The following is a 144,179-nucleotide window of genomic DNA, read 5'->3' as shown; positions in this document are numbered from 1 at the left end:
GGCCATAGGAGTCTCTCTTAAAAATCGGTGATTTTTTTTAATCGATAGGAAATGAGTCAAAAGAGGCGTTAATGATAAAAAAAAGTGAGGAAAAGTGTAGTACTTACCGAAAAATCACTTTAAAGTTGCGATTTGACGTTTCTTTTTGGAAGTTCAAAGCAATGTTAAAATTGCATTTTCGTATTAAATCCTAACCTGAAATTGTTTAATTTATACCCACACACAAAATAAAAAGTTATTTTCACTAAACTTGTTGAGATTACAATATATTTTCGGATGAAAACCTTGTTTCTTAGGCTATCGATGCAGAACGACAATTAAATGTCGTTAGATAGAATTGTTTCTACCAAATGTGTATTAATAGATTTTGTGTTAATAGATTGCGTATCAATTGATCTGTCAAATGACTGAAATATCTTTATATTGTAAATATAAATGATAAATAAGTATAATAGCTTATTTAATAGTACCTTACTTAAGTTAAAATAGTTAATTAATTAAAAATTAATATTAAAAAAGACGTGTACATGGTTACAAAATAACAATAAAAAAATAACCCGTGTGACGATGGCAACAAACTGTGTATTTAACCAAATGACAATTATAACTAACCACAAGCAATGTTAACCATGACATGTATTTTCGTATTAAATCCTAACCTCAAATTGTTTAATTTATACCCACGCACAAAATAAAAAGTTATTTTCACTTAACTTGAGATTACAACTTAACTATTCATAATGACACCTATGTGAAGTTAGCCCCCAATTAGATAGGATTTTACATGTATAGTATTTTGATTATAACATGAGAACCTGTGAACCAATTTCGATAAACAATGTCTCATTCGAAAGCTTAATCTTTGGTCAATACGACAGTGGAAATGCCCGATTCGAAATCTCTTTCGAATTTCGTTAAAACGCCAAAATAATGCGAACATACACGAAAATTACACAAAATTGACCTTCTTTAAATGGTGATAACTCGTAAACGATGTACCCGTTAATCAAGATTTATACGTCACTTGATTCGTCATAGTGTCTTCTATCGAAATTACAAGATGCCCGATTTCAATTCTCTCCCGTTAATTTTATACAGCCCTCGGAATGACACCGTCTTCGGCTCGTTGTTTCTGCACGTGTGAACGCTCAAAAGTATAGTCCCCAATATAAAAAAATTAATTTAAACTAAATCGACTATAATTAAAGAACAGTTTGACGGATTTTAATGTTTTATATCTCAATCGAAAGTTTATGTCTGGCTGAATGCTGTTGTCGAAATGCCCGATTCGAAATATTTAAGGATTTTGATTAAAACACAACAAACGAATTAATTAAACACATCAATTATCTCCGTAACTAATTGACCAATTTTAGTCATCAAAATCTCGGTCGAAAGTATGATCTGCAATGAATGCGCAGGTGGAAATGCCCGATGTCAAAATTTACTAATTATGTACATAGAAACATTGAAATGACCCCGCGAGAGATTTCGAGTCGGGCATTTCCACTTTCGTATTGTCCAAAGATTAAGCTTTCGAATGAGATTTTGATTATCGAAATCGATTGACTGGTTTTCTTGTTATAATCAAAATGTAAAATCCTATCTAATTGGGGGCTAGAAAAATTTGGAGCTAACCTCGCATAGGTCATAATGACTAAGAGCCTGTCGTTACCTAGACTGTGTGTCTATTAACTATGTACAAGAGCGTCGCCAGATAGGAGCAAAGATAGATTCGAAAAAAGAAATTGAATAGAATATAAGATACAAATAGATTCTAAAAATCTATTTGAAATGTTTATAATCGGTTATCGCATTTAAATAGAGAGCATGAGAGTTAAATAAAAATTTGTTATTAAAAGACTTCAAACCACTTAAATATTATAATTAGGATAATTATTAGTTAGTTTAACGTTATTTTGGAACTTAATAACACATATTATTGATGAAAATCCCTTTCGTAGTTACAACGTTTTAGCATCAAAAGGTCATAACGTAGGGTGAAATATTCGTCAAATCTTTTGGTCAAATCTGAAAGAGAAGAATAATAAACCTTATTTTGGAGAAATTCAAAAGATTAAGGTAGAAATGCAATTGATGGGTACTTGTGGGTGTGTAATGGGCACGTTTCCACTCGGAAACAAAAAAGAAGGAAGGTGCGGTAAGGTTGTATCGTTTCGAAAAGGCAACTTTTTTGCATATTTTAAGTTACAAATCCATCGAATCCACCTGGCGTCATGCGAAGAGTAGTATGTCAACATCTGGCCGTACTAAAAGTCATCTCCCAGGGAATCTTGCCAGATGTATTTTCCACAAATCGTGCACAGCGAAGAAGCTTGATAAGGCGGCGGAATTTTATCGAATAGCTGCGATTATGTAAGTACGACCCTATGAAGCCAGCTGAGCAACGGGACCTGGAGGAAATCGCAAATGAGTATCTATCCGATAACGAACCGTCTATATATATTCGTCTACTCGGATACACTTGCGTAGCGTCTGGGAGCTCACATTGTTATAGGTATTTTTTATGTTACACGTGAATTAACAATGTAAGGCCAATGTTTACACAAATATTTGCCTACTTGCGTACTTGCCAATTACACCAGTCGTGTGGGACCACCTTAAGAACAGAATAAACAATAGTCATCAATTGTAAAAACAGATTGAGTTCCTATAAATAGTTATTCTTATTTTTATAGCTGGTGTTTATATTTGACCCACACCCGTCTCCATATCTAATCGGACATTTGGGAAATTTTCGCTAGTTTAAACGTAAATTAACCTAACTCAAAATCTAATTTCGACACAAAATTCTTATTTGGGCGATATTACATCGATAAAAGCAAGATTGACGATTTTTAAGCAACATAATTTATATTATGTTCAGTCTTTATGTGGTGTTTAGAAATATTGGAATTTTCTTTAGTTTTATGTTTAGAATTCTAGTTTTCAGCCTCCTCCACATTTGTCCGATAGCAACAAACTTTCCAGCAATAAACTTGTATCTGTAATTTTTTATCTACTTTCTTAGCTGATATCTTTCTTATTATTAGAAATAATTCGAGATAATAATTAGAGATTCTTTCTCTATCTAAAACCGGTCTTTGTCTGTCGATAAGTTAATACTAAGGTCAATCTGTACTTAAACTACAAAGCGGTGGCTCTGTACTTAGATTAAATAGCTTAAAATTACCAAACTTCAAGCCTTTGTGCAATTGTTATCAAACCGAATTTTAAAAAACTATTATCACACTCGGAAAGAGCACTCTTTAAATTATCTTAACCCGGGTTTTCGTTGAAATGTCTATCGGCGTCATGCTTAAATCGCCCTTAATATACATCCCTACACGCAAAAACGCTTAATTACTATTCCTTTAAACAAATTTCTTTTTTGATAGGGGGAAAACTACAGAAGTATAGATCTATCTTATCTACAATTTTCTGGTCTTTCTAATGGTGTATAACACGCGGCTATCGCTGCTTGCTTATAGAGTTTTTTCCTGGTGATATAAGAAAGTTATTGATCCCAACAATGTTTAAAAGTAGCTAAAACGTGTGAATTTGGTAATTTTTTGACCAAAAACGTCCTTGTGTAAGTCTATAACTTCATGATATACTTCTATAGTTTTCCTCATATCAAATAAGAAAGTTGTTTAGAGGTAGAGCAATTAAACGTTTCTGTATATAGTGATGTATATTAAAGGTGATTTAACCATGATGCTAATAGATATTGACCGATAAAAACACGGATTAAGATATTTGAAGGAGCGTTCTTTCTGATTGTGAACACAGTTTTTTAAAATTCGGTTTGATAACAATTGCACAAGGGCTTGAAGTTTGGTAACATTAAGCTATTTTACGTACAGAGCGGTGTTCTTCATCTTTTATTGATTTTAATATTAACATATAAGGCAAACGAAGGATTAAGCTTTCGAATGAGATATTGGTTATCGAAATCGGTTCACTGGTTCTCATGTTATAATTAAAATACTATACATGTAAAATTCTGTTTAATTGGGGGCTAACTTCACATAGGTATTATTATGAATAATTATGTTGTAATCTCAACAAGTTTAGTGAAAATAACTTTTTATTTAGTGCGTGGGTATAAATTATACATTGGTTAACATTGCTTGTGTTGTCAGTTGTAATTGTCATTTGGTTCAATACACAGTTTGTTGCTATCGTCACACGGATTATTTATTTATTTTTATTTTGTAAGCATGTCTTTTTTAATAACTATTTTAATTTAACTAAACTACTATTAAATAAGCTACTATACTTATTTATCATTTATATTTACAACATAAAGATATTTCAGCTTTCAGTCATTTGACAGATCAATTGATACGCAATCTATTAACACAAAGTCTATTAATACACATTTGGTAGAAACAATTCTATCTAACGACATTTAATTGTCGTTCTGCATCGATAGCCTAAGAAACAAGGTTTTCATCCGAAAATATGTTGTAATCTCAACAAGTTTAGTGAAAATAACTTTTTATTTTGTGTGTGGGTATAAATTAAACAATTTCAGGTTAGGATTTAATACGAAAATGCAATTTTAACATTGCTTTGAACTTCCAAAAAGAAACGTCAAATCGCAACTTTAAAGTGATTTTTCGGTAAGTACTACACTTTTCCGCACTTTTTTTTATCATTAACAACGCCTCTTTTGACTCATTTCCTATCGATTAAAAAAAAATCATCGATTTTTAAGAGAGACTCCTAATCTTGCGTCTACTTGTTTTTATAAACAAGTAGACGCCAGCTAGTCAATATTTTATAAACATCGTTATCTTTCAAACACTCGAAGAGTTGTTATTGGTCAGCAATATCGATTTACGCATTTCTACAATCTCCACCCTATTTTAACCCAACCTCCCAATTTTAAATTCCCACGCTCGGAAACAGTCGCCTTAGAAAGGTTGCGTATGACTACGCAGAAATGAAAACAATTATAAGTGAAACTAGCGCTGTTAAAAAATTTAGACAAGAGACAGCTAAAAGCCACAAAGCTTTTACTAAAAAGAAGAGTAAATTGTCTAGTCTCCAGGAGAAATATGTTTGCCCGTGTTGCTAATGACAATATCAAGAGTCACCCGAAGAGGATTGGATCGAATGCTGCCATTGCAAGAAGTGGTGGTATGAGATATACACTTCTTATAAAAAGATAGGCCCATTTGTATGCGACAAATGTTCAAATACATTTGTTAATATTTAATATAAGTTAATATTTTAAAAGTTAAATCTATTTTTCATTACAAACATATAACTAATTTGGGTTAAGATTGACAATAAATATCTAAACATTTTGACTTTATGCACATTTTAGGGTGGATTGTTGAAAATAATGAAGAATTGGGTGGAGTCAAAACCATGAAATTAGATGAGTCCGCATTAGGAACGGCACAATGCTGTTTATTCTTTGACTCCCTCTTCGACAGCTTGAATGGTCACTCATAATACAACAATTCTAAACCATTAAGGAAGGGGGTTTCAAATAAATCAGAACACCATTCATTTTGGAATACAGCATTAATAGTTATTTGTATTATAAGTAAAGAAAGTATACTTTTTATAATCTCGGCTTCGCCTTGATTAGAATATTCGCGATTCGTAAAGAAGAAGTTACTTTTCTTTAAGAATAAAACATGAAGTTTTTTCGGACACTCAATTTAAATGAATTACCTACATTTTATAAGAAATTATTTAAAAAGTACACGACGAGCTCGAGAATTTGAGCAATTCTCAATTTCAGGTTAGGATTTAATACGAAAATGCAATTTTAACATTGCTTTGAACTTCCAAAAAGAAACGTCAAATCGCAACTTTAAAGTGATTTTTCGGTAAGTACTACACTTTTCCGCACTTTTTTGTTATCATTAACGCCTCTTTTGACTCATTTCCTATCGATTAAAAAAAAATCATCGATTTTTAAGAGAGACTCCTAATCTTGATATATGCCTATTTGATATACAAATTTAAAAAAAATTAAATTAACAAGATCATCTAAAAACTAATAATAAACAACATATTTTGTATAGGAGCTAACATGTCTAAAATTGTGGCTATTCGATATAAAGTATTTGTAAAAATTTAGAAGACATCCACACTTTAATCCTAATAATTATTTTTTACTTTCACTTAAAAATTTAGTCAAAAGTGAACTGTCTGGTTCAAAAATGTTTTTATTTTTGGCGTTTTCGTTTTTTTTTCCAGTATTAGCTTCTGTGACGATTGTACATTCACGTATCGGTAAACGCCGTGTATGCTGAGGCTCTACTAATTCCGGAAGCATACACTCATAATAATTTGCACACGCGCTGTGGTCACCTAAAATTTGTTTAAATGAATTATCTATGTCGTTCTTCAATAATTCTATGGCATTTGTTTAATTTTCTTGTTTTCGGAAATTAATGGCGGCCCCTATTACAGCCTTTCGGAATCTCAATATATTTTTCGAAATCAATTTCCGAAATTTTAATGGAAATCTGGTATGCAGAAATTTTGTTTGAAAAGTTTCTCAAAAGGTGATTGGAACACTCTATCTTTTGTACAGTTAAATTTTTGTACGGTCGGGCATCTAAAATACATTTGTACGTGCTGCTATCACCGTCAGCAATCATGGTTGAATATCGTAGATTATATAACGATTCGCTTTGACGAAATCCATCAACTAATGCCGCTGCTTCCATACCAGTAGAGCTACCTTATAATTTTTGTAGCACACATGACTTTTTGTGGAGTTTTTAATACATATAGAACAAAATTTGTTCTGTACCCCGAGATACAGAACTTTGCCGTATTTGTGGCCCACTATAGCTGCTGCACCAGACAATGCGTTATAATTATGCCTATATGATCGTTTACTCCAACAACCTTCAGCAATCACTGTGATCAACGGAAGACCGTCAACATCAACACTACCGGTTTGGATGGCGTACTCCGCTTCCTCTCGTGTAGCATACTCCATTACTTTCACAGCAGTACTTTCCCATGTTTTACATACTATATCTTGATTTTTCATATATAGTTTTGATGACATAAAAGGGACGTTCAAAACGGTAAAAATTTCCTCTTAAATGACACACCATAGAACCGGTTATTTAAAATTTTGCAGTGCTTAGCTAATTCGTTTTCCATCTCTTCAGTGAAAACATTCTGGAATCGTCCAAGGGAAGTTGCATGCCGCCCTGACTTGAGTCGCTTTCATTGTTAGATGGCGATACCGGCCATCTAACAATGAAATGAAAAACGTAAACCACACATAAATGACGGACAAATGTACGTAGAAATTAGTGGAAAAATACTTGTTGGCGCGATTGGTAACTGTAAGAAACTACACCTTCCTATAAGCTACCCAAATATTACATGCAAAGCAACGAAAAATACCTAACACCGGAACGAACGCTGACAGATGTAGTCTGAAGCATAGAAAATATTTATATTATACTTATACAGGGTGTTCCGGTGACTCGAGGTATAAAATTAACCTCATATACTAGAGCAAAAATGATGACGATTAGTGAAAAATATTTATTATAAAAGTCTTCAAATGGCCAAGATATGGGCCATCAAAGTTCAAAAATGTTAACACATTTTTCTAAATATTTTCAATACCGTTTATGGTAGAGCATTGAAATTTGGTACAGGGTAAACAAATATCAAGCAAAATCATTGAACCAATTTTGACTTTGATCGGGCGGCGACAACCATGCTATACAGGGAGTCCCTAAAATTTGTTTGCTCGGAACTTTTTTGTTCGATCGTAACCCTACATTTATTTTTGCAGTTTCTAATAGAAAATTTATTTTAGAAGCTTTTATCACTCTTAGATAATATTGATAAAAATCACCGTTTTCGTGTTAAATGCAAAAATGGTAGGCTCCCATTTCAATAACACTAAAAAAAAAGTCTAAGTCTGCCATGACAATTAACAAACGAATTCATTGACAGTTGTAAACACGCTTAGTCGTTTAAACAAATACTAAAAACCTTGTAGTGTTTGAAATGGAAAATTACACGTTTGGAGGACAAACCGATATGCTTTTAACATTGGGTGAATGTCTTGGAAATTCCGTAGCAGCCGCTAACCGTTATCGGCAAAAATTCCCGAATCGTAGAACCCCCAACAGAAAAACGTTTTCTCGAATTGAAGCCCGATCTTTCTGAACAACAGCAACCCTAGATCTGTTCGAACTCCTCAATTGGAAGAGTTAATTTTAGAACATGCAGAAGAAAATAGTACCGCTAGTACTTCGGACATGGCTAGGCGATTTGGGACGTCAAAAACGACTTTGTGGCGTATTCTTCGAGAGCAGCAGCTTTACCCATTTCACTGCTGGAAGGTTCAGGAAGTACAGCTTACCGATTATCCAATTAGATTGGAATATTGCCAGAAAATGCAACAGAAAATACAAATTGATAATCAGTTTTTAGAAAAAATACTTTTCACCGATGAATCTACTTTTTCCAAAGATGGAATAATTAATTTAAAGAATTTACATAGTTGGGCTGAAGAAAATCCAAAATTTTTCAAAACTTGGAAATCTCAATTGAGATTTTCTCTCAATGTTTGGGCAGGGATTGTTGGTCCCGTTTTCTTGCCGTCAAGACTTGATGGCCCTACATACCATCAACATTTGGAAGGATTGGACGAGTTCTTAGGTGACGTTCCGTTAAATACCAGAAGGGACATGTGGTATTTACATAATGGTGCCCCTGCGCACAGCACAAATGCAGTGAACGAATTTCTAGGGAACCGTTTCCCGGGACGGTGGATCGGACGAGGAGCTGAAGCATCGATAACTTGGCCGGCCCGGTCACCAGACCTTACACCTATGGACTTTTATTTATGGGGGCGAGTTAAATCATTGGTCTACAGCGTTGAAATTAGATCAGTCGATCAGCTCAGGCTACGAATCGTCGATTCATTCGACCAAATTCGAACGGAGATAAATGTACTGCCTAGAGTACGATTTAATTTAAGGCGACGATATCAGGCATGTATTGATGCTAACGGAGGTCTTTTTGAACATTTCCTATAGTATTTTTTATTACTTGTCTTGTTATTTTTTGTATTTGTTTTATTTTTCCTGTTAGCGTTGTCGTTAAAATTAAAGTTATTGTTTTGTATTATCTTTTATTAAATTAACTAAAACAAATTAAAAAGGGATTTATCTAGTCTACACTTGGAAATGTTACATACATAATATTTATGACGGCTCAGTTCGATTTTCACTTGTCATGGCCGACTTAGATTTTTTTTTTTTTTAGTGTTATTGAAATCGGAACCTAACATTTTTGCATTTAACACGAAAACGGTGATTTTTATCAATATTATCTAAGAGTAATAAAAATTTCTAAAATAAATTTTCTATTAGAAACTGTAAAAATAAATGTAGGGTTACGATCGAATAAAAAAGTTCTGAGCAAACAAATTTTAGGAACATCCTGTATAGCATTGTTCCCGCGGACCGATCCAATTTATAAATTGCCCAATGGTTTTACGTGATATTAGTTTATACTGTACCAAATTTCAGCACATTACCATAAATAGTGTTTAAGATATTTAGAAGAATGTGTTAAAATTCCATAACTTTGATGGCCTGTATCTTCGAAATTTGAGGACTTTTACTAATTTTTTTTACATGAATCGTCATCATGTTCACTCTAATATATGTGGTTAAATTTATTCCCCGAGTCACCGAAACACCCTGTATAGAAGCATTACTCCTCACTATTTTACCAATCAAATTGAATGCAGCGCTTCTATGTGGATTGTGTTACAAGTAATTTTAAAAAACCGCGAAATTTAAATGTATATATGATCGTATTCGTATATACTATGAGACTATTTTGAAACTGGCAAAGGGCATTTTCGAAATAAATTTAAAAATGATGATCAATTATTTTCAAATTTAAAAGTAAAAATTCATCATCATTTCTATTTATTTAGAAAATAAACTTAACACATTTTCAAAATAATCACCGCAGTTATTAATTGTAATCCACATGTTGACTTTTTAACATGATTGATAAATAAAACACAATGGTACATTACACAAATTTATTTTCTTCTTTTTAAAAAATAGCGATTTGCTTCCACAACTACAATATTCTTAGAGCTTACTTTGGTAATTTTACCTTTTAAAATATGGTTTACTCGTTTACAAAAATTAATTTAATAAAGATATTTAAGATAAAATTAATAATTATCTTCTCGGTGACAAATAAATGTAAAGTTTACATTATGTATAATTAAATGTTTAATATATTTTAAAACATGATTTCTTTGAAAGTCATTATCCAACACATGATTAATTATGCTATAAGCATTTCTCATCGCTTTCAAAAAAGTTGGAACACAAAATGTTAATTTACAATTTTCATACTGCTTGTGAGTAATAAAAACATTATCCTTACTTGCCCTATCTGGATTTTTATCGATAATATGGGATATGCGGAATTTGCACCTAAATTTACTACATGTTTTCCGCGCTACATAACCAGCTACGTTATTAAAAACATTTGTTTGGATGTTATTTAAATTAGCATCTATAGGAGGAAGCTGCCAATCTCCCTCCTCAAATAAATCACCTCCCTTACAACTATTTAAAAAAACTGGGGGTTTTAATAAAATGGAACTATAATCACTTTCATAATTTCCTCCTAATACATCGGGGGTAAACATTTTCCTCACAAGAAGTGACTTAAAGGATTCTCCAAACCCCTGACACGTTGGATTAATGTTCCTCCCCCTCATCTGCCGTATCTGCCCAAACAGATTTTCCAGTGGGTCTTGGTTTAATTGCCTGGGTATCATATAATTTATTGTTTTTTTCTCAAGTGCATCCCAAACAGCTAACATGCCTTTTAAGGTAATGACCCAATTCTTGAGGGATGGTGGTGTTGAATGTGATTTTGTGTTATAGTCCTCAAAATACATATTTGTAAGTTGTTTTATAGCGTCTAAAAGAATATAAAATAGAATACAATATTTTATATTTTGAGTATGATACCTCTCCAAAAGTTACAATGGCTACTGTTTTTTGCAACAATCATCTTCAACGGTTTTCCCTGTGTGTTAATTCTTAAAGAACCATTAACAGAGTCGAATAAATCGTCGAAGAATTTTAACACACGGGCTGTTTGCGACGCTTCTTTTGGCATCACAACTTTTCCATCAGCGCTCACTTCATCTGTATAAGTATAGAAAAAGAGGTAAATAGAATTTTATTTATGCTTACTGTTATTAATCATTACTTACTGTTTCTTGCCATTATGGTCATAGTAGCTGCCATTGTATGACTGAAAATTTGACTACAATATGATACTTTTATTTTCTTCAGTTTATCCTTCATTACATGTTGTTCAGTGATTTTTCGTAAAGCACGAAGTTCACCGCTCATAACGTCTACATAATAAGCAATTTTGACGTGGCTCCAAACTGCGGTTATTGTCTCATTGTTTTTGTGCCATATCAATTTCTTTTTTAATAATTGATTCCGAATTCCCTTCAGAAGATGAGGTGGATCATATAAAAGCACTACTCTTTTGTTGTTGACCCAAAAAACATGGGTCAACATGGGACATCATTATGTAACTGGTTTTTAGTGCCGTTTACTAGTAAATTTAGTGCTCCCTGATCAAGATGCTCCTTGATCACAGACAGTAGCAAGTATATCAAGGCTATATTCCTGCAACCGCTCTACTATATCCACTATCAGTTTAGCAAGAGCGTCGCTATTAACACCACCACTAGAGAACATGTAGGCTATTGGCTGTTTCCATTTTTTTACAATACCTTGTATCATAAATACAAGTGCCCTATCAGCAATTTTGTTAGACTTCTTATAGCCAAGATTTTCCACACCAACAAAAGCATCTGCTCTTGTATTATAGCTGATATTGGCATCTAAAAAAACCTCATCAAACATTAATATTGATACTCGTTCTTGTACTTTCATTTTTTTAACAGTAGATTCCAAATTTTTAAATACTGCATCGTTTAATCCTGTTTCAATTGGTATCGACTGGAGTAGTTTGGTTATGGTGTCTCGTGATGGCAAGGAAAAAAAGGCACTCAAGAATTTATAGCTTCTACCTGACTGTTTGTACAATGACAGGCAAAACAACTTCTCCTCAATAGTGTATCGTCGTCCTCTCGGTTTATATTTTGATAACCGTAATTGTGTTTTACAAAAATTTAATTGTATGGGGTTTAAACCCTCAAACGCCTTTAATGGATTGTTGTAAAACATTTCTTCTGCTTTGCGTAAGCGTTGTTTTAAATTTAAATTTCGGTTACGAATAGCAAAATTTTGTCGTTTTAAGTTTTTCAAAGTCACCAATAACTTTGCATCACCATAATGTTGTTGGAACGGAACACTTAACTAAACGATACACAGAGTATCTCTGTGGTTACCAATCACTTTGACTCTGTGTTGGTAACATAGTTTGCAAGTTGCGTATGTAGCGCCATCTAGTCGATTGTGTTACCGACTAAAATTCCGTCTTTATTTTATACCTATAAGATATCACACCGTTGTCTGAAGGTAGGTATTAAACACCATTGCAGTGTGACCATCACACATACCGCCTACAGAATAGAACTCAATAGGAATCTTGCCCCATGCGGACTCTTACCCGTCGTTACTCTATATTATTTAAAAAACTGTGTTGAAAGTTTCAACATGATAACTAACTAATGCAATGTTTACCTTTTATAGCTGTAGTTACACGGGGCTCTTGAGGTACAGTACAACTTCTTCTTCATTATTTTGTGCCTCGAAATATCCTTGTGCTTCTACAAGTTCCGTGTGCATTGACGACAAAGAAAATTGTTCAGTAGAAACATTCGTAGTAGTGGTAAGAGATGTTCCTGTAAATGATTTAATAATTGGAATTTGGAAAAAATATAGAATATTTTTGTCTCTTATACAGCTAGATAAAGACATGGAAGTGGAAGTATCTTACTTGTGCGCAATTGCTCACTTTCATTTTTTTAAATTATTACGGATTTACATGAACTGTAATTTTCGTTAGCATTCGGAATTCTCCCATATGTAGGTGCATTTTATAAATTTGTATGATGTCTTTCCAAAACAGAAATACCAATGAATAATTGTGTGAACAGTAATGACAAGAAGAAATAAATGTTATAAATGTATTATTCTTTGATTGACTTGAAACACAATCGTATAGTTCCTCACCCTGTTTAGCATATTTTTTTTTCGTTTCATTCACTAAATATTTAATAGCACTACTATTATTTTGGACTTGGTCACAAACTGTGGCAACAATGTGTAATCAAACTTCTTCTACCGCCAATACAGTAAAGTAGTTCCGGTATAACTGGAAGTGTTAGATATTTGAAAATATTTTAGTCGAAGAGAACGCAATTGATAATACTTAAATCTGAATTTTCAAATTTGTATTTTGGCCAGAACCTGTAAAGTTCTAATGGACGGTCGTCGTGGATGACCTTGTATAGTGATATATTCACTCACCTGAACATGGTTGGTAATTTTATTTGATCGCTCTAGACTAGGGTTGCGCATCGATAGAAAAACATCGATGTTAGCACGGATGTTAAGTTTGAATGTCTGATATCGATGTCATCGATATATCGGATAGAAAACATCGATGTTTCGAAAAAATCGGTTTCAAAGTAAAACTTCATTGCAAAGATGAGAATAAAACACAAGGTTCAACAAGGTTCTTACAAGAGTATATTTATGTTAAAATAAATAAATAAAATAAATATTAATTATTATTATAAACGCAGTATAATATATAATATTGGTCGAATAGGATCGGGTTGGGTCGGGACAAAAATGTATCAGATTTCTAGATGGCGACGTAGAGAAATTAATTATTTATTGGGTTTACACCAATGGCAACCTGTCAAATATTTAATCCATATATATAACAATTAAATCTGATACTATTTTTGGTATGTTTTGAGCCAACTATATTACTCTAATCTAATAGTTAGTAAACTTATAATCTAATCTAATACTTATAGTAAAATAATTATAAGTCCCATATCTTTTTGTCTAAAGTCTGTAAAAACAACAATTTAGACAATCTTGCACCTTTTAATCTATTTCGTTGCTGAGTAAGTGCTTGACCAGCTTTTGAAAACAGTCGCTCAGAGGGAACAAATGTTGCCACCGTAGAAAGATATTTATTTGCTATCTTGCTAATTGTTGGATATGCAGATTCTAGGTTTCTCCATATTTCGAGTGGATTGTTGTTTATTTCACACACGGGGTCTTCAGGTACAGTACAACTTCTTCTTCATTATTTTGTGCCTCGAAATATCCTTGTGCTTCTACAAGTTCCTTGTGCATTGACGACAAAGAAAATTGTTCGGTAGAAACATTCGTAGTAGTGGTAATAGATGTTCCTGTAAATGATTTAATAATTGGAATATAGTAAAAATATAGAATATTTTTGTATCTTATACAGCTAGATAAAGACATGGAAGTGGAAGTATCTTTGCGTTGTGCATCAAGAACCATATCCTTAAGTAACCTTACAGACCTTGAGCAGGCAAGAGGATCTTTGAAGAATATTTTTTTAAATCTAGCATCCAACAACGTAGACAATGCGAGAAAATTAACATTTTCCATTTGTCCAAACCTATTCGTACATTCCTTTAATACTGCATCTTTCAAAGCAATTGAAATAGGATCTTCTTCATAATTTAATGAGGAAATCTTTTTACCATGCAATGTACCATGGGAATAACCATACTGGAGGTTAAGTATTTTTCACCACAACACTCTGTGGATGTTGATTCTAATGGCTTTAAAATTTCTTGCACTTCTTGCGTTAAATTCACTAATTTACTTATCTCACACAGCCGCTTTACTTTTATTTGTGATTGTGTCTATGTGCTTGTTCTCTAAAACCTTTTGATACTTGCTTACTAGACCAACAAATATTGCCTCATCAGCGGCTGTAAAATTTGGTATTCGAGATTTGCATACCGTTTCAATTGTAATCACTTCAATATGGTACCTATGACTTAATATGATATTTTTAAATCGTCAACACAAATATAATGGTGTGTCCTTTCTATTTTTCCTTACGGTTTCACACGCATACAATTCTGCTTGCAAATCTTTTTACAGCTGCTCCGAATTAAAATAATTGTCGAAATAAATGTGATGAGTTTTTCCAATTAGATTCCGGGTCAGGTCTTTCACAACTCTTGCTCCCAAACTTGTTTCAGTACTATTATTGATTTTTCCAGTGTAAATTTGAAACTGACATGCATAGTCTGATTGGTCAGTTCGAATCCATACTTTATAAGCCCTTTTGATTGGTTTTAAACCCCTTTTAACCCGACGTTTTATAACTCCTTGAAACTAATCATGGATTCATCAATTGACTGGTACTTATTGGACAAAAAACAAGATGAAAACGTTTCAGTTAATGATTCAATAAGAGATCAACACACAAGATAATTATTTATCATAATTTGGAGTATCTTTTTTACAAATGCTATTAGAAGTAATAATAACAGGAGTAGGATTAATTATGCCAGACGTTCCCAATCTTTCTCGGTTTGCGGCTCCCTAAATAATCGGATTTTTTCCGCGGCGCCCTTAATTAATACATCTGATTTTTTTTTCAAAATGTTTGACTTTTTTGAAAAATTGGAAAGCTTTCTTTTTTAAAAGCGATTACCCATTTAACAGCGAAAAATTAAAAACAGATACTTACTATTTTCCTTGGGAAGAAAGAAGAAAGCCCAAGAGGTTGAGCAGCCTTCTCCCCGATCATCTGGAATTACAAGGAATCATGGGTGTTAAATTGTTCTATGTGAGGCTTCCACCTGTTCCCATTGTATCAAATGTTTCAACAGGATTGTTTTTGTCATGTAAAAAGTGAAATGATTCATAAGCATACCATTTAGATTTATATGACTGGTTTCATGTTGGATTTTGTTGTACTTAAACGACTTCTTTTGTCTGTAATAACCAAGCCTGCTTTTGAAAATACCCGTTCACATGGTACTGAGCTTTTCTTGGGCAACACGTTTTAGGTAAGGATATTGATATCCATGGATCCTCCACCATTTTAACGGATCCTCGTTTCTAGGAATTAATCCGCATTCGAGAAATCTCTCGATTTCAATAATAGCGCGTGTTGATGTTGAGGAAGTTTCTTGAGGAACAGCTTTATCGGATGTATTTTTGTCAAATGCGGACCACACCGAAAGTTCATCATCATTCACCTCTTCTGAGGAATTTATGCGAATATTTTGATCTTGTGTACCTTCATTCGAATTCGATACCTTAACAATCATGTCAGTCACAGCAGATATCATTTGTTCCTTAACCAGCCCTTGTGCTGTTTGATTTGTAAAAGCATGTAACTTAAATCTAGGGTCGCAGAAACTGGCCCCACAAAGAATTCTGTTTTCATGGACTTTTTCTAAACGATTCTTAATACCACTTTGAAATATTTGTAATAGTTTTTTTATACAATCAGATAAATCTTTTTGTAGCAGTTTTGCACAGATATCAGTTAAACCATTGACGACAGGTATAACAATTGCTGCAGTTCCGTAAGTGTCACCACTAAATATTTTTGTGGCCGACTCAAACGGTTTTAGAATTTGTACCAATTCTTTCAGAATTTGCCATTCTTTTTGCTCTAAAATCGGCAGATTGGTACTTAGTAGCGCTGTTGTTGCCTTTACAGCTTCTTCAAGTTGTATAAATCTTTCGAGCATATAGAATGTGCTATTCCTTCTCGTAGGGATGTCTTGCAACAACTTAAGTGGATTATTATTGCCATTGTTCCGCTTATTAAAGGTTATTTAAAATAACTCCACTTCTCGTATTATTACTTTATTTAATATTTAACTGAATACACATACAAAACTTATAACAAGAACCTCTTTCTCTAACTGTCACGTCTCCCTCTTTTTCTCTCAATTCATATTTTTTTTTTTAATTTATTTAACATAAAATTGAATTGTCAATTAAAAGTCTTTTTACAAAGTTCTGAAATTTTTCTTTACATAAAGGTTTTGTAAAACCATCAGCAACATTTTCTTCAGTATTAACATATTTAACTATTATTTCTTTCTTCAACACTAAATCTTTAATAAAATTAAACTTTATATCAATGTGTTTTGTTCTCTTTGAATTTTCAGAAATTTTAATTAAACTTAAAGCACTTTGATTATCAATCATTAAATTATTGTCTCTCGTTCTTACTTTAAAGTCTTTTAATAGTCCCTTCACAAAAATAATTTCCTGTGCTGCATTTGATGCTGCCACAAACTCTGCCTCTGCTGTTGATAATGCCACACAACTTTGTTTACGACTGTTCCAAGTAACGATATTAGTTCCATAAAACACTACTACACCACTGGTACTCTTTCGATCCGATTTATCACCAGCCCAATCTGAATCAGAAAATCCATCAACCACATCACCACTCTCCTTCTTGTACAATATACAATAACTTTTAGTTTCCTTCAAATATCTCAAAACTCTTTTTGCAGCTTCCCAGTCACTCTTTTTAGGTGTGTTTACATTTCTATTTAAAAATGATGTTGCAAAAGCTATATCAGGTCTTGTACATGTAGCTATGTACATAAGACTTCCCACTACTTCTCTATATGCAATATCTTTTAACTGCTCCCCCTCACTAAAATAACCAGTTATCATGGGAGTTAACTTTCCTTTACTTTCCTTCATACCATATCTGTCCAGAATTTTATCTATGTATCTTGATTGTTTGATAAACATTTTGTCCTTTTCGTGTATAATTTCCATTCCTAAAAATTCATTTATCTTTCCCAAATCTATTGCCTTAAATTCACTTTTCAAATTTTCTAGAACTTTCTCGTATCTTCCAGTCAATAATATATCGTCCACGTATAATAACATCCATGCATCGTCACTTATATATAAGCAATAATCCACTTCTGATCTTTTGAAACCATTTTCTAATGCAAATCTATTAAATCTTTCGTTCCAACATCTTGGGGATTCTTTTAAACCATACAGTGATTTATTCAACTTTAAAACCCTTCCTGGAATCTCTTCAATACCTTCAGGTATTTTTATATACACATCTAGGGTTCGGAATACCGACCGAAAATTGAATACCGGTATTTCGGTATATTTTCAATGTGATACCGGTATACCGGTATTAATACCGGTATTGGAAAAAAATATAAAGATGCTAAAAATCTAAAGGTAAAATAATGAATGAAACGAAATTTGATAATAAATTTATTATAAAAATGTAAAATAAATAAATAATTATTCATTATATATATCAATAAGTCGTAGTGCAAATGCTTAATACAAAATACTTATTTGTAATACGACTTATTAAAATGTGCTCTTCAAATACATAGGTTTTCTAATGTATTATCATTAAGTTTACAACGGATTGTTGTACAAAAACTTTGGACTGATGAGAAAACCCTCTCTGATTCCACGCTTGTTGGAGGAATGGTGATTTGATTGAATGGTGATTTTTGAAGATGACTGCTTGGCTTCCAAAGTGATACTTTTGGAAATTAGTGGAGCAGATGATAATTTTTCGTTAATAGCGATATTTATTCTTATTCACTTGATGTACTAGTTAAATATTTTTGTTCATGTGATGTACTCGGTAGGTTTTCTTTGTTTTCGTCCGTTAGTCTATTTAATAAACTTATAATTTTTTGTCTTATATTCGTTTTGCTTAATAACGGAAAAAAAAAGATATTTTGTGTATTGTTGTGTAGGTATTGTAATACTTGAGACAAACTTGAGTGACGTTCTAATAGTCTCTGTAATAAAGTATTATGTAAGTTTTGCAATTGGGAAATTTGATTCTTTAAGAGTTTCTATCATAAATGTTACAGCTACATCTGCCATTAAGAGGTTTGCATCTCTTCGACATAGAGCCTCCACTGCTAATTTGACAGGTGTTAGTGATGATATTGCATCATTAATTTTACGGAAAATAAAAATTTATAAAAATACGAAAATACCGAAAAATACCGGTATTGTGGAAAAAATACCGGTATTAAAATTTGACAAAAATCGGTCGGGATCCCGGTATCGGTATTACCGGGATTCCGTTATTCCGAACCCTATACACATCTGACTGTAATTTTCCATTCAAGAAAGCAGATGGAATATCTATTTGTTGTATTGTCCAACCATTATTTAAAGCGTTTATTAAAAATAGTCTTATTGATGACATTCTAGATACAGGTGCATACAATGTTATATCCGAATTTCCCTTGTATTGAAAACCTTTAGCCACTAATCTGGCTTTCTTTGAACCATCTCTTTTCTCTGTAAATACCCATCTTGTATCTATTAGTTTTGCTTGTTCCGGCAATTTCGTTACTTTCCATGTTTGTTGTTCTTTCAACGAATTAATTTTAATTTTCTATTGCTTGCCTCCATCCTTTCTGTATAGCCTCCCTGAAATTTTTGGGTTCTTCTATTGATGTTAAATAGGCACTGTACACTTCATATTCATCTAAATATTTTGGCTTATTAACTTGTCTACCAGATCTAGATTCATTTTTTAATATTTCATTTTCAACGTTCTCTTCATTGTTTTCTTCTGTATTATCATCTATTGTTTTCTCTTTTATTTTCTTAATAAATGGTTCTATATTTTCTTCACCTTCTTCTTCGAATTTATTTTCTATATATTGAATATTCCTTGCATCAAAAATAACATCTCTGGTCACTAGTATTTTATTCTCAATTGCATTCCATACTCGGTATCCTCCATTATGATAACCTACAAATCTTGCTGGTCTTGCTCTAACATCCAATTTATTTCCTTTTGGTAAGACTGTCATCCAACAATTACTTCCAAAAATTCTCAACTTATTCAATTCATTTTGTCCAAACCATAATTTTGCTCTAGGTATTCCACCATTTGAAACAGTTGGTGACCGATTCAGTTCATAAGCTGAGGTTCGAACTGCTTCACCCCACAAATGCTTCGGCAAACCAGAATCTATAAACTTTGTTCTCACTTTATTTAACAAGGTACGATTCATTCGTTCAGATATACCGTTTTGTTGAGGAGTATAAGGCATGGTATACTGTAATTCTATTCCTCTGTTCTGACAAAAATGTTGTAATTTTCTCGATCTGAATTCACCACCATTATCACATCGTACTCGTCTAGTTTTTAGTCCATGTTGCGTTTGTATATATCTAATTGTATTAATTAACTCTTCACCTGCTTCATCTTTAGATTTTAATAACTTAATTATTGTAAAATGTGAAAAATCATCAACGATAACTTGGAAATATCGTTCTCCATCATTTGTTGTTGGTGTAATTGGTCCACATACGTCAGAGTGAATGAATTCTCCAACTTTTTTTAGAATTCTTTATGTGTTTATCAAATCTTGATCGTGTTCCTTTTCCTTCAATACAAATACTACATTTTTCTTCACTAAATGGTAATCCCAAAAGTTTCAACCCTTTTATATTTAAGTGACCCAATCTTTTATGCCATAAATTTCTATCTTCGTGTACAGAACTTGTGTAAACCATATCATCACTCATTCTTATTTGTAAGTTGAGTATATAAGCTCCATTCAATTGATTAGCAAATATTTCAAAATTATCTTTCTCGATTTTAACCTTATTTTCCATGAATGATACCAAAAATCCTTTCTTTGTTAAACTTCTTACTGATAATAAGTTTCGATATAAACCATCCACTACCATAACCTCGATTTTAATACTTTTTCCTTTATAATCTGCTCTAATAATACCTTTGTGTGTTCCTTTTAAAATTTTACCATCGGCAATTGTTACTGATACTTCATTCTTTAATTTGTTCATGTTTTCAATATTGGACATTAATTTATTACTTACTAGATGATTTGTAGCTCCTGAATCAACAATAAACGAAGTATTTCCATAATTTTCAAGACAATTAAAAGCAACACATGAAATTTCTTTCTCCGTTTGTGCACTATTACCATGGTATCCTCGACCTCGACCTCTTTGATAATTTCCTGGTCTTCCTCTTCATCTATAATTTTGATTAGATTCTTTATCAGTTGTTTCTCCTTTTTCAAGTCTAACTCTACAATTTATCGCTTTATGTCCAGGTCTTTTGCATCTAAAACATTTCATAGTCCTTGAATTAAAAGCTACTTCCCTATTAATATGATCCTCTTTATTTCCGTCTTTTAACTCTTCATCCAATAATCTTGACTTCACAAAGTCCATAGTCACTTGCGTTGTTATAGTTTCAATAGCCGTAATCACATGGTTGTATTTCTCATTAATCGTAAGTAAAAGATGACATACCTTGTCACTTTCGTCCATTTTTGTGCCCAAGTTCTCTATTTCCCTTATAATCATATCAAATTTGTGAAAATGTTCCTCCATATTTAAGTTTCCTTGTTTTAATGATAAAAGTTTTCTCATTAAATGTAATTTTGATACAACACTTTTTCTCTCAAAAATATCTTGTAAAACTTTCATCATATCCTTTGCTGTTAAACAATCTTTAATTAAATCTATATGTTTGTCAGTTATACATTGGACTATTATTGATTTAGCTTTCACATCTTTTGTTTTTAGATCTGCCTTTTTTGTTTCGTCAGTTTCCTCATTAATGTCCTTATATAAAACTTCATCTACCATCTTCTCCTCCAAAATACACTTTACTCTGAATCTCCAATTTCCAAAGGATTCGGATGACAACATAGGTAAATTTACTTGAGTCATGATGTCGAGCGTTTTTTTTTTAAGGTTATGTTTTTAGTCTTTTCTTTTACAACCACGTAACTTCTCGTATTTAATCTATTTATTCTTTTGCGGCATCTGGGCCCATAACCTATGAAAGGTTATTTAAAATAACTCTACTTCTCGTATTATTACTTTATTTAATATTTAACTGAATACACATACAAAACTTATAACAAGAACCTCTTTCTCTAACTGTCACGTCTCCCTCTTTTTCTCTCCCTCTTCTTAGTACCAATCTTTACTTTCTCTAACACCGCTGATACGTTAAGAATTTTGCACTACTTGTAGTACTTCGTTTAAAAAACGCCACAATTTTCTTAACTTTTTCTATTATGGATACAATATTATCGTCACATTTTAGTCCAGCATTGACTATTAAGTTTAGGGTATGCGCCAAACAACCAAAGTGATTCCACTTTAATCGGGTTTCCATTGCATTAACAATATTATACGCATTGTCGGAAATTCCTAATAATACCTACTCTTTGATGTTCCAATCTGTCACTACCGTATCAAGACATTCGGCAAGATTTGCAGAGGTGTGGTTTCCTGGCAAATTGTTGCATTCTAAGAGAAGCGATTTTAAGTTAAATTTGTCGTCAACATAGTGTGCAGTCACTGCAATGTAAGCCTCATTATTAATTGAAGTCCAGCAATCTGTGGTTATGCAGATCCGCTTTGCTTCTGTAAGTAATTCTTTTACTCGAAACCTACATTTTTCAAATAATGCCGGAAGCATAGTACGTGATATAAAATGTCTGCTTGGTAACTGATAACTCGGATTAAGTTCGTGTATAAAATCACAAAACGCTTGTTCTTCGACCAATTTGAAGGGTTGGAGAGATTTTGTAAATAACAACGTGAGCTTACTATCAAGAGTGGTTTTCTTGCTTTCATTTAATGGCCTATTCATATACGTTGTTATCGGAACTACTCTTTGATTTTGTGTTGCTGGTTGAGATTCACTCTAATAAAAGTTGAAAGAAAAAGATTGCAATAAAAAAATCGGCAAAACATACTTTACTAATTAATATTTAATATTAATATTATTATTTTAATATTAATATTTTTATTTTAATATTAATTATTACCTGTTGTGAGTTAGAAGATGTACTATCTCTTCTAGCTGTCGAAGTACTGGAACTTGGTATGGATACAGTCGGATGTTTACATTCCAAATGTTTTTTTAAATTGGTTATGCTTGTTTTGTAAGAAAACACCCTTTTGCATAAATTGCATTTGGCAAAAAATTCATCTACCTGGTCGTAAAACAACCATATTTCACTAATTTTTCTTCTTTGTGTTGACGACATTCTTTTTTATTGCACAAATTCGTGAATATTTTACAACAACACGCTTGTTCAAGTTTGTTTACGAGTTTGTGAGCACATGGCACGAAGTGAATACATTTACCGAAAAAATCCGAGCTCTTACGATAAGAGCTCGGTTGAAATAGCAATAGCAATGCCGGCACGCACTAGATCATATGATGATCTGCGATTTTTCGTTCACAGTGATCAAATCACAGGTTGCTATTTATTGCTCATCTCTAGTCTAAACTAACCTGATCCAGTTACATTACTATTCCTTTCCGTATTTCTTTCGCGCCTATATGAACTTAAAAGGCTTTTCATTTTCGCCTTTAATTCCTTCTTAGGAAAATTAAATTTTGCGGCTATTTCCTCCCATAGGTCTTCACGTTTAATTTTGTTATAATAATCCTTGTGTTGTGGATCCCACAACATGTTCAACGATCCGTATTCTTCAATTAATCGAATTGATGTTTCGTTATCCATTTTTGTGTCCACACACGTCACACTCCCCTGCGAACGTATACTGCGAATCACTGCAAATGTTCGTTAGCAACAGCTGAAACACGATACGCCGCGCGCTATTGCCGCGCGCGAATGCCGCGCAATGTCTGGACCCACCTTAAACCTTTTTACAAACCTGCGCCAACGCCAACTCCTTCATGTCTCTGTTGTGATAGTCCGTATTATTAATTTCCCATATGCATGGATATTTTTCGATTGACATTATTAAATTTTCGGGATCACACATTTTGTTAACTATTTTGCGCTGTATTGAAATAGTCTTTGTATGTAGAGAGAGGGGTGCGTAATTTTTACGCGCACTTAGGCCCCAGTGGGCCCCTTGTTCATACTCCCTTGGAGGCTCGAGATGGTAGAGAAGATCTCGTTAGGTGACGATACCGCTTACTCGTTTCCAATGACCAGTTACCGCCGCCCCGACCCCGAGGGGTCAGAGGGCGCTCACGCGCATTCGTCCCTATAAGTCGAGCCTCACACACATGCGTGCTAACGACAACCAGAGATGTTAGACTGGTTGCCGGGACCGACGGCTTAACGTCCCCTCCGAAGGACGGGGGGCGACTCAACGTGAATTCACCGGGGTTCGAACCCGGGACGTCTGCGTGTTAACCCGAGAGCTAACACGCTGAGCCATCACGCCCCCCGTCGAAATAGTCTTTAAACTGATCCCCAATTTCTTGGTTATATATATGATTTCCTTTCTGCAGATATTCAACCCGTAGCATATTGTGTAAACAGCATATTATTGTAGCAGTAGTTCCAGACTTAATCGCTATTGAAGCATAAAATATACTGAATGTTTGCGAAAGTAAAGCAAATGCATTTTCCGATACTCTTCTCGCGCGGCAAAATCGGTAATTAAAAATTGCTTTAGAATTATTTTGAATTGCCTAATTTTTCGGATACGGTTTCATCATATGATTGCCAAGACGAAGCTTTTTGTCTTGGTAAACATATGCCATATGAGCATATGCCAATGTATACTTTCTTTTTCATGAGGTATATTGAATGTTCCAGAACGAATCTGGTTACCTATAGCCGATTTTTCAAAAATACTGCTATCCCCTTCTTTGCCGTAAGAGCCAACATTTATAGCAGTAATCTTGTAATTGGAATCGACGAGAGCTAACAGTACAATTAAGAAATAGTTCTTATAGTGATAAAGTACGGATCCACTGTTCTTTGGGTACAATATTCTTATGTGTTTGCCGTTAGTCACCCCTATGGAATTTGATGCAATATTTAAAAAAAACCTTTTTCAGTCTGCAGTGATACAAACTTCTCGCGATTTTTCTTTCCTTTCTTCTCAAAAGTAATAACAAAATTTCGTCATCGTCATGCTCTTGTAACAAGAGCAACAATTTGTTATTATATAGCGAATCTATTGTACGGTTACCCAAACATGAAGCTGCGTCTATACGCAGCGTTTTGACGCATCCGTCAGACGTGTGCGTAGGACGCTTGCCGCAGACGCGGATAGGAAATCCCACTTTAAGGCGGCTACTTTAAAGTAATTTATTAAGGACCCGTTTAATAATCGATCCTTATTTTATTAACTAATGCCTATACAAACGCGCTAACGTCGGCGTTAAATTAATGCCGACTTATTATCTTATATCTTATTGGCAAACTATGCAAAGTAGACACATGTGCCCATCACTTATATCTTGAATACTTTGTTTATATTCTGCCTGTCCACTAGACTCATCTAACCCCCATTTACAAATTAATTTTAAAGGGTTTAACGCTACAACATCTTGGGTTTCTAAAACATTTTTTTGAGCGACTAATAATTGTTGTCCAAAAGAGATTGTTAATTTATTTCTGCCGCGTTGAGAGATATTATAATGTCTTTTTTTCTGGATAATACTTTGTCTTAGCATGTTGAAAGATTTTATAACTGGGAAATTTTTATTTATGTTTTGCTCTAATAATGTTGTATTTATTCCTTGTTAATTGTGCATCTACAAACATTGCCAAAGCTTCTTCCCCAGAAATATGTCCTGTCGCCACTTCTTCTCGCTTTTGAAACGCTTCTCGATATTTCGAAGCTCGAGAAAGCGATTTTTGCGTCATCTCCTTTAAAACATTAGATGCGTCCACTTTCCCCGCTTTTTGCAAGGACATATGTGTAGCATATGCTAACTCTTCTGTAGAACAAGAGCTTCGAATTTTTCTTCGGTCTTTAAACGTTTCGTGCGTTCACTGCATTCTGCAAGCTTTGCTCGGATCGCCCACCAGACCTAACACAAGTATGTTTTCTTTGTGGTGCCGATATCGGTGCATATAGCCGAAAACCTATAGCAGTTTCCAACCAGTGTTTTTCACTTTCCTGGAATCTGGTATTAGATCTACACGTTTTAGCCCATTTTTGTTTAAAAATACTATAAAACAGATTTAAAACTCTATTGAGATCGAGTAGATTTTCTTTGGGACATAATGTCCGTGATTGAATTTCTTTTTTTAAGTGATTAAACTGATGATCCAATTGCTCATGTCCTGAATTTCGTATAATTTCAAACAAGGTTTTTCTTGTAATAAAAATAAGCTCTCTCGACGATTGAGATCCTAACAAAATAAAAAATACAATATTAGGAATATGCTATGACAATATATCAACAGAATATCATTTGTCACGTACATATCTCGCTGCAGCATTTTTGCAGAGTTTTTACAAAAACATCTCCATTTCAAGAACGAGCACGTTTGAGCAACCGTTTTTTTAAACATAAAGATGAATCTATAATTTAAATATTAGTTTCAAATTCCAGATCTAAACATGTTGAGATCATAAACTTTTTCAAGAAATTTCAAGAATTTTATAGTTAAAATTATTTAGCAAGTTTCTATTACTTTTATCTATTTCTTAATTAAATTCCTCGCAATATGGATATACAATATCATAAACTTTTTCGCTTTCGAAGTTTATTTGAAAGAATGAAATGTAGGGGTGACGTCGATATTTTTCTTTTTTAAAAATGTTCTTGACATCACGTGCGAATACATATCCTGAAGACATTTGATCCATTTTTTTTAAACTTAGTAGCTGTCCAGTTTTTACGAAAAAAATCGTTAAACTTCACCAATTTACGCAATAATTTCAAGTGCTCACTTGAAGGTTAACCTTCATAAACCCATGGTCAAAAACTTACATTAAATACCGAGTGGGGCCCAAACATACCCCAACATTTTTTTGGCTTATTATTTTTTTTAATGTTATAATTATATAAAAAAAATATATAAAAAAATATATTTTTACATAAAAAAGTTGTCAGCATTGATAAATGAGTAAACGCATTTTGAAAAAATAATATGAAATGATTAGAAATAATAACGACAAAAATAATTATGAAAAAGGAACAAGCATTTTAGTAACATTTTAAATAATGATTTAATTATCACACTGATTGCACCGAATACAAAACTTTCGAGATTTCCTGTCTTTACTTCTGTCGCATAAGAAACATCGCTGCTTTCTGTCAATAACGGGAACAGGTTGTTCGCTCCTTACGTTTAATTCTGGCAAAATGGTTAACATGGATTGTTTTATACTGGAATGTAACGACTTGTCATTTTGGTATTTACGAATTATGTTTTTCCTAATTCATTCTTAGCCCAACTCCAACAAAAACATTCTTCTTGTATCCAAGCGATTTTTTTTCCAATCTGGATTTTTCAACATCCAAAGTTTATAGGCGTTGATGCCACCAATGCCCAGCAGATTAAAAAATATTGCCATCGGCCACCGATTACTTTTTCTTTGTGTCGTGAATTCCTTCGCTAATTTATCTGTTGTGTCAACTGTCAACGTTTGCAAACGGAGACCAAACTGTTGGCAACGTTTGGTGTTTGTGTCATCTTAAATTTAAAGTCAACAAAAAAGAATGGCAGAAGCCCGAAATTATTTATTTAATGGGTTAGTGTATACTATCTTTGAAAATGAAGAAATTCATGATAAATTGAGCAGTATGTACCTATAAATTAAAGTTGTAAATAAATGTGATTAAATAATAAATAAATGCAAATAAATCAATACACTGAATAAAAAAGTATATTGTTTTTATAATTGTAGATGAAGATTAATTTCAACTTTATTGTAAAAAAAATTCCGGCGCTGTGGAAATATCAATACATACAGATGAAAGTAAGAAATCAACTTGTACCCTTTTGTCCAGATGTACAACAGTCACCTTTAAATACCGTATTCTCTCAAAATAATCTGATATTGATTAACTCTACCACAGATTTGTCTCCAATAATTCGTGATCATTCCTATCTAACAGCTGCGAACATTACCACTCCAACCACAAGTAATGCACCTCAGACACCGGTGAATAGCAGAAGACGTAAAAGGTGTGAAGTAAATGCACTTCACACCTATCGCCGGAAACTGCTGGAAGTCGAAGAGAGAAGAGCGGCAGCAATAGAAAAGTTGACGGAAGAATTGAAACAACATAATGCTATTCAACAAGAGTGAAACGATCTAATAAAAAAACTTGACAATAATTTTGTTTCTTTTTCTTTTAATCCTACTTTATTAACCTTGGATTTTATTTTTTTCTAATCCATTTTCAATATGAACAATATTTATTAAATTACGAAATTTTAGAAACATGGTATAGTTTTTGTTTTAAACTATTTAAAGTAATTGAAACAAAATCTAAAATATTCTATAAACTTTACATGTATTTTCTATTACAAGGATTTAATAATACACTCAAAGAACACAAATATGGAGAAAATTTAATAAACAACATTTAATATAATCTTGAAACATAACATAAAGTAAGGACATGAATTAATACCAAAATGTAGGATATATTAGACACGTTGTTTTTTATGTGTTGCAAATATTCACGAGATTTCTTCTTTTATCTTCAACTGCTCCTCTTTCATCCTGTATATTTTCTTCATTCACATTCTCAATAATTTCAATATTTTCATTTTCAATATTGTACTCGTTGTGTGCTTTGCCTTCGATCAATATGCAATTGTGTAAAACACAAGTAGCAGCTACTATCTGCATTGCAGATTCGGGATTGCCGACATCTAAATACTTTACACGTCTAAATTTTCCTTTTAACAAACCAAATGATCGCTGAATTGTTGATCGCACACTGGATAACTTGGTATTAAAAATTTGTTGAGCGTTTGTTAAATGGCCATTATCTTGGTATGGTTTCATTAAATTCATTAATAATGGATAAGCAGAATCACCTACCAGGTGCTTATCGCAAGGTAACAGAGGGTTTACTTGATCGGTTAATTTTTGATAGAGTGGACTTAAACGAAATACTCGAGTGTCATGCATTCGTCCAGGCTGACCAACGTTTATGTCAATGAACACTGCTCTTTCATCACATGTTCCTAAAAAGCATTTTATATGTGATGTTAAAAATATGAAAAGGGTTAATGTCTCAAATCGGTACTAACCTTGCAGTACAATAGAGTGAAATTGTTTTCTATTAAAATAATCATTAGCATTTCAGGTTGTTTAATGGCTATGTGGCACCCATCAATTGCTCCAACAATTCCAGGTATACCACTTGATCGATTTCGAAAAACCTATAAAGAGTTTTAATTGAACATAATAAAAAAAAATTACAAAATTATACTAACATTTGCAGTATTCTTATGGTTATCAGGCCATTTTATACATTCACCCAATAACTGGCACAATAGGTCTATGACATCATAAAATACTTTATGCCCCGAACTTAGCACCCATATAGTAAATAAAAACTTTTGTCCACGACTACCTTATAATATATACCTTATGAATGAGTTTTCTAAAACAAAATGGTAGTCATTTTTCACGGAGTGAATAATAGCGGTGAATAATAATATCATTATCCACGGGTAGCCATCTTGATCAGGCTAATAATAATTATTTGAAACGTTAAAAGTTCAAAAAACGTCAATTTAATTCAATTTTTTAGGAGTTTCTAAATGTTTGACATTAAAAAAACCTAAACAAATTTCTTTTTTCGTATGATTTAAGCATAAATTAATTAATTTTCGTAAAGAAAACGACGTTTTATAAAACTGACATTTAATTTTGACAAATTGTTGTGAAGTTGGTTACAGTTAGTAACATTGAATTTGGGTCACATTGACGTTTAACCTTTATTCAAAAATTTATTTAAAAAATTAATTTATGGAATCAATTTCAATAGTCATGGACAAAACCGAGTATTAACCTGAGTGGCATAATTAACCTGAGTGTTTTCTCATTATATGCTCATATAATGATATACTATTTCTCTAGGGATATCATTCTATGGTCACCTTGACTTAAATTCCCAATCTTGTTCAATATGATCTAAAACCACAATAAATTTAAGTAATATAAAATTAATATAAATGATGCATACTATAAGTAATAGGGCCGTTAAGTTTTTTTTTTATTGGCTCATTCAAAAGTTTTTTAAAATTGATTGACCCCATATTTTTCAATTTTTGATTCTGAGGCTTAGTTTTTCCAAAAAAAAATAATAAAGTTAGAAATTACAGGCCGCGAATTCAGTAGCGCGTCACTCAGATTTGAGCGTACGATTGGAGCGTATAAAAATCAATAAAATTCCTGGAGAGAGACAATGCTACGAATCTTATGCGCTAGAAGAAAACGGGAGAGATATCACGTCTGTGATTTCTTTCTTCTTACTTAAAACGTCACAATGAATCAGGGGTGGGGAATTTTAAAGTTTTACATTAATTATTGCAAAAATTAAACAATTTTCGAACGTGAAAACGTTACTAATCCGTCTAATTTAATTTACATTATCGATTTTTTGAAAGACGGTCTTTCTAATCGATTGACCTTAACGGCCCTATTGTTATAAAATAATTACTTGGAAAATTGGCCGTTCACCAAATCGTAACTCGTTTGCGTTTGCCAACGTAAACGGAATTCTCTGGTGAACGCGCCCAATGTCTGGTTTGTAATCAGTTTTTTCTCCACTTATTTTGTCATCGTTATGTTCTGTCGATAAAAGAATAACTGTCGCATTTTGTTTGGTACGTAGGAAACTAATGTTTTATTTTCCATAAAAGCAAACATTCTTGAAGTCTTTCTTATATCTTGCTGGAAGTAGTTCTTTTGGAATATAAGGTTTATTTTTACGCAGTGTACCACACAAGGTAAGGTTTTTATCTGAAAGCTTATTAGCTAACTCAATACTGGTAAAAAAGTTATCAGTAATTATTCCATATCCTGAAGATAAATGGCAGATGATACTAGAGGCCGACATAAAGTTGGATCTTGGCTCCATAGTACACATATTGGCTCTTTAGCAACGTGCCAGGCTCCAAACGTAATAAGCAGAAAAGGCCTTCTCATTTGTCGCATAATATGATAAGGCTTTTCTATTCTTCTCCGATAAAATCACATCCATAATATGTTCGAAAAAAATAGTTCAAAAGCTTCTTTTATGGTGGAAAATTAGGAACTATATCTAGTCATCAAACCTAGTGCAACCTTTTGGATATTACATTTTCGTCTCTTGATCTTCGTAGTAAAAGGAACCTTTGCCCACACACTACCATCATTAGACGAGAATAAGTTGGATGATCGGTATAAAAGTTTACTGACGGGCCTACTTCCTCTGCAGAATCTGTCGACTCATTTTCCCTACCACTAACTTGTAAAACGTCATCTATCTATCTCATCAGTTTTAGTCACTATGTCAGTCTCCTCAATATCACTTGCACCATCCTGTAGTGCAAAATCATTAAAATAAGTGTCGTAATCGTCCGTTTCTAATATCGCCAATAGTTCTTTGTCAGTTAGCTTATTTTCATTTTGAAACTTCCGTAGTTCACTAATTTTTATAAACGCGTACTCGACAATCACTGTCAACGTGACTAAACACATTAAAATTATACTGAGATAAATACGTACACGAACCCGCTATTAAATAAATTGGGAATCCCCGAGAGCGTTGACACCAAAAAACGGGGAATCCCCGTCGTTTGAACAATTTGGGGTTTATTTGTACCCTGGTTGGTTTTTAGGGCGGCCGCACAAATACGGTTTCCGTATTCGATTTCCGTGTACGGAATTCCGACTCGGAATTCCTAACAAGCAACACAGACGTTCGATTTTTTGTATTAGGAATTTATACTAGTACAAATGCCAGTACATACAGTGACGCTTTCGTGAAATCACGTATATAACATGAACGAGCAAAATTACGATCACACCCTGAAGAATTCTTCAAGTTTTACAAGATAAATACAAAATTACAAAATACATGCATGAGATTATGTTTGGATACAGAAGAAAAATTGGCCGTAACGTTAAGGTAAGTCTTTATTTTAAATCAAATACTTGTACACACATTACATATCACGTAACTAATTAAACTTTTAAATAAGTTTTAATGCTATCTTCTTCTGATTTGGGATAATCTTGTATGGGATTTTGTTGGGTAGTCGTTTGGGGAGGTGCTACATTCGTCATTGAGTGTATAACAGCCCTAGACTTATTAGATTTACTTGTACAAGGAATATTTTGCTGCTGATAGGTGGAACGAAAGTTGGTGATGGAGATGAAATATTGTAATATACAGGCGTGTTTTCCGGTACGGGAGTGTATGAACTGCGGATAGAATGAGAGCTTGGAAATGATATTAACACGTTCACTGCCATGTGTACCATATATGGACACAAGTGAATTAACCCCAGCGCCATGTGTACCATCAGTGGGCACACGTTCTACCACCTTCTAAGCCATGTGTACACATGGTGGCCGCATTTAGCATTGATTTAAATGTATGTATGGGTGGGACTGGCGTAGAAAATCATTATTCGAGTGTGGTCCGAGAATATTTTAGTTTTTATAGAAAATATGACACAAAATTTATATTTCAAAATTATTTATTTCTTTCTGCTCAAAAATGTAACGTTTAGCTTAAACTAATAAAAAATATTTATAAAATTATTGGAAAATGTCTGCAAAGCACAAAATATTCTATTAAATTTTTTTGAAAACGTGTTTTTCAAAAAAGCATTCCATGCAAATGAAAATATTGCCGTCGCAACCTAGACATATGTAAGTAATTCTTTTTGTATTTTTTACTGCATCATCGCGCCCATGTTGTTGTGAATTCTTTTCATAGCAAGATTTGCATCTTCCCCTTTTACGCTTTCCCTCGTTATCCATTTTTTCGGTATGTCTATGTCCTTCTACTGGATTCTCTGCGTTTGGGTGTAGCGGTTCTCTACTTTCAAAAAGTTGCATGGCAAGGTTTTCCTTGAAAGTGGTTATAGAAATTTTCTTATTGTTTATTTTGTTGTACAAGTATAACGCATTTACTACTGAGGTGCCTGTAATAAATTCAAAAGCCAATTTTCTGTACCATTTTATTGACTTTCTCAGAGAATTTGAATAGGCTGCCATTTGATCTGACATATCAACAAACGCTTTAGCTTTATTGTAATCGATTATTGCAGACGGTTTGAGCCTGGGACCCTCTTTGTGATGTACTTCTTTCTGTTCATCTGTGTGTTTAGTGGATAATAGGAGGACATCTCTTTTGTCATGCCACTTCATAATAACCACTTTATTTTGATTCTGCCTTGCAATAATTTCTCCTCTCTTAAGTTTTGTGTCGACCACAGTCTTTGGTAGACCTTTTTTATTCTTTCGAATAGTTCCTACTAGATGAGTTGATCTTTTTTGTAAGTTCTCCAGTGGGGCAACAGAGGTGTACCAATTATCTGCATAAAGAGTTCCTCCATCATCAAGCAATGGTTGTAACATTTCCATAACGATAGATTCCGCCACCGATTGTCCTTCAATCTTTTCCTTACCGCAATATATCTTCAGGCTGTAGGTAAATCCGCCATCAAGGCATACTTTATAAATTTTCATTCCAAACTTATGCCTTTTTCCTTTTATGTATTGTCGAAAAGACAATCTGCCTCGAAACGGAATCATGGTTTCATCAACATGTCAACCAGATATTGAATTTTGTGAAGCCTATCGTTGAAGGGGCATTCTTCGTTATTTGCTAAATGGTACATGCGTAAAAGCAGCTCAAACCTATTTCGAGCCATAAATCTTGATATCTCGTTTTAATACAATGGATTTTTACGCCAATAATCTTTGAGTGATGGCTTTTTATCTAATCCCATGCAAATCAAAATAGCAATAAATGTTCGTATTTCACTAAAGTTGGTATCTACCTATGCATGTAAACGTGAATAGTTGACCAATTTCTCGTTGCTTATGGCTAAAACAATTTGCTGTTCGGCATATCCGTTTGTTTCATCAACGATCTTGTTAACAACATCGGACACAAGCAATTCAAAAAAACTAAGCTCGTTTTTACCATGCATTTGAGCCTGCAGGGCTGGTGAAACGCCAACATTTAGAGGGAGAGTGAACGTCAAAAAATTTCCTGAAATTGGTCCCCACTCTGGCTTTTCAATGCGGCTTCCTGGAGGATCTGTTATTGTGTCAGACTGGGCCGATGTTGATGCTTGAGCCGATGTTGATGCTTGAGCCGATGTTGATGGTTTAGCTGAAGTTGATGGTTGCGTTGAATCTAAAAGAAAAATGGACTTTGCAGCATTGCAATACCACATAAAAATACCTCGCAAAATACAGACGTACTGCTAAACGGTAAGAGCAAAAAATATTTGAAATGGTAAATCGAAACAGCTTTTTTTTGTAGACTTTGATTCAATCAAAAAGCTAAAACTATATCATAATCAAAGTTTATGCTATTGGTAATATCTTTTTTACGTACTTGACTCTACGTTTCGTTTTCCGAAGGCAGTCATCTTCAGAATCGTTCGATGATGTTTCATCTACCGAATATGTTGGATCAAGGTCGGAATTTGAGAAGTCTGAAAATTCATCACTCATGTCAAGTTCTCTCCAAACCTCAATCTCTTCTGCTGCAGTCTTTACCGCTTGTTGCATTTCAAACTAGTTACTGAAACCAATTGTCGCTGCTGAACGAACGAAGATCGAGTTTGTGCGTGTCTACGTAAGGTACACATGGCGCACGATGTGTAAAACATTAAGTAATGTTCACTCAGGCGCCACGAGTACCATATTAGGACACACTTTTTTCTAACAAAAAAATTACTGGAGAAAAAAGGTTTTTCAATATTTGTTTATTTTTAAACACTAAAACATCATATTCATTGAAAAACAAACATGGCCTATGGGACACTGTACATACTTTTTTAAATATTGGGGATGGCAGTTAACGTGTTAATGAATTATCATCACTGTAAAATTGTGGAGAAGACCGTGAAGACGATGAATAGTTGTCCATATTAATTTTTTTGACCAATCGAAGCATATACCCAATTGAAAATAAATTTTTTGATTAGTGTTCATTTTTTTCATATAACTTCTGAAACTAAGTAAAAATTTGGTGTCATCATCTTCGTCAGTGTTAGATGACATAGCAGTTTTCTGTTTTTGTTACAACATATTTAATATCTGAGTGGAGACATATTTCTTCTTTTTCTGAATATTAACCACAGGTGGAGTTGGTACTGGTGGCTCTTCGTTGATATTTTCTGGTTCAATAATTTTGTTCTTCACTACAGCCTGAATCTTCATTTCGGTAATTTCCTCCAGAATCAAGGCAGAACTGTAAGAGATAATTTCGCTGAGTACTTCATGACGACGGCTGGGGAACTGTCATATCAATACAGCGAAAGAATTATTAATCCACATTAATTAAAAATTAAATAAACGGAATATTAAAATACATTTGTTTCCTTTGTCTGTGCTTGTTTCCCAATCATTGTAAACCTTTTTACAAATCTGCGCCCACGCCAACTCCTTCATGTCTCTGTTGTGATAGTCCGTACTATTAATTTCCCATATGCATGGATATTTTTCGATTGACATTATTAAATTTTCGGGATCACACATTTTGTTAACTATTTTGTTAATAGAAAAAGTGGAGAACAAGCGGTTCTGAATGGAAATTTCTTTCGTGTGCGGCGCACATACGGGTATTTGAACGATCTAAGCGGCCAAAATTATTTTATGTTCGATATTGATTCTAAATGATATTAGTAAATTATAACTGCACCATGGATAAGGATTTTGTGCATTGTTGGTGTCATAGGATGCCAAGGATATAGATCGACATATAAGCGAGCAGTATCTAGTGCATATTTATCGTATTTTACAGGATCGATTATATGACCACTCGAAATCGTTTCTAGTATGACTTTTAATCTGTATATTAGTTCATGACTAATACTCGTTATATCAGAAGGTATCTGAGGATCTTCAAAAAATCTTCTGCTTGTGTTGCTGAAATTTGCCTTTGGCATATCTACCGTCAAACCAGTTTCTTTTCGAAATCTGGCTTGAATTTCCAGTTTCTTATCATTTTAGATTTTTTTTCGGCTTCTGTTTTCTTCTCTTTGTATTTTTTTACAGGCAATTTATACGCCAAGTGGAGAATGCTTTCGAAAAGACGAATTCTCGCGTGTAGAACCGAAAGCCCAAACTCGATAGCTTCAGAATTTATCTCTTTTTTAACATCTAATTGGCTGAAATCCTTAGAAGTTGCACCGCATATGTAGCACCGGCTTGTGGATTTCGTGCCTATGGCAGCATTGCAGACTTTACCGTCTACCATTGTCATGATGAATGATTGTTTCACTAAAAATTTTTCCCCATTTAAATAAACCGCTGTTGCCGTTAGTGAATCAGTAGAATTTTTGACATAATTAATTTCTTCTTCCGTTATGTCGGTACTCTCTTTTACGAAACGAAACCTGATTGGCCGGCAATATCGTGGAGAAGAGGGTGTTGGGTTTTCCCATACAATCTTTTTTTTATCCTGTCCACAAACCAATCATTTTCAAATTTTTGTTTGCACTTAGATTGCTGAGATCCGTCACAACCCCATTTGCATATTATCTTTAGGCTATCTCGTTCTTTCTCATTTAATGTCATCAGGACTTCTTCTAGGGAGGTTGACAGGCGCCTTACGGTTAGATCAACCAAAGATTGTAAGTCGCTTTCAGCGCAGATACTTGTTACTTTGCATGCCTCTAGCGGTGGGTAACATTCTTGTTTTGTCTTTTGTAAAAGGCTGTAACAAGGGAAGAACTTTTTGTTGGTATTTCTAATTATTTCGTACTATTGACGACTTAAATCAGCTTCTACAAACATTGCCAATGCTTGCAATGGTGTAAGAGGGCCAGTTTGTTCTTTTCTTGTTTCAGAAAATGCCGTCTTATATTTTGTTGCACGTGTCGGAGTAGTATTGGCGATTTCTTTTAATATATCGGAAGCATTTCGTTTTCCACTTTTCCGCAACTGAATCTGAGCAGCTTGAACGATCACATCTTCTTCTACATTACACCGAATCTCCTCAGTTTTCCTCCTTTTTGTTCTTTCACTTGAATCTCCAAATGACATACGTGGGCGGCCTGGCCGATTTTATACAACAGCGGGAATCTCAATGGTTCCTTCAGGCCATGAATCATTCTATTTGCATAACCCGTCTTCCTTCTTATGAGCCTTTGACAACCTTTGTCTTAATTGGCTTTTAAAGTGAGAAAAGGTGGATTTAAAGGTCTTAATTTGTTCTTCTGAGTACGCTCCATATGACAGAAGTTCCTCATTCAAGGAAGTCAGTTTTTCTTCCAAATTAGGCAAATTAAAGCTCTGCATGCGGTCCAACAAGTATTTACGGGTCACAGTTCTTGCTCCCGAGGTTCTTTGGGAACCTAAAACAAAAAAGACTGCTTACAAATTCACTTAACATAAATAAAGACTTTTATATGTTTTCTTCAAAAAAATAATTAGGTACTTATCCGCAACTAGTACTCAAAGCTTTAAACTTTCGATTATATCAAGAATTATGACAAGATCTAACTTGGTAGTATAACATATTCCTTTTTAAACACAAATTATAGCTAAAAAATATTCCATATTACGCGTGAATTTCAATATACTAAAACGAAACTTTCCAATTACAAAAATTATACAAATTATATTTAAAATAATAGATACTTACCTGCTTTATCAGGATCCATAACTTTTTTCTTCCAAAATAAACGCAAAATAACAAATATTCACTAGTAACTCTGTGTTGCAAACGAACGCCTCGAGAACAAACACATACAGCATGTGATACGATCAAATTCCGAAAGCCCGTAGAAGCGCGACATGCACGGTGGGAAGGCGGGAGGGGTTGGCTATTGTGATTTAACCTGTCAAGCATCCCAGACTTTTGACTGGGATGCTTGACTTTGACTTTTGACAATTTGACTTTTGGCCGCTTAGATCGTTCAAATACCCGTATGTGCGGCGGTCCAACTAAAATATATGCGAGCGCTGCGTTCGGGATGACGTCATTCGGTTTATTTCCTTTCAAGCATTATGAACGCACGAACGATTCGAAACGAACGTCAGCTGCGGTTTCCGAACGGAAAATTTATTCATTCGGGTGTGCGAGTACGGAAAACGAATGCGAAAATCGAATACGGAAACCGTGTTTTTGCGGCCGCCCTTAACGTAAGCAAAATTATACCTGTCGTTACATACCGAGCGGGGTGCGGCTGGAACCCAAGCAACAAAACTCTCTATAATTAGTTACAATTTATTCAAAATTTTGTATACCAATTTAGACATATATTTAAGAAATATAGCTCTAGGGAAATTAAGAAAAAAAAATTATTTTAGAAAATATATTCAAAAATACCTGTTGTTACATATCGAGCTGGGTGCGGCTGCACCCCAAGCAACAAAACTCTCTATAATTTGTTACAATTTATTCAAAATTTTGTATACCAATTTAGATATAAGGTAAGGTGGGGTAAGTGCGACCCAAAAAATGATAAGTGTAACTTCCAAGCGTTGTAACACCAATAATATCTGTCAACGGAATTTTTCTCTTGGCAGCATAGTAGCTTGGGGCATACTCTAGATAATGATATAATATTTGGTTCGATAAATTATTGTTGAATAAATTATTTTTATTCTTTTATTTTAATTTGCCGTAGACGCACTTGCCCCATCAAAATGGGGCAAGAGCAAACAGAACCCTTTTTTCCGAACACAATATTATGATTAACAAACGGGGCTAGAGCAATGTAATTTAAAGAGTATTCTTTACCGTACACTGAACCAAAAGTCATTCATTTACAAGATATAAAAACTACTAACTTTTAACTGCCGATGAAAGAGCTGTGAAAAATAACACTAACTAATCATTAAAAAGAAACAAATAAACATCAGCAGTAACAAATAAAATATTATTCTAATTCAGTTCACATGTAATGAGTAACAAAAAAGTAAGTATCAAACCTAGTAAATCATTTATAACTATAATAATAAGATCTAAAAATAAAAAGATGTCTTTTAAATAGATCCATACATATTTATAATTCAAAAACTTTTACGGACTCTGGAAAAACATATTTTTGGAAAGCACCATGTGGTAAGAGCTTTGGTTGCGGTAGCTTTTCTGTGACATCTGACAGCAGGATTGAGCATTTGTCATTTTCATCCAGCCGGTATTCAGAGGCATTTTTTAGCTTGCGTAAACATGTCACTTCAGCTTCATCGTCTGAAACATCTGTTACAAGACATATATATTTGTAAGTTTTCTTTTTCCCATAAAAATGCGATAGAACAAAATCGCCACGTTGAATTGTGAGGATTTGGTTTTCATCATTATTGATTGTTTTGTTATTTTGGCTGTTTTGTAGATCAGATTTTTCCTCCATTTCAGCATCTGATAAATCATCGAACTCGGTTATTCTGTCACTAGTAGAATCACTTATCCAAGAATCTAATTCACTTTCGTCTGAACTAATTTTACGTGATTTCTTCTGTAAAACAATTTTTGCCTTTTTTTTTAAACTTTTTTTCTGCTTGGAAACTTTCTTTTCTTGTGTTTTATTTTGAAAATTTGTAACATCTTTCTGTGTTATAACCTGTGCTCCTAAACAAATTCGCCTTCTTGGTTGCTTTGTAAGAACATGGTCTCGTTTTATGAATGTTAGTAAGAGCTCTTGAAAACCAACTCCGATTTTATGCGAGTTATTGCGATCTTGCTGCTGAGCAATAACTGGCGCGATTATTGTACTTTCTTGAGATTGGTTTTGAATTTCAGAGTTTTCATCTGTAGAGGGTTTTGGCTGACTTTGATATTCATTATGCATTCTGGACGTTGACATTGACATCTGATCGGTATGTTGCGCATTGGATGTTGAAGGTATCGCTTGATGATCAATATCGGACACACTAGATGTTGAGGGTAAACTTACGTCAGCAATTTTTTGAGCTTGACGAGATTTCCATCTTTGAAAAGCATTTGGATCGAATAATTCTACAGGTACGACATTTCGGTTAATTGGAGAAATTCCAGCTTTAACAAAACCATTTATTATTATTTCTGGCTTTGTGTCGGTCCATATCTCGCCAATTAACTTTGAGAATATACACTTTGGAATCTTCATTCGACCAATTTAGCATCCCAAAGAGTTTTAAGAGACTTAAACACGCTTAAGTTCAGAGGTTGGAGCAAATGACTGGTGTGCGGTGGAAGCTTTAAAATTGTTATTTGATTTTCTATAGCAGTTTTAAAGACGTCCACACTTAAATGAGTAGCATGGCCGTCGTAAATTACTAAAACTGGTCGATCGTCGGATAAATGTTTAATGAAACTTTTTTGAAAATAGTTCTTGAACTCTGCACTCTCCATCCACCCGTTAGAGGTTGCCGCATTGATCCCATACATTTTTGCCCTTAAAAATTATAAGAGGCGGTGCCTTGTCACCAATTGCACTACAGCACATTAAAACAGTAGTATTCTGTTTTCCAGGGCCACTTGTTGTACGAGTTGATGGATATCCTTTTTGACCAACAATTTTTGTTTTGGAAGGATCAGAACAGAAACTACTTTCATCTAAATTCCAAATTTGAGATGGCTTATCCTCCAATCCGAGTTCCTTTACTGTCTTTTCAAGCAAATCAAAATAGTCATATATTAAAAACGGATCGACATTTTTCTTTCTGGCGAATTCGACACTTTGGGGAGTTTTTAGGGAAAGATTATGCCTACGCTTAAAGTTTAAAAACCAATCTTCGCCAGGGATTCCATTTTTAAATTGAGTTTTAATATTGTTTACCCTGACGTAATCGGCAACGATTTTTATTATTTCTTTTCTAGTAAGGCCGAAACCCCATTTTTCCAAACAACAAATACAATCAGCCAGTGATGTCTCTTCTTCAAGAGTAAAGTCTGTTCTTCTACCATAGCTTGAACTTAATTTACCTCTTCGTCCTTTGACATGATCCGCAAGAGTATTTTTAGGTATTTTGTATATCTTGCTAGCTCTATAAGTGCTCAACGAACCACTTTTAATAAGGTCAACTGCTATTGTGAGTGTTTCTTGAGAATATCCTGATCCTCTAGTACTTTTACGCACATAATTGCGAACCATTATTTATCTGAAAAGGCAGGAAACACGATTTTAATTTTAAACTCTAATACGGGGCAAGTGCGCTCTAAGGATTGCACTTGCCCCATTGAAATAAATGCACTTGCCCCGGCCGCTTCAATAGCCGGGGCAAGTGCGCCATAACTTCATATATGGATGTTTATGCAAACAAGAAGAAAAGTACCCTAAAAATAATGAATATAACTTAGAAAGGTATATACTTACCACAAATCACCACAAAATCTTCGTTAATTTTGAAGTAGCTGTACAATTACTAAAACACTGTTAACTCGTCTTATAACCGAACTTAACAATAAAATTTTGCACGTGTCTTTTCACAACAATAACGAAACAGAACACCACCAGCTGATAAAGTAGGGAAGAATATGTTAGTTACTTGTTTTATTCATAGATATCAGTGCAATATATTCAAACATGCGAAATTTAATGGCAGAAACTGCTCTTGCCCCGTACACGCACTTGCCCCACCTTACCTTATATTTAAGAAATATAGCTCGAGGGAAATTAAAAAAAAAAAATTATTTTAGAAAATATATTCATAAATTCATGTGTGGGGTACAGCTGTACCCTGCTCGGGTTTATGAAGGTTAACTTCTAAACTGCCCAAATATTTATCGCACAGAGAGGCCTCAGGTATATGAAAAAAGGTTTGAACACCAAAATCTTAAAACTACGACTTGAGTTTTTGCCAACTTTAGACGCAATTGGCCACAATGTGCAGTGGTTGATAATTTATGTACAAAATTACGCCATAAGATGGAACATTTATTTATACAATGAAACGAACAAGAAAGATATAATTACGTATTAGACTGTAGATCCATGTTGCAAGTGAATTATTTAAAAATAAAACAAAAAAAAACTTCTTAACTTGCTATATTTATTAAATTTGAAGTCAAACTAGTTTTGGGGCTAGCCCCATCCTCAGTGACAATGTCAATAGAAGACTAATATCGTAAAGTGAAGATCATCAAAAGGCAATTGAAAACATGTATAAAGCTGAAGGCGATATAATGCGGTGTTAAACGTGTACAGCAAATTGAGCAAAATGACGACAGCAAAAAAGCACGTTATTTTAAACACTTGTTGAAAAATAATTAAAAACCCACGTTGAACCTTTAAGAAGTGTGAAGAAACAAGACTGACAGTCTTGTCTTATAGCAAATTAAGAAGTTTTTTTTCGTTTTATTTTTATATAATTACGTATGGTTGTTCAAAAATGATTATTTAAAAAGACAATTATAGACAAAGACCTTGAAATTTTGATTGTTGTAATTACGGTCAAAAGCTTAAGTAATAAAAGTTTCAGTAAAAGTATAGTTAAATGCAGTGGTCAGTTGTACTGGAGACTTGTTTTATGCTTAAATCAGAATATCTTAGATAGCAATTGGCTGAGAGAGAGACTTTCAAAATTTATTGTGATTCGAGACAAGTATTGCCCGACACACACCACTTGAACCTATTACACATTTAATTTTCTCTTAGGTGTTTGTTTTCTTTATCATGTGCAACTGCTCCAGATATTCCGTTGTTACATAACCAACACTTCTGTTAATCAGGTTATGCTGACGCTGACCTCTCGTCCAATTCATCCTCTTCATCATCACTACTGCCCTGATTTAAATTAATAATTAATGGATCCTGCACTCTTTCCACTTGTTCTTCTAATACCCAGAAAGACTCTATTTCTTTCTCAGCGTGACTAATATAATGACACTATTTTTATGCATTTACGTGTGATAAAGCCTCTAAGCACATTGTCAAAACCTTACCATCACCATATCCATCTCTACCAATATACTGGTTGTAAAAAAGCTTACATTTTGCCCTAACTAATTCAATAGGATTGAATTAGCAATGATAAGTTGGTAATCGAAGCACTTTATGCCTCACTCATTCGCCAATTCATCAATTTCATATCTTCTGTTAATTTGGGCATCTTTAGCTAACGCATATAATTCCATTTTAAACATATTAAAATTATATGCAATGTTTATCTCTCAAAAAAATTTGAAGTTCCTCCTTCCGCCATGTGGTAGCAGGTATTCGTTGGTTTACTTTCGAATGATAAGATACATTACCACGGATAATTAAACTAGGTTTATCTAAGTTTGGCAGCAATTGTTCTGTAAACCATTTTTAAATAAATTAGCGTTCATGTTATTATGATAAACAATTTTTTTTCTGAAATTGATGCAAACAATCAATTTGCTCCTCTAATAAGTCCTTCGCTGTTACCAGCATGTAGAACAATCTACAAATAAATTAAATTGTAATATATATAACAAAATAAAAATGTTTATTTACCTCTTTCCTTCAATAATATTTTTTCTTCTAATTGTTTCTTTATTGTCATCATGCCAACTTCTTCTTGCTGAGCCCTGAAAATTTTTGCGCGAGAAGACATAATATGCGGTTGCTTCATCAAACCTCTTCTATTATCGTCAATGGTATATGTAAATTCTATAGACTTCAAGCACCGTCTTAGGCTAATAATGATTTTCCTGTAAAGAAAACATTTTCGGCTTGTGAAAACATTAACAGATTCACGACAACCCTCACAAGACGTTTCGATTTGAGGTTAGCAGCATTACGGTTTTTCGACGTGGCTATTTAAATTGTACAGCAGACATATTAAACTAATGCTATCTCTTTTTAACACACATTACTCTCTAGCGGTTTGTAAATTTTAATTTACTACGTATGGCATTTGAAAGAGCGGAAAACGATGATTCACTGCCACTTCTCGTGGTTTCTACTATATACCAACTATCGAAGGTAACATTTGGATTGGTCCCTGAAATTGGTGCAATCATTCGAAGAGCTATGTTTTTTGGTGTATTACTCAACTGATACGGGTTGTTTGCCTGTGTATTGGCCATTATTCTAAAAAATTGTGATTAATATATGCGTGTGAGAGGTAGAGTGGACACAACTCAAAATATGAATAAAATATTTTTTTCTGTAATCGATACTAAAACGCCATTTCCGAGACTATAATTTGAAAAAAGTAGGCGAGAAAGTGACGTATTCTTTAAAAAAATCCGAATATCAACAAAAATCGGCAAGACAGTTTTTCTGCCTTGTACAAGAATGTAATTAATGAATTTAAAATTATAAATACTTACTGGACAATTAAATTTAGTTAATAAAATAAGATTTCTTTATGAATTTCTTAATAAAAACACGTTAATATAATAGAAAGTATAATATATTATTAATATGGCACTAAATACAAACTTAAATGTTTAACAAATTTATCATTTTTGATATTTTTTAGTTCTGTTTTTAATAATTTATTGTAAAATTTTAATGTAAAAAGTATCCTAACCCTAATAAATAAATTTAATAAAAATTCTGCTGGAAAGTGTTCACAGGGCGCTTTAAAAGGAACGGTAGATAAAATGTTCTTTAATTTATAACTAATGTCATCCTCAATGGCCAATTGCGGCAAATGTTCAATAAATAAATATTCTAAATTGACAATAAATTGTATAAATTAATTTACTGGCATTTTCAAACCACTAAAAGTAGATTTTGTAAGAGATCTTGATGCAAAAGCCACTGGTTTTTCTTCTCCTGTTGGTAGAATGTGTGATATTACTGCTTCTAATCCTGTAGGAGATGCGTCTGTAGCTAATACTAATTTAAGGTTAGGGTTGTATCGTGTAAGTACTTTCGATCCTGCTATTCTTTCTTTAATTTATTGAAACTTCAATTTATAGGATGTAACTTTGATGCTAAGTTGGGTATAAACTTTTGGTAGTAATTGATAAGCCCTAAAAATACTTTTACTTCTTCCACGTTATTCGCCTTTGGACAATTTACTATTGCTTTTTCGCAAGTAAAATTACAATTTGTCGTAATTTTCTTTAATTCAGTGTGAAAATGTGCAATAGATTCACTTTCATGTTGTATTCGCATTGTGAATTTGTGTTGTTCTGCTCTCTCGCTTGGTTTTGGAGAAATGTGTGCTCGTAAAAGGTTTATAAGATCTTCGTATTTTTTTTTTCCTTTGGTAGGTCTGGTGCTGTTAGATTTGTTAATATTTGGTAGTGTTTAGGTCCCAAACAACTGATTAGAATTTGAACTTTCCTTTTTTCATTTTCTGGTGTATCTTTCGTTAACTTTGGTAATTCCAAGTAATTTTTTAATCTTTGTACGTACGATTCAAATGTTTCATTTCCTTCGTCGAACTTTTGTAGTTGGATTCCTCGTAGATCCATTGAATTTGAATTTCCCTGAATACCTTGATTTGTCTTAATCCTCGTCTTAAGATCTGTCTTTATCCTCGTCGCCACTTGTTGTGTATGAACGATGTAAGTAAAACAAAGTCTTAAGTTAACTTTAACTACTGTTTATTTATCTATGTATTATTTCTTACTTTATTACAACGTAAGTAAAACTCAAGGTAAAACGAATGACCATTTACAATCTATTCTCTTATATGACAGATCCGTTGTAGCTAACTTCTCTACTGTTCTCTTCCTTATTCTCACTTCCTCTTCATCCCAATAGATGACATATAACACTTATTCAAAAATTAATTTGTGGTTCTAAAAAGAACCGGTCGTTAACGTAATAAGAAGCGTTAAAGAAGAAACGTTATTGCTGTAAAATAAATTCCATTGTTATAGAAAATGTTCGAAATGACCACCTTCACTTATGCACGCCTCTAATCTTCGTCGCATATTATCGCGAATTCTGCTTAAAATGTCAGGAGTTTCTCGTATTTCATTACACGCCACCACAATTCTTTCCCTCAACTCTTCCACATTGCGAATTGGCGTTTTGCACACCAAAGTTTTTACATAGGGCGCCTATGTAAAATCTGGGGGCGCCCCAGATACAAAAATCGATAGGATTTAAATCGGCTGATCGAGGTCATCGGATATCCGGTCATAATCGAATTGGTACCTGGATAAGGGTTTTTTGTTCATATTTAGTGTGTTTATAGAATAAATGGCGTATGAATTTATGCTTCCAATATTTATCATATCATAAAAGATAACCATCGGCCATCTTCGCGTTTTGCGGCAGGAGTTCATATTTGAACACATTTGATCAAATGTGTCCACTCCTCCTTTAGTTTGATTATAATTTTGTATTATTGCTGGCTTGCCTGTTGCTGTTATCTCAGCCCCTTCGTGAAGAGTGGAAAGAAGCAAAACTATTTTCTGTCTTTTTGGCATATATGATAATAAGGTTTTCTGTCGATCGTAGCAAAACATAGATGTGTTTGGGTTTCTACCTTTTACATTTAACAATTCCGTAGGGATTTCCTTTTTGTTTTTGCGAAGAGTTCCTAAAATGGTAAGTTTATAGGGATCTTTTAGTAACTCATCAGCTAAAGGGACTGACGTAAACCAGTTATCCATGGTAACGTTTCTATTACTACCATGGACTGATTTAGTCAGTTCCTTGACGTAGTATGAAGCCAGTGGCAAACCATTTCTCTTTGTTAATTTTCCCAGATAAGGATCAGCATCGATCATGTACTTGGACGAAGAATCGCATAGCATGACAATCTTTATACCGTACTTGGACGGCTTATTTGGAATATAAATTTTAAATGGACAACGTCCACGAAATCCAACCAATTGTTCATCGATAGTCAGGTATGACGAAGGTGTATATGAACTCCTGCATGTTGTTATAAAAATATCCCATATTTCACGAATGTGCGCCAACGGATCTTTCAGCACCCTCTCTTGCCTCGTTTCTTTATTATCGAATCTAAGACAATTTAGTAGGAAAAAAAAACGTTCACCACTCATACAAGCTCTGTAAAATTTTCCGGATATGTTGGTATTAAACATGTGTTTCATCGACAAATGATTATCTTTGTTCGCTGCAGACATTATCAAAATTGCAAAGAGGGCTTTTAATTCGTTTTTTGTAATTTCAGATATATTGGCATGACTCTGATACTTTTGCGCTCGTCTAGCAATTTCTGCATTTGTATGCTGAAGTATAATGTCCAATATGTCATTTGAGAAGAAATGCAGGAAATATTCATCAAACATGGAATAATTGTTGGTATTTCCTTTAAGACCAGGTATAAAATGAATAATGTTTCTTGCTGCAGTTCTTTTACACTTCGCAGGTACTTTCGCTGACCATTTATGGCCATTCTTTCCTGTCAAAGAAGTTTTATTTGGTTTTATAAGGTACTGATGTAAGGAAGAGCAAACTTCGAGAATGTTGGTTTCGGATTCTCCGCCTTCTGCAGGTGTTTGTTCTCGAGCTGCAGTTGGAGGATCTTGAAATAAATTACGCTGAGGGATGCAGACTGGAGTTTCTGGTGCAATAACAATATTATCGTCATCGCTTTCATCATCTGAATCTTCTGGTTCCGGTTCAAGGTTGTCCTCCTCCCAATCGCTCCCACTGTCTTCGAAAGGGTCAGGTTCGCTGTCTTCTCCGCACATTATACGCCGTATTTCTTCTTCTATTTCTGTTTGGGTTAAGGGCTGTTTAAACATTTTTCTAAAAACAAAGCACAAACCCTACTGAAACATTTTAACGTGTCAAATAAAGTAATTACGATTACATTGCGATTACAAAATACCCTATTTAGCTACAAACTATACAGCAACTGCAGCCAGCACTGACCAGTTCACAACTAAATGAAAAGGTACCTAGAAGCGCGCGACGGTGTGTGAACCGGAAGTATCCGAATCTTAACGAAGTTTGATGAGCGTCGTAAAATTTACGAATGTCCAGTATTCTAGAGTTAAACTAAAATGGGCTGGCGTCCCAACATGCATGAACCACATCTGTCTTTGTGTTTCATAAGGAACTTCATCGAGAAGACCGTTTAATTCATTTGAGATAAAATTTAAATAACCCTCTTCAGTTAACCGCTGCGGCAAAAAATACGAACCAATTAAGTAGTCAACTATTCCAATCCACACATTTAAAGAAAATTCATATTGATGCCGTGTTTCTGTAATTCTGTGTGGATTTTCATCGGCCCACCAGTGGTTGTTGTGCAAATTTAGTATGGAACTTCTTGAACAGTTAGATTAGTCCGTAAATAAAATATTTTTTAAAAATGAATTGTTGGTTCGTTGTGAAAAATCGCAAGGCAAGAGAACTTGAACACGTTGAATGTGGTACGCATAAAGTTGTTATTCTTTTATTATTTTCCATACCACGCTGTGGCTAATATTTAAATTACAAGCAATTTCCCTTGTACTTGCTTCTGGGTACATATCGATCCAGTTTAACACTTCTTCCTCAACGGCAATAGTCCTAAATAAACCTTTTTCACATAAACGTCGATGAATAACGGCAAAAATTCTGTGATCAGGCGTTGTCCGCATCAGATACATTTCTGCGTAGCATCTCTGAGCTTCACGACCATTATCGTTGGCAAGACCGTACACAAAGTGCATATCAGCCATTTCTGTATCTGGATATTGCTGCATTTTTGGTAATTTCACTTGAATAAGTACTCAAAACACTTAAACTCTTATCAACATTCTCAAAAAACATAGACAGTTAAACGTCAAAAGAAATGTTAGGGCCTCCGCACACGGGGCAATACGAAAGCAATAAAAAGTTGCAACGCGATGTTAGCGATACTTGTGATATCGGTGATCTGAGCAACTAGGGGTACTCCCACGGGGCAATTTTAAACAGTTAACTTGTGCGTTCTATAGCGTAAAAATGTCGAGTGCATCAAGAGGCGAAGAAATGTTTTATTTGTATCAGTACAAAAGAAACAGAAGAACGAAAAGAATCAAAAGAAAGCATTGGGTTCATCCTTATAACGAGCGAAGCATAAGATGTAGGCTATTCGTGGCGACAAAAGAACTGCAAGAATGTGATACAAAATTACTTGCATTTTACAGAATGTCAAAAGAGACATATACCGCTCTTGCGGAAATTATTACCCCTGCTCTTTATCACCAAAATACCAACAAAATACCCATGGAATGCGTCACTGCTGAAGAAAGAATTTTAATTACATTAAGGTGAAGTACTAAAAGTCTCGCTGTTTGTTAACAGATTTATTTAACGAAAAAATACAAGAACTGGAAAAACACATACGAACACTTTAACCTTCCAGTGAACGGGTGTTCCGCAAATCACACGAGCGAACGGGTGAGGCCTGTCAGGCCTATATTTGCAATACATATAAAAATAGAATTAAATAGATTTTTTAACTGTTTTTCAATTTAGAGTAAATTATAGTTAGTTTATTTCACCATGAGTCAATAAAATTAAAAAATATAAATATTAAGGTTAGGAATTTTGTTAAATTTAACAACACATATCATTTTGAACACTTTTATTTTAAACATTATTTACTGAGTTTTAAACAATAACAAGTATAAAAAGAAGTTATAAGTATACAGTTAACAAACTAATTTATAAAAAAAAACTATATCAAAATGTTTAAAATAGCCTCGACACAAAACAATGGATGGGAAAAAAGGTGATAATTCAGATTAATTTTTCTCTGTGCATTCGCGGCAACAAGCTGTAATATGATCCATGCACAACCAACACCTGCAAAATTTGCAAAAGTATCGAGTCTTCCTTCGTTTACAATATTTACAGTAGCCCAGTTTATTGGGAGGGGGATCCTGCTGGTCTTCTGAAGCAGAGAGTCCTGATAAACGACCAGCTGTTTCACGAACTTTTCTTGGCAGGCGTGCATTTACAGCCCTTTGTCGCATGTTTTCTTTTAGTAAAGAAGTTCCTAGATTTTTTAAAAACATTCTTCGACTTTTACTAAACTCACCATCAGGGTTGTTTGCTTTATAAATTATAAAAACGTTAATCGCAGCGACGTTCATCAATCCATAAAATATGACCAGAGGCCAACGTCGTGTGTTTCTGGCTAGATTGTATGCTGTTATCATTCGGTCGACAACATCTACACCACCTTTGGTCATATTATAAAAACTGACCACTTCTGGTTTAGCTTTTTCACCAGTACTTTGATCAATAGCAGTGTCATTATGCATTGACGAAATCAATAAAACATTTTTTGATTTTTTTGGAACGTATGAAACAGCCATCATGTCTTTACTAAAAGCAAATAGCGACGAATTCACTTTCCTGTTCTTTACCTGTGTTATTTCTAAAGGTAATTCCCTTCTGTTGGCCCGAATAGTTGCCACTACAGTGAGGCGATGCTCTCGTAATAGCACACTAGCTATTTTATATCCGGTAAACCAACGATCCATGGTTACATTTCGTCCAGATCCGGATAGGTGCATACACATCCTCTCTGTGACAGCAGCTGTTGAATTATCGATTTTAGATGGGCCTTCGGGTTGAGTCCCTGCATAGATTTCTAAATGGGATGTGTAGAATGTCCTAGAATCGACCATTGAGAACACTTTTAAGCCGTATTTATTTGGCTTATTTGGGATATACATTTTAAATCTGCATCTCCCACGAAATGCAAGTAGCAAAATTTAACCCTTCTTTGAGCCATTGCAGCAGGAAATATTTCGCATCCTAGGCCATCGTCGCTATAAAATTCAGCAATGTGTTTTCGTCCTCCATGCTGCGAACCTGCTAGATACAGCAGACCTAGTAATGCCATTATTTCAGTGGTATTTGTTTCCTTGTAGTCGTACTGATCTTGATATCTATTTGAAATTTTTGTGATATATAGATTAGTGTTTACTACAATGACATTCACGATTTCTTCGAAAAAATACATCCAACATTGCATTGGCGTCTTTCCATTCTTTGCCAGTCCCAACACACCTGGAAGATGTGTTACAATGTTCCTTTGCCGCGTTCGAACATTCAACGGTGCAGCTTCCTTACTCCATTTTGTCCCATCCTTTCCATAAAAGTACTTAGATCTGCTTCTTCGCAAAAGATTGGCTTGTTCTTCTACATCTGAAAACGACTCTTGCTCAGTATCTGATTCATGGTCACTTACAAGGTTATGGTCTTCGTCGGCCAAAGATTAATTATCACTTTCAGTCAACTCTGAAAGTTCATCACTATTTACTTCATCGGCAAGGCGTTCTAACCTTTTTACCTCTCGTTCATATGAACACATATTGAAATAAAATAAACCTATAAGGGAGAGAAAAAAGAAAATACGTAAATATGCTTGATATTTATATATAACTATAGAATTATTTACCTTCGATAATCCAAAAGAATTTAACAAACACTTATAATAACTTGTTTTTACGCCACTCTCTGGAAAACAATTCACTAACAAAAGTAATAAACGACTGAACCACGTTTGTGTACAGAAGCCAAGTGGTGATGTTAGGGGAATCACGGACCGTTATACACTAGCGAAGTCATTGTAAGAAGGGAATACCCCGAATTTAAATTTAGCAATTTAGAACTTATTGAGAAAACAGAAAATTTAAAATTTACTTCTATATTTTTTTTAATTCTACCAAAAGAGTAATGAAAACACGTATTTGTTTTTTTATAAGATGTTACATGAGTGAACGGGTGAGGCCTATTAGGACATTTTTATTTTTTTTTTTTTTAAATTGTCACATACTTTATTAGAAATTTTTATAAAAATTCGAGTTTTACTATTTGTGAAAGGTACACGGAAGCCCACGGTGCCAAAATTTTTCTTACACAAATTACAGCAACATATCAGTATTGTTGATATCGTTTATATCCGTATTCACCAGAGAGTTTAATAAAAATAGGTTATAAATAATTAATACTGAGGTGATCATTCTTTTTTTTTTATTGTCTATACCAGGTTTCGGGACCCTGCCCTTCTTCGGTAGGCCCTACAAAGTACAATAGACCTATTAGATATTATTAAATTTCATCCCGTTTAAATAGATCTTCCTGTATAATACAAGCATTCATATGGAACAATTAACCAAGGGTTAGTATTGAAGTGACATTGGGGCATGGGGTGTAAGTGGTGCAGGTTCGAGCCGCCTCCAAACTCGAACCTCTCTTCCACTCACATTAACAAAATTAGAAAGAGAAGGGACAGTCATCATAAAACCAATGACACGACCAAAAAACGGCATAAATGAATCAACTACGTTACTATATTGAAACAGGAGATCAGCCACATGAGAAACTATCAAAATTTAAAAACTAGATAAACATTACATAAACTAATACTAAATTAAATAGCATCAGTTTGGAAAAATAGAGCTAAATAAATAGGGGGGGGGGGAATGAGTTATGTAAATGGGACATTGGGGCATGGGGTGCAAGTGGTGCAGCATTCAAGTCGCCTCCAAACTCGAACCTCTCTTCCACTTGCACTGTAAGGTACTAAGTCTTGTCTTCCTTTCTTCTGGGGAAAGGGTTCCTCAGACATCCATATAGTGGTTGGTAAATTGGTGTAATGTGTTCATTCAGGCTAGTTAGATTCGTGTTGTTTTTGATGAATCTATTTATCTCATATGTCTCCATGTATTCCATAAGGTTGCTTTTTGTTAAGTGGTGTAGTAGCTTAACATGTTTCGTTTCGTCAAAGTCGTGATTGTTGAAGGTCAAATGTCTACCAAAATTCGACTTGGAGTTGGTTTTGTGTTCTTTTATCCGTGTTTGTAAATTCCTGCCAGTTTCTCCAATGTTCGTTGCGAAGCAGGTCCCGCATTGAAGTTGGTAAACACCACTTTTTGCCAAAATGTCCGTTTTATCTTTATTGTTCACTAAAATATTTTTTAATGTATTTTTATTTTTAAATGAGATGGTAATGTCGTTTTCATGGAATATTTTCCTAATTCTGTGTGAGATTGTTCCCGGATATGTAATTGACCTGTAGGTAATTTCTCCATTCTTCGTTTTGTTATGCAATGTAGTTAAGCGTTCTATCTCTGCCTTGTTTCGATATCTTGAGATTAGTCTCTGTATGATGTGTTGAGGAAAGGAGTTTTCACTGGCAATTTGTTGGATGATTAAGATTTCTCTCTCTAAATCCTGTTGTTCCAAATTGGAGTTAAATGCTCTATGTAGGTAAGTCCTGAGGGCTGCCATCTTATGGGTGCTGTCATGGTAGGAGTCGAAAGGGATAATTGCATAGGTCTGTGTAGGTTTTCTAAATATTGTGTATTTAATTTCGTTGCCCAAACGTTGAATTGTGAAGTCAAGAAAGTTTATTCTATTTTCTATTTCCGTTTCTAGAGTGAAAAGTATCTTTGGATGTAATTCGTTTATGTATTCATGGATATTATTAATTATTTGTTCATCTTTGACGAAAACCAATATGTCGTCCACATATCTGATCCAGGTAATGATTTCATTTTTGTATGGGTTAATGTCGTTCATAATAAGTTTATTTTCTAAGTTGTCCATAAATAAGTCGGCCATTATCCCACTGAGTAGGGAACCCATTGGCAAACCATCCGTATATTGGTAGAATTTATTGTTGAATGTACAGAAGTTCTGTTCTAAGCAATGTTTAAAGATGTTACAAATGGAATTAGTCTTGTTTTCGTCTCTAAGTTCGGTCTTAATATTCTCTTTCAAAATTTTCAGAGTTTCGGCTTTGGGTATATTGGTGTACAAGTTACTGACATCAAATGAAATCATTTTAAACTTATCAGGTAGTTTTATTTTGTTAATCAAAGTTGGTATTTGATTAAGGTTTATGATCATATGTTTTGGTTTAAAATTAATAGTATTTCTAACAAATTTCTGTAGTAATTTGGAAAGTCTGTCCCTTCTCTTTCTAATTTTGTTCATGTGAGTGGAAGAGAGGTTCGAGTTTGGAGGCGGCTCGAACCTGCACCACTTACACCCCATGCCCCAATGTCACTTCAATAGTAACCCTTGGTTAATTGTTCCATATGAATGCTTGTATTATACAGGAAGATCTATTTAATGATGTAAATGATCCTGATTTTATCCGTGACGTACATTTTATTTGTTTTACATTTGACTTTTATTTATAACCGTGGCTAGTTTGAATTTAAATTTATTTGGTCAAATTCGGTATTATCGACATCTTAACCTCCAAAATTATTCAACATGTTCCGACAGTTAACCGGTTAAACCTTTTCTCCGCACGTGCAACTCAATTTTTATTTAGTTCATTTTAAGTTTTAATGTTTGTATTATTCTAATGAATATGACGTAAGTCTAAACAAGATCAATCAGTGTTAATTTAATATTGTTAATAATATCTAATAGGTCTATTGTACCTTGTAGGGTCTACCGAAGAAGGGTAGGGTCCCGAAACCTGGTATAGACAATAAAAAAAAGAATAATCACCTCAGTATTAATTATTTATAACCTATTTTTATATATAAGTATTGGGTGGACTCACAGACCTCACCCGTCTACTGCAGGGTTAACGGTCCAACTACTTCTGTTCTGTTCTTCATGGACTCGTCCGAACATGTGGTCACCGTCATCGATCGATGACGTGATCGTAGCGGCTACAAAGGTAAATAAAATGCTGTTTCCTCAAAACAGTCTTATTTATTTCAGAGATCAAAACAAGCTTTGTTATATAATGTAGATTTTATATAAAAAACTTTCAAAAAATAAATATACCTAATATGTACATCTCTATTAGGATTATAATTGACGGTACTGAAAAGCGTTCGTTTCTAGTTGAGGTTCAGCAGTTAAAGGAGGATTATATTTTTTACTTGGACGAGTGGGATCGAATGTTGAAAGGAAGCTACCAGTTAGCGACGTTGTTTCTGATGGAAATCTTTGAGGAATAGAAGAGTGACTAATGTGCAAACATTATCTAACATGGTATTATTACTTATTATCTCATCAATTAAAAGGAGAGTTTTTCGCTTGAACACTCTTATTTGAGCATCAGTCAGTGGCAAGATGTCGGGCACAATGCTGTTGAAAAAGTTTAAAAGTGCCTCTTTCCTTTCGTCTTTAGATCCAAGTGATTTTTTTTTCGCAGCGTAATATTCTGCCACTGCTTTATCGACATCGTTTTCAGATGTACAGGATTTTCTTTCTTTACTACATTGTTTTCTAGCAGTCGGAAGAATTTCAGGCAGTTCTACTTCAGGATTATCAGGCTGCTTGCTGACTTCCGACAGAGAATGTTGTGGTGCTGAAGATATAGATGCAAGGGATGTTGGAGTTGGTGGTAATATTGGTGATAGAGAGGGAGACAAAAACTCATCATTTTCAGATCCGGGACGTTCAATAGTTTAAGGGGAGAATCTCTTTTTTTCTGTTAAATAAAGTGATATCTTTCGGAATGGTTAGAAATCAAAATCTTCCCCACAGTTAGCACCCACTGAATGGGTGCTAACTATTTTTCTTATTAATAATCGTTTAAACGTTTCCGTGAACTGTTTCGGCGTGGGATTTGTGTTTCGACCTCTATGCTGACGCACCTGACCCTTTTCCAGAGGGTCTTGGTTGAGGCATCGTGGAAAATAATAAGACGCCCCATGAGAAAATAATAGTTGGCTCAAGTCAATGAATCCCTCCAAATTTAAAATAAAGTTTTTTAAACTTGGTGTGGATAACTTGTTCACCAGTTCCTTCCTGTTGAAAAAACATGTTCTTTATTTTCTCTAAAACAAAAAAAAACATAAACTTTGATTAAAACTTGGATTTTTCACCGTTGCATATTTCCAAATTTTTTATAACTTTCATTTAAATTATATTACATAACATTTTATTTTATAATATTCATCTTACAATTAGTTTGTTTCATACATTAATGCGTTATAATTACCTTTTGCATCCTTCCAAAAAGTGGTGTGAAAGAGTTGGCCTATAGCTTCCCCCATTAACGTTATCAAACAACTGGTCAAAAAATTTGAATGCTGTGGCTGTTTCCTGGGCAACGTGTTTTTTATACCCTCGTTAATATCAGTAGCGCCTAAAAAATCAATATTTACTATGAAAGCCCATTGAGTATTTACATACAAAATTTGGTTTTTATTTCTTATACATACTTGTTTTGCCCATGTAAAATACTACAGCCGCGATATCTGAAAATTTGGCCGCACATGTCACTTTCATTTTTTTAATTTTATTCCTTCTTACATGAAAATCGGTGATTTTTGGCATTAATCGCCACTACCACAATCGATTTCATATGCTTTCTCCAGATCTTCCCATTTGGCCAACAATTATTTCACGATCTTTTTGCCGTACTAAATTTTTTTTTAATAGATTGTTTCTAAGCCCTTTTAAAATGTGGGGCATGTCATACAGAGGAATGTTCTCTTTACTTTGAACAATCAACCTTCTTTTTGTTGTTAAATTATTTTTTAAATAATATGCACGGGCTTCTTGAACCAAACCTAGAACAATTAAAAAAATAATACAATATAGCATGTTATGTGATAATTTTCTATTAACTCTTACCTTCTATTACAGTGCGATTTGTAAAAACAAAACCTGGTTGGATATCTTCCGTCATTTGACTTAAATGTAATTTTGTCATAGAGGTATCGTGGGATCCGTGTCGTGATTATTTTGTGAAACAAATTGCAAAGTAAGCACTTCACGTCTAGAACTCATTATTAACCAGTTCATATCCTTCAGCCTAGCGATACTCGGTCATACTTCATGATATCAAAGATGTAACGAAGACGTAAGCATCACATAATTGTTTTTTGATATTATATGACAAATAAGTTCTATGAGGATATAATTGCCTAAGATAGAAATAAGCTTGTTTAGTCAATCAACTTGTTTAGTTGTTCCCTTGCAGAAATAGTAAGCTACTGTTTATTTATATTTCTTCGTTGTTCCGCTGATCAAACATGAGAACGCAATGACGTTGTAAAGAATTCAATTTTGCTGTGACCTTTTTTAAATTCTCAAATAAACTACGAAAGTAACTGCATAATGGTTACGTCTTGATGGTAAATTAAACATTTTCGATAAAAATTTATAGGATGTTCCAGAATGTTTGTAGAGTGCAAGGCACATTAATTTTTCTTCGTAAGAATACCGTCGTCCGCGAGGTTTCTTTGATTTAGCAGTTAATTGTGCTAAACAAAAATCAATTGTTTCCTTTCTCAAGCCAGTGCTTTTAACTTCAAACTCCGTTCTTGCGCTTTCCAACCTTTGTTTTGACATACGACTGCGTTGTTGCTATATGGAAACTTTCTTCTTGAGATATGTGCTTGTTTTGTATAGGTGTTTAGTCTTTGGTGACAATTATTTTGATTTTTGAACACCAATGGCTGCCAATAATCCTGATACAGGTGCTAAAAAAGTGTAATTCCAGGATTAATTCTTTAATTAAAATCTACAAGCATGTACATATAAATCCTTAAAACTCTTCTCTAAATTTTGAAGGAGTTATATGTATAATAAAGAGTAATAAATAATACAAAAATAATAGAAATAAAATGATTTTATAAGAACCATATCAATAACTTAATTGAAGCGGACAATCGCTACACGTTAGGAACTAGGAAAAATAATCTTAGGAAACGCGACCAATTTTTCAAGGATTTCAACAAAACAGCCTCATTTTTTCTATACCAAGCTTTCGAAATCTTTTTGATTCCTTCATCAGGGTTACTGAACAAAAGAAAACAAAACAATGAACAATAAGTAAGTAATCAGTAATTGATCTAAAAATAAACTAATCTACTTACAAATGGAAACCGATTTAATCACCTCAAGCAACAGATGCATTCAATCACCTTTAAAAGCGTCAAAAACGGATTTATTTAACAATGAACCAACATTAACTTAATCTCTAACTCCAAAGTAAAACAGAAAACGTTAAAATCTTTATAAACCAAAATGCTATGACTTTGAAGAAGTTAAACGTTACAACTAAGTAAAACGTTGAGAACCAGAACTCGCAAAAACATGATTTGAACATTTACACCAGTCACCCAACAGAGGTGCCGGCGCCGCACAACAATTTTCAAAAATACAAAACACAAAAATTAAAAAAAAAACAAAATATTAAGAATGTTAAAATATAGTTAACATGTGTGTTAAATAAATTTTTTCAAAACTTACGTTAAATCGATAAAAATATTATCTCCTTTTAAACAGTAATATATCTTTAGAAAAGAAGAGATGTTTCATTAACATTGGATTTATCTTGAGACTGCCAATTATTTGATAGAAGGTAACTATAAATTGAGCTTAAATTATCGATATCAGTTCTAAAGTTAACGGATTTTATTTCTTTGTTAATATAGACCATCTCCAAAAATAACCTTTTTTGATAAACCTGTTCCTTATCTATGATAATACTATTGTTAAAATCGAAATGATTACCCTCATTAACATGATGGCCACTAACGCACTTTTTCTCTAATTTCCAGCTACGTAATCCCTTTTATGTTGGTTAATTCTATTCGAAAGATACTGTATAGTGGTACCGATATATGCACCATTGCAATTATTACAAAGTATTCTGTAAATTACGTGAGACTGGGCTAGAAGGCGAACAGGATCCTTAGTTTTAGAGAAAAACAAGAAAGAGGTTGAATTTTGCAAATTTTATAGTCAGTATTCAGAACAAACATCAACTGAGGTGTTAAGTTAGGAACGAAGGGGATCTTTACATATCTAAAATTAAGAACACTTGGGAGGTTCTCTTGAGAACCGTTAGATTTGTCTGCTTTATTGAGATTAACAGTAGATGAATGAAAATTATTGTTATGGTTGAATATACCAAGCAAGAGACCATGGCGATAACCGGTGTTTGAGAAAATATTATGAAGCCTTTTTAGGTTTTCTTTGAGGAACCGTTCATTAGAGATCAGCTTGACAACATTGATTTTTTGATTAATAGGATGGTTGGAATGGTAGTTAATGTATCTCCCAGAGTAAGTGGGTTTAGTGTACCAATTCAAAATCATGTTTTGGTTGGGTTCACGTATAACCCTGGTATCAAGAAAGGGGACTGATGAACCAACCTCTGTCTCCACAGTGAACTGAAGGTGCTGATCAAAGCTATTGAAAACTCTGAGGACAGTGTCAACGGAATCGAAAGGAACTGAGCAAATGATATCATCAACATACTTAAAAATGAAAGGAAAAGTAAAATCAAGTGAAGGGATCAATTGATCCAACAAATAATCCATCTTTCCATCAAAGGAAAAAATAGAAGATTCAAAGAGGAAGGTTATTATCTCAATGAAAAGGTCTCTGTCGATTTGGGTATTATCGAAGGCATATCAATAACACATACTTGCCCCTCAAATGCAACACCGTTTATAATTTATAGCATATTATTATAACTTTCATCAAACTAAAAATGACCCCTTTATGGGGATAATAAAAAATATATTAGGTTACGATAAGTTGTTAAAGCTCAATATGGTTATAAGTGTATAGTACAAACCTCTTAGGGAAGTATCGTTTAATGTGGATGGTTTAGATATATCCACATATATAGATCCTGGGTTGTATCGGTTGAATGTCATTCCATTTCATCTTCATATGGTTGGCGTATATAATCATGAAACAATAATGATTGCTTTACAGCATTAGAAACAATATCAGCATCAAAAAAAATAAATTTACTGATTTAAATACCTACATAATATTACTTTTAATTAACAAGCAACCGATAGGTGTCTAATGTAATGTATACCTTTTGTTGGCAAATAAAGAGTAGGTACGGAGTTCGGTTTCAAATATGTGTTGCTGCTTCGAGCACATTCTCAGAATATGACCCGATAAAACTGGTTCCAAATTCTAAAACTATTACAAAACAAGGTATGCAACCACATTTACAAAAATGCGCATGAAGTTGCCTAAACTGAAAATTTTAAATTTAATTCAACCAAACTCAAACCAAAGGTTTTTTTTACCAGTTTTAAAATTTATCACGTAGTATAATTCACACGCTTTATTCTTGCCATTTTCTGTTTAAATTATAAGTTTTAACACGTTGTTATTTGGTTCATTGCATTAAATTAGCTACATGATTGACTTTTTTGCGGAAGTTTGGATTCAAAAAAATTATTTTATAAATTAGGAATTTAGTCACGTTCTTATTTGGTAAGATGTTTTAAATAAGAATTAACCTCAAAATTAATTTGTAACGCTTGTTTTTCATTGTTTTTAGTCTTGAGAATGAGCCCATTTTGGCTTGAAAGCTTGACGCAACTTGAATAAAGACTTTTTGAATGAAACACTAGTCAACTTTAGAGTAATTCACCCGTCCCGAATTAGCAGACTTAGAAATTAAAATATTTCGCATCAATTTAGATACACCCTCCTGTATATTAAGAACTACTATTAAAAAAGGAACTATTAACTACAAAAAATTTTTTTTATTCTTACCATAAAAATATAAAAAAGAATACCTGAATTATATTGAAAGTTTTAATGAGAACCTTGAGGTTGATGATTTTTACATAAGTTAGTAATATTAGGTTCTAACTTAGTGAGTAAGAGCCTTAAGTCACCATTTTCGCAGATTTTTAAAAGATTTCTTTGCTTTGTTAGCATTTGCGATACAGCGCTAAATCCTTTCTCTAGTAAATATGACGCTGGAACTGCCATAATTAAAACTTTAACATCTTTCCATATCGGCTGAAAGGTCTTACTGTTTTTTATCCAAAATTCTTTCAAGCTATTTTGTTCAAGAGATTTTTGCCTCAAGATTTGCCTGCAAATCTATTAATGTTTCTTGAATACTCGACAGTACTACAGCAGAGACAGCGGTAAATGGATTAATTACCCAATCGGGAATATGAATGAAACTTCTATACTTTCTTCCTGAACAATTATTTTATTTAAGTAGCGAAATAAAGTAAAATCATGTCTGTTAATATTATTTTTATAAAGTTTTAATTTATTTATAAACGCAATAATTAAACCTTTCACCTTAATTAAACTTATAGGTACGGTTTCCTTACAGTTTTAGAAGTAGTTCACTTATTTTTGTATATACAGGATAGTCCGTTACTAATGGGGCACAGAGCAACAGTGAATTCCTTACATTAAATTATTACGATTTAACCCAATTTATGTTAGTCCAATTGTTAATAGATACAGATGGTTAAAGTTAATACTTTATTTTCGTTTTTCTTTAATAATTTCGTTTTTTCTTACGTTATGCACATGAAAATTGGTACATTAGCATTTTTTAAGACGATACATAATAATTTGGTATTAGTTTTGCCTTAAAAAACTCCCTTAAAGTAGTCATATCTTTTCATCGTTAAAATTTTCACAACTCACACAACTTGAAACAGTTTGACACAATTGACAGTTGACTGGCAAGAAAAACGAAAATAAAGCATTAACTTTAACAGTTTGTTTCTTCGTGATTATTAACAATTGGACTAAGATCCAAGTCAATTTCCTCCATTGACAGTGTTAGTCTAGTGTTTGGCCAAATAAAATCATTTTCAACTCCAACTAATGTTTACTGAGCATAGTTAAATTTTGCAATGTGCCCTTAAACAGTGATTATCTTGGAAACGGAGAACGTTAGAGAAGATTGGTAAGTATACCAAATTTATGTAAAACAGTCTGAGAAACTATTTTAAGTTGTGTGAGTTGTAAAAATTTTAAAGATGAAAAAGATATGACTGCTTTAAGGGAGTTTTTTTAGGGTAGGCAGCGCCATCTGAAAGATATATCAAAACTATTACCAAATTATTATTTATCGTCTCAAAAAATGTTAATGTTCTTATTTTCAAGTTCATAATTTAAGCAAAAGGGAAATTATTAAAGAAAAACGAAAATAAAATATTAACTTTACCCATCTGTATCTTCGTTATTATTGTTATTATTATCGTTACAATTGATTTATATTTGACAATATATTTACACTGGTTGGTATTTCCAACCTAATATGCAACATCTTCCTTTGTTTTGTAAAATAAATTTAATACAAAATATAATCCTTAAACCTAGAAAGCATCTTTGTGAGGGAGTTGCAACCTTAACCATACTATCGTTACTTATTCTAACATTAGGATCAAAAGTATCACTATCTCTAAAGTTTGGTTTATTACAAGATTTGGCCAGGTGTGTTCGATTACGTCTTACTACATTGCACCTTTCATTTTTCACTAAATATGATCTAGGGTCTCTGCGATTCCTGTTATAACACCACGCTCCCATTACTTGTTTATATTTCCGTCTACGTTCATTACCACATGCCATCACATTGCCTGTCTGCAGTGATGGTAATTTCTTCGATTTTTTGTCATGGTATTCTTTGTATAAGTCTTGTTTGAACTTCATTTTATTCCAGATTTTCTTATCCGACACTTTTTCTGTTAACAACTTATCAGTTATCCGTAACCGACCTTTTATTCTTCTATTGATTAACAATTGACAGGGTGCCAAGCCAGTCTTTGATAGAGGTATCGTGCGGTAGTCCAATAAAGACAATTCATTTCCTTTTCTGAGAATGTTCTTGGCTATTTGCACAAATCTTTCAGCTAACCCATTGGACCTACTGTAATGTGGACTAGTTGTTCTAATCGTGAAATCATAATTCTCCGCAAATTTTCTAAACTCGTAAGATCTGAAAGGCATATTATCCGCAATAACCACATTTGGGATACCATGAGTCGAAAAGAGAGGTTTGAACTCTTTAATTACATCTATGGCTGTCTTTGATTGTAATGGTAAAATATCTAACCATTTAGAATAATAATCCACCACTCAATGGTAAGATTTACCTGCGAAATTTAAAATATCCATTGCTATTTTTTGGTAGGGGTATTTAGGTAATTCATGGGGTAATAATGGTTCTCGTGTATTCGAGTTTCTATATTTCTCACATACTGTGCATTTACGTACCATGTCATTTATTTGCTCGTACATCTGAGGCCAATACATTACTTCTTTAGCTCTCAGCTCAAATGTCCTTCATGCAAAATATGTAACATCTCTGACCTTAACTTCTTTGGTACTATTACTCTGTGTTTATAAAACATTAATCCATCTGCCATGTAAATATTATTTCTTAAATTCCAGTATCCTTTAATCTTGTCGTTAGTTAATTTCAATGTTTTCGGGCAACCATTGTAATAATAATCCTTTAACTTCATTAGTTCATCATCTTCCAACAAAATTGTCCTAAACTGTTGTTTCCTTTTTCCACTCATTTGCAAATTAATAACTACTGCATGTACTACCTCGCCTACAAACTCGTCATTTTCTAGGTTATTCCTGTCAAAATTCCTTGATAATAAATTCGCGATATGCATTTCTTTGCCTGGAGTATACACCAAATCGAAATCGTATTTAGTCAATTTCATTTTTATTCGCTGTAATCTATTATTGTCAATTTTTGATGTTTGTCTGGTCTTTCTTCCGTAAACATAATAATGAAACTAACGTAATTTATTGGGATACACGACCAACACGACAAAGGCTAGATAATTGAAAAGAGGCTTCCTTTTATCTTTACCGAGCTTTCGGAAATTTTATTTTTCCTTCTTCAGAGGTAACTACAATATTGAGACAACAAAGGTTACAATAATTAACAAAAATGCATCTCAACAACTTACAAAAATGGATTGCATATGGAACTGAACCAAAGCTAAACATGCGGTCGCAAAAATTGAACACTAGACATCTCTTATTAAAACTATACTTCTCATAATTCACTAAAGGTGACGAATTAAAGATCAAATAATACTAAAAATAATACAATAAGAACACGTTAAAATTTTTACGTTAAAAGTTAAGACGCAATAAGTCACGTAAGTTTTTTATACCACAAAAACTGGAAAGAAACGAGGCTGACCACCGTCGTCACGGCAAAACACCAAATACACTAAAAATAACCACTAGGTGGCGCTAAAAGGGGGAATGAAATTGAAAATATGAAAAAGAAACAAAAACCGAGGAAAAAGAACTAGAAAACGAGAGAATCACTCTCCATCGATGTTTGATCCCTTCTACCCCAGTCCTTCATAACAAGGTAACTATAAATAGAACTAAGGTTCTGGGTGTCAGTTCTGAAGTTCAAGGAATTAACCTCTTTATTAATGTAAAACATCTCTAAGAATAATCTTTTAGAATAAATTGATTCTTTATCAACAATCTGAGAATTCTCAAAATTAAAATGGTGACCACTGAGAACATGGTGATGAACCAACGCACTCTTATTTTCATCTCTAGATTGACAATCACGTTTATGTTGCTTGATCCTAGCATCAAAATACTGACTGGTAGTGCCTATGTAGGTTTTTTCGCAATTATTGCAAGGAATCTTTAAATAACATTAGATAGTAAACCTTTAGGAACCAGATCCTTAGTCCTTGAAAAACAAGTGGATAAAGGCAAAGAGTTACATTTAGCAAACCTAACCGAGTCAAACCTCAGAACTGAAACAAGTTTATCAGTCAGCTTGGGGACTAAGGGAATCTTAACAAAGTGGGTCCGGGGGTCAGGAAGGCTAGATATGTCGTGCTGGTCGTCACCTTCAGAAGGTTGACTGATATTACGATGGTAAGTACCATTATGATAAAGAATTCTATTAACTAGACTTATCGGATACCCGTTGTTGACGAATATATCCCGGAGATTTTTTAGGTTAGACTCAAGAAAGCGGACATCAGAGATGGATCTGACACGATTAACCATAGCAACCACAGTGTTCAGTTTCTGATTGAGAGGGTGGTTTGAATGAAAGTTAATATATCTCCCCGAATATGTTGGCTTAGTATACTAATTTAAACTAATAGTTTGATCTAAATTTCTTATAACATTAGTATCGAGAAAAGGAACACTAGAGTTAGATTCAGTTTCAACCGTGAACTGTAAATGACTATCAAAGTTATTGAACACACCCATAACATCGTCGATGCGGTCGACAGGTACAGCGCAAATTATATCGTCCACGTACTTGTAGATAAAAGGAAGAGAAAAACCCAACAGAGGGATACATTGATCGAGAAGATGATCCATCACCATTGTGGCCAAGATGGGGCTTAAAGGACTTCCCATTGGAGTGCCAAATTTTTGACTGTAAATAACATCATTGAAAGTAAATACCGAAGACTCAAAAAGGAACACTATCAATTGTAAAAACAATTCCATATCAATAGGGGTGACAGAACTTACTAGGTCCCAATTTTGAAACAATATATCTCTCACCAAATTGAGGGGTATGTTGGTGAAGAGAGACACCACATCAAGTGAGATAAGCATAAAGTTAGGTGGGAGTTTTATATCCCTAATTTTCTCTACAAAAGAGAAAGCATCCTTGATATTGTAGGAAGTTCTCTCACTAAAAGAAAGTTTCAGAATACCTGACAAGAACTCTGACAAGTGATATGTGGGGGAACCTACAAACGATATAATAGGTCTCAAGGGACAGTTCACCTTGTGAATCTTCGGCAACCCATAATACTTGGGGATGACACCATTATGACATCTCAGGCTGTTATACAATCTCTTATCAATGTATTCCTTTTCTAATAAAATTTTTGAAAATTTATTGTTTCTATTTTGTATCTTTGAAGTAGGCTCCCTATCCAAAACACAATACGTGGACTGATCATTAAATAAGTCTAAAGACTTCGATATATATTCAGATTTAAACATAGCTACTGTAACCTGTCCTTTCTCTGCTCTGAGTATAAGAATCGGGTCCTCTCTTTCAAGACTCAAAAACCTTTTTGTAGAGATCAAACTCCTCTTCAAAAACAACTGGGTACTGTTAAGGTGTTGGTGTCCATTAAGAAAATTAGTCATAATGTTTGTAACTTGAGCTCTTTTTATGTTATGTAAACTACTAGGCAAAACTTTAATTATAGACTCTACATCTGCCAACAACTTAGGAACAGACAAAGCAGTGGCATCAGGAAATAAGCCAAACTTAGGTCCCAATGACAAAAAAACTTTGACATCTTCAGGTATCTTCAGGTTAACAACGGGTATCCGATAAGTCTAGTTAATAGAATTCTTTATCATAATGGTACTTACCATCGTAATATCAGTCAACCTTCTGAAGGTGACGACCAGCACGACATATCTAGCCTTCCTGACCCCCGGACCCACTTTGTTAAGATTCCCTTCGTCCCCAAGTTGACTGATAAACTTGTGTCAGTTCTGAGGTTTGACTCGGTTAGGTTTGCTAAATGTAACTCTTTGCCTTTATACACTTGCTTTTCAAGGACTAAGGATCTGGTTCCTAAAGGTTTACAATCTAATGTTATTTATAAGATTCCTTGCAATAATTGCGAATAAACCTACATAGGCACTACCAGTCAGTATTTTGATGCTAGGATCAAGCAACATAAACGTGATTGTCAATCTAGAGATGAAAATAAGAGTGCGTTGGTTCATCACCATGTTCTCAGTGGTCACCATTTTAATTTTGAGAATTCTCAGATTGTTGATAAAGAATCAATTTATTCTAAAAGATTATTCTTAGAGATGTTTTACATTAATAAAGAGGTTAATTCCTTGAACTTCAGAACTGACACCCAGAACCTTAGTTCTATTTATAGTTACCTTGTTATGAAGGACTGGGGTAGAAGGGATCAAACATCGATGGAGAGTGATTCTCTCGTTTTCTAGTTCTTTTTCCTCGGTTTTTGTTTCTTTTTCATATTTTCAATTTCATTCCCCCTTTTAGCGCCACCTAGTGGTTATTTTTAGTGTATTTGGTGTTTTGCCGTGACGACGGTTGGTTAGCCTCGTTTCTTTCCAGTTTTTGTGGTACAAAAAACTTACGTGACTTATTGCGTCTTAACTTTTAACGTACAAATTTTAACGTGTTCTTATTGTAAGTAATACTTATTTTAATAGTTTCATAATTAACGTTGTAATAATTTTTAGTATTATTTGATCTTTAATTCGTCACCTTTAGTGAATTATGAGAAGTATAGTTTTAATAAGAGATGTCTAGTGTTCAATTTTTGCGACCTCATGTTTAGCTTTGGTTCAGTTCCATATGCAATCCATTTTTGTAAGTTGTTGAGATGCATTTTTGTTAATTATTGTAACCTTTGTTGTCTCAATATTGTAGTTACCTCCGAAGAAGGAAAAATAAAATTTCCGAAAGCTCGGTAAAGATAAAAGGAAGCCTCTTTTCAATTATCTAGCCTTTGTCGTGTTGGTCGTGTATCCCAATAAATTACTTTAGTTCCTAACAGTAACGACCGTTACTACTCCTAAATTATAATAATGAAACTTTTCAATGAATACGCTACCGCCAAAAACTCTTTTTCGATCTGAGCATATCCCTGCTCTGCCTTCGATAACGCCTTCGATGCGTACGCCACTGGCTTGCGGTTCTGCAACAATACACACCCAATGTCATCTCGGGATGCATCAGTCTGGCATAATTTTTTCATCAAAATTAGTCAACACTGAACCTTCACACAGAATTTGTTTTATTTTGTTAAAAGCTAAGATAATTTTGTCTTTTAATAATTGTCTTATCGATGCTGTCAACTCAGCCATGTTTGGTATAAATACTCTAAGATAATTAATCATGCCTAGTACTCTTTCTAATTCTTTTCTATTACTTGGCGCCTTTAACTCTATTATAGCTTTAATTTTAGCTGGGTCTGGTCTCATACCCTCCCTACTAAATATATGTCCCAAGTACTTTACCATGTTAACCTTGAATTGTATTTTATTCTTATTAAATTTAATATTTAAAGATTTTGCTCTGTTAATAACCTTCTGTAAAATCTTATCATGCTCTTCTTCATCATTAGCAGCTATTATAATGTCATCGATATATATCATAACACCTATATCCCCAAAATTTTTGTGATTTATTTTCTGAAAAAGTTCCGGTGCTAAGGACAAACCAAACGGTAATCTATTAAATTTGTAGGGACCAAAAGGGCTACTGAAAGAGCACAATGTACTAGAAGCCTTATTTAATTTAATTTGATAAAATCTTTCAAATCTAAAACCGTATAAACCGATTTTCCTTTTAACTTTATCGCTATTTCCTCTACAGTTGGTATTAGATAATATTCTTTTTGTATTACTTTATTTAATTCTTGAGGATCTAGACATAATCTCAATGAACCATCTTTTTTCTCTATTATTACTAAATTATGCAACCATTCAGCAGGTCTTTCCAATTTTTAAATAATGTTCCTCTCTTCTAAATCGTTTAATTTCCTTTTGAGTCTTTCTTTAATAGCCAACGGTACTCTCCTAGGCGGCATAGCCACAGGTTTACTATTTTCCTTAATTTTTATATTACATGTCTCATTAAATGTACCTTGTCCGTTAAAGACTATTCTATGTTTATTGACAAAGTCATCTACACTACTAACTTGATCAACTCTTTTAATCAAATCTAATCTAGCACAATCTTTTAACCCTAATAATGATTTTGAACTATTAACTATCAAGAAATCTATTTCTACTACCTTATTTTTAATTTTACAATGTAATGTTACTCTACCCAATGGCTTAAGTTTAGATCCACCATAAGCTTCAAGCATGATGTTGATCTCCTTTAACTTGTCCTTCAGGCATGGCTTTTGCTTCTTAATAGTCTCAAATTCTTCTTCCTATATAAACAAACCAATATATAATATAATCTGTGATTAACTTGAAATGACTACATTTAAGAAATAGATGCCGATGGAATTTCATCATTTGAACCAATATTCTTTTTCTTCTTCTTTATAAATTCAATCTTTTGCACAGTACATGTCTTGTTAAGTTCAAGTTCTCCAAGATATACCAAACACATTTCACGTAGTTCAACAATTTCAGCATCGGAAATCACTTCAGCAATACGTTTAGGTAGAAACACAATAAATCCAGCTTCCAGTTCAACAATTACCGTAGGCCAAGCTCGGCTTGGAATACGTTTAGCTGCTATAATTGGATACGGTGTATGTAAATGTAAATCACTCACTTTTTTCTTAGGTAAAAATTCACACTGTCCTAAACGATTTAGATGTTCCATCTTTTCAATAAGCGGTGTATAAACTTCAAGTGAACAGTTTGGAGTGTAAGTTCGGAATGAATAAATTTCGCACCAGGCGGTAGAGATAATGTAACCGCAAAAAAAATAATGTGGTTAGACGCAATAACATCTCTCTAGATAAACAAATTTCCAATAACAACTGTTGATAAAATTAAAAAAAATAAAATTATCAAAAGGAAAATTCGAGAAACAATAGATATTACTTACAGTATAAAAAATAAATCGATCCTAAGTGTTCCCAACACATCCCAATGGTTGGTAAACCATGTTCTCCACAATCTCAATATGATTTCGATGGGCAACATCCCGTAAAGCTCAAATACATGAATTCTTTTTTTAGTCTTAAATTCACAAAGAATTGATTGAAGATTTTAAAATTGCAAACGTATCGTCCTTTAAAGTCTCATTTTCATAACGTTTAGGTATATAGACTTTAAAATCCTGCAATTGAATTAAAACAATAAAAAAAATCTCGATGGTGTAAATTAACATACTTACCAATGAGATTTGAACCATAGCTAAAGTGTGATGTAAACAGAAAGTAAAGCGAATAAACAATTAAACCATCGAGAACTTTTCAATAAATTACAATAAATACGAATAAATTAACTTAAAATTAAACTATGTACTATCGTCATTAATACTATAATGACCCCAAGCGAATGTATTAATTCCATTATTACAAATATATCGCTTGGAGTCATTTGGTGATAGAACCAATTTATTTTGTAATGCTGTAAATATGTTATGATTGAAACTTCTAAATAACGTTTGTTTTTTAAATAAAACCGATTTTGAATTTAAACAATCTAAATAATTTTGAAAAGATATGTTATGTTTAACAATAGCTTTCTTAACACCTTTAGATTTCTTTGTAACCCGACCATCAGCGACCCTATTCGCATACACTTTAGACCTCAAACCGATAAATTCAACCATTATGTTTCCGCAATTCTCGTCTTTCATTTTACCCAAAACAGCTTTATTATGTAACGGTATGTCAAACTGATTATCAGGACTGTAGTTCGATGTGTCAAATTTATCTAAATTCAATTTCACGTCTCTATAAACATCATCGGAATCAATTAGTACGGTGAAGCTATCGGTATCCATGTAACATAAGCGAATAGATTCACCGTACTTTGGTTTTAAGAAATCATAATAAAAATTATACATTAACAATTTAGACAATTCTAAAACCGTAAAACCAACATATAGAGGTTTATCGTAAACGACATGGAGACGATCCATTTGAATTGCCGAAAACGTTTCTGTGAATATGTTTATGCTTTTAAAATTCAATTTCGCAATTAAACTCCGAGCTCCTAAACGAGGACGACCGGAGATTTCGCTAGTATGAACATCATCCCAACTGGTCACTAATCTTACATCGACTCGCTTATCTACATTTTCCATGGTTTTACCAAAAACCGCATTATTCATTAACTTGAAAAAATCTTTTTCAAAAGAATTATTAGCGTATTGGCGTAATGCTGTCTTCTTATCGATGTAAGATTTCAACCAGATAGACTGTCTGAACGATAAAACTCTATTAATTTTAGAAACTTTAAGACCGTTAGCAACGGCCTGCTTTAAATTTCTGTAATGCACAACATAATTTGTTTTATTAAATAAATTTGGAATCAATCTTTTATCGCTTTCACATCTACCGTTAGGTGGTAAAATGTTTTCACATAAAAAAGGTAAATCATTATGCGTATCATGCAAATACTCGGGGTATTCGATATCTACATCTAAAATGTAACCGTAATCTGAAGTATCTGATATATTATTAAAATTAAAATTTAGAATTTGGGTATCATCTAACCACTTGAAACTGGAAACCGGTAAATATTGCGACATCGCCCATCCATACAAATTATTCGCGTCCCAATACATTAAATGCGATGATGGTAAATTGGGGTTATAATTATCCATATATTTATTATTAGCTTTAGCGTACCGTAGGGAGCATTGAGAAATACCTCCACGGATACCTTTCTTAATAAAATGAACTTGATCTATATCCGTCAATAATTCTAATTTAATTTTGGTGAATTTTAACATGGCATCCCAAGATAGCCCCGGTGCCGTATAATAATGCGCGGGATCTAAATCGTAAGTTTTAAAACAAACTTGCCTAAATTTTTCAAATACATCAGTCAATAAAAGAACATCTGTCTTTAAATACAAGTCGGAATATTGTTTCAAATTTTGACAATTAAATTTTTTCCACACACATTGAGCGTGCGAATATTGCTCATCGCTTATGTCTTCTAAATTTAATTTGTTGTAAAACATGCTTTTAGATGGTAGTGATGTATCATTTAGTTTATCGAAAGAGGCTATATAATTGTATGGAAATACACCCTTTTTCGTTAACAATTTAAAATGTTCCGGGTGTGGAAAGAATTTACGTATATTGATAAAGTCATTTATTTCGAGGTTACCGGCTAAAGAGTCTAATGAAGATGCCATAAATCTAAACGAATCAACAAATCTTAATTTTAAAAAAATATTTTCAACAGTTTTATCTTCATTGATTAATTTATCGACAAACACTCTTTTACTGAAACTGATATATTTTTCTTTATTGTTCGGCAATACATCAAGTCCATATTCATCAGCATCAGCCATTTCTTTAATAAATAAATGGCAATCATAACCGCTAAAATTATGAAAGAATATTGGAATAGAATTTGGAAGTTTGAAATTTAGATTGCAATTTGCATGGGCGGATCCCCGGTATTTACCACCAATATGACAATGATCGCGTACCTTAACCTGGTCAGATGTGAAAGGATTTTGACAAATATAACAATTTTCAGCTGAATCGAAATTGCGTTGCTCATCGGTTGTTAAAGGTATCATTGGTTTTACGGTTTTCAAGTATTTATTATAAATAGATTTAACATCATCGATTAATTTTGTGATAAAAACGTGAGATGCATCAAGTCCTGTATACGTTTCAAATTTATTAAAACTACTATCAATCGTGGAAACGATATAATACGCGAAACTGTAGGGTTGATGCATCTCAACTTTTTCGGTAAAAGATTTAGATGAATTGGGCTCACAAAAATCGATGGGTTGTAGAATCGATTCGAAGTCTGCATATATAACGAACGGGACCATCTGTGTGAATTTATAGTTATTAAATGATAAAATATTTTCGGGAGTGTGTAAGCCAAAATAATTAGGTTTTGATTTTAAATTTATCGTGGGAACAATTGTTTTTATATGATTACAATCGTGATTCTGATGTGTAATTAATTTTTCAGCAGATGGAAATCGGGTTAAACATCCATCACAAAGGTGTATAGAATGCTCATGGCGTGAAAACTGACGTGATATAAGCCTGGATAGGTTCTTAATTAATACAAAATGACTTTTCCCGCCGGTTTCATATAAATAGAGTAAATTTATATGAATTTCGCGTCTTTGTTTGGTAAAATAAATTGGTCCTTCCACCGTATACTTATTCGAATTCCTAACTAACTCATACACATTAATGCTTAAATTATTTAACTTTTCCACTTTAACAATGTCTTTAAAAGTAATGGGGAATCTAATACCTTGTAAATTAAGTGTTTCACTATAGTGAGGGTAGCTTGAAGTCCGGTCTTGATGAAGTTTTGCGGGATAAAGAGCTGCCATCAAACACCACGCTAGACATGCATCGTCTTCATAGTTCTTAATATTGATGCATGCCTTTTTCTTTTCGATATCATGAGGTAAACGAATATATGATGACCCGGGTATGGGCTCAAATTTATTGATGTTCAGGAGCAGGTGAGATATAGAGTGGAAAGCCCACCCCGACCCACGCTCCTGAAACTCTTCGCTTTGAGTTAGAATATCCCGAGTCATCTCATCATAAACCTCATTCAACACAGTGGCGGCAGTGATAATTCTAAATTTTGTATTAAAATTTTTCTCCGACATAATAATTTCCTCATTCCCGTCATCATCATCAAATCCGGACTTAATATAATTTGCTAATAACTCAATCTGAGCTTTTACCGAACCATTCCTATTGAGATGTTGTTCAATCAGTCGATTAACTGTTTCACAACATTTCAATAGATATGACGGTATATCATCATCAGGTTGAGCTCCATCAATTCTATAGCAAACTACCCTATTTTTATAGCAAGACTTAAATTTTTTAACATTATCATCGATTATTTCAACATGTTCAGTTCTAAGATGGCATTCAAGCGAGATAAGTGATGGTAGTAAATCGCCACAAACTTGACATACCCTTCCATCGTTTTCGATCATGGACTGTAGACGTGCTGAATATCGATGACGTTTATTACCTAGTGGTGGTGGTGGTGGTGGTGGTGGGGATGTTAATGGTGTTGGTACTACCATCTCCAAATTTGATTGATGTTTAGTAGATGTACCGGGAACTTCCATCTCTAGATTTGATCGATGTTCGATGGTTGATGGTAATGGTGGTGGTGGTGGTGCTTGACGTTTCATAGATAACCCATGAGATCGTTTCAGATGTACGTTCAAGTTATCTCGTCTTGAAAATGTTACTCCACACACGGTACAATCGAAATTAGTTTTACCATGTTTATCTCGCATATGCCTGTCAAGATTACGTTTCACCGTAAAAGACACTTGACAGAACTCACAAATAAACATATTTAGAGTTTTTTCTTTTCACTTTTCGGAAATAAAAAAAAATAACACGGTGTCTACGAGATCACGAACAAATGCTATTAACTTTTCGGTAACCAGAGCATCCTTTATATATCTATTGTCTTTAAATAATAAAACAAGTTGTAGATAATTGCGGTGAAAAACAGATAGTAGTTTCAAAAAAACAAAAAAACCACAAACGGATGACAGTTGGACGAGATAATAATTAATTCTACTTCGAAAAACAAAAAAACCACAAATGTATAAACAAGTGGAAAAATTTTTAATTACATAGAACCCAAATAAGTTTGTCGTTACATAGATTAAATCACATTTGATACATACATAACATATTTAATTTTCCGCTGGAATTGTGATATTTGATGAAATTATTGTAGACAATATATATTTGAGTTGATCAATTAAAGACTTATAGGGACAAGATATACCCAATAAAGATAGGTTCTTTTCCGAACTACTCACAACCTCTTTTAAATATTCATTGTAACGGATAATTATATCCCCAACAAAGAAATTTAATAAACCATCAGACGTTTTATATACACCACTGAAGTTGTTTGGAATTCCCGGAAAGAATTCATCTGCAGACATTATAATCTTTTTTCTTCTGTAAAAGTACTCATCTACCTGAATGATGTAATGTTTATCGAAAAAGATGTATGTCAAACCGTAGTTACTGGTAACCACACCTCTAATTTTACTTGCATCAGTTAAACCTAATTCCGTTTCAGAAAATCTATATTTATACCTTACAGTTAAACTCTTAATTTCAATTATATATATTTCATTTTTGATAATAAATGTGAATAGACCATTTGAATCTACTGACACTACATAGTCATAGTCGCTATTGTCTAAAACCCCTCTCAAGGGGTGTATCCAATCTAAAATGTTTACAGCTTCGGATTGAATCGGTTTTTTAGTCTTTAGATCAATTAACCAAACCCACTGCTTAAAGAAAACGTAGACTATTTTATCGTAAATTAAAAATGCTGTGAACTTTTCATCCACATCGCATATATGGGAGACGTTGACAGTTGAAACTGATGTTGACCTTATTGTTGTTGTTGTTGTTGTTGTTGATGGTGATGGCCTTACTGTTGTTGTTGTTGTTGTTGTTGTTCTTGTTGTAGTCGAAGTTTGAGTTCTATTTGTAGTGGGAATTGAGGTTGTTGTAGAGATACTAGGTTTATCAAGTGATTTACGTCCATAGATTCTCTGTATATTATCAATGTCATGCCGACTTAAGGTTTCAACTCCACCATAATATGCATACATTACGGAATCATTTCGATTATTATGATCTAACCCTAAAGAGTGTCCAATTTCATGTATAATACTAATAACTGGTAATAAATTGACTTCATTTTCGTTATTATTAGTGAAATTCCAATTCTCGTCTATGTCTATATGAATTTCAACTTTATCTTTATGTATACTCGGATACTCTGCGTGAGCTAGCACACCTCCTTTACAGTCAAATTTAGCGGGGCAATTTATCCTAGGATTTTGGATAAGTGTATGATTCACACTTCGAAACCCGATTAAAATGTTAATATCTCGATAAGTTTTTTGAAATTGTAAATTTATATGCTCAGACCAAACGTTAAACGCCTTTCTAAATAGCTCTACGGACTGTAGATGATATGGTTGGAACAAACCCCATTTAATTTTAGTAAAGTTCCACTTACGCGTTATATGTTTATAGTTTAAATTTGTATAAACATCCAAATTACCACATCGGGGTTTTAACAGTAGCTTTAACGTATCATTATCAGCCTCCCCTGTTATAGGGAGATGATAGTAATTTTGAAAGTGAGATAGACCTTCAGCTAACATTTCCTGACGATCTAAATGTAAATTGGGTTGTTCGTCAAAGTCCACCGCCGAAATATGTCCATACTTAACAAGAAGGTTATAAATATCATCAGTATCGTCGTTTAACATTCCAGATATATATTTCAATATATATATCAACAGGTAAATAGATTTAAAATTAATATGGAGGTACATCTTAACTTGTTGGACGTTAAGGACTGAATGAATGAAAGTTCAATAGTTTACAAAATATATACATTTATTTTTTACAGTACAATACATTTTGATTGGTTTACAGCATAAATTTCGATTGGTTCACATAATTTTTTAATATTAATGCGTTGTTTTGCGAACATACGGCTGGGAACCCGTTATGACACCAACACACATCTAACGAAACATTTAATTTAATCTCTTCGGCTACATTACATTTTTCTAGCGATAGGTCGATAATCTTTAAATTCCTACAACATCGATTAGGATGACATGGACGATTTTTCAAAAAATGTGCCTTCTGGTTCCCCTTCACATAGATGAGATCATAGTTTGAAATGGTATCATCGAGCAGCTTCAAACCCATACCTTGACTGATCCAGCCATCGTTAAAACCCAATCGATGATGATGTCGTTCTAAATATCTACAAGACTTCTGGTCCTTTTCGTTCAGCGCTCGGAATGGTTTGCTTGACTGAAGATGTAGATGTAACGTGTGGGATGTGTCTAAATCTATGAGAGTAACTTCTCTGGCTTCAAATTCTGAATCGACTTGAACACCTTGAATATCTACAACTGCCGTACGTCTGAATGTCATGATGGTAACTAATGTGTGTGCATAGCATGGACGACATATATATATAGTCAATGGTAGTTGTTTTTTCCACGATTAACCACATTTTATCATTGTGGATATCCTGTTTGTCTATAACGTCCTGCACCTGCATCTGCACAGTTGTTTTTCTCTGTGGTTGACCACATTTTTTTATCAATGTGGATATCCTGTTAGTTTATGATTACCGACACCTCACCACTCAATGGTTTATATGTATACATGCAGTCTCGAATTTGTTTTTTCTAAACTCGAGTTTGTTCCAACCATATCCTCCACAGTCCGTAGAGCGTCCCCAGTAACTATAAGAATTCCATCCGCCAACGGTATAATTTGATCAGAAACCAATCTGTTTTACCCATCCAACCGATTTTCAGTTTGAAAAAGTATCGGTGTTACAACCGATAAAAGCGGTTGGTCAGATAAAACAGATCGGTTAAAACCGGCCTGTTAAAATTTATCTGTTAAAACAGTTTATATAACAACCTGCGACAACCCTTAACGTCCCCCAGTAACTATAAGAATTCCATCCGTCAACGGTATAATTTGATCAGAAACCAATCTGTTTTACTCATCCAATCGCTTTTCAGTTTGAAAAAGTATCGGTGTTACAACCGATAAAAGCGGTTGGTCAGATAAAACAGATCGGTTAAAACCGGCCTGTTAAAATTTATCTGCTAAAACAGTTTATATAACAACCTGTGACAATCCTTAACGTCCCCCAGTAATTATAAGAATTCCATTCGTCAACGGTATAATTTGATCAGAAACCAATCTGTTTTACCCATCCAACCGCTTTTCAGTTTGAAAAAGTATCGGTGTTACAACCGATAAAAGCGGTTGGTCAGATAAAACAGATCGGTTAAAACCGGCCTGTTAAAATTTATCTGTACCAATCTGTTTTACCCATCCAACTGCTTTTCAGTTCGAAAAAGTATCGGTGCCGATAAAAGCGGTTGGTCAGATAAAACAGAGGCTCTATAAATACTTTAGTCTTTACGGGAATCATAAATGGTTACATCTTTTGAATGACGTAGCTAAAATTTATAACGCTTTAAAGCATAGGACTACAAAGCTAGCTCCTAGCTCCTAATTTAATAAATTCTAAATCTATTGAAAATCAGCTTCTCAATACAGTCTACAATTTCGTAAAAATTACTGGTAAATGAAAGTCTAAAGTTGGTGATACGGTACGAATCAGTAGACATAAACATGTTTTCGATAAAGGATACCTACCAAATTGGACTACTGAATTGTTTAAAATTGCTAAAGTTCAGATAACAAACCCTGTAACATATTTGTTGGAGGATATGAATGGTCAACCCATTTCAGGAGCATTTTATGAATTTGAGCTCAGTTTATCTAAACAACCTGACGTTTATCTCGTTGAAAAAGTGATAAGAAGGAGGAAAGGGGATAGATTGTACGTGAAATGGTTAGGTTTTGATTCGTCTCAGGACAGTTGGATTTCTAAAGAAAATGTATTGTAAAGATTAAATATACATTTTATTGGTTTAAATAAATTTTTTCATTTAATACATTGTTTTTTATTTAAAATATAGTTGTTTTTTCACGCGCATATCCGCTTGTGGTTAACAAACTTTCCATAGCAACTGTTGGTAAAAGATAAAAAATAAAGATTATTGAAAGGAATGTTCGAGAAACAATAGAAATACTCACATTATAAAAAAATTAAACTTCATTTAAATTTACAAAATTTAAAATATCCATTAGATAGGTAGAACCTTTAAAGATCAATCCGATAGAATTGATTGAAAATGTTAAAATTGTAAACGTATCATCCTTTAATATCTCATCTTCATAACATTTAGGTATATAGACTTTAAAATCCTCCAATTCAATTAAAACTTTGGGATATGTACTACTCGAATTAACATGTCTCTCAATTCCTATTATACGATATACTCTATTACACTCCAAACGAGAGACTCTAACCAAGGTTTTACTGGATCTTGCATATATATTGTTAAGTAAATCAAGTTTACTATTCAATGACGCACCAATTTGATTAAAATTTTCCATTTTTAACCGATATAGAACCGATGAAATCAATCTGTGGGACACAACTGATTAAAATGTTATTCTAAGTAAATAGATAATAAAATAAAAAAATAACACGTGCATAATAAAGTAAAACCACAAAAACCGCAATTATCACAACTGAGAAATACATCTGCAAAAAATACAGTGACGAACAAACGAAATACCACGAAAAACAAATTACCACAAAAAAACAGATAAATTTCTTCGGATGACAACATCGGGAAATAGGACAGATAGAAAATTAATATAAAATGTGGTGAAAAAGACATTATAGAATTAGTTCAATCTAAAACAGAACATAAACATCAAATTATAAAAAGATGAGTTATAAACAGCCATCAAGCCTGTTTGATTCAGCAGCCGAGGTTGTGAATTTAAGACTAAAAAAAGAATTCATCTATTTGAGCTTTACGGGATGTTGCCCATCGAAATCATATTGAGATTGTGGAGAACATGGTTTACCAACCATTGGGATGTGTTGGGAACACTTAGGATCGATTTATTTTTTATACTGTGAGTAATTTCTATTGTTTCTCGAATTTTCCTTTTGATAATTTTATTTTTTTTAATTTTATCAACAGTTGTTATTGGAAATTTGTTTATCTAGAGAGATGTTACTGCGTCTAACCACATTATTTTTTTTGCGGTTACATTATCTCTACCGCCTGGTGCGAAATTTATTCATTCCGAACTTACACTCCAAGCTGTTCACTTGAACTTTATACACCGCTTATTGAAAAGATGGAACATCTAAATCGTTTAGGACAGTGTGAATTTTTACCTAAGAAAAAAGTGAGTGATTTACATTTACATACACCGTATCCAATTGTAGCAGCTAAACGTATTCCAAGCCGAGCTTGGCCTATGGTAATTGTTGAACTGGAAGCTGGATTTATTGTGTTTCTACCTAAACGTATTGCTGAAGTGATTTCCGATGCTGAAATTGTTGAACTACGTGAAATGTGTTTGGTATATCTTGGAGAACTTGAACTTAACAAGACATGTACTGTGCAAAAGATTGAATTTATAAAGAAGAAGAAGAAGAATATTGGTTCAAATGATGAAATTCCATCGGCATCTATTTCTTAAATGTAGTCATTTCAAGTTAATCACAGATTATATTATATATTGGTTTGTTTATATATTATGCTAATATAATTTATTGTTAATTTGAAATGTAATGATTTTTTTTATTTTTAATCCTATATTCCCACCACCACCAGCATTTAATTTTTCAGCTCAAGTTACGCTAATTTACAGTTCAATTCTCAATCATAGCTAGCGTCATTATATTTAAATTTTTCTGTTTAATTTTATAAAAAATTCCTAAATCTAGTACTTACACCACTCAATCATAGGTGGCGCCATTGTATTTAAATTTTTCTATTTAATTTTCTAAAAATCCCTAGATCTCTAGTTACTTTTAATACCAACCTAATTTTTTTTCCCCCAAACTTTAGTTGGTATCCCCCCCTATACCTAATACATTGAGGCGTGACGTCACCGCAGGAGCAGCAGGAGCAACTTCCGGTCTAGAACCGGCATTCTTACACTACTCATCTCTTTGGTAAATGCTTTTACTTACACCTTCTACAATAGTATGGTTTTCCAATTTCTTCCTTATTTTTGTGCTTATCGTTTTTGTTTACTCCTTTAATTGCGTCTATTGTTAAATTCTCTTGCAGATTTTTAACTTGAACTTTCATTATTTCTTGAGCTCGACAAACCTTCTCACACTGATTTAACGTAAAATTTTCTTGATTTGACAGCTTTTCTTAAAGACCTTTATCAGTTATACCGAATACGATTGTCACGTATCATTTCATCTGTGTCATTAAATTCACATGACTTTACTAATTTTTTTAAGTCTTGTACGAAATGATCAAATGTTTCTTGCTCGCTTTGATTACGATTATAAAATTTAAATCTTTCGTATATCAAATTCTTCTTCGGACTTAAATATTTCTCAAACTCTTTTAATACCACATCGTACTTCTTCTTATTTTCATCAGACAACATGAAATTATTGTAACTGTCCACTCCTTCCTCGCCAATAGTATTCAAAAGGATTGCTACTTTTATAGCATCACTTTTCTTATCTTTTTCTGTTGCATATATATTTCAAAATTTTGTTTAAACTTTTTGAAATTCTCCACTACATTTCCTTCGAACGACAATTGAGTGGGAACACGAGCACCCTCCATTTTTAGTAATTTTGAGGCTATGATCACTTCTCTTTTTTTTACGTCTACTTTTTATTACGTACTTGTATTAATGTTGATTCTAATTTATTGACTGCGCCATGTTGTGTTCTGTCAATAAAAGTCAGGATTTTCACTACTACTTTATTGAACAAAACTAAAATTATTTTATTTTACAGTGCTCGTAATAAAGTGTCTTGACTTGTCGTCTTCGTCATACTTGTTGTACTTTACACTGGTTGGTATTGCCAACCTAATATGCAACAGTAACTATATGAGGAATTTCATTTTTCAGTAACGTTATAAAACCACGATGACGTCCTACTATCGCAGGAGTACCATCTGATGCATAAACTAGAGTGCGACCAACCCAATATGGACGATCAAGCATCGCCACAGAACAGTAGTATAGTATATATAACAGTAGCATCGCGATCGTTTTGAAAGGTACACTCAGAGCAAACATTTTGTGGAGCTTAATTCAAAAGTTTGACATTTATATATATAATGTGGACCACAGGACCGTTAAGGTCAATCGATTAGAAAGACTGTCTTTCAAAACATCGATAATCTAAATTAAATTGGACGGATTAGTAACCTTTTTCACGTTCTAAAATTGTTTAATTTTTGTAATAATTATTCTATGTTTTGTAGTTAGTTACTGTTTTCTTCTAGCGCATAAGATTCGTAGCATTGTCTCTCTCCAGGAATTTTATTGATTTTATACGCTCCTGTAGTTCGCGCCCTGTGGTTTTAAGCTTTATTATTTTTTTTTGGAAAAACTAAGCCTCAGAATCAAAAATTAAAAAATATAGGGTCAATCAATTTTAAAAAACTTTCGAATTAGCCAATAAAAAAAATTACTTAACGGCCCTATTGTGAATGCAAAACTAGTGACCATTATGAAAACTAAAGAGCAAAATGTAACAAGATTATAGGTACACTACATACATATTTATTGATTACATTATAATATAAAATAGACGATGAAGGCGACGGTTCATTAGAATCTAATTTCAATAAATCCCTTACTACACATAAACGAAAGTTGGAAAAGCACGTTTTTACTTAGTTTTGATCATGAATAGTACATGCGCATTCATCAATATCAAATCAAGCAGATGGAAAAATAGTTTTCGGTCTGTCGATATTGTCAATAGCCCCCATATTTTTATTGTAGTCATGAATACAACGTGGTTTTATAATGTCTTGCTGAGTTGCACAAAATTTATGATGTCTTAACCAGTTGCACAAAAGTGGACTTCATGAATTTTTGTTATGACAAAAACTTCTTTTTTATCCATCCATTTTAGTATCATCCTGACGACCGTGTGGGCAACTTCTATCTTACCACGGTTTAGCTTGGATTTCAAATTTTTCGGGCATTCCTTTTCGATTTTTTTTACAGTTCTGCAAACCCTTGTATCTCGGATGTGCAGAAATTCTGCAAGCTGTGGTGATGAGTACCAGTTATCAATAAATAAAATATGATCCTTATTATGATATGGTTTCATGAAATGAGCTACGATATCCCCCGAAACTCCTATGTTAAATTTATCATAATTTGTGTCTGAGCCAGTATACACAATAAAATCAAGTAAAAATCCGGTTTCACAGTCCACCAGTTGAAAGAATTTGATACCAAAACGTTTTCTTTTGAAAGGTAAGTACTGCTTGAACTTTAGTCGTCCTTTCCACAAGAGTAAGCATTCATCTATACAAAGATTTCTTCCTGCATTGATGGTATTAGAAAACTTATTTTTTAGATAGTCAATTACTGGTTTTCCTTTTTTCAAAGGATGATTTATTACAACTTCATTATTAGCAAAATGGAGATATCGCAGAATTTGTAGATATCTATTTCGCGACATATAGTCATGCATTTTTTCGAACGTGTCCCATATTAATTGATAATCCAAAAGAAATACGTAATTTATTTTGGTCACGGGGCTCCACAGCTTATGTACACGAATTTTTTCGGGATTCTGGTCTTGATAAATGTTAGTTTGTATTTTCATGGTATCTAGGAGAACCGAATCAAAAAAGAATTCAAAATAATCAAATGGAGTATCGCCTCTAAAGGTTAATAATAAATATCTCTTCATTGTCAAACAGCTGATGTTTTGTCATATATTCATTTCTAGGTTTCTCAACGTGGTTACAATCTTCTCTCCATAATACTGGAGTTATTTGATTTACTGCCTCGTAAATTAGATTTTCCATATTTATTAATCCATACTCCAAATTAGCTCTATTAGATTCAGGTCACAGTGATATGGAGGAAGGCGTAATACAGTCATCAATTACATACTGTGGCGATGGTTTGTACCTCCTAACGATTTCTAGTAGCTCTCATTTTAACATATGTGGATGGAATGGTATGTTCATTGATTATACCCAACAGATTATATCATTTTTCTTTGATGAAGAAGTAGGGACCTATGTATTTGTACTGAATGGTAAGGCGCATTATCCATAACGATTATTGAATTGACCAGTAAATTTGGTAGCACTTGTGTTTTAAACCATTTTGAAAAGTTCTTAAAATTCATTTCGTCATGATAATTACCACTTTTTGTTTTTGATTTAAATAAAAGGAAACCTTTCTGAATAAAACCCACACAATGAGCAATTATCTATCCCATATACTCCATGTTTATAACGGCCTTGCAAACATTTCGAAACAGTATAATTTTTATGTACGTAGCTTTCATCCAAATATACAACAAGTCTCTTATTTTCACCAAGTTCATCATTGGCTTTAAGGAAGCGTAAATAACGAGCTCTCTATGCAACAATATCATACCGCTCCATCTAATATTTTCTATTAGACTTACTCTTTTTACATTTAAATCCCATATCAATTAAAATTTTCCGTAATGTCTCTTTCGAACCTTTGAATTGGGTTTCATTTACCATGAAGGCATGTAACACATTTAGAGTTGGGACTGTCTTATCAACTGTATATAAAGAATTAATTTTATTGCGAAGTACAGGGTGTCCCAATTTCGATGTCCGCATAGGCTATCTCCGAAACTAAAAGAGATAAAAAAAAATAGCTTACATGTCATGATCTCGTTTTTCGAGAAAATGCTAATGCCGAAAACTACGAACAGCTATCTTTTGTTTTCGCCCTATCGGCAAAAACTGAAAATTTTGCAAAAACGACAATCGCGAATATCTCACTTATTATCAAAGATGGTGTATTATAAATAAAACATTATATGGGCAACTTTTTACGAAGAATTCAGTGGCGTATGTAGAATTTTTTTCCTATCTTTTATTTTCGAGATTTTAGACGTAACTTTATTTTTTTAAATGGAAACCATAGTTGGCTATGACTTAAAATAATTTGTTATTTTCTTCTGATAACAAATATATATAGTTTGTGGGGTATATTTCTTATAGTTATTGAGTAATTAACAAAAATTCATTTTGTTCCATCTAAATCTAATGTATGTATTTAAAAGTTAATGTTGTTATGGTGATAACCATACCATGAGGGAAAGCATTGTTTCCAATTATTGCCAAAGTTTGTAGCAAGGACAGTAGAATCTAACAGGACTGCTACATCCATTGTATTTTTGTAGTCGACTACGGGTTGGTTGCCCGAACTCTACGTCACACTAGTTGCCACGCCTGGTAACTGTCTATGTTTTTAGAGGTGGTATGATAGATATTAATACGTCTAAAAACATAAAACTTCAAAACTAATATGAATACGTCTAGGATATAACCTCTAAAAACACACAGCAAACGCATAAACCATAACAACAGCTGGGCGTGGAAAATGCTGTGACGTAGTTTGCGGGTAGGCTGTCACAACAATGGATGTAGCAGTCCTGTTAGATTCTACTGTTCTTGAGTTTGTAGTAGTATTTAAAAATTCACTAACAACTCTGGCATTATGTGCTGGTGCTCCGTCATATTGAAAATATATCATTTGAGACATATTTAGTGGCAAATTGTCGACCAAAGGCTCAATGTGCTGCCTTAATATATTGGGGTATTTCCCTGAGTTTAAGTTTTTATGGTAGATACTCTATGCCAAAATTCTATTATCTAAAAGGGCACACCATACATTGAACCCCAATCTTCTTTGAACACTCAGAGACTTCATCGGTCCAGATAACATTTTGAACAAACACTCATCTACAATCCACAAAATTCTTCGATCGACATCTCCGGCACGTAAATAATGAGTTAGCCCCGCTTTGTATGGTTTATACTTATTTTTCTTTCATATTCGGGAGCAGCGGCTTTTGGGTCAGACGTCTTGTTGCAATTTCTCTTTCAGGTCATTTTGGTATGTTTTTGTATGTGGTTTGGGGAAGGACCACATATCTATTAAATTTTCTGCTAACCGGCTGAAGGTTCTTACGTGCGGTTGTCCTCTTTCTGGATATCTTGTGAAATAAAATTCCGCGACTAACGTCGCATTCTTATCTGATAACATATAGCATTCCATCATGTTACATTTTTCATAATTTTCGAAATTCATTGTAAAGTTTTATTCAGTTTTGTTATACTTTGACACTTAACATGCTGGTTCATCGTACCAGCACATAATGCCAGAGTTGTTATCGAATTTTTAAATACAAACTTTGGCAATTATGTGATACATTATGTTCCATCATAGTATGTATGGTTATCACCATAGCAACATGAACTTTTAAATACATACATTAGTTTTAGATAGAACAAAATGAATTTTTGTTAATTATTCAATAACCATAAGAAATATACCCCACAAACTATATATATTTGTTATCAGAAGAAAATAACAAATTATTTTAAGTCATAGTCAACTATGGTTTCCATTTAAAAAAATAAAGTTACGTCTAAAATCTCAAAAATAAAAGATGGGAGAAAAATTCTACCTACGCCACTGAATTCTTCGTAAAAAGTTACCCATATAATATTTTATTTATAATACTCCATCTTTGATAATAAGTGAAATATTCGCGATTGTCGTTTTTGCAAAATTTTCAGTTTTTGCCGATAGGGCGAAAACAAAAGACGATAGCTGTTCGGAGTTTTCGGCATTAGCATTTTCTCGAAAAACGAGATCATGACATGTAAGTTACTTTTTTTCTATCTCTTTTAGTTTCGGAGATAGCCTATGCGGACATCGAAATTGGGATACCCTGTACACATCTACAACATAAAACCAATGATATCATAAATCTGTCTGTATCATCTAACAAAATCCGAGGGGCCCTTTAACGAAGCTTGTTTTAACAATATCCATCTATGAAGATTGTGCTTCGGCCTGAGGTGGCTCATTTTCCTTATTACAAAGCGTCAGTTTAATTCGCCGAATTGTTCTCTCGAATTTCGCTGTCATTGCTGCTATACGACTGATAACCTAGTCAAAACAAAATGGATATCTTCCTGTCGCCTTTTCACTCTAGCAAAATGTGATAATATTCTGCAGTATTGTGAGCGCTTCGCTCTGCTCGGATTTTCTTTTAGGCATGTTTGTAATATAAGTATCTAAATTGTGAAAATAAATGATATACATACATATTTGACACGTTAACATTAACATTACTGACCTGAAAATCAGGTAAGAAAGGCTATTGCTCTCAATAGAAATAAACTTGATAAACTAACAAATCTACAAGATACAAAGCCATAACCTAACTCAAGTAACGCTGTCAAATGTAAGAAATACACATATCTTATTTGGTGACTTGACTGTACTAGAGCTGAATATATAGGTCAAGGAGGTGAGGGGCAAGGGATTTCCGATAATAGTTGGCATATTTTCCGCCGGCCAAATCTAACTGGTCGCACAATAATATGTTTTTCAAAGGAATATGAATTTCATCATAATATGTTTTCAAGCATTCATATATTGATGTACTTTTAGTATCAGTGACTAGAAATTTACAGAATAACATCTTTTATGTACCTAACTTAAGCCATTAATAGTACATCACTATCTCGCACAGTACTTTTATCTAATTGTATTGTGAATTCTCGTGTTTGAAGATCCATAATTAATTGATTTTCAACGTCATTGGCTATTTCATTACTCCTTGATATAGTAGTGTCATTACTCAAAGGAATCATTGACATAATATTATCTGGATCAACTGAAGTCATCGGAAGAACTTCTTTTATAACGGGTTTTAATAATTTTTCTCCAATGCTGTGAGGTTTTGCATTTTGAGCGATTATTCTTGCAATCTTGTAGGATAGTTCCAATCCCTTACTTACATTTGAAATGTTTATTTTAAATACATCGGTTATTTTGCTTCTTTATTCAAAATTAACTTTTAACATCTTAAAGTAATCAATATCTTTTTCTTTCTTGTCAGGATGTTTTTTACTACTATTTAAATGTTCAACCATACGCGATGGTTTCATTGCTTTATTGGAAAACAGTTGATTGGGGCGGCAATTGTTGAACTGTCATATTTCAATTTAAAAAAATTAATTTTGTAAGTCCCTCTGAGGAATAGAAAAAAGTGAGAATAAGCGGGCTTATTATTTATTTATACAAGAATGTGTTGGAACACAACGTACAACAATAAAACTAAACAAAGCATAGAAATACAGAAGATTCACAGAAAATACCCATACGTTTCTTTAAAGCTTTTGCAGTTTTCTTTAAAATAAATACACAAATAAATATTTGCCCCCGTAAAGAAGTCATCGTCCCCCAAAAACGGTTAATGAAATAATCGCCCCTAATAAATGTGTAAACGATATTGCCCACGTTGAGAAACACTGGATTAGAATATCGAATTGCACACATTTTTTTTTTTTCATATTTATTACCAAAGCGATTGCATTAACCACATCGCTTTTATTGCAAAGATACTGTTAAAACAGTATTTAGACTAGAAGTTCTCAATCTTTTTCGATTTGCGGCTCCCTAAATAATCGATTTTTTTTCCGCGGCGTCCTTAACATGTTCACGTACAGTAAAAGCATTCATCCCATTTAGCACCATTATAAAAATGAATATATCTATAGCATTCACGTCCGCGAACGTCCGCAAACTATTCTAGATTCTTATTCCATGTTTCTTCAATTTCCTTGTGCATACAATTATTTGCGAGATCAAAACATTTTAACATTGTCGTGCCCCCAATATTTAAAATCTATATGTACAGCGTGGGCAAATTTGGGTATACCATACATGCGATACATCATTGGAAAGCGAAAAATATGCTCTTTTCATTAGCATCATAATCAAGTATAGTTTGTATTTAAAAAAATACAACTTTGTGTTGTATCTCAAAAATCAACAAATATTTTTAAAATTTTTCAACGGCAGTATATTCTACAATTGGACAAAAGAAGATAGAGGTTTGGTGTTTGCGGGATTGGGTTAGTCTCGAAAAAAGAGACCGGGACATGGCACCTACTTTTTTCGTATCTCTTATAGTTTCTGAGATAGCCTATAATAACACCCAAATTTGCCCACCCTGTACAACAGAAAATAATTCCTCTCTAGGTATTAATGTTAATACTATAAAATATTTAAAATCTAAACTTGTGCTGTTATCAAGTAAAGATAAATATGTTAACTTACTATTAGATGAAGTGTATGTCAAATCGACAGTGCACTATGAGGCTGGATCTGAATCCCTTATTGGTTTTAGCAGTAATGCTCCCAGTTCTGTAGCAAAAGGTTCCCCCTTCAGGTTTTCATGATTTCTTCAATATTATCAAATTATAAAGAAGTAGTTGCAATATTTCCAATTAACAAGTTAAACTCAGAATTTTTACATTAGATGATAATGGATGTAATTCAAGTAGTGAGTGCAGTTGATTTTCAAATCGTATCAATAATAAGTGATAATAATCGAGTCAATAGAAAAATGTTAAAAACATTATGCGGAGGTGCAATAACGCTTTACATATTTAATAAGTATCTTCCGGATACCAAAATATTTATATTAACTGATAATGTGCATAATGTAAAGAACTTTCGAAATAATTGGATAAATAAAATGACGTTTAAATTTATATCTCCAACAGTATGTACTGCATCTTTTGATCATCTACGAAAAATTTATAATATTGAAAAAGATAATTTGTTGAAATATTCACCTAACTTGAATATAAGTCAATGTACACGTTAAAATTTTGTCGTAAAACAATTTTAACGTGTAACTCGTTCGTCTCAATGATTTTAACTTTTAATTCCACATTTTAATTTAATTAAGCGCAATAATTTCTGTGTAATCTGTTCAATAACGTTTTTGGTTTATCCACTTCATAAACAACAAATGTAATTCGCTCTGATGAAGGTTGTAATTCGACAACCGAAATATATTAGCAAATTGTAAAAAGTTGTTCCTGTGCTTATTTGACGGTTCACCCTGAATAGATCGTTTTAAATATTAATTTAAGCCATTTTAATTGTAATTGCAATAATTTACTCAAAATAATCGAAAATAAAGTTTCATCAATTTTATCCAATATATTTTTAAATAACTACAGTAAAATTATAAACAATACAAAATCTTCTGAAAATATTAGAAAAGTTAAAAAATTTAACTCAAATTAACATATAATACCCATTTTTAGATGTATGAGGTCATCGTAAGGCGACTAGAACGGCTACGATGCTATTATGCCGTCTTTGTTTGCGTAGCCAGTCCTTCGAATCCCCACTACGACCCGACGGCCTGTATTTCTAGTAGGCTTTGCCTTAATACAATAAAATACAAAACCTAACTGACCTAACCTCAATTTATAAAATAAAACAAAACACTGCTATTTTACAAGGACACAAAAGAGAAAAGTGCGCATGCGTCACGTTATGACCGATTGTTTTAGCTTTAAGAAGTTAAAAGTTGGGCAACTCTTGGGACTAATAGGATGTCAAACTTAACGGCTGTAGCCGTAACCTTAGCCGTAGCCGTAGTGGTAAGAAAAGTTAAACCAATGTGTTTCAATAGCACCGTTTAGGGAACCGCTTAAGGCTACGGCCGATGTAGCCGTAACACCTAAAGTTGGCCAACTTTTAACTTCTTACGTTTAGGACAAAATTTGAGCATGCGCACTAATACGAAGGGTCAATGTTAAACATGGCTACGTACAGCTGTTTTGTGTTTACGCATTGACGTCACGGGCTGGTGTTTCAGTACTCGTGTATTTATTAGTTATAAATGTCGAATTTGACGGAGCAATTTGACGCAAAATTAATCGAACTTGTGCAATGTAATGAATGTCTGTACGACCCACTATCACCAAACCACAAGAATAAAATAATTTTGGAAAATACTTGGTTGAAAATAGCAACCACATTGCAATCTACAGGTAAATTGATTATAGTAAGAAAATTTTAACCGTTATCTGTACTATGTTCGTTATATTTATAGTTGAACAGTGCGAAAATCGCTAGAAAAACTTGAGACAACATTATGGAAGATGTAGTAAGCAAAAACCGTCCGGATCTGCTGCCGAACCAAGTTGGGTGCATTTTAAGAGTTTGTCTTTTTTATCTACAATTATCAGGCGCAGGTAATGTTCCTTGTTTTTGTTTAAATACTTTATTATAGTTGTGGTGAAATCTAAATAAGTCAATCATTTAAATATATATCTTCAATTGTGAAAATATTAACAAAATAAATAATTTATTTATCTACATCAAAAAATGCACATTTTATAAAGATATAATATTGTGTGCATTTACATAATTTTTAATACAATTCTTTTTAACTCAACATCAATTTTTAAACTTTTCTATTCAAAGGATCATTTATTTATTATATTACATTTATTGTGTTTTAGATCTAAAAAGCCCGTTTTGTAACCACGGCCCATAGAATATGATCACCACCCTGCCATAGAAAATTCTGAGTCATTGTCACAAACTGATAATATATTTGAATCTCTACAACTCCCTCCCAAAATATCACCAACACCACTTGCTATTCCAGTATCAGAGCTATTACCCACAGAATATTCAGTCCCATCACCGTTACCTCCAATCCCATCAACTTCCGAAATTTCTAGGCCACCATCTCCCCTAATACCACCTGAACCATTATGGACACCTCCTCCCACCAAAAGAAGAAAAAAAACCGACACAGTTGATAACTTGGCCGACACAATTTCAAAATCGATGGACCAAATATCAAAATTTATAGTGGAAGACGATACAAATACAACATTTGGAAAACTGGTAGGCCAGTTATTAAACGAAAAACCACCCGGGTTACAAAACAAGTTCAGAATAAAAATATTACAACTTCTTGATGGTGATGATTGTTAATATTGTCTTAAGTTTTATTTAGCTGTGTTTTGCGCTGGTTTAGTTTTATTTTTTCTCGTTTTCATACATCTTTTTCTTTTTGCAATAAAATGTCATTGTATTTCTTGTGATTTTTATATGTACATATGTTATAAGTTAAGTTTAAATTTTTTAATACGTTATATTTGTTTTAACGATAAAGTTTTATTTCTTTTTAAGTAAAATGTGTTAAAAATAATAAATATGTTAAAAAAACTTCTTGTTTAATCTCGATAACTTAATATTATTGAATTGCAGGTTATAAAATAATATACAATTATTACTTAATAAAAATAACAAAATATTATAAAAAAAATATTAAAAAGGATTTATTGTCCAGTTCTTGACACATACTTCAATTGCCAAGGAACTGCACCTTCATTATTGAAATACTGACACAATAAGTTTCGATTTTCCATGCATTTTCTTGAAGAATTGTTGCTCCCTAATCGTTGTACACCTTCTAGCGGAAATGATTCTGAACGCCATTGTCCTTCGATTATTTCCCCATTTGCCCCAATTTGGTCGCCATAACCAGGTGAACAGTAATATCCCCCATTCCTATATTTGCGTAGATAATTGTGAAGAACAACAGTAGCTTGAACAATTTGCTCAACCATTTCAGTTGAAGCAGCTATAGTTCCTCTTAATATGCGCCATCTCTGACATAAAATTCCAAAGGCATTCTCAACTGTTCTTCTTGCTCTAGAGAGCCTATAATTAAAGATATTTTTTTCAATGCCTAAATATCGGCCTGGATATGGGCGCATTATATTTTCCGCCAATGGAAATGCAGCATCCCCTATCATAAAATGTGGGAGTATGGTGTTACTACCTGGAAGTTTCTTCGGAGGCGGAATGGGGAGTGTTCCATTAAGAAGTGCTTTACCAAAACAGCTCTCTCTTAGCACTGTGCTGTCATGATTTCTACCTGATGCACCAATGTCTATTGTGATAAAATTGTATTCAGCATCTACTGCTGCCATTAGAATGATGCTAAAACTATTTTTATAATTATAAAATTCACTTCCGGACTTGTTTGGTGCTTGAATATGAATATGTTTTCCGTCTATTGCACCAATGCAATTCGGATGTTGCCATCTTTGTGAAAAAGCTGTTTCAATTCTGTAAAAATCCTCTCTTTCGGGCGTTGGCATCACTTTTGGCTGTAAAATATGCCAGAGAGCAGCTGTTGTCTCCTTAACTACAACATGTACAGTAGCTTTTCCTACACGATAATTCCATGCCATCTCCTGCATTGAGCAGCCTTCAGCTAGATAACTACAAACCAAACAAAATAAATATATGAAACATACAATTATAATATATTATAATATGTTAGGAGCACACATTTCAATAACGCATACTTACTGCAAAGTAATTATCAGACGGTGAGCCGGAGACAAAGCTTTTCTCTTTGGTTTTTTGGTCAAAGACGGTCCTACCAATTCTAATAAATATTTAAATTCCTTAAAGGACATTCTGACATATTTAAAAAATTGTGCTTCGTCTTTTTCTTTTTTTAGCATATATGCTATTAATGTAGCAAAATGACCTTCCGTTTCGCGATTTTGGTTGATAGGCCTTCGTAAAAACCGACGACGAATTTTAATTTTTTTTCGCATAACAATACTAGCTGCAGCTAGACATGCTGTTGTTGCAGCTACAACAATTTTTTTTTCGATCCATGATAATACACAGCGAGGTAATAATACACGATGATAATACACAATGATAATACACAACAATACCACAGCACCAGTGGAACTTTTTCTGACAGTTGTATATATTACAACTACTATAGTTCTTGATATTACAGTTTTCTATTAGTAATTGGTAATAAATTATAAATATTTTCGATTGTACGTTGTTTATTTAACAACATATTTCATTAATTTATTATCCATTTTTTGCTATACTAAATTAAAATAATCAACATACTTCTTATTGGTAAATTTTAAAATCTTAAGAATTCTTAAGCTTAAACTTAAAGTTGCTTCCTAAACGGGTCAGCTGTAAGCTTTGAATCTTTCTCTATCTAAAACCGGTTGTATATTAAGAAAATATATTAAAAACTGTTATCACAGTCAGAAAGAGCGCTCCTTCAGCTACCTCAATCCGGGTTTTCGTCGGTCAATATCTATCGGCGTCATGCTTAAATCACCCTTAATATCCATCCCTACACGCGGAAACGCTTAAATACCCTTTCTCTAAACAACTTTCTTATTTGATAGGGGGAAAACTATAGAAGTATATCTATCTTATCGAAAATCTTCTGCTTTTTCTAATGGTATATAACACGCGGCGATCACGCGCTTGCACAAGTACGTCATTGGCCAAATACTGCTAAATTCATACGTTTTAACCATTTTTAAACCATGTTCGGGTCGATAACTTTCTTATATGATTACGAGAAAACTCTAGAACTATATCTATCTTATCGAAAATTTCCTGCTCTTTCTACTAGTGCAGTGGTCGGTAAACTTATTAGCCAAAGAGCCAAATATGAACATTACAAAAATTTAAAAAAAGAATTGGGAGCCAAATCTGCTTATTTAGTAAACTTTTATTACACTAAATAAGTAGTACACTAAATAAAACTAAATATCATACTTAATAAATATTTATTAACGCGAACAATGTGCTTGCATCTCCTTGGAAAGTTTGAGTAAGTCAGGTTTGTATGTTGTAGTTTTTAATTTTAGGCATGATTCCAAGTTCTCATCAATAAAACGACTTCTCAGTTTACTCTTGATAATGTTCATGCTTGAAAAAGATTGCTCGCATATGTATGTAGAACCGAAAAGGGAAAGAACAGCAAACGCGAGTTTTTTCAGCTGATCGTAAGAGTCAGGAATATTATTCCAAGCGTTGAAAATAATCATGTCTTCCTTATCCAGGTCATTCAAGGCAGACTACTTGTGTTTTTCTTCTGCAATATTTACAAATTCAACACAAAGACGTTCGAATTTAGAGCGCCATATCTCCGTGTTTTTTAAATCCAGCAATTGTATTTCAAAGATACCAATGTCAATTTGAAAAGGAGAAAATTTCAACTCGGTTATCGTAGCATCAAGAGGATTTTTAACAAATGCTAAAGTTGCTCTGCTGTTTTTAAAGTCCTGAAACCTGCTGAGAAATGCTTCCCTCATATTTAAAATTATTGTTTTAAAATGGTGTTTATCAATAGAGGAATTAGTTTCTTGGCGATGCTTCAGCAGGCTCGGAAAGTGAAACAATGTTTCCCTTTCAAAATCCTGAGCAAAAATGGATAATTTGTTTTCGAATGTTATTACTTCTTCTAACATCGAAAAAATTAAGTTTCGTTTCCCTTGTAGTTTACGATTAAGCTGATTTAGATGAGACGTAACGTCTACCATGAAATAAAAGTTTTGGATCCACTGATTTTCTGTTAGTTCTGGATAGTGAACGCCCTTCTCAAGGAGAAATGCTTTAATTTCCGGAAAAAGGGACGCGAAACGTTTTAAAACGTTCCCTCTTGATAACCAACGTACCTTGTTATGAAGCAGAAGATCAGCGTACTCACTCTCCATTTCAAATAAAAAATTTTTGAATTGGCGATGATTAAGAGCTTTAGCTAAAATGGAGTTGATAATGGTAATCACTAATTCCATAACTTTACAAATTTCATCCGGAAATGTTTGCGCACAAAGCGCTTCTTGGTGAATGATACAATGGTAAACAAGTATCTCGTGATTAATTTTTTCTTTCAAAATAGCAACAAACCCTTTTCTTACCCCGGTCATACTTTTGGCCTCATCTGTTGAAATCGACACAATTTTATCGAGGGGAATATGATGTTTATCCATACACTCAATTACAGCATTTGCGATATCTTCTCCACGCGTCTGACCTTTGAGTGGCAATAATCCTAAAAGTTCTTCATTAGGGCCTGAATGAGACATAAATCTTACAAAAAGTGAAACTTGCGCTGTATCATTTATGTCACAAGACTCGTCAACTGCTATTGATAAAGCCGAAACCAGTTTCAGATCTTCGATATGCTGGGTGGTTATATTCGAACACATTTTAATTGTTCTATCTTTAATGGTTTTGGCAGACAATGGTAACTCTTTCATTCTTTTCAGAATAATTGCTTTGTTCTGAAAATCCCGAAATAGCTCTTCGGATGCATTTATAAAACAATTTTTTATGTATTCACCGTCTGTGTACGGTTTCCCTCTCTTCGCAATCTCTTGGCTAACAACAAAACTTGCCATATTAATATTGCTGGAAGATTGCATCCAGTTATTAAACACAGAAGTTGACGACTCTTGACTCTTCTGAAGTTCCTCAACTGCTTTCTTCCTTGCATCACCGGTAGGATATTTAGTGCTAAATGAAGCGTGCTTTCTTGTAAAGTGTCTCTCTAAATTTGACTTCTTGTTATTCGATAGTCCATTCAAGTTTTGAATAAACGCAAAATTCTCGGTCCACTCAACTTTAAATTCGCGGTTTTCATCTTCCGTTTTTCTTTGCTTTTTTTTGGTAGCCATGTTAATTGGGGTGCCTAAGACAGGACAACGGCAGAGACGGTAGATAAGACAAAACTGTTCACCCTGCAACTGCTGGTCTGTGATGTCAATTTGTACCCTCACTACTTTACAAAAAGTATGCGCGCGCATGCTTGTGGTACTTTTGTATCACACCGTAGTACGCCGAAAACATACGAACAATTTCCGAAAACTAATAAAATTAAACTCGATGTTTGTTACGTATTTTTACAACAATATAAAATTTTAATTACCTATCTATCTTTTAACTTAAACTAAAAATTATACATGTTCCCGATTGATAGAAGAATTTTAATTTATCAAAATAAGATGTAATTTTTTTCGTACTAAGTTTTTTTTTAATGAAAATATTATTGCGCCTTCCGTGGATATTTGTGCCAGAGCCGCACTTAAGGAGCTAAAGTGCCACATGCGGCTCTGGAGCCGCACTTTGCCGACCACTGTACTAGTGCATAACACGCGGCGGTCACGCGCTTGCACAAGTACGTTTTTGGCCAAATACTGTTAAATTCATACGTTTTAACCATTTCTAAACCTTGTTCGGGTCGATAACTTTCTTATATGACCAGGAGAAAACTCTAGAACTATATCTATCTTATCGAAAATTTCCTGCTTTTTCTACTGGCGGCGGTCACGCGCCTGCACAAGTACGTTTTTAGCCAAAAACTACTAACGTTATGCAATTTTCTGTTTCAAGTTAAGTTCCATTTGTGACTGTACAAGGAAACTCACCATTTATCGTATTGAAGACATTGAAAAGAAATTTGATTTATTGTCATTACAAGAATGTTTGTCAGTCAAGAAGTCAGTGTATAACATTACAGTTTTCTTTTATAAAATCGTGTTTTATAATTTATGAACATAATTCGCAAAAATTTGGTTGATGGTTTTGTTAAGTAAAAGTTTTGTTGGGCTACAGTCTCTGTGGATGTATTGACCACAGTTTTTACAGATTATATCTCTTTTTCTGCGCAATACAAGCAGTGTTCTTGAGTTTTATCATTATGTTTTTCAATGGTGTTTCGAATTTGCTCCCTATAGGATGTAGGATTTATGCTACAAAATGGTTTTTCAGATAGCAAGCATTCAACAATAAATGGCATATGTAAACGCCGCAATTGTAACTATCTTGTTGCTTGGGATAGTCTAAAGTGTCTATCCATTTGTATTTGGTGAATGGGGGCGGACGTGATATTGGCTTCAGAATAGTTTCAAACAATGATAAATATTCAAGAGAAGTCTGCTTACTTAAACAATGCAGAGGATCGAGGACAAAAACTGAGGAAAAAAATTATATTGGCAATGGCTAAACACCAATGGTTGTTGTTCACGTTTAATGAAAAAATTAAACATGTAACATGTGATGCAGGTCGAACCGTTATTTCTTTTATCAATACAAGAGGTTGACAGGGAAATATTTTAATATTATTGTTTTTATGTAACTGCGCTAATATCTCAAAGTAGTGTTCTGTTATAAAATTGTCCAAGTACATATTAAACGGGTTAGTGGAAATTAAAAATGTTTCATAACTGGAGTAATGTAATTTTAAGTTTAAAAATGTAAATATGACATAATCTTTGGATAGTTTATGATAAGTTTTATGTTTGTACAGTTTTGATAAAAGTGTTTTCTTCGGATAATTTTTTTGATCTGATTTTCTTTTTTTGCACCACATTTCCTCCTGGAAGTCTTCATTTGAAGGTACTTTACGTTTTATTCTGTATGTACATGGACATTTGAAAATGGTGGCCATTTGTAATATAACGTGCAGTAATGCTTCAAAGACAACAGGATGTTATAGCTGCTTGATCATGTTTGCATGATATTAATTCAACAACGGGAAGTACTCTACAATTTGGCAACAATGCTACTACACCTACATAGTATAAAACACATTTACTGGATGGAATAGGCTTCCTCACTGCACTACCAGTAGCATTTAAGTGCAATGTAACCTTTTTAATATGCATTAAAACTTTAATTTGTGGTTTACTAAAAATATATACGGTTAATGGTTGCCCCACAAATTGCAGATACTTCGCGTGTGATCTTTGCATTAATATTACGTCTAATATATCATCCTAAGCTCTATCTAGGCGTTTTAAAGACTCTAGTTGTTCTGTATGTTTGAAATTTAAAGACGTGCTAAATACTTTAACTTGCCATTTAGTAACTAGTAATTCAACATGTAACAAAAACTTCTTACACGAAATATGAGCACAGTAAGCGTAGATCTTCCAAGATTTTTTTTTGTGCTGAATAACGTTTTGTCTTAATGTTTAATGTACATGTAGAGTTCACTACCTTTATTTTTTCTTTTAGAAGAAATGTTAAAGCGTTTGGTGTTTTGTCATCATTATACAAATATTGTGCTTCGCGGGTTCTAAATAGAAACTGCCTTCACATATATTGCACATTAGTAGGATCCTTTCCCTAAAGATGTACAAGACTTATTTAAATTTTCTGTACCAAGTGGTAAAGCATTATAACAGGGTTGAGTGGATTGCCCTGCATTAAATACAGTTTTTAGAGGCGAAGGAATTTGAGGACAATCACTACTAACATTTTCTGTTTTTGATTCGAATGAACATTTATCTTTTATTGAGGATATGAATGCCTCCATGAGGTTGCCAAAATCATCCTTTTTAAGCCGCATAACAAGATTGCGGTTTGAGTAATTGCTATTACCTAAAAAAATGGATGAAACTTCAATTATCGCAGGATGCTGTGTATTGGCATCTGGCAATAGTTTATCTACACTGTCCAAATATTTTTGCAAAACAGTACTAATTACGCTATAATCTTTTTTTTGGACGCATCTTATAGGAGTATAAAGATGTTGAAGAAATACTCTGTCACCTCAAAACTAAAGCGAATATCGAATAAAAAGCAAATTATATTAACGAACAAAAACACCACTAAGAAATCAAAATAAAACAAAATAACGACAAAAAACAGAACATTATTCAAAATACCAAGAACGAAAGCGAAATATATACAAAATCCTAAAATTAACAAAACTTATTAATAAAAATATAACGAAGAAACGTTACAATAATTATTATTATAAAGAACGACAAAAAAAAACAGAATCTTATCCAAAGCACCAAGAATAGAAGTGAAATATATACAAAATCCTAATAAACGAAACTTATTAACAGCAATGTAACGAAGAAGCAATACAACAATAATTATTATAAAGAAGATGCAAAAGGCAATAATATGAAACGAGCAGGACTACCTCAAAACCAATAGTTCGATCTGACGAAACGCGCTCGACAAGTGTTCGAAGTTAAGTGAATTATAAAAACACTCACAAGATACTGATAGCCTACTCAGTCACCGTCGCCGGCGACCAGCGACCCATAGATAAAGAAGGAAAGATAGATATGCAATTCCATTACCTCTTTCTGTTGCCGCGTAAGCGCCATCTCTTGAGTTATTCCCCTCGATGTGAAACTTTTGGCGGCAGTTTTAATTATTTAAATAAATAGATAATATTATAAATTGTTATTTTAATTGGCAAAATGCATAACTCCATATTTTTATAATCTTTTTTGTTATACCCATTGGAAAAATTAGAGTAAACAAAAAAAAAATTACATGGAGTAACACATTCTGCGAATTACACTGACAAAATTGACAATCGAAAATAATAAATGTATAAATAAGGTCATAAAATAGGAAATTCAGTATTTTATACAAAATAATTTTTATTTTCTAGAACTATTGCTATATACAGTATAAGCTTATAATATACTTATTTTGACGCCCTTAAGCCTGGCAATTCGGTTGATACGTTTGGTTTCAACGCGGTTATGATAAAAAAGGTCAAAAACTGTCTGATCCCAGTACTTACTATTCTGTTCAATCAGTGTTTAAACACAGGATGTTTTCCTGATAAATTTAAGTTGGCAAGTGTTTTGCCGCTATTCAAAAAATGGTGATATTGATGATCCTTTGAACTTTAGACCAATTAGTATACTGCCGGTGTTGTCGAAAAATTTTGAAATGCTATTGACAAATCAATTAATCAATTATTTTGAAACTAATCGTATTTTTAACAAACAACAATTTGGCTTTAGAAAAGGACTCTCTACGGCACTGGCTATACAAAATTTTATCGAGTATGTGGTCGATGGTTTTGAGGCGTCGCAATACACTGAAGATAGTTTTTTGGATCTTACCAAAGCTTTTGATTGCGTGTCCCATTCTATTTTAATACGTAAATTGTACGCTTACAATGTCGCCCCGGACGCTAGCAAGCTTTTGTCATCTTATCTTACAGATAGAAGTCAATTTGTTAAATTTAACTCGGTGATGTCTAACCCTGGGAATATTACAAGTGGTGTTCCTCAGGGGTCAATTTTGGGTCCTATTTTATTCTTAATATCTGTAAATGATTTGCCTTCTTTCCTGAGTGGTGGAAGCTCAAGTTCAATCTTGTATGCGGATGACACAAGTTTGCTGACAAAACATGATTCTGACGTTGATGCCAGGGGATTGCAAGATTTAATGTTAAAATCGGCAAGGCATTGGTTTGCAAGTAATCGTCTAACACTGAATGCTGATAAAACAGATGTAATGACCTTTACACTAAAGCAAACTACTATTAAATCCTATGTAGCGGATAGAGGAGTTAGGTTTTTGGGTGTTCATCTGGATTCCGGGCTTACCTGGAATGTTCATGGTGAGAAATTAGCCTCACGCTTAAGCTCCACTGCCTTTCTGTTGGGTCGTCTGTCTGAGTTTTCCTCTACTCGGGTATTGCGTTCCGCGTATTTTGCGCTTTTTCAGAGCCATCTAAGTTATGGGTTACTGGCCTGGGGACATGCCCCGATCAATAAAAGAATATTTGGTATACAAAGAAGAGCTATTAGAAATGTTGCTAACTTGAACTATACTGATGACTGTAGGCCTTCTTTTATCAAATTAAAAATATTAACACTACCTTCATTATATATTTTGGAGTGTTTAAAGCTCACTTTTTTACATCATAGTCAGCACAGGAAAAATAGTGATGTTCACAATTATGGCACTAGGGGGAGGAATGACATTCGACCAGAGGCACTGCGACTGGAGAGGTCGAGAAACGCATATAATTACTATGGAGTGAAGTTCTTCAATGTCTTGCATTGTGGTTATAGAAGCTTACCTTATAAAGCTTTTATAACCAAAATTAAAAATGTTTTAATAGGGAAGGCGTATTACTCCATAGATGATTTCTTAAACGATATACAGTCCTTCGATTAATGTTTTTATAATGTATTACAACTGTGCCTTAGTCGCTACTGACCGGACACCGATTTATTACACCGATTATTTTATCGAGGGTTTAATGTAATGTAATGTATTTAGTAATTTATTCTTTCTTATATATGTTTTTATGTTGTGTTTCTATTTCGATTGTGAGGAATGTATGCCCTCTGGGTTATTAACATAATAAATCATTATTATTATTATTATTATTAATCAGTATAAGCTGCGCCTGTCTATGCAAGTCTGTAGAAAAATTGCTAGTATCGTTTCCACACATAATGCGATTTGCCTGTGTACACAGGCAATGAATGGTAATAGTTACACTGTTATCGAATATGTAATTAATAATTTCACACTTATGCTTACACATAAATTGTAAATGTAACATGTCTTCTTAAACATAAAACAATAGTGCGCTTAATATTATTATTAAATTTATATTTTAAGGATAACATTTTCGAAATGTTATAACATTTTTCCAACGCTTCAATAAAAGTATCTTGAGAATATACTAAACATCTATAAGCATGATATTGAAAAAGTTTTTTTTGAAATAACCGACAATATAGCCAATTGCTGCTTTATTATAAGTCTGTCAAACAGCCCATCAAAAAATTTTAATATGCTTGCTGTGTCATGTGCGCGTGTTTCATTATTATTTCGCCCGTAACATGAGTGGCGTCTAAAAAAATACATACTTATTAAAAAAAAAGGGTTTAAAAAATAATAAGTTTTTGGACATATACGCTATAGCGGCAGCTGTTGTGTGGCTGACAACTTGGGCGGCACTGGACACATTCAATATTATTTAGTCGAATATGAAAATCCGTAATTTTAGGTAATAACATAAATTCGCCGCTACCTGAGTCTATATCATAACCTTTTTCGACATCACCCCACTTGCCGGTTAATAGTTGCCCATCTTTCTCCCAGGCCAGGTTTTTCTTCACCAAATTATTTCGGATACCTTTTAAAAGGTGGGGTGTGTCATATAACGGAATGATTTCATTACTTCCAATATTTATACTTCTTTTCGGGATTTCATTATTTCTTAAATATTTAAATCGGACTTCTCCGATGAGACCTACAACAATACAAAAATATAAGTATAATACCCTACTTATATTTTTTTATACCCCTACATAATATTTCTTTTAGTTCTTGCCTTCTATTGCAGTAGAACCACTGGGTAGGGTTAGTTGGCCAATGCAATAAGGGAGAGATGACCACAAAATAAAAATGAAAATAAAATATAAACACGTGAAAATAACAAATTTTTATAAGAAAAAATAAAAAAATTGTCTTTAGTTAAAATATCTATTTTGTTTAATTTTAAACGCAGTTTTACCACAATTTTGGCAAGTGTTTAACCCTACAGTGCGCATTTTTTTCTTTTAACCCTTATTCTAAAATAAATAAATTATACTGTAACCTACATTATACGAACTTAATTTGTATGAAAGTACGTAAAACAGTTTTTGTCTTTATTAAAAAACAATGCTGTGTCACATTTGCCGCATGTAACGTGTGTTTGAGCCGAACAACCTGGTAACTTGCATCGGATTCTTGTTTTGTTCCATGCCGGAAAATGATTTTCACGATCAAGTCTTACAACAAGTCTTTTAAGATCTTTGGGCGGCACAGGAGTCGCATTCGGTTTTTTTCTTTTATTCTCTATGCTTCGTTCAATTTCAGTTGGTCGGCCTCGTTTAGGGGTTGCACATGTTCCGACATTACACAACGTGATGGCCAATTCAAGACGAAAATCGGCCAAGGTTTTTATAGTTTTTTCTTTAATGTATTTGCGATAAAGCAACCATGCGTTGACAATCGTTATATCAACTAAATGATAATAAAATAATCTCATGTACCATTGGTGGACACTGGTGGTCCACTCCTCCCATGTGACGGTTGTATTGTGTAACAATAGCAGGGCAAGGTATCTCTATTTTTTCCTTTTTTTTCGATCGTACCCTCCTACTATCGTTACAGGTTCTGTGCCAATAAATGATGACAGAAGCGTAATAGTTTTATTGTCTTTCCAATACACGTTACTGATGGATGTTCCTTCGTAATATATTCACCCGATTCCCCCCGTTCATCTTACTAAGTAACCTATTACCGGAATGGAGGTGTAATAGTTATCAAAATATAATTTATGAAATTTGTTGCGTGGTATTTCGCGAGACAACCGTACAATAACGTTGCTGCTCGCTCCTAAATCCGGATCATTTGGTGGTCGCTTTCAAACTTGTAACAAAATCCTGAAACGCCACTTAGAACAGTAAGTCTGTATCCCCATTTGTGGGATTTCAATTGTAAGTATTGTTTCATATGATGACTTGCCTTTGTGGCACAAATTTGCTCATCAATTGACAGCATTTCGTCCATAGGAATTGTTGAATTTTGTCAAACTGGTTTTGACTCAATGCGTTGTATACAACATCAATTCCTATGTGTTCGTTCCAGTATTTACGAATGTTAGATATGTAAGAAACTGAAGAGAAAGTACAAATACCTAAATACTTCATCAGCTCATACTTTGTGAACTAGAAACGTTTCGCTGCATTTTTGGAAACCCTATATTTGATAGTTTCCTCCACAATTCCGTCAATGAGAATGTCATCAAAAAAATATTTGAAAAATTGATAAGGAGTGGCTAAGGTCGTTATATGAGCCGGATAATTTGTCTGTTCAATAAATGTAGATGGAATGTTTACTAGTTTTTTCTTTCTCCATAGCAAATTTGATTTTCCTTAAGAAGGACATGGCTGAACTACCTTTGGAGGTGTTGCAGTTATTAAACAATCTAATATCGGCTTAGGTTCTGTGTTGTTTTTTGGCTCGGATGCAGTTGAGTTATCTTCATTCGGGTCTGCTTCAGTCTGTATAATTTCGCAGTGTGGATCATCAAGAAACTTATCTAATAAGTTTTGTGCATCGGGATCAACGTGTAAAAGATCCTCGTCACTATCCACTTCTAGTTCATCTTCACTGCCCGAAGGTATATTTTCAATAAAATCGAATAGTTTGAGGGTATTCAAATTTTTAAGTCTAACTTTTCCGTACCATTCTTGTAAAATAATGGCATCTACAATAAATTATATATACACAATATCATATATTGGTATTTATATATGAGAATCTACGATGCAAAGTAAATGACATATTATGTACCAGCATGTGCGGTGATCCATATATGAATGGACTATTATTTTTTATATAAAAATGTTATTCGGATGAAATCGGATATATATTTTGTATTTTCTTATGCCTGAGATAATGATGTCATTAGTAATAATTTCACGCTTACCTTACAAATTATTACCCTTCGTAAGTCACCAAAGAAACTTCAACAATTTTGACGTGCGTACAATACTGAGTGCGTATACAAAACACGATGATTTTTGAGGTTAGGCAGTTTTCTTGTGCTGGTGTAATTGAAACTATACATAAAACACGGTTGGTTCATATGCGGGACGCTACACGTTTACGTTTTCTACAGATATATTATGTATTTACTAACCAATTATTTGCATATTTGCATCAATGCGCGCTGAAGGGTTAAATAGGAAGAGCAATTTTTATGAAACCACTTCTGGCATATTATACTTTGCAACCAATCTTCTTTTGGTGTTCGGTGTTATTGTAGCTTTCTCCACATCCTGCACATTCAGTTTCATCCACTTCTTCTATATCCTTCTCCTCATCAGAACTTGGCGAAGGTGAGCATTTTCTTTTTTGACCTTTTTTGGAACTTTTTTCTTTCGTTGTGTTCTTAGTTTGTTTAGTTTTTTTTGCGGACCTTTCTTTCACAATCGTAATGTGTTCAGGAGAAGTTAATAGGGTAGCAACGGTCTTCGCTCGTCTTTTTGCAGAAACGACTAGTTTAGGTATGGGATTAATCTGATCTAGAACTTTTCCGGGTGTCAATTGTGGAACTGATATCCCTTCCACTGGAGTTCTACATCGAGATTCTATATCAGCATGGCTACAGGATGGCATTATGACATGATCCATCACATTGATTGGACATCTTACTTCTTGTGTTGCTTCAGCGTTCTTTATTTGAGAGTTCTTCTTTATTCGATCAGAAACTGTGTAAGCATGATCGGGTACGGAATCAGGATTCCAGGGAAATATGCCAGCGGTCGCTGACTTGCCCCAGCTTTTCGTTGAAAGTTCACCAAATTGAAGTCGCTCTAGTTTCCTTCCGGGGTGACTCTGCATCCACTCTCTGCAAGCTTGATAGTAGAAGGTCTTAAGAGACTTAAAAAAAGCCGTATCGAGTGGTTGCACATAATGAGTAGTGTGCGGAGGTAGACACAATAAAACGACATTATTTGCTTCAGCGGTTTCTAGAAGTTCAACACAAGAACAATGAGATGCATGCCCGTCATGAATTAATAATGCCTTCCCTTCGTCTTTACGTGGTAAGAAGGCTAAAGCAATCCAAAAAAATGGTTGCGGTAACATAGGCTGATTTTTGAGACATCACAATGTGTGAACCAGGCGACATCAGTCCACACGATCTTTAAATTTTTGCATTTAAATATGCATACTGGTGGTAGAAAAAAACCCTCGGCCTGTACAGACTGTCTCACTGTTTTCCCCTGATGTAAATGTAACAACATCCTTTGCTCCTTTTCGGTTAAAACATGGCCAGGTCGATTATTTAATTGAAGGCCTATTTCATCGACGTTAGAGATGCACCCAGGTTTGTCGAAAAACTCATTTTGTTCCAGTATTTCTTGTAGAAGTTCAAAATAATTTCCCACGTCTACACGGTTCATGCTCTCACCTCGGCCTAAAGATATACCCTCAGCTTTGCGAATAGATAAATCGGGATGTCTTCTCAAAAAGGATCTAAACCAATCTGAATCGGCAATTCCTTTTTCTTTATTGACATTACATTACATTGCATTGACTATATATCGGGTAGGCGGACCAACCAACCTTGCACCGCGACCCTAAGGATCTATTGTACCCCGATAGATATCGTTATCACATTTCACCGTGCAGTCCAATGTTCTTAAGGAACATTAATACCTTGCTCGGCGAAAGGTCATTCAGATCCCTTGAGGAGATAAACTGCGACCCAAAAATCGAGAATCGGATACGATTAACGGCAGGGCAGTGGTATAAAACATGTCTTTGCTTCCTCCGCACATAGTTGGCATTCAACATCGTCGGCTAAACCCAACAAGTTGAGGTGTGCTTTTAATCGGCAGTGCCCTGTAAAAACACCCATTAGAACTTTTATGCTATTACGGGCAAGTCCTAAAATATTCCCGGGTTTGACAGTGGCGATGTTAATAAACACCTTAGCATGTCTCATTCCAGGAGAATTGGTCCACAGTAGGCGAAGTCTCTCTTCAGCCCACAGTCCAATCCTATATTTGGCCATCGCAAATGATGCACCAACTGCTGGTTCCGGTTCCACAAATGCTTTAGCGCTGCCCTCTCGTGCTAGTTCATCTGCCGCTTCATTGCCAGTAACCCCAGAGTGACCCGGGACCCAGATCAGAGAAACTCTGTTATCACAACTCAGTGTGTTTAATGTTCTCTTACAATCATTAACCAGAGCCGACACCGTTTTCATGGCTTGCAGCGCCTGGAGAGCGGCTTGACTGTCTGAGAAAATTCGTACTGTCATGTTCTTCACCCCTCTCTCAAGAAGGATTTTAGCACCCATGTCCATAGCAAATACTTCCGCCTGGAATACAGTACAGTACGTACACAGGCTGTAGGCTTGCTTAATTCGAGGTGTCTGGCAGTATACTCCTGCTCCGACCTCTTCCGGCGTTTTAGATCCATCTGTGAACACGCAAATATCTGTCTGATAGCACAGTATCAGTGCTTATAATGTCTTCCGCAGCCCATTGGTAGGACATGTCGGAACAGTTTTGAGCATATTGCTTAAATCTGTAAATGGTTGTTCTAGGCACTTTCTCTATATGCAAATGCAGAGGAGATAGGCCAATCAGAACCTCCATTGCTAGAGTTCGCGTTGTGCTTATCGTACCAGAGATTGCCAATCCAGCTACTTGTTGAATTCGTGAAAGTTTACTGATAACTGAAGTCTATCGGACTTTCCTATACCAGGCTGCTGCTCCGTATGTGATCATAGGTCTAACCACAGTCACATAGAGCCAGTACAGTCTTTCAGGGGTAAGATCCCAATTTTTTCCACAAAGACTGCGACAAGTCCACAAGGATAGTCTAGCTTTGTGCAAAACTCCCTGCAAATGTCCGTTCCATGACAGGGATTTGTCTAGGATTACTCCTAGATATTTGACTTCCTTTGAGAAAGGAATTTCTTCACCTTGGATAGTTGGGCGGATTAGTCCATCCAACTTTCGTTTCCTAGTGAAGGGCACAAGAATTGTCTTTTGCGGGTTTATTGAGAGGTTCTCTCCCTTACACCAAGCGCAAATGGTATCTAGGGTCACCTGGAGGACTTTAGATATCCTCGGCCATTGATTATACATATATCAGATACGCCAACTAAGCAGTTTATAATCATCTTCAAAAGATTGCGGATAGATGTCGCAGCAGTTACAATAAACCCCGATCGAGGTTGATGACCTTGTTTGTTGTTGTCATACAAACCTATACATATGGCTACTAAACTCGCCGTCTATTAAGCACTAGATGGCGGTAAAGTGAAATTGAACATTCCAAAATATGGATACCTACGTATATACATACAAAATGCACTACAATAAATAATTACTTTTATTATGTAAAAGTCAAGTATCTTAAATATGTTTGAAACCGTTAATAGTATGTTATTCTACCGCGCCTTCAATAAAACTTCCGATTAGTAGGCCATGGTAATTTTCATAAGGTAATGTAATTATAATTAATGTTAATTCACACAGCACAATGGTGACTTCTTCGAGGAACGTTTGACATTACAGTAGTATAAATTTTAAATTAATTTCTATAAAATTAAAAGTAAATCAAAAAATATAAACAAAACCATACTTTTAAGTATAAAAAAAATCTACCTCGATATATACTTTGAATGTGAACATAATTTTCTGGATTAAATAGGATACATAGAGTAAGGTACAGTACAAATATAAAAGAAAACTATGGACAACAATATTAGAATAATTTATTTGTGAGTAATTTTTTTCAATTTCGGATTTTCCTTTTGCGTTTTAGTAAGTTTCGCTGTACTATAGTTTTTGCACTCTTTTTTAACTTTTACTATTAGTAAATGTTCCACTAATGATGATATGTGCATTACACAATTATCATTCATATTGATACTTATAGGTTTAATTTTGTTAAATAATCTGTTAAAAATATGATGTATCACATTTTTTCTGTCCTTTAATTTATAAAACATACTTTCAAAATCATCAAGTGCAACCTCAACAATATTGAATAGCAACTCGGATGGTGCAACTAAGCCACCAGATGACCCTCCACCTGCCTTTGCAATGTTGTATGATTTATAAAATATTAGCGCTTCATTTTCGCTTCCCAATGTGGTGTTTGTGTTCACTAGCATTTCTTGGCAGACAATACAGTTGGTACTTTTAAGGCTATGTTGAGCTAAATATCCAGCGAAGTATTTTATACTGCACAATTTCAATGATTGCTCGTTCAAGGTTATGTTAGTAAGTACAACCTCTTTTACAGACGTCTCCGTTGACATTGGATGAAGATGGTTCTTTAAGAAGGTCTTCAGTCGGCACTTGTAAAGGAGCCAAAGAGCTTAATAAATCTTCATGCTGCATATCCAATAGGTCCTCAACCATTTCTTCAGCGTCTAAAGTTTCGCAGTTGCCATGCCGAGCAGGTCGCAGCAGCGAATTTACTGCTTTAGACCGAAAACTAGTGTGGAATGTTCGCGCTGTTGGGTTTGGATTATATCCTCCTTTTTGTCGAACGGTAGAGAAGAAATGTTCGAGAATATCCTGGTTTAATTTATTCCTTAATATGTATACTAAACCATCTCCTTCTTGTTCACTCTTAAATAACAACAAAATACCTGCTATGGTTTGCTCCAAGCCCGAAAAACAAGGTGGTTTAGATCTTGCACCATTTTTATCAGCTTTGACAAGCTTCGGCACCCATTCCTGAGCTTTATGCAATGTATCCAATACCGTAGCATTTTTAGAATACAATGCGCAAGCATACGGGTTACTTGCATACAAGCGCTTGCTATTTAGGCGATCAAAGAGATTGTTGATGTTGTCAATAAATTGGGTTGTACTTTCCACGGACGTAGACGTTATTTCCTTAGTGACAATACACGTCCTTAAAACGCTTGCCACTGTATGGCTGAATACTTGTGTAGCAAGCTTAACCGACATTTTCTGGAACCCTTTAAGATACACATGCTTTTCGGTAATTTTTATCATAGCCCTACTCTTCTTGCTGTTATCAATACTCCAGCATTTTCTCACATCCTCAAAGCTGATTATGTTTTTATCCAATTGAAAATTAGCAGCTAATAAATTATTGCGGAGGCCTTAATAAGGTGGGGGGTGTCAAAAAGTGCTACAATTTTTTTTGTATTAACATGGAAGTATGGTGTGGTTTTAGTAACGCCTAAAGATTTATATGCACTCTGATTAGTAGTACCTTGATCGCATATTGTTGCTAGTGGATGTAATCCAATCGAGAAACAGTTTTCTACAACTTCAGCAATAATTTGCTTCAATTGCTTTGTAAGTGCACCCTGTGTGTGTTAAAAAATAGCAAAGCGCAATTTTCCAGGAAGCGTACAGACCTCTGGCCATGAAAACTAACGCATATCTCGCAATACGTTTCGTGCGCCCTAAGTGTCCCAAGTCTTCAAATCCTTCTATAAAATCTAAGGATTTATTGTATTCAAGCATTCTTTAATTGCCATTTCATCAAAACAGATAACACACTTTGGACCCAACCCAACCCAACCCAACCTTCCACTTTGGATTTAATCTGTTGTAAAAAGGATGTGTTGAATCCAGGTAAGAATTTTGACTGCCCTAACCATCTCTGAATTGTGCTTATTCCTGGTAGTATAATTTCCTTGCGTAGATGATTATAGGATGATGGACTTTTATAATAAAATGCCAGAGCAAATCTTTTTTCTTCAGGTAGCCATTTATTCTTTCTACCCTTCAATTACATATGCATTATAGTTTTACAGGACCTTAGAGGATATTTCCTCTGATTTATCATTTCTTCTAATTTTAGATTCTTCTTTCTTCGCAACTTAGAAATAATAGGAAATAAATGTAGCTTTAGTTTCTTTTTTCGAGGTGAATCTGGAAGGTGTGTATCTCCAGTAGTATCCAATTTCCGTTTGACTTCAACTTTTTCAGGCAAATTAATCAATTCCTCCACCCAGCTTGAAGGTTCTAGCGATGGTGTTCTTGACGGCAACGGTCGATGTAATTGGCTCTGCGGAGGGTACGCAAATGATTATTATTATTATTGCTGCCGGGCTGAGGAGAGCGACCCCTCTCGTTACCGCGACCTATAAGATCTATTGTAACTTTAGCCCTCCAAAGGTTTAGGGCAAATGTAGGTCCTTAATGAACCTTAGTATTGTAGTAAGGTCTTGAACCTTTATGTCGGTAGGTAACGGGGAGTTTTACCGAAGATGTTGTGTCTTAGACGGCCTCCTGCGACGCAATTGCACAGTATATGTTCAGCAGTTTCTGACTCGTCGTTGCATAGTCGACAAGTTTGATCCTCAGCTTGTCCAATGTGGAAGATGTGGTATTTTAGGGGCGCATGGCCGGTCAGGTAGCCTGAGAGCGTTCTTAGATCCCCTTTGCTGAGGCATAAAACCTCTTTGGTTTTGTTTTGCGACGGAGTTATCATACTCTTCGCTTGTCTGTGACCTGGAAGTTCTTTCCAGCGTAAGGCTATCTTTGAAACCTCCCAGTTGTGGATTATTTGTTTTAGGTGGCTTTTTTGTAGTCCACAACCAGGTTGGGGTCCAATGAAGGGCGTGTTTGCTGCCTCTTTGGCCAGTTTGTCGGCCTTCTCATTGCCCTCAATGTTGCTGTGACCTGGAACCCACCATAGGGTAACATCATTGCCCCTAGCGAGTTCTCTCAGGTTGTTGGTACACTCTCTGATCAGTGCGCAGTCACACGTGTAGGCCTGAATTGCCTGTAAGGCGGCCCGACTGTCTGTGAAAATGTTTATGGATGCACCTTTTTGTCCCTTCTGTAGGTTCAAAGCGGTGCAGAAGTTTATAGCAAGAACTTCTGCTTGGAAAATTGTTAAGTCCGAGCTGAGGGGCAATTTGATGTGGCTATTTGGTCCACTGATGCCCATGCCTACTCCTGATCTTACTGTCTTTGAAGCATCAAAAGTCTTTGGCACACTGCATTTAAATTACCTCAAAATTACCCAACTTTAAGGCCTTGTGCAGCCGTTACCAGACCGGCGTCTGTAAAAGAAACGCTCCTGAAAGACAACCTACAGGTAATAAAACGTAATCACTTCTTAACCTAACTTTCTTATTTGATGATGGAAAAACTGTGACAATACGTATACCATCAGAAATTTTCATCAGAAGTTTTGAATCTGGTAATGTTACCAACCTTTCCATTTTAACTCAGTTTATAAATTTTTTTAAAGATGTCTGTTTGATTAACCCATTAGTGCATAAAGTTATTCTTTTGATCAAAAATTTTTTTTGTATTTTCCTTTAATTTTATTATCTATTACATCAAAACAGAACATTTTTTGAAAAATTTATTTTGCAACACGTCTCTTAAAAGGACCACTAATAGGTTTTAAGGTTAACGATCGGCATTACTTAAAAGAAAATTTGAGCCAATAATAATAATAATAATCTCTTTATTAGTCTTACAATTAGCGTTGTGTAAACTCTTTACTATAATAACAATATAACATTAAATAACATTATATTTGCTGTTATTTCAAACAATTTTTTTACATCTCTGTTTTCTTAGTAAGTATGTACACAGTTCGAAATGATATAATTCGGCTGTCAAATACTTGTTAGGGCTACATATTTTGTGGACGTGTTGGCCACACTTAATACAGATAATATCTGCCACTTTTTCAGCACAATACAAACACTGATCTAATGTCTTTTTATTGTTTTTTAATATCACATTTCTTATTTGCTTTCTATATTCAGCAGGATTTATGGTATCAAACCTCTTTCTTTTTAACAAACATAATAATACACCACAATTAAAACCATATTGCTGTTTGCAATACTTTACAATCTCTTTTAATTTATACGTAACAAATGGGTGTGGACGAGATATAGGTCTTAAGAGACTCTGAAATTGTGATAAATATTGTAACGAACTTTGTTTGTTACTAGTTGACGGATCGAGAACATAAAACGTGTGCGTATTTATGTTCGCAACGGCTAAACACCAATGGTTATTATCCATGTTAATTAGAAAAATTAAACATGATGTAGTTGGACTAGGTTGATATGATGGTGTTAATCGCATACTTTGAACGGGTTCACAAGGAAATATTTTTATGGTATTATTGTTTTGTGATTGCACAAGTATTTCTAGGTAATAATCAATAACAAAATTATCTAGGTACATATTAAAATGGTTACGGTGTGGTAGAATTGATCTTGAGAAAGTTTCTTTGGGGAATTATTTTCATACTCTTTTGATAAGGCTATTTTCGTTAAGAATTTTGGCATAAATTGAGACGAAAAAAATTCATTGCAACAACCCGTTTTAACTTGAGTACATATATGCGCTCTTTTTACCTCTTCAATTATTTTAGAAAAATGGACATAGAATGTGTTTCCACTAACATTAGGCTCGTCTACATACGTTCTTCCAGTTTCTTGATCTTCATGTTCTTGAATATCAACCTGCACAGTATTTTCCAGTACAGCATCTTGGAAGAACGCAACAGAAAATTCGGTTTTCTCGGACTTTACAGGTGACAATGTAAATACTGCTATTTCTTTTATAATTGTTTCGACGAAGCAAACATATTCCGCATTTAGTAAAAGCTTAAGTATTTGTTTTAATAATATCTTCGTCTTTTTTTCTTTATAATCTGTATTTACTAATTGATATCTATTTTTGTGCACGTGGGAACAACATAACTGTATATTCGTAATGCCCGGGATACACGAGGCTAGTTTTGTAAGCTAGGATAGCAAGCTAGGTAAGCTAGATAACTGTCCTGGCTTGCTGTCCACGCTTGGAAGATGCTAGTGCTGTTTACATGATGCCAGTAATTTTAACCCAGCCAAGCCAGTACCATTGCAGACGGTTCACGGTATTGACGGTACAAAACGTCCGTGAAGTAAAATGAACTGCATTCGTAAGAAAAACACAATACGACTGAAACAGTTAATTCGGAAACTATGTCCATTTGCATTAGACGAATTACTAGAAGATGTATTAGAAAAACGTGTATAGACAAGACCATGGCTTTTAAGAAGGAATGAACGTGGATCATCTGCTTTACTTTTAAAAGAACTTTGCAATAACGATATAGGCGAGTACAAGAGTATTTTGCAAATGACGCCCGATATGTCTGATATTCTGTTGAGTCTTGTGACGCCAAAAATACAAGGAATGGATACAATAATGAGACAGGCGTTACCTGCTAGAATAAAATTGGAGATCACTTTAGATTTTCTTTCGTCCGGTATTAGTTACAGGAGGCTTAGTCACTTTTATCGGGTTTCAAGATGTGCTATAGGCAAATTTATACCAGAAGTATGTGTCGAAATCTACAAGGTATTGGAAGAAAACATTAAGGTTTGTATTATTTTTTATTTATTAAAAATACATTTGGGAATAATAACAAAGAACGTGATGTTTTTCCACCTCCACAACATTATGCATTTTTGAATGCTGTGGTAATCACATCGAAAACGTTCGTTGAATCTTCATAGTCAATACTGAATGTCGTGTCTGAAGACTCGTGACTCGGTGTCTGGTATGAAAATGTTGTATTACTATAATTTAAATCCGTCTTTCGACAATGAGATAATGTAGCATTGATTTCATTCCGAGCAGTAACAGCCTGAATAGATGATAACATTTTAAGTTGGCTAGCTACAAATGCTCCAAAAATATCGTGTTCATTTTGTTGTGGTATTATTGTATGGTCTCTATTTAAATCATTCGTGAGCGACCTAATTTCGTTGCCAATGTTGCCACTTGCGCAATTTTTTTCTTTTTTGGGGCTGGTGTCTCTGACACTTTGAGCTGTGATTTAGATGTAGATGGTTTCGCTGCAGCTGGTACTGTTGTTTTCGTAGTTATTTCCGCGGACTTGTTGCGTTGCGTTATATCATTTAATGTAGACGTAGGTTGTGAAAAATTTTCTGACATTGCATCATTGTCATCATTGTTAACATTATCGATATTCAGATTTTCAGTATTGGTTCGTTCTTCATCCACTGCTGACTCTTCACTGTCCTGAAAAAAAAACAATTATTTTACTAATTATAAACTGTATATTTTTACAGATCCCTACTAATTTCGAAGAATGGGCGGAAATAGAAAATGGATTTAGAAACAGATGGAATTTCCCATTTTGCTACGGTGCCATTGATGGAAAGCATATTCAAATTTTAGCTCCTGGTAATAGTGGACCTATATATTTCAATTATAAAAAAGTATTCAGTATAGTTCTTATGGAAATAGTTGATTACAATTAAAAATTAAAAATTGTTCCATATATAATAAACTGGAGAATAATCGTTTACCAAATGGTGGAGTGATTGTTGCTGATGCCGCATTTCCTTTAAAATCATACATTTTAAACCTTATCCAGGCGACAACTTAACATTGCCACAGAAAGTTTTCAATTACCGACTATCCAGAGCCAGACGTGTAATGGAAAATGCCTTTGGGATATTGGCAAGCCGATTTCGTGTATTTCAAAAACCAATAGCAGCTAATGTAGATACAGTGGATAAAATTGTATTAGCAGCATGTGCTTTGCATAATTGGTTGAGAAAATAAAATCGAAACACTTATCTAACCAGCAGTGATGTCGACCATGAAGATATTGAAACAGGAAACTCCCCTCTTGGCTCATGGAGAACAGATACAGAAGGTTTACAAAGCATATGTCACCAAGGAAGTAACCATTCTTCGATTTCAGCAATCCAGAAAAGAGAAACCTTTAAAAACTACTTTAACAATAAAGGTGCTGTATCTTGGCAATCAAGAATGATAAGATAATCATTAATTTTTATACCTAAACTGAAGTATTGTTCAAGAGTGATTCTTCTGTACGCTTGTACTACATACTACTTTATTCTGTGCTGTAGGTATAATAAATAGATAATAAGTAATACTTAATAAATAAATAATGAATGAAAACAATTCACTTACCGTTGTTTTTCTTTTCATGGGTACATTTTTAATGAAACTGTGCATTTCCTTGAACCAATTTAACTTTGACGTATATTCCTCTTGAGAACGAGCTCCAGACCTGGTTGATTTATCAATTTTTGACAGTTCTTGACAATAAGTTGCTCTTAAATTTTTTATTTTATTTTTTACTTCTTTGGTATTTATTTGTATACCCATTGTCAATAATTCGCCACACATTTTTTGTAGTGCTGAATCTCGCATAGATTTGTCTTTATAAAACGGAATGGTAGCGTTCCATAGACATTCCTTCTCACGGTACAATTGTACAAACTTTAAATTTATTTCGTTACTTAGTTTCGGCATCTCGTTGCAGAAACATACGTAGTTGCAGTCAGACAAACAAAACCGCGTGGACACTGCGCACTAGCCGAACGGATACTAGCTTCCCCGGCCACACGAAGCTAAACCGAAGTCAGCACAGCAAAATCAGTGGTGGGGGAAGCTTACTAGCTTTAAAAATAGAACGGCAAGCTATTAAACTATCCTGGCTTCAGACACTAGCTTACTAGCCTGGAGTAAAGCTAGTTTTGTATACACGAAGATAGATGCACTAGCTTGCTAGCTTACTAGCACTAGCTTGCTATCCTAGCTTACAAAACTAGCCTCGTGTATCCCGGGCATAACGGATGTATGTTTTGCTGAGAAATTTAAAACTACTTCATAGGCATATTTTAAGTAGGCTATCACGGTAATTCCATTAAATACTAGCATCGATGAATCGAGAAAATAAAGGCCACTTGTAATTAGCCAAGCAGTACTATTTAAACCCTAAAAGCCAAGATGCTATAGATGCCTGAGCATGTTTTGACGTTACACATTCCACAACGGGAAATACCGTCTGATTTGGCAGTGATACTACACTAGCGTAGTACAAGACATGCTTGCTTGATAAGGTTTACGTACTACACTGCCAGTGGCATCTAGGTGTAACGTAGCAACGTTTTTAATTTCTTTTATGATGCTTAGCTGATCCTTGCTAAAAATATAAACTGTCAACGGCTGCCTAACAAATTGTATGTATTCCGTGTTCTCTCTTTGCATGAGAATTAAGTCAAAAATGTCGTCCTCATCTGTGTCAAGCCGTTTCGATGACTGAGTCTTTATCTTTCTGTACACAGTTAAAGACTTCACATTGCTGAGATTTTTGCAATGAACACTACTTTCGATACGTTTCGTACATGCTGCATCCGCATACTTAATGCAGTACGACGTTTCATATCTTGTAGCGCGTTAACTTTTCTCTATGATTAAAGTTTAGAGATGAACTTAAGACCTTGGCCATACCTTGACATTCCTTTAAATCTATTGTTAACAAAAATATCTTACATTCAGTATGGGCACAGTAACCATAAATCCTCCATGTATTCTTCTGTATCGAGAAATATGATTTTTTTATGTTTACCGTGTAAGTGGAATTAACTGATTTTATCTTTTCCTTTAATATAAATGGTAATGTGGTGTTTTATTGTTAACCTTACGTAGTTTATTTCGTTAGGTTTTAAATAGAATGTACCTTCATATACAGTACACCTTGAGAATTTTTTTGTACCATGTGGTAAAACTTTATAAGTTTCCACAACAGATTGCCCAGCATTAAATATGTTTTTTACAGGAGTAGGAACTTAAGGAGAGTGACTACTTACATTTTCTGGTTTTGATCCTGAGACTGATTCATTATTACTACATTCTATTTCTGATGGTATATGTATTGTCTCAGTTTTTCCTTAATCAAATAAGAAAGTTAGGGTACGAAGTGATTACGTTTTGATACCTGTAGGTTGTCTTTTAGAAGCGTTTCTTTTACAGACGCCGGCAGATATTGACGGACGAAAACTCGGAATAAGATATTCCAATTCTTTTCGAATGTGTAAACCGTTTGTATCATTTCCATCTGGTAACGGTTGCACAAATCCTTAAAGTTGGGCAATTTTGAGGTGATTTAAATGCAGTGTGTCGTTTCTTATTTTTACTATTTAAGATATAGAAAAGACCAAACGTTCCCACCGTGTTCTTAGTTTTTCGCTATCTTTCTAGATAACGAAAATATTGGCCCGAAAAGTAGACGGAAATACAAGGAAAAAGTTTGTTGTTGGTCTGAACAACCATTGTGCAAACGTGTGATTGAGATGTGATATACCGATGAAAAGAGCAGAAAATTTCCCATAAGATAAATATAGTTTTAGAGTCTCCTCCCCGTCAGATAAGAGAGTTGTTGACACAAGCGTAGTTTAGCCGCGGCATTCGTGGCAACGTGACGTTTCTTATTTTTTCTTGCTCTCATTATCGCCAACTGTAGGCTCTTTTTCAGGAAAGTTTTTTTACAGACGCCGACAGATATTCACGGACGAAAACTCGGAATAAGATAGTGCAAGGTCAGCTCTTTCCGAATATGTAAACCATTTATTAAATTTCCATCTGGTAACGGCTGCACAAGGCCTTGAAGTTTGGTAATTTTGAGGTAAATTGAATGCAGCGCGACGTTTCTTATTTTTTCTTGCTCTTATTATCAACATATCGGCGGACGAAAACTCGGTTTAAGATAGAGAAAAGACCTTTGAGAGTCCTAAGCACACGGTTGGAAAGAGCTTTCCATTCGTGTGCTTAGTTTTTCGCTATCTTTCTAGATAACGAAGATATGGTAACTACCCGAGAAGTAGGTGGAAATATAAATGAAAAAGTTTGTTGCTGGGCGGTTTGTTGCACATCACCGATTTTGTGTTTATTGTCTACTAAGGTGGTTGTTCAATCTGCAATAAGTTATTGAATTTTCTACAAGAACAATCAGTTGTTTTAACCACTATAAAATAATATAACAACTAATTAAATAATATTTGGCTTATCTCACAAATTGTTGGAATTTCTATTATCAATATTACAATGAAGTACATTATATACATTACCAAATTTTATTTTATTTTATTTTATTTGGGATGCAGACGGGACAAGCCCAGCGAAGCATCCACTAAAAATATACAATATTATAAACTAAAAACAAGAATTTAGCAATAAGTAACAAAAAAAATATCAAACAGGTTAACAAAAAATAGCAACAGAAATAAAATTTATCAAAAAAGTGAAACTTAAGCAAAACTAATAATCAAAAATATTGAAAAAAAAATCAATCAAAAAAAATAATTAACGTCGCAGTCAAACGGCGCACGAGATGCACATGGGAGGTCATTAACCAATTTCCTAAATGTAGACCGGGGAAAAGCAAACAAGTCTAAATCAGAACAAAAATTGTTAAAAGAAAACATAAGACGAGGGACCACGGAGTTAGAAAACGCATTTGTATTAGTACAAGGCACGTAAAATAACGATAAATCACGGGATGGTCGAACAGGAATCCTAAACTATAACTGAGATAGAATCGCGGAGCAGTCAACAGTGCCGTTACTCACTTTATAAAGCAATGAAATGGATATTTTAACAACTCTTGATTTATCTAATTCAAATACATTGGAACATTAATTTACAGTAGATACGTTAGTTGACAACTTATCTATGAATTTTTAACTAATTTGAAGTTGTTATTTATTCAAATTATTTTTCTCAATGTGGAATGAAACCCCTTGGGTGGTTTAAAAAAACGTTTAAATGCAAATTTATTTTATAAAATTGTTTTCTGTATAAGAGTAAGTTTTTATGTTTAAATTAGTATATGTTTATTGTAAACTTTTTTAAATCATTTTCAAATATTTTTGTCTTTAGTAGTTTGTAAGCAACTTTAAAAGCTTGTTAAAATTATTATTTTTATTGAAAATACGTATATTTTTGTTATATTTGCTCTTAGTATCAATAAAGTTCACTTTTAAATTTGTTTTATTTCTGATTTTTTAAATAAATAAAAATAATAACAGAGTTCAAATTTTCAAATTTTGCGCCTAGTTGTGCCATGTAAAAGTGAGGGAAATGTGTTGCTCTGATTTTAACATGTAGTTTATTTATTTACACACACGGGGGTAGCAACAGGACACAGTCCCACATAAAAGCTACTCCATTGTAATACTTTTTATATACAATAAATTGTATGAACAGAAAATTGAAAATCGATCAATTAATTAATTAATGGCCTAATAAGCATATGTGATCAAATCAATTCAAGGCAGAACTCAAGCCGCTGCAACGAGATAATGTACTCAAAATCATACAACTGGTAGGGCGAGCACGGCATTACGAATAATTTGTTTGAAGTTGTGAGGCGTGACGGCGAATATGTCCAACCCAAGACGGTCCACTGTCCTCTCCATGCGAAGTATTGGGGAATTTGTATACGAATTTGTCCGGGCAGTCGGCGCATAGAACAGAAAGTCATAGCGCAGCCGACGAGGAGGAACATGCAGATTCAATGCGTGAAAGAAGATAGGAAGAATCACAGTAACCTTTGACCAACCTGAACAGAAAGCAGGCATCACTGTAAGTTCTGCACTGCTGAAGTGTGGGCATATGATACATTTGACAGGCAGATTGGTAATCTGTATAAGAATGCCGGAATTTATACGAGAGATACTTTAGAAACCTTATCTGAATCCTTTCTATTCTGTTAATGTATGCGTCGTATGAGGGTTCCAAGCTGTACTGCCGAACGATAAAATACTATTAACGAAAGCATTGTATAAAGAAATAATAGGTCTAGGGCAGCAAAACGATTCAGAAGAGCGCATTACAAATCCCAGCATCCTATTAGCTCTGGCCACCACTGCGTCAACGTGTTGATCAAACAGTAGTTTGCTATCTAAAGTAATGACCAGGTCTTTAATAGTGTCAATACGATCCAGTAAGCATGTTCCGCACCGGTAAATTTAAAGATAATAATAATATTTATTGGCACAACCCACATACTTTACATATTTAACATAAAAAAAAATAAATCAAACATGTATACGCAAAAAAAAAAATTACAAAAGCAATATATATTACAATAGAACGGGGTTGCAACCAAATGGACTGCGTTTGGCTCGTAATGTAGTCACGATCCACTCCTCCACGCAGCCCGCAGAAAAAAAAGAAAAACTATAGGTAGATAACAATATAGATGGATTAAGCTAAATACCTCAAACAGCTTTTGACCAGAACCACCAATTTACCAATTTGAACACATTGAACATTGCCACATCTAACGAACCCACCCTCACCGCAGCTCGGATAAATATTTTATGACGGCCTTTTTAAATTCATATATTGACTTAAAACAAAAGCAACGATTAAGATCAGTGAAATACTTTGCAATATTGTATGAAAATGAATTCTTAAATAGTTGAGTCTCATGCCTTGGAATTGCGACCTGACCTCTGAATCGAGTACCGAGATTGTGAATATCAGTTCTATAAGTTATACGACAGTACAGGTAAGGAGGCATTCGCGAAGTCAACACACTATGAAAAAACAAAGCGGTATGTAAAAACCTTCTCCTCCACATATTTAGCCAATTGGTGGCCGCTAACATATGAGAAACATGCTGACGACGTTTAATACCATAGATAAATCGTAAGCAACTATTCTGTACTCTCAGAATTCTACCAGCACTAACTTGATCTATAAACGAATGATAAAGTACATCACAGTAATTAAAATGTGATAGTACAAATGACTCACATAACAATTTTCTAAGTTTCACATTCAAAACCGTTTTGTGTGAATGTAACATCTTTAAACTGGCAAACGCCCTCCTGACTAGGCAGGACACAACCTTCCTCAATCTTAATTCTGAATCTATCCAGACTTCCAAATACCAGATCTGCTTTTTTCTCGTAAAAGTAACAGTCCGACACTTCGATATGTTAAGTGACAAATTATTAATCTCACAAAAATCATAAAATCTGTTCAGGTCATTCTGAAGGTTAACACAGTCTGAAACAGCAGCAATAGGAGAAAATATTTTAATGTCGTCAGCATACATAAGACATCTTGAGGTAAGAAAACACCCGGTGATGTCACCTATGTACACCGTAAATAAGAGTGGGCCCAGATGACTACCCTGAGGTACTCCGGAAGACCACTTTGTCAAAAGCTTTGCTAAAGTAAGTGTATATCGCATCTGCTTGGATGTTTTTATCAATAGTCGAAAAAAGAAAGTCGGTATATTCTAACAAGTTGGTATCCACAGATCGCCCCGGATAAAAACCGTGTTGTTCCGCACCCACACAGCGCTTCATCTGAAAAAATAGCCTGCTATAAACCAATCTTTCAAAGATTTTTCCCATTATTGGTAAAATAGATATAGGACGGTAATTAGTTACAAGATTACGATCTCCTCACTTAACCCTTTCGTCCCGGATGGTACATATGTGTACCACAAATGTGCTTTTTGATAAATTTCATGTTTTAGTATTCCGGGACGAAAGGGTTAAAAATAGGCGCAATTTTCGCCCGTTTCCACACACATGGAAAAACACCGTAACGTAGCGACATATTAAAAATTAAGCATAGATTTCTAGCAAGGGATTTAGAACATCTCTTAATAAAAAGGGAAGGTGTTTTCATCTGAGCCCGAACCCTTGGAAACAGTCACACCAAAAAGAGTCTCTTCAACCTCGGATAAACCGAAACAGCCAACCGAGATCGCATTAAGGCCATGGTCCCCCTCGGGGTATGCAGTAATTACCGGCGGGGCAAACACAGATCCGAAGTAGGCGGAAAAGAGTAGGTGCGGTAGTCAAGTTGATTTTTGTATCGTTTCCACCTTCTATGTACATTCCTTTTCTCACGTAATGTGTTAATTGTGTCCCGAGAGAACCAGGCGAGATAACCAGTAACCCGTAATCCCCTACTCGGAATATATCTGTCTATAACGTCATAGACGTAAGAATAAAAGGTATCTACTACAGCGTCAACCGAAACGCCGCGCCGTCCAAAATTTTAGACCAATTTAAACTGTCGAGGTAACCATTGATTTCGTCATAAGAAGCTCTAGAGAAATCGTAAGCAACGCCAGAGCGCGGATTAAGGTTGTTCTCTCGGGGCACATCACAACAGAATTCAAGAGTGGAGTGAGCAGTATCTTCAAACATCAGAGGATTATCACATCTTTCGAGCTTCGTTAACATTACGAGGCGACTAAATACTAGATCGAGCATATGCCCATAAGCATTTGTAAAATGGTTATGTTGATCCAACTCACCCAATGACACAGCATCCAGACAATTCACGGTCCGAGACCCACTGCAGTGAGGAACAAGAGAAATCAAAGAATCATCTCTACTCCAGCGAATCTCGGGTAAGTTGAAATCGCCACGGATAATGAATTTATCATTGCGATGCTGATCGATAATATTCATCAAATTATCTGAAAAAGCAGACAAAGCAGCAGCGTCATTGGGCGAAATATAGATACAACAAACATGTAACTTAGCCACGCCGAAGTGCAGCGTCACGCAAACTGCCTCCACCCCCGGAAACCAATCACATGATTCGGAACTATAAAGTGAGCTCGAAACGCCTATGATACTCGGTCACGTCTATAAACCGTGTACGAACTTGGGAGAGTTTCGGCCGAAAAATTACCGGGGTGGAGCCAAGTTTTCGGTAAGCAAATTACATCGATATCAGAATTTAATGCGTTGTTGTACAAAATCGGCAACCTGCACCAAATGCTCCGAAGATTCTGATAATAAAAAGTTAAGGAGTACATTGCGGTACAACAAGTTACAATCAAATTGGTATAATTACTATTAAGTATTACTTTACATAAGTGTAAGGTCCTTCTCAGTCTTTATTTGTATTGCATGAGAGCCCTCTGATTTACGGACAAAAATCTTGCAATCACGAGTCCAAATGAAACGATATAACAGCGATTTATTTAATGATGTGAGGTGCTCATTCACAAAACACTTATCACCAACCCCAACTTTCTTTTAGACTTTTTTGGAACGACAATAGACCTGGGAGCAGAATTTGAGTGATCGAAATGGGGGACACGGTGAATCGCATCCACATCTACATGCGAGACATCAGGCAGACCCCACGTGAGCAGCGACAGTATCCAGTACATTCAACAAGTTTTCGTTATTTCTTTGAGAAACCCTTTGAACTTCCAAATTGCTTCGACGTGAATACTGCTCCAAGTCATCCATGCGAGACGTAAGACCAGCCAACCGCTCACGAAGGGAGGCATTATCCGCAGTAAGCTTATCGATAATCTTGATTTTTTGATTTAAAATACGCTCAAAATCAGATATACGCCGACTGCAGAACTCAACCGAATCAAGAAGTTCCCCGTTCTTCGATCGCATCTCCGACCACATAGCACGGACCATCTCGTAAACAGATTCTAGAGTGATTACAGAACCTGATGAGGGCGAGTCCTGTAGTGTATCGCCAGATTCAGCGCACTTGGTGTGAAACCAAAGACGGCACACCTCGCACTGCACGCCAGTTCTTCTCCCCACCACACGACTACACCGCCCATACGAAGACATGACCACTTTTTACCAAAGACTACTTAACAATGGAAATTAGGAAAAATTATAATTCTCTAATAACTGTTAATGTAATCAACAAAATGACCACTTTGAAACACTTCCAAAAAGTTATATTATTTCTTAGTGAAAGAAGAACGAAAAAATTCCGCCAACCAACCCGATAAAAAGCAATCGACGAATGCGGATGTACAAACTCACGTGTAACACGATCGATATTCATACATGTTGACGCTTCTTCTATATATCTGTTCTATGACTGTACTCGGCACAATGATGTCAACGCGTTGTGCGTAGTAGTAACGCTATTCGGCCGACCGTACGCAGAAAGTGGTGGTGGGGCCATCACGCATTTTACATGTTCGTAATAGTAATTTTAATAGTTGTTTATGTACCAAGTCAGCAAAGTGATTCTTTATCGAACGAGTCTGTGATTACGAGACGAGCGAGCGAGGCGAGTAACAGGCGAGTTCGATAAAGACACTTTGCTAGCGTGGTGCATACAACATTTTATCGCCAACCGCAAAATTTGAAGATATGAAGATTTTGTAAATTATCTGTCACTAATCATATTTATGACAAACGATTTGTTTTATTCATATACTTTCGTATAGTTCCGTAAAATGTAACAGGTTGATAGCGTAAGGGACGCATAACCAAAGCCCTAGGTACAGAGCTCAAATCCGACCGATCCAATATTTTATTTTTATTTAGTTTTGGTTCAAATGTCGTTTAGTTTTAATTTCACCAACCATCGTTTTAAAAATTGAGATATTTTAACTAAACAATTTTATTACAAGAAAATTTATAATACAAATGACATAAAACTATATTAACAAAATCTTCTGTGCAATTTTCGCTGATACCAGCTTGCGAATGATTATCTATTTTAGACAAATTTTTAGTAGTATTGATAGGTATGTTGTCAGTTTGACCTGAAATCGTATTCGCGATTTTAGTTTTATTGAGTACCGATTCTTCAACATACGATTCTGCGATTGTGTCGCTTTTCCATCCCCCGTGGCGCTTTAAATTTTCCTTACTTCCTCCCGCGTTTGCAAAGAGGGTGGCAGAACTTCTACGAAAGCAGTGCCCAGTGTATAATAATGGTTGTGGCAAACCTAAATATTTAGCAACTTGGCTAGGAATACCACCAACTGGCTGCACTGAGCACCGCTCATTTCTATAACTTATAAACAGTCTATCGTGGGTCGTCTTTTTAGGTCGCAGTGACAAATATTTATTAAATAATTTTATAATTTTAACTTTCCCTTCGAATTCTGATGTAATCACAAACATTCGTGGTTTGTTCGTTTTTGTTTTTCTTATATGTACTATCAGAATTGTTTGCTTATGTTCAATGTCTGTTACTTTCAAATTTAAAAGTTCTTCACTTCGTAACGCCCCGGATATACCAAACACAACGCAAATCTAGAATAGACAATTGTTACAATCATATCTAATTGATTTTGACAACTTAATAAATTACCTTCATCATCAAGTAAACGTTATCAGGGGCGTCAAGTAAAAATGTCAGAATTTCTTCTTGTGACAAAATTTTTTATTTTTTTGGCATATAATTTTTACCTTTTTGCTTTAAAAAAGCCGTAAGCTTTTTATAGTGACTAATATCAACGTTGTTATTTGCCGAAAGGGTTGCCTTTATCATCGAATAATACGACCACATAGTCGACGGCGAATATTGTTTCGACATATCAGCAAAATATGCAAGCAAAACATTCTCACTATGTTTTATAATTTTATTTCTTTTACACCATACCATATATACATATATCGTATTGACGATTATATTTTACCACTGATTTCTGTGGTAATAATTCCATTGATGTCTCCAACGATTTCTTTCGTACTTCAGGTGGAGTACAATCAATATCTTGCTCCATGATTATGATATAGTTTCTAGTTGTTATTTTTAACTGATATATAATCGTAAACACTGTTTTAAATTTTATGACGCTTTACTAATTGTAAGAAAGTAGAATTGTGTGTATTGTCACAGATATTGTCATATATCTATACTATATATATATATATATATATATATATATATCTATATATATATTGTCATAGTAACATCCATAATACTTTGTTTTATTAATATACCTCGGTAAAGATTAACTAAATATAGGAGGTTGGTGGCACAGAGGAAGCGACATTGCGCTTTCATATGGAAGGTAGCGGGTTCAAATCCAGCTCTCTTACGGCATTTTTTCAAATTGACAGCATTTACCGGCAGGTAATAGTATATTAAAAAACAAGTTTCGTAAGACACGCTTGAAATGCACGAATTCAAGTTGAAAAACGAGTGGCGAAGCCACGAGTTTTTTAATGAATGAGTGCTTTAAGTCTTATGAAACGTGTTTTTTATGCTATTTTTTGTAATTCGCGTTTTTATACTTTTTTTTTTAACAAAAATAAAGTAAATTTTGACAATGTAGGGAAATAGGTATGTAGGAGTTGGTAACACCGGAACACTTGAAAATAGAAACTTTGAATTGACAATTAGAAACTGTCAAAACACAAAATATATTCACCTGAAAAAAATGTTTGATGTACACCTCCCAAAATAAGAGAAATTGCTCAGAGTCAATGTCCTCATCATTGTGGACCTTGTATTCGATGCTAAGAAAGTGTTTAAACATCCATAGACAAAAATTGTCACATTGACAACTAGAAAAATTAATGACCCAATGTCACCAACTTGAACTGCTTCCATAAAATGTTACTAAAATCTCATTACAGCATCGGATGCTGTAAGGAGTCTCATTACAGCACCCGTTTGAGTACTGTATAGCTTCCATTACTGTAGCGAATTACTGTAGCATCCGATGCTGTAATGAGATTTTAGTAACATTTTATGGAACCAGTTCAAGTTGGTGACAACTTGAACTGGTTCCAATAAATCATAATTCAATTGTCATTCACTGAATTCTCAGAGGAATTTAAAACATTTATAAATAAAAAAGTAAAAATATCTTCCTTTGAGGATTGTTTACTGTGGGGATCAAGAGTAACAGTTCCACCAGGGGGAAGGAAAAGTACATTTCAGATAATGCACACAGCCAGATCGTATGTTTGGTGGCCGGGTATGGGTAAGGAAATAGAAGACTTGGTGAGAAATTGTTAAAGATGCCAAATGAGTAGAAATCAACCAGGAAAAGCGCCAATCCATCCGTGGGAATGGGCAAAAGCTCCATGGTCGAGCATACACCTCGATTATGCAGGACCAGTTAATGGAAAGTATTTTTTGGTCGTGGTGGACGCCTATTCAAAATGGTAAGAAGTTCGACAAGTTTCTGAACCATTGACAAATGAAATAACAGTTCTAAGAGAATTATTTGCGACACATGGATTACCAGATGTTGGGGTATCAGATAATGGAACTGCGTTCACGTCTAAGGAATTTAAAGAATTTCTTCAGAAGAACCTAATTCGACAAGCTTTGGTTACACCCTACCATCCTAGCAGCAATGGTCAAGCTGAGAGACTAGTGCACGAATTTAAACAGGCATTGAGGAAAATATCAGCTGAGAATTTACAAGTATTAAGGCTAGATATCTTTTAGTTCAACACATTACACCGAGTTCAATGACGGGGAGATCGCTCATGGGAAGAAGATTATCATGCCTATTGGACCGAGTCTAACCAGATTTCACAAGAACATGAAGACTAAGCAAGAAGAGAAGTGTTCAACAACACCGCCAAGAATGTTTATGTTAGACGATTCAGTTTTCATGAGATCGTATGGAACACAGGAAAAGTGGCAACTTGCAGTAGTAACCGAAGTAACCGGTCCACTTAGCTATAAAGTCCAAACACCAGATGGAAAACAACATAAAAGACATGTGGACAAAATGAGGCAGAAGAGCTCAAGGTTGGAAAATGCAAAAGCCATTAGTGGAAGAAGAACCAGTTGCACAACCAACCGAACCTTTGATTGGGACAAATGAAGACAAACCAGAAACTACACGCCCAAGAAGAGAACGAAAAATTCCAAAATATTTACAAGACTATGAAACTGAACAGTTCTTTACCGGGGGTGAGGAGTGTAGTATATTTTTTAATATACTATTTTGTGATTCGCTACGGTAATGGAAGCTATAACAGTACTCAAACGGGTGCTGTAATGAGACTCCTTACAGCAACCGATGCTGTAATGAGATTTTAGTAACATTTTATGGAACCAGTTCAAGTTGGTGATATTGGTTCATTAATTTTTCTAGTTGTCAATATGACAATTTTTGTCTATGGATATTTAAACTCGTTCTTAGCATCGAGGCAAGGTCCACAATGATGAGGACATTAACTCTGAGCAATTTCTCTTATTTTGGGAGGTGTATGTTTAAAGTTTCAATTCAAATAAATTTTATTTCTTTTAGTGACATTTATTGATGTATAGTTAGATTTAAGTTATGTACATAGTAATATTAAGTAATAATGTTTCTTTCCTTTTGAGGTTCATCGAGCGATTTATTTTTAGACCTCCGAAACTTGTTTTCAAAAATACACATTCTTCTTCGAGAATACAGAGAGTTCAGTTCAAGTTTTGTGTTTCATTTCGACTCTTTCATTAAGTTCTTTAATTCAAGAAAAAATATAGCAAAAGTGTTTATTGCAAGTTTCCATTATTTCGAGGACACTAAGTAAGACCTTTACTCATATCTTTAGTAAAGTTTCGGTTTTCATTCATTCAGTTTTCGGTTTCTAAATGAACATTTACTGGTCCTTCGAGCCGGATGACGACAAATAACAATAATAATTCACGGCTGATTACGACTATTTACGATGGAGTTTGTTAATAGTATTCGTTTTTTCGTGTGATTTTTATAAATTGGATATTTTTATTCACATTTCCAACATGTCCAACCCCGGTGACAAGACATCGCTAAACCCGTTTTTCGAGAGACAAAATGAAGTTTTCGGTTTTATTTCAAGAACAATTGACAATTTAAAAAAGGTCGGTCGAGCAAATTGGACTCGCGGTACACTTCGTAGTCGACTTGAGCGACTTGAGTCTAATTGGAACGATTTCAACGATGTTCACAAAAAATTAATTCCGTATCAAATCGAGTACGCTAGCACAGCTTATTTTACTGACGACATATTTAATTTATATGAAAATGAATATCTAAACGCTAAAGCCTTTATGTTAGACATTTTGGATCCAGTTTCAAGCGCAGCGGGATCAGATCGATGATCATTAGGTGATCTTCCGGTCGAAAATCCTGCGGTCACTGTTAATCAAACAAATCCTCCGCCCGTTGGAGTAAAATCTGGTTCGCGACATCTGCCGCAGATTTCTTTACCTATATTTGACGGTAATTTTGCTAATTGGACTCAATATCGCGACCTATTTTTTTCTATGGTGAACAATAATGACGATATTTCAGAAGTAGAAAAACTGCAGTACCTAAAAATGAGTCTCGTTAAAGAACCGGCACAACTCTTAAAAAATTTACTTGTTACAAGTGCTAATTTTCAACGTGCATGGAATCTATTAATCGAACGATATGAAAATCGGCGCGTATTGATTGACTCTCATTTATCGATTCTTTCTTCCGCGCATTCGAATAAATCGGAATCAGCTTCTGAACTTAAACGATTGATAGGCGAAATTAACGAAGCACTAAGTGCGTTACAATCTCTCGGATGCCCCGTGGATTCATGGGATCATCTTCTAGTGTATATGATCGTGAGAAAATTAGATTCAGAAACTATAAAAGACTGAGAAAAGTCAATCGGGAACCATCGTGATCCCTCGACTTTCGAAGAACTTGAGGAATTTCTAATCGGGCGTATCTACACTCTCGAAGCCATAGAAAAGCATTCAGTTTCCAAAAGAATATCTTCAACCTTTTCTAAGCCTTCCAATATTAAAGCTCATAACGCATCTACACCTACCAACGGTTGTACATTGTGTGGTGCAGTTCATTATATAGCTTCGTGTCAGAATTATCTCTCGAAAACAGCTGCACAACGTGCCGAATTCGTCATAAACCGAGGACTCTGTTTCAATTGTTTGGGACCTCATACTTATCGAAGATGTCGAGTTGCAAAGAGATGTCGTATTTGCCGAAAACCTCACCACACGACTCTTCACGAATCTCCACCAGTTATACGATCCATTCAAACAACGAACACACAATCAAACTCAGAAGCAACCCAATCATCTACACCACAAACATCAAACATGATAAGAACTCAACCTACAACATCAAGTCATATTATTAATTCACATCACATTCACACTACAGTTTTGCTAGCTAGAGTTTCATCTCCTCGGGGTGATACGATCATTGTTCGCGCTCTTATCGATCCGGGTTCGGAGATTTCCTTCATAAGCGAATCGTTGGTACAGCGTCTTAAACTTTCACGAAGATCAGCTAATGTTCCCATATCTGGAATTGGTTCACAACAAACTAGCATTTCGAATGGTGTTGTTTCAGTTCGGTTGTACTCTGTAATTGACTCATTGATATCGTTTACGGAGGAAGTGTTGATACTCCCAAAACTTACAGCATATCTACCCAAAGAACATTCGACACAATTGCCTGTAGAATTTAATGATATCCCGTTAGCTGATCCAGAATTTACATCATTCAGAAAAATCGAATTAATTCTCGGTGTCGGTTTATATTCAAAAGTGTTGCAAGAAGGCGTGCGACGGAATGGTGACGGTACTTTAATTGCTCAAAAAACTCAGTTCGGGTGGATTCTTTCCGGTGTGATTTCTGATCAATCATCTTCTATTCCTTCTACTCCTTGCCTTTCAAATGATGAGCGCGACTGCGAGAGTCACTTTATTCGAACTCATTCGCGGGATCAAACTGGACGTTTTTTAGTGCGCTTACCATTCCGGAAGTCAACTACCGAACTGGGCAATTCGTTCAATGTTGCAAAAAAAGCCTTTAATCGTAGCGAAATTAGATTTGCTCGCGACGAAAACCTTAGAAGGCAATTCATGCGCGAATATCTTGCTCTAAATCAAATGAAACAAGTTACAACAAATTTAGAAGCGGCTCATTTTTACTTACCTCACCATGGTGTTGTTCGGGAAACCAGTTCAACTACTCGATTGCGCGTCGTATTTAACGGATCGCAAAAAACTTCTTCGGGTGTTTCGCTCAATGATTGTCTGCATACCGGTCCGAAAATACAAAATGAGTTAGTAGACGTTTTGTTGAGGTGGAGACGTCATCCTATAGTATTTGCCTGCGACATTGAGAAAATGTATCGCCAGATTCTCGTACATGAAAACGATCAACCTTTTCAACGCATAATTTGGCGCGAAAATCCAACAGATGACTTAAAAAGTTACGAACTAACCAGCGTAACTTACGGGCTTTCTTATGCGCCATACATGGCGATACGTTGTATTCGGCAATTGTGTATCGAAAAAGCAGATAGTCAGCCTCGTGGTGCAGACGCACTTCAAAACGATACGTACGTCGACGATATACTGTCCGGTGCTAATGATCTCAATCAAGTCCAAGAACTAATCTTCGAACTTAATAATGTTTTAACTTCCGGATGTTTTAAGGCAAGAAAATGGATATCCAATTTGCCTGAAGCACTCTGTTCTTTGCATTCAGATCTTCTCGCTTCTTCGGACACATTAAACATCGAAAGTACAGATACTCCTCGTGCTCTCGGTCTTTTATGGAATAATAAGACAGATGAATTCGTGTTTCGTTTAAATATTGATTACGCGGATAGCAAAGTCACCAAGCGCTCAGTTTTGTCGTTTATTGCTAAATTGTATGATCCGCTCGGGTGGCTTTCCCCTTTCATTGTTAGGGCAAAAATTTTAATGCAACACCTCTGGACGCGAAATCTAGATTGGGATGATCTTTTGACTGACGATTTAGCGGAAAATTGGAAATCCTTTTATCAATAGTTTTCGCGAGACACCGGTAATTCGAGTGCCTCGTTGGTTGGGTGTTGATGGCGGGAGTGAGTCCGTCGAAGTACACGGTTTCGCGGACGCGTCCGTTTGTGCGTTTGGTGCGGTTGTTTATTTGCGACTCCTTAATCGCGAGCGAGTGCGAGTTACTCTTCTTCTCTCAAAAACTAAAGTGGCTCCACTAAAAAGTATTACAATTCGGCGTCTAGAATTGTGCGCCGCGGTACTACTTGTTCGGTTAGTCAAAAAAGTTCTGACTGTTTTGGCTCTCCACCATTTGCCGGTTCATCTTTGGACAGATTCGACTATTGGCCTGTCGTGGATTTGTAGCCATCCTTCTAAATGGAAGGATTTTGTTCGAAATAGAGTGGTTCAGATTCAGGACCTGGCTCAAGCGACATGGCATCATGTTCCCGGTCACGACAATCCAGCTGACTTCGCTTCAAGAGGGATGAACATTCAGCTACTTCAACGGGAAACGACTTGCTGGTCTGGACCGTCCTGGTTATCGGCTCATCCTTCACAATGGCCTCTTCTTCGCCCATCACCATCAACTGATGTGAATCGTGAGCTGCGTTTGAAGCCAACTTCACACGCAACAACTCAGTCCGGCAATGATTGGGACTTAAAATATAAGTTTTCTTCTTTAAATAAACTTTTAAGAGTTACTGCCTGGTGCAGACGAATTTTTAACAGATCTAAATTTGACTTTTTTCCAGACATTCTATCACCCAGTGAGATCAAAAACGCATTAATGTTTTGGGTGCGCGAGTGCCAGCTTAGCGCGTTCGGAAATGAACTTACCACAATTAAAGAAGGTCGTTCTCTTCACCGATCAAGCCCGTTATTTCGTTTAGTACCTTTTATAGATGGTGATGGATTTCTACTAGTGACAGGTCGTCTTCGTTTCTCCAACTTGCACTTTGACGAAAAGCATTCTATCATTCTTCCTCGTGATTCAAGACTTACCACCCTCATCATCGATAGTCATCATCGATTGACGTTGCATGGAGGCACTCAACTGACATTGTCTTCTTTGCGACGTCAATTTTGGATCATTGGCGGTCGTGTGCCAGTTCGAAAGTTCATCCATCAGTGCATGATCTGCGCCAAACAACGAGCGGAAACTACACGCCAATTAATGGGTCAGCTTCCTTCTCCGAGAATAACGCCATCCAGACCCTTCTTGCACACTGGAGTAGACTATGCAGGGCCTTTCTTTCTCCGCACAATCCGTGGACGTTCCGGTAAGACGTATAAAAGCTATCTAATTCTTTTTGTTTGCCTAGTAAGTTCCGCTATTCACCTCGAGGTTGCTACTGACTATTCAACTTCCGGATTTATTGCTGCCTACAAGCGTTTTACTGGTCGTCGTGGGATATGCAACTGCTTGTACAGTGATTGCGGTAGTAATTTGGTTGGAGCGGACCGTGAATTAAGATCTTTATTCTCAGCTGCATCTGGAGAGTTTAGAAGAATGGCCAATTTGCTGATTGGTGATGGTACAAGTTGGAAATTCAACCCTCCAGCGTCTCCCCATTTTGGTGGCAAGTGGGAGGCTGGCATTAAATCAGTAAAGACTCACCTTCGGAAAGTAGTTGGATCATCGTTACTCACTTACGAGGAGTTTAGCACAGTTCTAATTCAAATTGAGGCGGTTTTAAATTCACGTCCTCTGAGTGCAATGTCTGATGACCCAAATAGCTACGAAGTTCTAACACCAGCTCATTTTCTGATCGGAGAAGCATTAACAGTTGTTCCGGAGCCTTCAATTTTAACAGAAAATATTAATCGACTAAACCGGTGGCAACTGCTTCGCCGCATGGTTGAGGACTTTTGGACAAAATGGCAAAAATTTTACTTGCAATCAGTCTATCGTGGGACAATTGGTGTTAGTAAAGGATGAACGACTACCTCCATCTAAATGGATGCTTGCTAGAATTGTTGAAGTTCATCCTGGGGTTGATGGTCACGTTCGAGTGGCAACAATAAAAACGCCAACTACTACCTTGATTCGTCCTATAATTAAACTAAGTGTACTTCCAGTTGATAATTCATTATAAAAAAAAAATTGTCATTTTGTATTTGTTTCAAGTTTATTTCCAATTTATTTGTTTCATTACAGTTTAGTATGTATTTTCTTTAACTTGAAGATAGTTTTCAATTTTATTCATTATTTAACGTAAACAAAACTAATTTTCTGTTGAAGTTATGTTCTGTTCGGTTCAATTTGTTTTCATTTCAAGTCTGTGTAGGTAGACAGTAAACAGATTTCCTTCTATACCCGCTATTCGTTTTCTATAATTTTTGTTTTATAAGTTGCCGACCGTTCGGCAAGGCGGGCGGAATGTTTAAAGTTTCAATTCAAATAAATTTTATTTCTTTTAGTGACATTTATTGATGTATATAGTTAGATTTAAGTTGTGTACATAGTAATATTAAGTAATAATGTTTCTTTCCTTTTGAGGTTCATCGAGCGATTTATTTTTAGACCTCCGAAACTTGTTTTCAAAAATACACATTCTTCTTCGAGAATACAGAGAGTTCAGTTCAAGTTTTGTGTTTCATTTCGACTCTTTCATTAAGTTCTTTAATTCAAGAAAAAATATAGCAAATGTGTTTATTGCAAGTTTTCATTATTTCGAGGACACTAAGTAAGACTTTTACTCATATCTTTAGTAAAGTTTCGGTTTTCATTCGTTCATTTTTCGGTTTCTAAATGAACAGTGTACATCAAACATTTTTTTCAGGTGAATATATTTTGTGTTTTGACAGTTTCTAATTGTCAATTCAAAGTTTCTATTTTCAAGTGTTCCAGTGTTACCAACTACTACATACCTATTTCCCTACATTGCCAAAATTTACTTTATTTTTGTTAAAAAAAAGTATAAAAACGCGAATTACAAAAAATAGCATACAAAACACGTTTCATAAGACTTAAAGCACTCATTCATTAAAAAACTCGTGGCTTCGCCACTCGTTTTTCAACTTGAATTCAGGCGTTTCAAGCGTGTCTTACGAAACTTGTTTTTTAATATACTATTACCTGCCGCATATGCGGCAGGTAAAGTACTTTGTCTGCCGCTAAATGCACAGTTTACTAGATAGTAACACAAAGTGTCACTTTACTGCCGCAAATGGATAGCATAAAGTATGTTTTTGCTGCCGGTTGGCGATAAACAATATTACATGATTTCCCAATTTATTAAATACATTTATATGGTTTTACTTGATTTTCCATTTAATTACAGGTTTTTCCTATAGTTTACATTGCTTTGGGTAATTCACATTAACAAATGTAATATTTTGTAAATTTACTAATTTCCTGTAATTTTACTTGGTATTAATTAACTGGATGACGAGAATTACGTTGTTAATTCATGTATTATTTCATAAGTCAATCTTGTAGTTTAATGTGAATATATAATGTATATATAATGTATTTTTACCTCAATTTTTTACCGTGTACTTTTTGAAACTCAAAATTAAAAATTTACATCAAACAAACTTTAGGTATATACATAAAATGCTGGCAATCTTTTCCTTCTTTTTCAATACATAAATTGCAACGTCGTCCAATGGAGTCAATAGATCGACTTTTCAATAGATCGAATTTTCATAAAAATTGAAGTAATTCTCTGCATTTAGTCTATTAATAAATATTGGCCCAATAATGTGCTGTCCTATAATTCCACACGTTTCAACTCCATCGATGTTGACAATGTCGCTCACGGGCCCAGTATGAATTTACATTATCGTAATAATGCATGCTTACAACAACAGCATCATTTCGAAACTTGCTTCGTTAATGAACTGATATTGGAGATATTGGAAGTGTCGACATGTCTAAACGCCGAAAAAGTCGTATGTAGTTCGATAAGAGAACAACGAACTAAATGTTTTATTAAGTTTGTAGGAGAATCCGCATGTGAGTACACAACAGATCGCTAGAGCAACAAATATGAGTTAAAGCTCACTAAACTGAAATTATAAGGCTTCACAACTACCACCAAGAATTTCATGGAGATGATTTTTCTAACAGAGTAGCTTTCTGTACGACAACTTTAGATGAAATAAATGAAAACCCTCTTTTCGTATCATCAGTTCTATTTAGTGATGAAGCTACTTTTAAAAGTTAAGGTTAGTAAACCAACATAATAATAACGCATATTATGCAACCGAAAATCCTCTATGGCTAAGGCGCGTAAATAATCAAAATATATAGTCGTTAAATGTTTGGGGCGGAATATTTAACCGTAAAATAATTAGGCATACTGGCGGGACAAATTTGCAAAATTTTTTTAGAAGAAGAGTTGCCAGAGTTGCTAGAAGATGTAGATTTAGAAACTAGGCAAAAAATGATATTTCAACACGGCGGGCACCTGCACGTTATTTCAGGGATGTTTTTCAAAACTTTTTAAATATTGGATATGGAAGACATTTGATTGGTCGTGGAGGTCCGATACCGTGGCCAGCAAGATTACCTGATTTAACTCTCCGCGACTTCTTCCTTTGGGGATATCATAACCCAAGGGGTCGCTAATATTCCAACGACGAAAAATGCTAATGTGCTAATGAAAAAATGAACAAGATCTGCCATACTTTGCATGATATTGATTAATTCCACAATATCTCAAAAACTACAACTGATAGGTATACGGACATGTAGTGGATATTTTTAGAGAATTAAATTCTCTATCTGATTAACTAGTCAAATATGGGGTGTTCCATTTAAAATTTTCGACTTTTTTTGCAATTGAATATGGTAAAACAGTAGTTACATTTTTGAACTCCTTATATAATATAAACCGATGTAGCCAATGGCCTATTTAAGGATATCCAAGCAAAATTGTCACAAATTTTAACTTTCTGGCTCGACCAGTGGCTAAGAAATTCAGATTTGAAGGGCACAGTGTTAATTGCTAAAAAAAAACTTCTAATTAAAATAACTCAAAAACTAAAAGCACTAGGTATCAACATGTCTTATCAAACTCAACTTAGTGTTGTGTGTAGAATCAGAATATGCAATAAAAACTATATTATTCCATTTAAAATAACATATATTTATTTCAGTACGTCAGTTGTGGAACGTCTGTATGTATACAAATATTTTCCGTTTATAGTGTGCTAAATTTCCTACAACTTTTGTCTAAGGAAGAACTGCGTATCTCGGGTCCTTAATGCCATTTATGTACTTTGTCGCTTACGTGGGACAACTGTATAAGTCATATATTCGAATGTTATACAAGCTTATGTTCAGTCGAAATAAAAGATATTCTCAAATGAAGGGTGTACTCTCTTCTAATGTAATATATCCGTAATTTGATTTCAATAAAACGACTGACTTAATTTGAATAGTCAATAGTTTAAATTTGAGAATTTATAATTCTTGTATCAAGTGTAGTATTGAAATAATTTAATTAATAAACGTTATATTTAAATAAAATAGATTTGTTTATTTAAATTAGGAGTAGATACTATCACATACCTTGCCGAGACAAGAAAGCAAACTGATGGGCTTGTAATTTTGCGGGAACGTTGGATTCGCACTGGGTTTCGGTAACACGACGACGTCCGCGCTTTTCACTTGGTGGGAAAATGGCGCAGCCGGAGCGTCGCGTTGATGATCCCCGTTAGCGAAACGACCGCTTTTAAAGGTAGAGCCTTTAAAGCGGCGTTTCCTATTCCGTCCGGTCCCGATGCCTTGTTCGACTTACATCTCGCCATTGCCTCTTTCACTTCGGTTGGGGAAGCGTGCTCGATGTGCCGATCATCTTCTACAGCCAGTCGCCTGCTCACCACGCGCTCGACTCGATCGATGAAATCTTCATCTTCGTCATCGTCGCATAGCGGGCTGCACTGGTTTTCGAAGTTATCAGCTCTTCGAGAGTGAAAGCCATTCCGGTTTCACCATGAATGGGCGGCATGCGTGACGTGTTCCTCTTCAGCACCTTGACCATCTTCCAACAGGAATAACCCTTCGGTGTTCAGGGTGTCGAGTTTGGCGTCGAAAGACGCATATCGGAACTCCGCGAGTTCCCTTCTCACTTCATCGCGCAGACGGTTATAGCGTCTTTTGAGATCGGGATCCCAATTTCGCTGATAAGTCCGTCTGACGCGATCACGCTCCGGCATAAGTTCCATGATGCGCGCTGGTAGCGCCCATCGACGGTCCTTTACGGGAATCGTGTTGGTCGCGTATCGAAGAGAATCCTCGATAGCGACCGTGAGTCGTTCAACAGCCTCATCCAGTTCCTGAGCGTTGTGGTCGGTACAGGTCGGTAAACGCCGGCCACGATACAGTGGAACGATCAACCGGGACGTCTCCTAGCTGCAGCAGCACAGGGAGATGATCGGAACTAAGTTCGTTGAGCGTGGTAACTCTATGAACTAGTCTGACATCTTTCATTACAACCACGTCTAAAACGTCAGATCGTTGCCTTTCGTTCGACGGGTAATACGTGTGGTCGGCGGGGGCATCGGTGACAATGCCCGTCTCGTCGCCTTTGTCCGTATCCAAGACACCCGTTAGATCGTCTTCCAACAACCGCCGATTGTAGGCGGCGACCAAGCGGACGCACCCCGATAGTGTTCGTACCACAATCGTAGTAGCTTCGAGATGTTGAAGAAGGGGACTCAGATCCTCGTAATGATCCAAACTGGTCCTTACGAGGATGGCTGTCCCGCCGCCTCTTGCTCCAACTCTATCGTTTCGATAGAAGCTTTCGATAATTGGGCAGCCGCGGCCTGTCGCCCGCTCGCAGATGGGTTTCGCAGATGAGTATCGCGTCAAGGTCGTACCTTTCGACGAACTCGCGAAGCTCATTCTGTTTACAGACAAGGCCGTTGGCATTCCAATAAGCCAACTCAAGCGAATGAGGTACTCTCGGTCTTCGATGAGTCATCATAAGAGTTTCATCATCTCTGACATGATTTGGAGGCACAACTTAACTCGTGCGTCCCTATCGGATTTGTCCATCCGGATGACCTCGCTCATCATCGCCAGTATGTTGACGAGGGGGTCGGTTGGGTGTTCAACCGCCGCCTGTTCCGCAACATTTACCGGTGATGGTGTTTCAGTCACCGCGATCGACCCGCTTTTACGAAGCCTCCTATTGCGACGCCTCCTCTGCGACTTCGACAGCTTCGGAGGGTCGTCGGTCGCCTTTTGCTTCGGCTCGTTGAGCTTAGCTTTGGGCGCCGCGACCTCTTTCCGAACTACCTTGGTTGCTGAACCGTTCGCTTTGGGGGCAACGTTAGCGTTGCCTTTGGGCTCTTTCGTCTGACTACTAACCGCTTTCACGGGTTTCGCCGCGACTACTGGAGCCATTTTATCCCCCTTTTGCGCCTGAGTAGGTGCTTTCGAGAGAACGGTCGCTTTGACCTTTGGGGCTGCCGCCGGCGCCCTCGTTTCCGCCGCCTTCGGGTGTTTTGGGCACCCTTTGTAGTTGGCGGTATGAGGGCCACCGCAAAGGACACACTTGGCGGGCGCATCCTTTGCTTTGGAGCAGGAAGCCGTCGAGTGATCACCGGCGCACTTAACGCAACGAGGTGCACCATTGCACATTCGTTAGGAGTGGCCGTAACGCTGACAGCGATGACACTGACCAACTTCCGTCTTCTTTTTAGCGCTCTCGACGGTAATGGTTAATCCCTTTACCGTCTTGAGGTCGAAAATCCTCTTGGCGTCCGCGGTCTTTTTCAAGACGCACAGAACCAGGGAATTGGCCTCCGTTCAGAGCCCTGGCGCAACCGCTTCACGGTTTCAGGCCAGAATCCCTGTTTTCTCAGGTCGGCAGCAATGCTGTCCTCCCCAATACTGGTAGGGACGCCTCTAAAGACAACCTTTAACGGCTTATCATCGGGGAGGGCAAATGTATGGTACTGGTGTTTACCAGCCATCAACATTTTCACCAGAGCGCGGTAGGCTTCCACGGTGGGGAGCTCTATCTTGATTCCTTGCGGAACCGCTCTGGCTTTCGAAAAGGCGATCCTAAGTCTCGCCATCTCCGCCGAAATCGAATCCCAGTTACTAACCGAACTTAAAGTTTTGGTCGCCGCCTTCAACGACGAAGGCAGACGGCCTGATTTTTTGGCTGCCGCCTCCGCGAGGGAGGCGAAACTGACCGGGCGTGGCAGTTTTGTCGCCGCCTTCAACGTGGAAGGCGGGCGGCATGACGTTTTGGCTGCCGCCTCCGCGAGGGAGGCGGAACTGACCGAGCGTGAGGATTTGGTTGCCGCCTTCAACGGGGAAGGCGAACGACTTGACGATTCGGTTGCCACCTCCATGGGGGAGGCGGAACTTACCGAGCGTGGAGGTTTCGTCGCCGCCTCCAGCGGGGAAGGCGGACGGCTGGAAAGAACAGGAACTAACTTCCCGTTCTTGTCGACAATGTGTGTGTCGACCAAGCTTGCTAGCAAGCTAAAGTCTTTACACGATACGGATGTGCCTTTTCCAAATTTAAAAGGCATTTCTGCCGATTAAAATATGAGGCAACAACTCACTTTCCCTTGCAGGAACAAACCCTAAAAAGGGCGCTCTTAGTTTCGAAAGAAACTTACATACTCCGGATTACGCTTTGACGAGGTCACCCAAGTAGAATATGAACCTTCCCCCTTCCTTTGCTTTTGCAGCAGGTCGGACGAATTCTTCAACTTCTCTCCAGGCGATGTTGCACTCCTCAAGGCACTACACGGACCTCCCACTGAATCCCAGTCGGATTTCTCCCCTTTATACAGGGTGATTCACATAAGAACCGACACAGGGACATGTAGAGGACAATAAATTAAGATGATTTAACGCAACTTATCTCTATACTAAGTTGTACCCCTGAGGAGTTATAGGCTTTCAAAGTTGGGTCTTAAATTTTTAAAACATTGAATATCTTCGTAATACGTTAAGCTAGAAAAACCAAATTTGGTATACGTTATGAGTGTACCGAAGGTATTAATTGGTAACAAATTGAGACCAATTGAGGCATTTCAAACGGTTTATTAAGGGTAATGGTACCCTACATTTTGACAGATTTTTTTAACCTTTTGGTGGATTTAATACATTATTGCCTCATTTCATGTGGAATTTAATTCAAAAACTTTTTTTACTCTTATTATTTTTTAAAAAACATTGTCGTTTTCATAAAAAACTCAAATAACTAAAAACACTTATTTCGTTAATGCTACTTAAAATCGTCGAAAATTCAGTAGTCGGCTGTGAAATTGTACGTCAAACTTGACAAATAGGTTATAAAACCTTGTTGTCAAATAATTTTATGACCTATTTGTTAAGTTTGACGTACAATTTCATAGCCGACTACTATAATAAAATATATTTAATATTTGAAACATAGTTTTCCAAAAAGTATGATCCCTGAAAAAAAAACGTAAAAAAAAATATCAAAATCAATAAAAAACAAAATTCGAGGAGTTCCCAAACTCTTTTCTACGTAATCTTTATCACTTCTACTTCGAAGCCTTTGGATGTCCAAAATACAAAATAACATTTTTCGCGGTCTGCTATTTCCCTGTACCCTGTAGTTGATAATAATAATTATGCTTTCGATGCAATTGAAAATTTCCGCTATCATTTATGAAAGCAAATGTAATTTTTTTTTGGTTTATTGCTTCGAATGGATGTAAATTTTATCAATTTGCTGGACACTTGACCTCTACAATGGCGTCTTCGTTTTCAACTATTCCATCTGGACTTGCAGCTAAGAATCCATACTCCTTGTGGATGAATAGCCCGCAAGAGTTTACTGACAAGTTATATTTCTTTTCGAATTCTTTTACTGTAAGCCATTCATGGTCTTGGCCATATTTAGTGGTATTGTTTCCAGCAAATTTCAAATACAAGATGCATTTCACTTTAGTTATGCAAGATGTACCATTCCTCATCTTACACACTTCATCAAACCTCGATGCAGTTAGGCGCAAAGACCTTTCCTGGATCCAGTTGTGATTGGTACTTTTTCCTCTGCTAAGAATTTCGATTTGATTTCTATTGATGCATCCATCCTGTAAGTTTGCAATAAATTCTTCTTTCTTTCTTTTGTAGTCTTCATTTGAAATGTCACTTGTAACCGAATAACATGTAATAACTTGGTCCCTTTTGGGGTTTCATATAGGATATTTAACTTTGTTTCATTAAAAACCATAAAATAATTTGCTTAACAACTTACTTTATTGATAGCTAAAATAATACTCCTTGCAATATTAATTATTACACTATTCAAACGGTTCATTGTGCGTGCTCATCAATTGGGCAATCGGTCAACGACCAAAAATGCTTACTCCACGAGCCGCACAGTTCATCGTCTTGACACTCATCACATTTATTTACGAATCTCGTTACATCATGTTTTAACTTATTCCAACAGTAGTATCGCTTAATATTGTTAAACATACGATTGATACCAGCGTGACCTCCCGTAGGTAAAATATGAAATTCATTTAAAATTAATTGACGTGTTTCTTTACACTCAATGTAAGTTCCTTTATTTATTATGTTAAATTTTACGCGTAACTCTTTGATTATTTGTGAATATTTCGCTAAATTGGCAATCAAATTATCATTTTCTTTACATTTAAATATACACAGCTGTGAAATTTCATTATTAATGCATATAGCTTCTAAGTGTCTCAACTTTGCGTCTAGGGCTGAAATTGATCGACAACTTAAATTTATATAAATTATTTGATGCCTTTTATCATATAAAATTTCATTATAATTAATTATATCCACATCATTATAATTATAGTTCACTAATTCATTATTGTTCAAATTTCTTAATTCGACTGAACCTATTGGCCGCTTTAGCAATTCAACAATTCCTGGATGGCCAGTCCATTTATCAGTATCATTGCCAGAGCTTACCACAGATTCAGAGTTTCTTAATTTTTGCTGTGCACGTGTCGCTACAAAAACATCGTGTGACATATTTTTTAGATCTGTAGAGTCAAGAGTAATTCTTGATAACGCGTCCGCTACGGAATTCTCTTTTCCCTTTATATAGTGCACAGAAAAATCAAATTCCTCTAACACTAACCTAAATTTAGTCAATCTCGAAGAAGGATTCGTCATGCTGAACAAATATATCAATGGTTTATGATCGGTGAATATTTCAAATTTTCTACCGTACAAATATGGTCTAAAGTGCTTTACGGACCACACAATTGCCAAAAGTTCTTTCTCAATGACTGGATAATTAATTTCTGCTTTATTCAATGACCTACTAGCATATGCAATAGGCTTATCATCAGAATTTGAGAGTACTGCGCCAATTGCATAACCAGAAGCATCAGTTCTAAGAATAAACTTATTACTTTCTGAAAAATTAGGATATTGTAAAACCGGTGGGTTTATTACAGAATTTTTTAGAATTTCAAACGATTTTTGGCAAGTGTCATCCCATCGAAACTGTACAGACTTCCGGCATAATTTATTCAACGGATATGCGATTTCAGCAAAATTTTCAATGAACCTACGATAATAGTTTACGAATGCTACAAAACGCTTACATTCGTCGGCATTTTTCGGTATTGGGTAATTTTTTATTGCATTTATTTTAGCAGGATCTGGTGAAATTCCGTCTGCAGAAATAATATGACCTAAATATAACATTTTTTTTTCTAAAAATTGACATTTGACTGGATTTAATTTTAAATTTACTGTTCTAAGCCTATTGAGTACTTTTATTAAATTTTTGTTATGATTTTGTAAACTATTTCCGAACACTATAAGATCATCCATATAAACAAAACATGAATCATAGTTTAAACCTGACATCGCAATGGTCATAACCCGTGAAAATGAACTAGGGCTTGTTTTTAATCCCATTGGTAGCCTAGTCATTCGAAACTGGCCTTTGTTGGTAGTGAAAGCTGTACAATTTCGACTGGATGGTTCCAATTCTACTTGGTAATATCCTTGAGAAAGATCTAAATGGGTAAAATATAACGCGCCTGATAAGGAGTCAAAAATGTCAGTAATGTTAGGTAACGGAAATCTGTCATCCTCAATATTTTTATTTAACAACCTATAGTCGATAACAATTCGCCATTGTTTGTTTCCCTGACTATCATTTTTCTTAGGAACTATTAGCAATGGTGAGGACCAACTTGACTTTGTTTCTTCAATTATTCCGTCATTTAACAATTTATTTATTTGAGAGTCAATTTCGGTTTTTTGCGCTTGAGGTAACCGATAAGGTTTGACATAAACTGGATGTGCGTCTTTTTTTAATTTAATAGTTTCTTTAATAATATTCGTAACACTCAAAGGATCATCTTTTAATAAGAAAACATCTGCATACTTAGCACAGATTTTATGAATTGCGTCTACCTCTTCTTTGTTTAAATGTTTTACATCAAGTAAATCCAAAAGTTTATTTACTCTATTTAAATTTATATTAGTGTTTTCAAAATTTAGCAATTCGAATTTTGATAAACATACATTTGAAGGTCTAAAATTTTTAATTTTAACTTCCCTATCGTTAGTATTTAAAATTCTAACTGGGACCTTATTCAAATCTGGTCGAACAATGATTCCTGCAGTGAAGACACCTTCAGATATTTCACTTGGCAAAATCACACAGTCTCCAGAAGAATCTGTCGAGAAATACTTTATAACTTCGCAACGTGGTGGTATAGTTACAAAACTGTCAATTTTAGATTCTAAGTTGATCATAATTTTACAAGAATTAATCCAAAATGAAAATGAAAATTTTTCGTAATCTATGGTTGCACGATATTTTTCAAAAAAATCCGATCCTATGATGCCATTCACACCACAATCAAAATCATTCATAACAACAAATTCATGAGTAATATTATAATTATAAATGTTTAAAGGAATGTTTACTAAACCCATTGACTTTACTGAACCTGCAATTCCTCTTATATCTATTTGTTTAGTGGTATCAATTATTTCTTTTTTGTGTAAAAATTTTG

The 144,179-nt window shown here is 34.7% G+C and overlaps 7 protein-coding genes and 3 long non-coding RNA genes across 10 annotated transcripts; 2 read left to right on the top strand and 8 right to left on the bottom strand.

The window, feature by feature from the left end:
- Positions 1-16,027: 16,027 nt before the first annotated feature.
- Positions 16,028-16,759, bottom strand: LOC139429469 (E3 SUMO-protein ligase ZBED1-like). The gene has a single exon (XM_071195233.1). It carries the CDS (start codon positions 16,757-16,759, stop codon positions 16,028-16,030), a length of 732 nt encoding a protein of 243 aa, XP_071051334.1.
- Positions 16,760-16,988: 229 nt separating this feature from the next.
- Positions 16,989-17,786, bottom strand: LOC139429468 (uncharacterized). The gene has a single exon (XM_071195232.1). It carries the CDS (start codon positions 17,784-17,786, stop codon positions 16,989-16,991), a length of 798 nt encoding a protein of 265 aa, XP_071051333.1.
- A 2,577-nt stretch (positions 17,787-20,363) lies between these two features.
- LOC139429467 (uncharacterized) lies at positions 20,364-20,861 on the bottom strand. The gene has a single exon (XM_071195231.1). It carries the CDS (start codon positions 20,859-20,861, stop codon positions 20,364-20,366), a length of 498 nt encoding a protein of 165 aa, XP_071051332.1.
- Positions 20,862-40,324: 19,463 nt separating this feature from the next.
- LOC139429466 (uncharacterized) lies at positions 40,325-41,059 on the bottom strand. The gene has a single exon (XM_071195230.1). It carries the CDS (start codon positions 41,057-41,059, stop codon positions 40,325-40,327), a length of 735 nt encoding a protein of 244 aa, XP_071051331.1.
- A 4,883-nt stretch (positions 41,060-45,942) lies between these two features.
- Positions 45,943-47,562, bottom strand: LOC139429465 (piggyBac transposable element-derived protein 4-like). Its single transcript, XM_071195229.1, has one exon. It carries the CDS (start codon positions 47,560-47,562, stop codon positions 45,943-45,945), a length of 1,620 nt encoding a protein of 539 aa, XP_071051330.1.
- Positions 47,563-49,536: 1,974 nt separating this feature from the next.
- LOC139429464 (piggyBac transposable element-derived protein 4-like) lies at positions 49,537-50,475 on the bottom strand. Its single transcript, XM_071195228.1, has one exon. It carries the CDS (start codon positions 50,473-50,475, stop codon positions 49,537-49,539), a length of 939 nt encoding a protein of 312 aa, XP_071051329.1.
- A 16,465-nt stretch (positions 50,476-66,940) lies between these two features.
- On the bottom strand, positions 66,941-70,144 carry LOC139429411 (uncharacterized). Its single transcript, XR_011640056.1, has 3 exons — positions 69,372-70,144; positions 69,081-69,314; positions 66,941-69,012 (listed from the first exon to the last, which is right to left on the bottom strand). It is a non-coding gene; the product is annotated as an uncharacterized lncRNA (long non-coding RNA).
- Positions 70,145-89,216: 19,072 nt separating this feature from the next.
- LOC111416826 (uncharacterized) lies at positions 89,217-90,862 on the top strand. The gene is made up of 3 exons (XR_002706607.2): positions 89,217-89,741; positions 89,804-89,945; positions 90,216-90,862. It is a non-coding gene; the product is annotated as an uncharacterized lncRNA (long non-coding RNA).
- Positions 90,863-90,942: 80 nt separating this feature from the next.
- Positions 90,943-92,679, bottom strand: LOC139429381 (uncharacterized). Its single transcript, XM_071195101.1, has one exon. The coding sequence runs from the start codon at positions 91,974-91,976 to the stop codon at positions 91,047-91,049; it is 930 nt and encodes a 309-aa protein (XP_071051202.1). The 5' UTR covers positions 91,977-92,679; the 3' UTR covers positions 90,943-91,046.
- Positions 92,680-112,612: 19,933 nt separating this feature from the next.
- Positions 112,613-114,839, top strand: LOC111416823 (uncharacterized). The gene is made up of 2 exons (XR_011640083.1): positions 112,613-113,258; positions 113,975-114,839. It is a non-coding gene; the product is annotated as an uncharacterized lncRNA (long non-coding RNA).
- The last annotated feature ends 29,340 nt before the right edge of the window (positions 114,840-144,179 follow it).

This window comes from Onthophagus taurus, chromosome 3, assembly GCF_036711975.1.
Source record: "Onthophagus taurus isolate NC chromosome 3, IU_Otau_3.0, whole genome shotgun sequence".
In the NCBI taxonomy this organism is placed as follows: Eukaryota; Metazoa; Arthropoda; class Insecta; order Coleoptera; family Scarabaeidae; genus Onthophagus; species Onthophagus taurus.
Note: the sequence above shows the minus strand (reverse complement) of the source record. Positions and strands in the feature narration are given on the sequence as shown.

Bases quoted from the DNA above. Each gene is read 5' to 3' on its own strand.
- LOC139429469 (XM_071195233.1), bottom strand. From the start codon at position 16,759: ATGCTCGAAAGATTTATACAACTTGAAGAAGCTGTAAAGGCAACAACA.
- LOC139429468 (XM_071195232.1), bottom strand. From the start codon at position 17,786: ATGTTTATCAAACAATCAAGATACATAGATAAAATTCTGGACAGATAT.
- LOC139429467 (XM_071195231.1), bottom strand. From the start codon at position 20,861: ATGAACAAATTAAAGAATGAAGTATCAGTAACAATTGCCGATGGTAAA.
- LOC139429466 (XM_071195230.1), bottom strand. From the start codon at position 41,059: ATGGTTCGCAATTATGTGCGTAAAAGTACTAGAGGATCAGGATATTCT.
- LOC139429465 (XM_071195229.1), bottom strand. From the start codon at position 47,562: ATGTTTAAACAGCCCTTAACCCAAACAGAAATAGAAGAAGAAATACGG.
- LOC139429464 (XM_071195228.1), bottom strand. From the start codon at position 50,475: ATGTATATCCCAAATAAGCCAAATAAATACGGCTTAAAAGTGTTCTCA.
- LOC139429381 (XM_071195101.1), bottom strand. From the start codon at position 91,976: ATGCAGGAGATGGCATGGAATTATCGTGTAGGAAAAGCTACTGTACAT.